General features: G+C 44.8%; 7 protein-coding genes across 12 annotated transcripts in view; 4 read left to right on the top strand and 3 right to left on the bottom strand.

The window, feature by feature from the left end:
• Positions 1-3115: 3115 nt before the first annotated feature.
• On the top strand, positions 3116-5950 carry LOC127060063 (guanine nucleotide-binding protein G(o) subunit alpha-like). Its single transcript, XM_050979084.1, has 3 exons — positions 3116-3121; positions 3776-3929; positions 5670-5950. The coding sequence occupies exons 1-3, from the start codon at positions 3116-3118 to the stop codon at positions 5855-5857; spliced, it is 348 nt and encodes a 115-aa protein (XP_050835041.1). The 3' UTR covers positions 5858-5950.
• Positions 5951-8785: 2835 nt separating this feature from the next.
• AMFR (autocrine motility factor receptor) lies at positions 8786-36323 on the bottom strand. Its single transcript, XM_009090662.4, has 14 exons — positions 35921-36323; positions 34395-34487; positions 32574-32738; positions 30644-30796; positions 27396-27436; positions 25590-25722; positions 24945-25078; positions 23190-23300; positions 20088-20278; positions 18339-18442; positions 16229-16363; positions 15496-15579; positions 11754-11938; positions 8786-10297 (listed from the first exon to the last, which is right to left on the bottom strand). Exons 1-14 carry the CDS (start codon positions 36140-36142, stop codon positions 10153-10155), a joined length of 1896 nt encoding a protein of 631 aa, XP_009088910.1. The 5' UTR covers positions 36143-36323; the 3' UTR covers positions 8786-10152.
• A 1504-nt stretch (positions 36324-37827) lies between these two features.
• Positions 37828-45010, bottom strand: NUDT21 (nudix hydrolase 21). Its single transcript, XM_050979068.1, has 7 exons — positions 44868-45010; positions 42526-42726; positions 41292-41355; positions 40542-40631; positions 39835-39910; positions 39325-39439; positions 37828-38119 (listed from the first exon to the last, which is right to left on the bottom strand). The coding sequence occupies exons 1-7, from the start codon at positions 44981-44983 to the stop codon at positions 38098-38100; spliced, it is 684 nt and encodes a 227-aa protein (XP_050835025.1). The 5' UTR covers positions 44984-45010; the 3' UTR covers positions 37828-38097.
• A 75-nt stretch (positions 45011-45085) lies between these two features.
• Positions 45086-52829, top strand: OGFOD1 (2-oxoglutarate and iron dependent oxygenase domain containing 1). The gene is made up of 13 exons (XM_030227658.2): positions 45086-45358; positions 45455-45600; positions 45696-45742; positions 46127-46227; positions 46625-46741; positions 47560-47651; positions 48703-48828; positions 49205-49318; positions 49631-49710; positions 49846-50141; positions 51016-51138; positions 51965-52023; positions 52585-52829. Exons 1-13 carry the CDS (start codon positions 45208-45210, stop codon positions 52744-52746), a joined length of 1614 nt encoding a protein of 537 aa, XP_030083518.2. The 5' UTR covers positions 45086-45207; the 3' UTR covers positions 52747-52829.
• Positions 52830-56848: 4019 nt separating this feature from the next.
• BBS2 (Bardet-Biedl syndrome 2) lies at positions 56849-75862 on the bottom strand. 2 transcript variants are annotated; one of them, XM_030227655.2, is made up of 17 exons: positions 75691-75862; positions 74105-74332; positions 73596-73721; positions 73259-73321; positions 70693-70770; positions 68421-68525; positions 67476-67562; positions 65587-65722; positions 63568-63707; positions 62638-62782; positions 61898-62069; positions 60743-60872; positions 60012-60143; positions 59352-59489; positions 58795-58907; positions 57933-58081; positions 56849-57270 (listed from the first exon to the last, which is right to left on the bottom strand). In XM_030227655.2, the coding sequence occupies exons 1-17, from the start codon at positions 75805-75807 to the stop codon at positions 57164-57166; spliced, it is 2166 nt and encodes a 721-aa protein (XP_030083515.1). In that variant the 5' UTR covers positions 75808-75862; the 3' UTR covers positions 56849-57163. The 2 variants fall into 2 exon arrangements, with proteins under 2 accessions (XP_030083515.1, XP_030083516.1); XM_030227656.2 differs by lacking the exon at positions 75691-75862 and adding an exon at positions 74665-74709.
• Positions 75863-84224: 8362 nt separating this feature from the next.
• Positions 84225-85658, top strand: LOC115484025 (metallothionein-1). Its single transcript, XM_030227425.2, has 3 exons — positions 84225-84391; positions 84752-84817; positions 85391-85658. The coding sequence occupies exons 1-3, from the start codon at positions 84361-84363 to the stop codon at positions 85483-85485; spliced, it is 192 nt and encodes a 63-aa protein (XP_030083285.1). The 5' UTR covers positions 84225-84360; the 3' UTR covers positions 85486-85658.
• Positions 85659-94588: 8930 nt separating this feature from the next.
• Positions 94589-141141, top strand: part of NUP93 (nucleoporin 93) — a 76514-nt gene continuing 29961 nt past the window's right edge. Inside the window, exons 1-3 of one of the 5 annotated variants that reach the window (XM_018914630.3) lie at positions 94589-94651; positions 100098-100311; positions 101154-101271. In XM_018914630.3, the coding sequence (XP_018770175.1) occupies positions 100133-100311; positions 101154-101271 (297 nt within the window). In that variant the 5' untranslated portion in view covers positions 94589-94651; positions 100098-100132. The other 4 variants (XM_009090664.4, XM_018914629.3, XM_018914631.3 and 1 more) reach the window with 4 other exon arrangements.

The raw sequence follows: 141141 nt of genomic DNA on the forward strand, positions 1-141141 counted from the left end.
ACAGACCCCAAGGCTCCGAGACTTGAGGGTACTGTGTCATTTCTGAGCTCCAGCACTGACACGAGGTAATTGATGCTGACAGATATAGGTACATGACCTAAATAGTTATACTGAGAATGTGGCTATGGGAAGGGACTCTGCACAGGACCACTCATGGCCCAACAAGCAGCCTGGGAAATCTTTATTTGTGTGCAAATGCAAAAAAGGGCAGCCCTTAAATGCTCATGGCTTAGTGAGAGGAAGACCAAAGCCTCCAGCTGGCACCCTGCAGGCAGAGGGAAAGGGAGCTGGATTCAAGAAACAGCCCCATCTCCCCAAGAGGGCAGCTCTGTTCATGGACACTGGATGCAGTAGGCACAGGGAGGAGAGACCAGGAGAGGAGGTAGAGAGGCGGGGAGCTGGCTGGATGCTCACTGCTCCAGGCTCTCTTCCACCCAGTGTCTTGGAAATTAAGACCCAGTCCTGAGTGTAGTGCAGGCAAGCAGCTCCAAAGCTAAAGCTGCTGCTCCAGGTGGGGAGAAGAGATCATGGCAGGCAATACACCATTTTCAGCAGTGCCTGAGTCTCACCAGCTTTTCCAGTGCTGGACCAACCTGGTGGTGCTGGGCAAGCAGATAGGATTGTTAAAGCACCAGCCATGGCCCTGTTAATTAGCCCAGTCTCTAATTTGTGCTCCTCAGCCCTATTCCCCCACCTCTGTTTTCCCACTTCAGCTCAACAAGGGAAGAGTGACCATCACCCTGCTGCCTCTGGGCTCTGCTCCCCAGCACATTCCCCAGAGGATCGCCGGAGGCCGTCACCATTTTCCTTTTGCTGGTTCCCGCTGAATCATTTCTCCTGCATGTTTGATGGCCCAAACTGTATTAACTGTAATTTTGTACGAAGAGTGACTGTCCATTGGTTTAATAGAGCATTAGTTATTGTAATAATTTATTGGCTGTTGGTAATGTATTTATTAGTTACAAAATGTTAATAAAGTGCCAGCTCTTTTCTAGTGTGAGAGTGGTTTTATTGTGTCTCCCTTCAGCGCGTCCAGCTTCTCAAACTTGTTATTTAACCTTATGGCTGCTCCACAAACACTTGCACAACACACAGCACCAGCTCTCTGCCACAGCCTCATCCACCTGGAAATAAGGAATTCCAAAAAGATATAACCAAAGGATAGTTCCTTTTAGGTAAGTATTTGGCAGGATTTTTTTTTCCTTTGCTCACCAGAGACAGCAGCAGGGCAGAGCATCCATGCTGCCCCACTGTTTCCTCCACCACATCAGTTATAAGCTTTGCTTTTCCACTGTCTCTTTGTGTGAGCACACAATCAGAAGACCCACTGCTGGTTCAATTCAGTAAATGGTGTGTTCTCCTCCTTGCAGCACAAAACATGGAGCATCCCTCCCTCCCTTTCAAACAGTGCTTGAGAGAGTTTATTCTTTTATATTTAAAGTAAAGATCTTCCATTATTTGGGGCATAATATAGAAGTAATGAATTTGAAGAAACCAAGAGAAAATTTTCTATAAACCTCAGCAAAGGAAAATGAACCATTGCTCCCACTGACTTCACCAACTTCCAGTGATGTGGCTTCAGCTGGACCCATCCTCAGGCAGGAATTCCCACATGGCCCACCCTCTGAATCAGATAGAACTACAGGCCAGCCTTGAGAAAAGCAAATGGCTGAGAGGGGAAGGATTTTGCTTTGTGTATTGGTACTGGGGATTTTTAGAACTTTCTCCAGGACACCATCCTGCTCAGATTTTGCCTGGGTGTTCAGAACCCTGAAGTCATCAAGGTTATTTTGCCTGAATGGGAATTCTCATTTCCCTGGGCAGAAGTTTTATTTCAGCTGCTCTTCCACCAACACCACCTATTCTTTATTTAAATATAATACATGTATAGGGCAACAACGGAGATGAACAAGGAAAAGCCCATCCTGATACTCCCCATGAAAATCTCAAGACCCAGCAATTTTGCAACAACCACAAGTCAAGAAGAACCACATCCTTTGGTGGCAGTTTCTGTTTTCCCTATGAATAAAGCCTTTTTTTATTTCAAGATAAGGATCAAATTGAAGTCCCAAGGCTTTGGAAAGCGCCTGCCTGGCATCCCCAGCTACTCTTTGTCAAGGAAACGACAGTGCAATCTCGAAGCCTTTCAAGATGAAATCAGACAGCTGCTAAATTTTGCATGCAAAAGCTACTGTTGAAGTGGAGCTAATAAAATGACTCACTAATAAAACATTCATGGAAAACTCCAAAATGTGTAATTGGGTCATCGTTTCATTAGCAAACACACGTGTTCTCGTGTTCTCGCGGATTTTGGTGAGTCCAGAGCCCCCTTTGCTGTCCCTCCAAAAAAGGGGCTGTGGGGGGATGCTGTGGGGGGGTGTTTGCTGCAGAAGGGTTCCCCACCCACTGCAGAGCCTTTCCAGATTTCCACAAGGCTTTTGTGAGCAGCTGGGTCCCCATGTGAGCTTGAGGCAGTGGAGCCAGAGCTGGGGGGGCTCAGCCCCCAGCAGGGGTTACAGGGAGGGGCAGCAGCTCCAGACTTCAGCAAGCCCAGGGTTTGCACCAGGAGCTTTGCACGTTCAAGTGGGAAGGAACTGGGTACAAATAGGGAAAGGGACGCAGGGACTTCCTGAAAGCTGTCAGTGGACTAGCAGGGAATGGCTATCTGGTGAGTACAAGAGCAAGTTAATGATGGAGAAAATGCCTGGGAGCTCTTGGAGGGCCAGATCTGTCCTGTCCAGTGGCACCTTCACACTAACAGTGAGTGCATGCACCTGCATGGGAACACCCTGCTCTGTGGGGCCCTGTGGCACCCAATGGGGCACAGGACAACCTCCCCTCACCTCACCTCCTCCTGTTCTGCTGTCTGCTCTCCACTTCTTAGGAAACTTTGGTAGCATAGGGGAAAGATTACTGGTTTTGGGTTTTGTCCACATGTAAATTAAAAAAAAAAGGAAGAAAAAAACAACAAAAAACTTCAGCTTTTAGAAATTTACCCTTATGCTCCTACCAAAACTTTTCCAAGCTTAAACTCCCCCGGGAGCAGCCTGCAAGCCCAGAACTCTCCAGAGAGCTGGGAAGTGGGCTGGCAGAGGCACCTGTACTGGTTACCACCATGCAGGTTACCTCCTTGGGCCACCTGGCCACCACAGGTATCTTCAAAGCTGAGCTGAAGATTTTTCCAGGGACAGGACCTGTCCCAGCCTCTGGGCAATACCTTGGCACTGCTCTCACTACAATGACACCACTCAGGGCCAAGTACCCTTCCAGGCAGGTCCATAGGGCCACCCTGGGATGGCAAAAGCCCCTTCCATCCCACTCTCCATGCCAAGAGTGCCCAAGCTGCTGGCTGATGCTGTCTGTCCATCCTTTATTTGGGCTCTCCAAAGGATGCTTTAGGGGCACCCAGACCCTGAAGAGAGACAGGGCTCCTTCCCTACTCCTTCGGTGAGGCAGGGGAGGAGCAAATGAGCAAATGACTTTTTCCCCCACTCTTCCTTGAGGTTTCAAGTGTCTGTCCTGCTAGAGTGGCCCCACAGGGCTGTGGGGGAGGATCAGCTGCAGCCCCACACCTGCCCAGGCCTCCAGCCCAAGAGGAGCACAATACCCCATTTCCTCCACCTTTATAACAACCTCAAATTTACCACTGTCTTAATATAGAGATTTTTTTTTTTTTGCTTTCTAACCATTTCAATTCACCAAAATGTTCTCCTCTCCTCTAACTCTGTCTTTGCCTTCCTCTCTCCCTTCTCTCCCTCTGTGCTCCCCTTTGCAGAACCGCATGCACGAATCTCTCATGCTCTTCGACTCCATCTGTAACAACAAATTCTTCATCGATACCTCCATCATTCTCTTCCTCAACAAGAAAGACCTATTTGCTGAGAAGATCAAGAAGTCACCTCTGACCATCTGCTTCCCTGAGTATACAGGTAGGTTCTGGGGCTGACACAGCACAGCTGCTGTGACACCCACCCTGCGCCACCGGGGCCGGGGGGACAGAGAGGACAGGGCACCTTTGGGGGTGCAGAAGCTCTGCAAAAGCACCTTCAGGAGCTGTGATCCAGCACCCCACTCGTGGGCTGGGGCTGTGTCCTGGGTGGGGCAGTTCTTGTGGCAAAGGTGCCTAAGCAGCTGGTGGGACAGAGAGGGGGTCACAACAAATGGAGAGAAGACAAAATGAGCCTGGGCACAGGGAGCTGTGGAAAGAAGACTGGGCAGGAGCTGACTGGCCAGTACTGGAGCCATCCTGTTTGCTGGGGGCTCCTGGGAAGACCCTGTGAGAGGAGGAGCTCGGACTCGTGGTCCTCCAGGCTGCATCCTCCCAGGAATGCCTTCAGGCTGCGTGTGGCTGGGGGGGGAAAGAGCCCCTTTGCAGCAGGAATCTGTGGAACCAGAAGAGAATCATCCATTTTGTAGTGAAACCAACATGGCCTGGAGAAAAGGATAAATAACCAAGAAGATGAGCAAGAATAGATCCTTAGGAATCCTCTAAGGGAAAGAAAAAAGCCAGTTTAAATTCAGACTTGAGCATCCCCTGCAGATAATAAGATGTCTCTTAGTATCTGAACTGTGAACTGTTCCACCCAAAGCACATCCATCCTGGATGCCAAATCCTGGGGACAAGGAAGTCCCCCAGCAAGATGGCACCCATTCCCCTACAGCATAAGCACACCAGCATTGCCACCAGAGGCATTCAGGCTTCTCCATCCCGAAGGCACCAGCACTTTCCTCACAGCCACCTGGCAGAACAATCCAGACCATCCCACGTGCAGCTGTATGGCACAGCCAGGCTACCCATGGAGGGGGACAGCCCGGTGGCACCGGCCCAGCCTCCCTCTCCTTCGGCCACCCACTGCATCAGGAACGAGGGGAACCAGCGAGCTGGGAAAGGAAAATAAATCTCCAGATAATAGCAGCTCTTGCAAAGGCGATTTCAGGGGCGTAACTCAGCTTTGTGGCTTCCCGCGAGGGGCCAGCGCAGCCTCTCCCGCTGCCCTAAGCAGCTTAAGGCAGTAATGCACATTTTTCGGCTCAAACATCTGGCGCCTCTCCAGGCCACCTTCCCAAAGCAAACCTCCCGGCCACGGAGCCAGCAGGCAGCGCGTGTGTCCCCACACTCCTGGGCCACCAGCACCACCCCAGCGCGGGGGTGAGGCCCCCAGCCAGCCCAGGCGGGCACACAGGGGCTCGGCCCCACCGAGGGGTGCAGCTGGTGTCCAGGGGTGATGCTGGGGTGGCACCAGCTCTCCCGGCCATCCCTCCCCCTCCCTGGCCGAGGGGCCACCGGGCCATTCCCCCCCTGGCCAGGAGCACTGTGGGGGTGCCCTTGTACGGGGACATCCCTCGGGCGCAGCCCGGCTGGGGACCCTGCCCTTCCCGGGGGGAAAGGGGGAGAGGGCGGAGCAGCAGCACCTGGGGAAGGAGGAGCCCTCAGCAGGGCTTGGGGGTGATGCGTTTTCAGGGAAAATGGGGAAGAGTCGGGACAGAAGGGTAATGGGGGTGGGAAGGAGGGAGATGGAAAACGAACCCTGCTAAGGGGCGAAGGGGAGGGTGGGCTGAAATGAATACTTGTGCCAGTTCCTGTTACAATGAAAGCTCCTGGCGAGCGGCGTGGGGCCGGGTGTGCCGGGAGGGAGGCGGCCTCAGCCCTGACCCCGCTCTGCCCGCAGGTCCCAACACCTACGAGGATGCGGCCGCCTACATCCAAGCACAATTCGAGAGCAAAAACCGCTCCCCCAACAAGGAGATTTACTGCCACATGACGTGTGCCACAGACACGAACAACATCCAGGTGGTTTTTGACGCCGTCACCGACATCATCATTGCCAACAACCTGCGGGGCTGCGGCTTGTACTGACCCCGCGCGGCGCTCAGCGACTGCTTGGGTGGCGATCCCGGCGCCAGGAGAGAAAAGAAACATAACGGAAAAAAAAAAAAAAAAAAAACAACCCCAAAGCAACCACACACAGACACACAGACACACACACGCGCGGGGAAAAAAAGGAAAAAAAAAAAAAAAAAAGAAACGAAAAAAGCAGATTGAAGGAGAGAAACAAAAAAAGTCATCATAATCATGCGAGTTGGTAAATAAAAAGGCATAAGGAAAATTATATATATACGTATATATATATATAAAAGAAATCCACACCCACCTTTTTAGTTTGTTTTTTTGAGCCGCCTTGTCCCGTAGGCTCCCCCCTGCGGGCCGCAGTGTCCCAGCCTGGGGCGCCGCGGACCGGGGGCTCTGCCCGGCCCCACCATCCCGACAGCTGCCCCGGACCAGGCAGGGAAGGGGGGAAAGGGCAGCGCCCGGGCTCGCTCCGGTTCTCCTCCCAGCAGTTATTCGACCATGGGCTGCTAATTTTTAATTATCATTATTATAGTTCATTACTGTGGGTTGGTTTTTTTTAAATTATTATTATTTTGATTAATTTTTTTTCCCCAGCATGGGCAAGGCCGGGCTGCCCCTGCCTGTCCCTGGCCATCCTGCCAACTTCAGAAACAAAAATATTTTTCTTTTTCTTTTCTTTTCTTTTCTTTTTCTTTTCTTTCCTTTTCTTTTTTTTTTTTTTTTTTTTTTTTTTTTTAATAAGGAGGGAAAAAATTGGAAACTGCCCCAGCCACGTGTTACTGCAAAAAGGGAAACAACAAGCAGATCTTCTCCCATTTCCCACCCTGACTGTTCGGGGGGAAGGCTGCAAAGGGGCATCCTCCTCCTGCTCCCTTCCCAGCGTTTCAGGGGGGTTTCGGTCGGATTTTTTGAATTCCCACCCCAGTTCAGGCCAAAGCCCTCACCAGCTGGAGCCAGCAGGTTTTTCCCATTTTTTCCCTCCTGGTTTAACAGCTCCCTGCTCCCTGTCACTGCTCACTCTCCAGGTCTGTATCCAAAAGCACAGCTCGGCCCTCCCAACCACAGTCCCCCTCATCCCTCCTTCAGGGCCGACCAGGGACGTCAGGGAGGCCTATAAAAGTATATATATATTTTGTTTTATTTTATTTTTTGTTTAGAGTATTTTTTTTGTTTTCGTTTTGTTATTATTTTTAACTCTTTCCAGTGAATGCTTTTTTGTGCTGCTTTCTCTCCCCCTCTCCTGCCCCAGTCTTCTCTCCCTTTTAGTGAATGGTGTTTTCTCTCTCATGTGGGGATGTTTGTGCTGCAAAATAAGAAAAAAGGGGAAAAAAAAAGAAAAAAAAACTTAAAAAAGCAAACTTAAAAAAAAGCAAGAATGAAAATAATTTAAAAATTTTAAAAAACACACACAAAACCACAAAAAAATAATTTAAAAAATAATAAAAAAACAAGAAAAATCGAATGTAGTGTTTACATTGAAGCCACTGTTTTCATGACCAATCCCTTGTCATTTCTACTTTGATTAGTAACCAGACGTCTTCACAGTTTCACTTTTACGAGTTACCTTTGCTGAAGAAGAGCAGTCACACCTGTTCAAAAGAAAATGAGTAAATAAAGAGGAAACTTAAAAAAGATATTATATATATATATATATAAAAAGCGCCAGGTCTTTCTAAGCCTTTCTATTACCAATCAGTGAGGTTTCTGTGATATATTACACACTGCCAATCTCTTTCTCTGACTAATGGAAAAATTCATGTGTAGCTCAATAAAGAGAATGTTTGTCTGTACCCCGGGCTCTCCCTCCTGCGCCTCCGCCTCCTTCTTTCCCCCACGCCTGCCTGCCTCCTTCCAAAAAGAGGAAGAAAAAATACCAAAAATCACACTTTGGGGGGGATTTGCTGCTGGTAGCAGAGGGAGAGGGGAACTACAGATTGGTGTAACTATAGAATGGGTGTAAATCTTAAGAAAGACATGTGTGGAAGCTCTCTGGTGCTTCCAAAGCAATGGTCCCCCCAAAAGATCCCCCCAGGCAAGAAAAGATTTTTATTTATTTAGGGAATACAAAGCTAATCACCAGGGGGAGTCCTTCATTTATGGCAACATCACAAATCACACAATATTCAAGTTTTTCCCCCTGAAAGTAGAAGGTTTTCCAAGAAAGTTGATGTTTTCTCCCTGCTGCTCAGGGAGATTCAGGGTTTGTTTGGATTTTTGGGGGTTGGGGTTTTTCCCAGTTTGGGTTTTTCCTTCACTCTCCTTCATCCCAAGTCCCCAGCTCCTGTGCCTGCCAGCACTGGTCACCGTGACCACAGGTGGGACTCCTGGAGAGCCCCTGGCCCCTGGGCACAGCACTGGCACTGCCTGGCACGGGGCTGGCTCTGGGCACCACACCTGACTTCCCTTCCCCTACCACAGGAATGCTTCCAAACCCCACGGGACCACCCTGGGATGGAGCCATTGGCAAGGAAACCCAGGCATCCAGGGCCCCCCATGCCACCGCGGCGTGTCCCCTTCCCAGCCCCAGGGAGGGAGGGAGGGATGCCTGGCAGAGAGCAGCAGCAGCAGCAGCTCCTGACCAACACGGCTTTTCCAGGGCTCCTGCTGTTTACAGCCACCAGAAGCGTTTGCTGGCACTGGGAAAGTCGATCAGGCCTCTCCTCAGATGACCTCCCTTTCCAGGGAGGCAGAGCCAGCCAAGAGGCCAGCACTGGTCCTGTTCTCCTGTGCACAAACCAGCCTTTCATGGCTCAAGTAGGTCACTCTGCAGCGCTGCCGCAGGCAAAGGTGCCATCCAGCGGCTGGCCAGGGTCCACTCCTCAGGGAGCTGCCGGGAAAAGTCAGGAGAGCAACAGAGGCCCGGAAAGAACAGCACGAGTCTCTGAAACATCACGAGAAAACATGAGAAATCACACTACAGAAATTTACAAACCATTTCCAACACTGATCAAGGTTTTATTTTTGTTTTGTTGGGGTTTTTTTAACAGTAAAAACAAAACAGCTGTGTTCAAAGCAAAACCAAAGATCTCAAAATTTTTTTTTTGAGGTTTACTAACAGCATTGCAAGGTAAGGCTTCCCAAAGAGTTTTATTGAAATAAATTATTTTCACCTAAACATCAATGCAATTCCTCTCATTAAATTCACCTTCACCTAAAAACCAACAGTAAAAAAATTACCAACAATTCTAGATAATACTGGGCTCCTTCTAAAGGACGGTGAAACTAGAACTCACTCTTCAGAAGTTTAAAAATTAAGTCACTGCCATGTAAAATTCAACTAGGTAAGCTAGCGGCGGCGGTGCCAAGGGGATCTCAAAAGTTCTTAATAAAATCCAGGTTAGCAGATTGGGCTGCAGCCAGCAAAGGTCCAGCTGCCCCCGTTCCTCCAGTCTTTCTGAATAAACTCAGGGTGAGGTTGTGGGGTTAAAAATGAAATAAAAAGCAAGATAATGGAGCGATCTCCACACCCTCCTGGTCCGTGTGGCGCTGGCGTCCAGGACAGGCAGGTTTGACTCCCTTGGCTCATGGCAACACTGTAACCTCGCCTTAGGTGCCTCTTCTTCACTCCGTCCCACTCTGCCCCTCCCTTGTTCCTGGACATACAGGCAAAGGAAAAGTGCAGCCCTGGGGATGAACAGAGCCAAACCTCTGCCACTGTAGAAGAGCCCAGCAACAGTGAACTATTTTATGCGGGAATCAGCGCTTTGCTGCACAATTCATGAATTCAGGTTTCTCTGTGTTGTGTAGCCAGACACTTCATCCAGTGAGAGAACCTCCCAGAGAGGCTCCCCCAGCCCTTCAAGCTGCCCTATGTAACACCTTGGTTGCTGAAGGAACAGGGACCAAGGAGCCTGCTTGTCTAACACAGGGCTTGCTGCAAGCTTCTAAGCTTCCTTCCCTCAGAGTAACTGGCCCTGATCTCGAGCAGAACGTGGCCATGCACTCTGTGACCTGCACCCACAGCTACCTCAGAACACACTTCCCCAGCCTCTGCTGTGCCGTCAGCCCCATAGCTCATGCCAGCTGCAGAAGTCATGCCCGTGGTTTAGAAATTGCCTTTTGTTGTGTAGAGGATCAACGTCACATAGAAAATATTACAAAAAAGGTTAATTTGTCAGCTGTCCAAACATTATTAGACCACATGCTTTATACAGCAGAGAGGCAGCCAGCTCACTCGGCAGCACAGCCAGCTGAACTCTGAAGAGACACTTTCTTGCTGGTATAGAAAGCGCAGGGTTTTGTGTATGTAATTTATTTATTCAACGTTGCTCACGAGGAGGAGGAAGGAGGGGCAGCGGGCGCTAAGAGTTTTGCTGCATCTGAAGTCTCCGTTCGGCGGCGGCAGCGAGGGTCCTGCGGCGCAGGGTGGCAGCGTCAGCCGCCGCTCCCTCGGGCAAAGGCTTCTCTGTGCTCAGCTCCTCGTCGGAGGTTTTGTTCAAGTAACGCCTGAGGGGAAAGAAGGAAAAGATGAGTGAGCAGAACCCACCTCGTTCTGGCTCTGAAAAACGCATTGCTGCAGTTGTGAGGGCTGAAAGGCAAACTAGGAGGAAAATGCCTCAATAAAAGTGCACACAAGTTATGTGCTCCTAAAAAAAGCCCACGTCACTTACAACAGGCTCTGCAGAGTTGGCAGAAGCTCTTAGGTTTTGTGCAAGATCCTTGTGCCTGTGGGAAGGAGCCAGTTCTAAAGGTCAGGGCTGTCCTCAACTCAGAGCCATTCACAGCAGGTGAGTTACTGACTCCCTCTGTTCCTGTTACTCCACTCCTCAGCCTCTGGCACTGCCAACCACAACAAGGCACTCCCTGATGGCAGAGGTAAGCCAGTGACAGAAGAGGCACTAGGGGCTGCACACTCTGAGGCCAGAGGGCAAGGAAGTTGCTGCCAGAGTTAACATCCCAGTGAATTTTTACACTTTAATGGCAAAAAATCTGTAGTTTGAAATTCAACAGCTCTTCAAACCAGTAAACCAGAAAGTCAAAAACACTCTGTCTTCCTAAAAGACATTTTTTAAAACATCAAGGAAAAATTAAGTCTAGGAGCAAGTCTGTTTATAGACTTATAAATGGTGTCACACCCCCAGGTATTTATAAGGCATTTCAGCGTGGAAAAGAAAAAGAGCAGCAGTAGCCTGACAACACCAAAGGATCCAGAACTCAGTGGGGTTGTTGTAGACCCTCTCAGCATTGTTCCTACAATATAAAGGAAGGGAAAACATTTCTTAAAAACACTACAAACAACACTACTTTTTCTACATCACTAAAGTGCTTTTCCTTTTCTGATTAATCAGCAACTGGATGCTAGGAAAGTCTACCAACATAACTGGAATACCGGTAAAAGAGTTGAATTCTATCTGTAACAGCTATTACTGGTTGGGCTAAAAGAAACAGTTCAAGTTGGTCCCTCTCTCTTCAGCAGTGCTGACTGGCTGGTGCTGAGCTCCTCTGGTGAAGTCTAGTAAGGGTCACCTGTCAGATCTGCACTGCTCTGGGCTCTGTAACTGGAAAAAGTGGTGCCTGACTGGAATTTCAGGTGTAAGAGCACAGACAGTGAGGGCTGACACCTGTGCCAGGTGCCAAACCAAAGACTGCTAAAGGACTCAGCCCAAGTAACCAGTTCTCAGTACATTGTTAGACTAAAGCCCACTGGAGCTGGAAAAATCAGCCTTTGCTTTCAAAGAGCTTTGGATGAACTGCACAGGAAGCTGTGTGCATGTTGGGACACGTGATGCTATTTCTGAGCTGGGTTTAGCAGTACAGCATACTGAGCCTGCTGTGACAGATGTATTAATTCCTCTTACTGCTTTTCACATCAACCCAGGCTCTCAGTGGTCCAAATCCATTTGAAACCCATTCTGGGGCCTCCACCTGACTGGCCAGACTGGAGTTTTAGGAAGGAACATACTTTCGAGCTTGTTGCAACAAGTCCTCCTTCCGCTGAACCAGCATTCGCTGCCTCTCGTCGGCTGACTTGGAAAAGCGACTTCCCCTGGCCTCAAAATCTTCTGCTTCATTAGGTTCTGCTTCCATTTCATTGAATTCCACCATTTCTTCCAGTCTGGAGTTCAGTTCAAGTGGCACTCTCTCAGTCTAAAAGAAAAGGAAATAAAGCATACATCTTTGCAAAAGCTGGGTTTCTTTGCATCAAAACAAGAAGCTACAAAGAATTGTCGTTTTCTGAGGCACTGGAAGAAACCAGAGTCTCACCTGCTACACCCAATTCCTTCGGGTTCCTTTGAAAAACCCAGCCAAAAACCAGAACAAAGCTATTTCAAACCATGCTCAAATATCCTGTATCCTATAACGCTGTATCTTTTATGCCATGTTTGAAAGTAATGTCAAAGACAAACATTAATTACTCATAATTAATGCTCTCTGAAAATGGGGCATTTGAAAGTCAGATTCTGCAGCTGACTTGACAAGTGATGCAACAGTAAAGAGTTGAAAAAGCAGAAATCCACATACTAAGGAAAGAATAACAAATGTATTTGCAAAGATAATTTGTGCTCAAGAAGGGAATTTATGAGGCTTCGGTTCACTGGGTTCTGCAGCACCCAAATGATCCTGGTTTAGACTGCTGGAGCAAGGCTGGCAACTGTCCCAAGCACAGTGTGCCAAGAGAGGAGCTGGCAGCCCCCACATGGCACCTCTCCCCCCTGACTGCCAGCTGATAACACTAACCCGAAAAGTGAGCTGCTGGATGATGGTGTGGGTGCACAGCAGAGGGGAAACAGCACATCCTGATCACACCCTGCCACACACAATCACATCAGCCCCTGATGCAGAGCCACAGCCAGAGCAGGAGTGGTGGCATCAACAAACAAATCACCTCAGGGAAGCACTGAAGGCTGTAGCCATCATTTGGTATTCCAGAGGACGACTCAAGCCAGTGGGATGCTCCAAGGCAGCTCCTACTGCCTGGTTTGGGGCCTTTGGCAGAGCTGCTGAGGAGATGCCATGGCCGATTCCCTGGGACTGCTGCTCCAGCCCCAACGGCCCAGACATGGCAGCATCACAGTACAACACACAGGATTAGGCAGCTGAGGTGCAAAAAAAGTTGAGTCATCCCAAAGCCCTGGAGACAAGGAAGTAAGGCCATCTCCCTGACACAACACCTTCAGAGAGCAAACACCCAGACAAATGTCACTTCCCATTCGGTAGGTGAGCCAAGCAGGAATCCCAGAGCCCAAGTCAGCACAGTACAGACACTGCAACCTCAAACACAAGTGTGAGTGTTCAGCCTCTCAGCAAGAACACCAGAGCTGCAATTTACCAAAGTGCACACAAATGCAATGGGATGACATAGGGGCAACCACAGACTGCCTCAAAGCACTGCCACCTTCCTGAGGAGGGAGGGAGAACCCCATGGATTTGTACTGGGAACCAAGATGACCTTGGCAGACCCAGTGGAACAGGTACAGAGCAACTCAATTGCTGCTTCCAATTCCCACACAGGTGGGCAGGGAAAAGGGAAGCTCTGCTGGGGGAAGCAGTGAGGAGGCCACTCATTGCTGTCAATGTTCAGACTTGATCACTCGTTTTCCCCCCCCAGCCATTTGCATCAGAAGATGCAAGTTGGCTCACCTAAGGTTTGGGGGTTTTTCATAATGTTACAAAGATTCAAAAATACCTAGAGCCCAATCCTCTAACTGAGCACAGGAACAGTTACCAAGGAGGTTTTAGAAACAAAACTATCACAGCTAATTGCAGTAAAGGTTATGACAAGCCTCAGTAATGCAGCAGAACACAGGTGCAGAAGCCTGTATACTACAGAAACTATTCTTTCAGGCTGAAGTAGCTTGTTTGCTGCTTGCCCTTTTCTCACAGACAAGCCTTTGACTGACTACAGCAACAGATTCTTCTGGCAAGCAGAGAGTGATACACCAGGTATTTGGTTGCAAATTAAAATCAAAATCAAGGGGACACCAAAGTGACAGGAGTTTTCTAGAGCCAGAGGCTCCCAAGGCTCCTCTCCTCAACAGAAATACTCTCAACAGCAAGGAGTAAAGTAAGAGTCCTTGGCAGAACTCTGAGTTCTGTAAGAAGAGTGAGCAGCTTGTCCAAAGGCAGCGTAAGCTAACAGTAAAATGCACAAAGCATTTCTGAGGCAGGAAGAGGACAGCAGCCCCTTCCAGCTCCCACAACACTACCCAGCAGCACACTTCTCTCTATGCATGGCAGTCTCAATCTCCCACTTCAGCTCCTGCCTATGGTTCCCCCCTTTGGCACAATACATATCCATCCAAATGGAAAACCCTCACAGAGGCCACCAGTCCATCCCCCACGAGTAGCCACGAGTAGCCCAACTAAACTGCAGGATATTCCCAACTGTTCCACTGTCTCCAGATCATCTCTGTGCTATCCTACATGATAAAAACAGGTTCTCCATTCAAACCACCATTTGCTCCAGCCAGAACACATCATCTGAGCACAGCTCAGCAGCACTGCAAAGCAAAAAGGCATCTCTATTAGAGAGCATGTGCTGTGATGTATGGACACCACTCCCAGGTTTTTCAGGTTCTGTAGAAGGAAGGACAGAAATACAGACAGTGTCAGGCAGGAGGGAAGAAAGATGACCAAGCAACACAATCACTCACAGTGGGATTTGAAGCCAGAATCAAGCTAAAGATGAGTTAGATACCATTTGTACCAAGAGAGGTTTCTCTCATTAAAGAGTAGAGCAAATGCCTCCAAAACCTTCAAAGAAACCCCAAAATGCTTGATCCAGACCAAGGTTTTCATTCCTGCAGTTCTGTAGCTGCTACCTCAGGCTCTTACCAAATATCTGTACCATCACTACCACCTCTTCCTCAGCCTCAACTGCAGAATCAGACCAAATCAAAGGGTATTTTGTCTTGCAACCTGCTAACAAGGGAACTGACACAGTTGAATTCCAGGTAGTAACAGCTTGGCTATTCAGGTCACTAAAGGCTGCAGAGAAAGTCACAGACCTCACAAATTTATTCAGCAAGCAGAAAGGGAGATTTATAAAACAAAAACCTTCAGGATGTCACTATTACAGTCAGGGAAAACAAAAGTGAAATGAGATCTTACTTTACTCACAGGGTAATTTTCTTTCCCTGCCACATTTTAGCTAGCACATGCTGCTTAGTAAAGGCCTTTGCAAAGAACAGCAAAACTTGTTATTGTGCTTTGCATAGAGAAGGGCTGTTATCTCTTAGTCCACTTCATATCTCACTCCATTCCAACCAAAGCTCCCCATGTCCTAAAGTGTTTCCTCCAGAACACAAAAGAATTCTTATACTCAAAAAAGAAATACTCCTCCTTTTAATGGAAGTGTTTGGAGAGGTATAGAATGGGAATGAGAAGAAAAAGGGAAGAGCAAAGCTACCTGCTCTTCATATTCCACAGACAGGCATGGGCTGACCAGACATGAAATGAGACATGAAGATCTTCTGTTCTTTGTACCATTTGAGAGCACTTTCCCTCAAGGAAGAAAAAGAAAAGCACACAGATAATACTTTATAGGGGCACTATATTCATATCTGATTTATCTGCCTATGTTAGCTCTGATGTGAAATGCATGGAAGGGCTGCCACCAGCCTGACCTGATTACAGAACCAAAGGCACCTACCAGTCCATGCAGCTTCTAGTGGTGCTTTCTGCCCATTTTTATGCCAATTTACCTGTGTGACAGTTCCAGTATCCTCCTGATCAGTACTGTGCCTTTCCACAGGGTTGTTCAGTGCAGGTCTAATGCTATCTGCACGCTGAAATGCAAACATCATGGGTTTAATACAGTGAGAGAAAGAGCAAAAAAACCTGAGTTCTGTGAACACATTCAAACTCTGCCGTCTGCAATGTCAGGTGTTGTGTTCAATTTAGAAACAGATAAGTTAGCAATAAACAGAATGCTCTGTGTTGAGAGAGAATTGTCTCTGCTTCCCCACACACAGACTCCAGATAACAGTACTATCTGATGCGCACAGAAGCAGAATTCAATATTCTTATTAACAGAAACACTGTCCCCAGACTGCTTTACTGAAATCTGCTGGCACTAATTAAGAACAAGGCATCATTTTGCTGACTTTCTTTGCAAAAAATCTTCCTAAGTGGTACAATTCAATTATCTGTCAGCAGAGAAATCAACTGTAAATGTTCTAAAAGCTCGGCACAAGAGAGACTGGGAAGAGCTGCTTTAACTGAACAAATATTTGTCTCTTGTCTAGCTAGGACATTTTCAATATATTTTTGGTACATGACTGAATACACAGCATTTACAGAGATTTAAACAAAAGGAAAAACAAATCCCAGATTCACCAGTGCTTCAACTCATTTCATTCTCCTCACTCATTATTAAGAGGCTCAGTGATGTGATAAGAAAGAAAGTAATTTTAGGTGCACAGTTTTATGACTCACCTGTGTGGGGAAAGGCACCTGGATGCGCCCTTCCAGGATGTTGTCAGTGGTGATCTCCACAGAACGAGTTAGCTGCAGATCCTGCAGAACTAAATGATAAGGAACCTGAGGGAACATCTCCTGAATCTGATGGGCCTGGAGAAAGCAATACAGTCAGTATCAGCAGTAAATAGAAGTCAGATGATAAGTATGTCAACAGAAGGAGATTAAAAATATTACCAGCTCAAAGATGCTGCTTATGATATGCAAACCCACAGAGAGAAAGAAAAGAGAAAGGAAACCCATGCTGGCTTTGGCTTCCAGGGCAATAGGCTGCCTCCACTGAAGTCAACACCCAAACTGCAGCTCCTAGGGAGACACCACATGGCCCTGAACAGTGCCTGTAGATGCACAAAGGTTTCAAAAGCTTCCTGGCCCTCTTCTTATGACAGCCTTTTTAATAAAGATCTATACAACACTCATGGCTGACTGAAAGTTAGATCAACACTGGAAGAAAAAAAACTATTGTGCTTTTTGCCATATTGGTTCCAAAATGGTACCCATAAGGACATGTGGAGTAAGTTTTATTAACCCACTCCCTCCAGCCACCCTCCCTACAAACCAGTTGAATAGGGTCTGAAAACTCAATTAAATTAAACTGAGTTGTCAGGGAACTGTTATGACTGAATTTCAAGTTAGTTAAATATTATCCAAATCAAATAAGGTAAGAGGGAAGACAAATAAGATGCTTTTAGAGTCCAACAACTAGATTTCATTTAATATTTAAATGTCTATTTTCACTAATGCCCACAGTCATGGGGGAGCAAAAGGGAATGAGAATGGTAATAAGGAAAGAAAAGTGGAAGGAGTTTTGAGAACAAAGCAAAAACTATGCACTAACTGATAGTGAGTTCCAACACAAGCAACTTCTGCAAACCTAACCCTCCACTGTACTAACTTGTGACCAAACCAACTGATTTAGCATTTCAGCCTCTGGCTTTCCCCTCAAAATACTTCCCTAGGGTTTTATTCAGTAACACAAGGGAAAATGTCACTTATTTTCTATTAAAAATGTGTAATACTTTAATAATTTGCTAACCTTTTACCAGCTTTCCAATAAAGTAGACATTTTAATATAAGTTGCTACTGTACTTTTGATAATACACAATCTTAACAAAATCATTACTCATCCTTAACAAAAGCCTATTTGTGTCACTGTGTCCAGTAAAAGAAAAATTAAACTGACCTCAGATGGAGAGTTCCTGCATATTTAACTAATATATCATCTGCCAACATCTTTTTGATCCCTCCCTGCCTCAAACAGCCTATAAATAGTAGCTTTACCCTGCTGATGTTTAAACAGAAGCATAGACTAAGTGTGGGAAAGACCTAATATTCAGAAAATTCCATCACTTTCATGAGACACCTCACTGAACATCTATTACCACATTTATTACCATGGTATAGAACACAGTATCTTGAGCAACTCAAAGGAAACAGCACTTCTCAAAAAAATGAAGTGTTTCATAAGGCCACATCCTTTTCTTTTTGGACTACATTAGAGTTTCTATGGATGAATTCAACAAATATGGAATTTCATTCTCTACACTTCTATCATCATCATGATAGATCAGCAAAAGCTGAGGATGCTAGAGAGCCCACCTCACACTGATAAGACACTGAAACTGCTATCTTGAAGCTTAGTGCTATTAAAGATTAAAAAACCAAATCAAAACCTATAGAATGGTTTGATCAGTTACTACTTGACCAACAGCTAAATTCTCTGGTTACAGACTCACACCCTTCAGAGCTGCAAGTTGACACAGAGATACTGAAAAAGAGCTGAAGAAGTTGCACTAAGCAAGCTGAGAAAAAGTCAGCTCATCTACCCAGGAAGTACATGTCATTCTTCTACCTCATTCACTTACCTCCAGACCTATTCCTTTATGCTGGCACATCTGAACCCAAATACAGCCCTAACTTCACTGAAGTAAAGCTTCTCTCACTCAGAAAAACAGCTTTCATCTAGTGTCTAACCACTGTTTTGACTTTCTTCCCCTTCATGCTCTCCACTTGCATGTAACCCTTTCCCCTACACAACACAAACAGGAAGGCTGAGGTGCAGTCTCACCATAACATTGAGCTGGGAGTTGCTGGCTTGTGCAATTCCAAGGATGTTGGTTGTGTGCATCACTTCCACAGAAAAACTGGGCAGCCAGCTGGCAATTCGGGAGCCTGGGAGCAAGAAATCACCAAGAAGGTCAAGAAAGAGCATGAGAATCTCAGCAGGCCAAGTACTTCTACATGTATTTAACATGAATCTTTATATTCCACAAGATATGTGCAGGGAGTTCTGCAGAGCAATCTATCCCTAAGGTCTCCCAGACATGGAGATGGCTGGAGTGAATCAGTAACTGCCCATACTCTCTTCAAAAACACTGTCAGAGTGGTGTAACAATCTGGGGGCTGGAAAGGGATCAAGGAAGTAACACATCCCTGTTTTCTTTTTTTAATGTTCCTATCTGACCAGAAATTAAAATAATCCAGAGTCAAATCCAGCTCTGGATAAATCCAGCAGTTTTACAAAAACAGGAGAGCTTCTAAGAAATCGGAATCCAGGCCCAAAATGGGTCATCACTGAGAAATACTACTTCAAAGGGACACAGAGTAACTGAACAAAGTGACTGCTGCAATTGTGTGCTTCAGCTCAACAGAGTAGGGCACATGGGTGGCTCCCTCCTCCTTCTGTGCTGCCAATTAAATAAACTCAGGCTTTGCTCTATGCCACTTCTCCTTCTATCTCCATGGTAATACTGCAGGTCTCCAAGACACTGGAGAGCACTGGGGAGGACAACCATCAAAACTGCTGTGTTATTCTAAATATAAATGTCCTTTGGAGACCTAAAGCACCCCAGAAGTGGAAGCCAGGCAGAAGCTATCAGCCAGTTTCCATGTACCTAGAAATTGTCTGACCCTTCTCTGCCCATGATTCTCCCCCTACAATCTCCAAAGATTTCAAAACAAGCACAAATGAGGAACAGGTCACTGTGTAAGTTTGCAGTGAGCATTTCAACTACCTCATGGGAGCTCCACAAGAGCAGAGCCCAAAGTTCAATATTTGCAGTACTGAAATCATCTGAGAAACACCAAGAGTGCCATCAAAATCTGGGAGACTGTCGAAAGCAGCACTCACCAATACCAAAATTCTAAAAAAAATCTGGAAGACAAACGACATAAATTGCCTTTTTCAAAACAAGTTGTCGCCATACACAGAACTAATTGTGGCCTGGAATCACATCTGCTTTGAGAGTACTTACAACACACTACTTAAAAACCCCAAATATTTTAAACTGTTGTGGCTACATGATTCCTTCTGAAACTAATCTTCTGTACCTAACCAAGCATTGCAAGTGTCTTGTAAACTGAGTGGCAAATGGACTTTTGACAACTACACATTATCTAGGTGATAGGGGAAAGACTGACTTTTAGACTGCACCACAGAGGGATTTTTTCCTCCTCTTTGACTGTTGTTGATTAACCATCGCATGGTAGCAAAAAAGACACAGGATTTTCCCATTCTGCTTGTCAACATGGCACACAATGAATAAATGGCAATAACTGAAGCTGGTGACCACAACAAATCCAGAAAAAGGGAGCACTTGTACAAAATCTTTCAAGAAATCTCCAGAGCTCTGGGAAACCTCAGAGACACATCTGAGCTCTTACAAAAGAACCATCAGAAACACAGTGGTGTTTGACAAACACAAGCAGAGCATGGTTTGAGCTCCAGCTGAAGCACAGAGAAAACTCCCTTCAAGAGAAGGCTGCTCCCCCTGTTCATGTGGGCACCAGCAGTGGATGTCAGACGTGCTCAGCTCACCGTCAAAGTGGAAGAAGTGATTGTGCTGGTTCAGGCGGGGTCTGCCTTCTGCTGCTGCCACAGGCACCAGGTTCTCATCCAGATTCTCCCTCTGGTGATCCTCCCTCACGTGGTGGCTGTCAGTGATATTCAGAGACATTCTGCAGGTGGGGCAAGATGTGTCTTGTTCCAGCCAGGACCGCAGGCATGAGCTGACAGGAAAACAGCAATGCTGGGGTGAGCTTGCAGTTTTTCCAAAGCACCAGTGTCACCAGTACATCAGGCAGCTGCAGCATATTCTGTACACAGCATCAACACATGGGCTGCTCAGAGATAACCTTAATGAGCTTAATTCATCACATGGCCCTCCTGATGACTCTGGCATAGGTTTCTTATTACTTTCAGCTGAAAATACTCAAGTGTTCACTTTTTATAAACATGGATGCAGATTTATCACAAGCTTAAAACACTCTCCAAGCTTGATGTCCTTCTAGCTCAGAACAAGCAAGTTTTGCCTGGAAGGGAAAAGAAACCAGTTCTTTTCTCTCACTAATCCCAAATGAAAAAGGGAAAAACCAACTGGACACTTAGTTAATGTATCCTGACACATTTTCATAGCAGTTCTGCCTGTGATGAGGCAGTGGCACCTCCAGTGTTTTCAAACAGCTTTTCAAAATACCAATACCCAAACCACAAAAGTCAGTACCACTCCAGGAACCCTCTACACAGATATTTATTAATACTAACAATTCTGTGCCATTACACATCCTTCCTTAATTCTGAAATTTTCTGTCCTGCAGAAAGTGAGAAGTGTTTGAAAAGCAGGTTGAAACACTCAAAGCAGTGCATGTTTTTTGATTAATGCTGATATACCCAGCTGCAGTATTTGTTCAAGTTAAACCTAATTTTCAGTGTGGAAGAACTGAATTTCACAGGGCTGAACACTTCTCAATATTAAAACACATACTTTACATTTTGCAGGGTGGGTTTTTTTCAAGAAGTTCTCAAAACACTTTAGAAAGGTAAAGACATATAAAAAGATCAAATAAACTTATTCCCAAAATTGTGTATTTGTAAACAAAATGAAGGCACAGATCACAGGTTTGGGTTGACAGAGCAAGGGAAAAGTTCAAATTGCAGCACTATAGTGAAGTCAAGGATACAAGTATTCTGTCCAGCTCCTGAAACTTTGCCAAAGTGCTTTCCATCATCTTGCAATGGAGGGATACACAGTGATGGATTTCCCAAAAACAACCAAAGCACCACAGTAAAAAACTCCCACCTTTCACCACCTTGGTCAGCAGCACAACCAGCATGCATTGGCAGTGCTGTCCAACATCACCTCCCTGACCACCAGAAACCCACCCTGCCCACAGCAAACTCACACCTCTGCCTGAACTGTACTGCAAAGGTCACTTGGGAAACACCCAGAGTTTCCCAAGCTGCCACCACACTGCTGCTACTCAACAGTTCAACAGCCAAGATGCTGGAATGGACACAACCTTGTGCCAGATGCATCAGCACCAGACCCCAAAAGGCAGCTGTGGTCACACCCATTGAGTACCACACAGGCAGAAGGGCCAGGTCACCCACAGCACCTCAGGAGGAGGAGGGCAAACAGCAGGTCAAGGCTGGCAACCTTTCAGAGCAACAACTCTTGAAACTGCCTGCTTCCTAGAAAGTAAAGGAGAGTTTAAACATGCTTAAAAGATTCAGACAGCTATTCCCACTAAATTTCATTAATATTTGGGCACAGGGTAATCTCAGCCTCACAAATCTTCCCGGCCACCTTCTCTTCCACTCCAAATAACTTATGAGGAAAAAAAAAATCCCATGTAATTGAGAATGGACACAGTGTTCAGCCTGTTGACAAAATTACCAGGCTTTTATGAGGAGAGAAACCACTCTCAGGTTGTAAATAGAGTTATTAGCTACATCTGGTTTTATATGCAAGCTGTCCACTGTAACATGTTCCCTCCCTAAAAGCACCAAGGAGTGTAACGTGATTCAGAACAGTATTTGCTTCAGAAAAAAATACAAAAGGATCCTTTTAAATACAGAGAAAATGTCTTTCTGAAGAGAAGACCCTGGGCTTCTCAAGTGCTCAGCAGGTGATTAAATATTCACATGATTTAGTAGCACTGGAAAAGGAGTTTCTGCTATGGAGGCACATTATCTCATTAGAGACTTCTTGGAATACAGATAAATATTTATGGCAAGGTTTGTCATAAATGACAACAAATTAGCACACAGATTACAACCTCTGGTTTGACAGTTACCAGAAAAGCAAAAAGCTATTTACAGAAAGTAACACCACAGGGCCAATTTAACTGACCTGCCTATTCATCACATGGCCCTCCAGAAATGCCTGCTTCAACCCCTGTTTCTCATTTAATATTTAAGCACAGGCATGGAAGTGTAAGCACTGCTACAAAAGATCCAAGTAAAGTCACATCTGTCTCAGCACACTATGTCCACAAGCATATGCTACTATTCACTACTGAATGAGTGTAAGAGGCAGTGTATAGAGAGGTTCTTTGGCCAAAAGTCTCCCAGTTCTAACCAGCTGCTTAGGGACCATTTCTGCTGATTTGGTTAACCTCCTTTACAGCCCTGATGGACTCACTGCCCCTTGAAACCACAGATTCAGACCTGGCCTCCACAGCTGTCCTGGAGGACTCACCACCATGTGAAGATGCACTATATAAAAATACTCCCTGTTTTCTCCTTAGGGCTGATACCTGGAAAGTATTTAAGGATTCCGCTCTAATTTTTTCTTCTTTGTCTGAAAATTAACACAACCTCCACACAACAAATGTACTGACCTGTGTTTGAAAAACTCAACACTAGTTACCCACTAGCTGATAAGGTGCATACTCCTAGTTTGGGGGAAAACAAGTGCACCAGGTGGAACAACTACAACATGAAAATGACTGGAGTAAAAAAGACTTGCACTTTGTTGTCAGAAGCAGAGAGAACCCAGCAAGAGAACCCAGGCAGCAAGCACACATCAACTCTGCTGTTAGTTTGTTACTTGTCATCCCACAGTAAATTTCAGCCATGCCCATCTCTCCCTTCCCTTCTCAGCTGGGTGCACCCTCTCTCTCCAGCCCGGACACATACTTGTGGAAGAGGTGGCCACAAGGGAGTTTACGGGCGGATTGCATGGAGTCCCAGCAAATGGCACAGTCATCATTGTTCACTGCCAGCTCCTCTGGTGTTGCAACTGCAAACCTACAAAGAAGAAACAGGAAGAGACAGAAGGAATGACTACACAAGCTCAGCATAGCCTCCTCTCTAGAGAATCCAGCAGTGAGAAAACCTTATCCTCCATGTTAACTCTTCATTAAGAGACCCATGCCAACAGATTTGTTATTTTTTTGATCTGTTATTTTTCAGGCACTGCACTTATACACATGCCTCTGATGCCTTTTGCAGGCACTTTTTTGCACATCTCCTCATACATCCTAAGTGCATAAAGCTTTGACTTAGTACCCTCCAAGAGATAATTATATGATAATTTTGTTGAGATCCTTAAATTATAATCTGTATAGATTTGGTTTATGTCATTTTTCTAAATGAGTTTTAATAGCTGCACCCATTAAGCTGTCTCTTTGGGATCATAAGCATTTATGGTGACTAATTTTGGCCTCAGATTTTGCCATTCCCATTTGTCTTGACTTTTCTCCCTTTTTTTTAAGCTACAGTGCCATGTAAGCAGTTACTACACAGTATCCAAACACAACAATATAGAAATGAGTGGCGTAACATTTCACAGCACTGCTGGTGTGGAATGCATCTGAAGAACAAGCACATAAAGGCAGCTGCCAACAGCATTTTCAGAAGGAAGCTAGAATGTAGTTCTTCCAGCACATCAGAATGACCAAAACACATTGAGTTGTTCAGATAAGAATTCTGTGACACATGCAACTCAAACACCTTTGTGAGCAGCTCAAAGGGGTTCAGTGGCTGCATCTTACTGGAAAGAAACAACACATTGTGGATGAACTTTATTATGTAGCTCTTAATATAATACCACAGCCATTAAACAACTTCTCAAAAAAAAAAAAAAAAAAAAGCCAGCATTCTCCACCTGGACTACAGCAGCAGGAATCAGAATTAATCAAATGCACAGAGGCTCAAAATTAAAACAGTACAGTGATATACAGAAAGAGTAAAATTCCCTGTGGCTCTTAACATTTTTAGGGACATAGCTGATTTTTAAAACACTGGGTGAGAAACGCAGTACTATTTGGTATACTATTAGGTTTTAGCAGGCCTCCCAATTTCTCCATATTACCTCACTTAAAGGGAATGGACTAAAGTTCTGCCCAGGTGCTCCCAGCTCCACTTTAGGCAAAGTCTTAAGGTTGGCTTCAGGTTTAGTAAATACATAGGTAAAGCTAGGCAGGGTTTAATTATTATTTTGATTTCATTTCAGTTAGTAAGTGAATGATATGGCATAATGAAATTAAGAGCATTGATTTCTATCACAGCCAAAGCCAGTATTTGACAGCTAAAACAGGCAGAGCTCTTCAGAGCTTCTGTCACCCCACAAGAATACAGAAGAATACAAAAGAATAGAGGAGAAGAAATACTAGACAGGGTTTGCCACTTTATACATTACCAGTAATACTGCCATTATACAAGTCAATCCTACATATATGTTAAAACCAAAAAGAGTCTCCCCACTAACAAATAAAATGGGTAAAAACACACTCCAAGAGTAGAGACTTGAGGTCAGGTTTGGAACATTGCATCTGTCCAGCTTACACCATGCCACAGTGTATCAAAGGAACATAAAAGAATCCCAAGTTCTTTCTCAGGATCCTCTCTACTAGATCTACATCAAGAGTGCAGAGTAAGGAAGGGGCTGACCTGGCCTCCATGTTTCCCACCACACGCAGGTAGTTCTTGTGCCGCCGAATTCGCCGCTGCACCTCGTGGAACAGGTAGCGCAGCTGCATGAAGATCACCAGGCTCGCCATTGATAACCAGATATTGCCAAACAGCTTGGGAAAACCACAGAGCAGTGATCAGAAACGAGCACCATTGGAAACAAGAAGCTGCATCAGGTCTTAAGAGACAAAGAAATCGAGAAACCAGCCCTGAAGAATTTCCCTTTTGTTGGGTCCATTCAGACCAACCATGCATGTTCAAAGGTACTACCACTCATTACCTCTTCACATACAACTTTGGCAGCCCAGCATTTATAATAAGGATAAACTGAATTCAGTCCTGTCCAGGTTAGCATCCCCTGCTGCCAATGAAAATAATTCAGTCTGGTATTACTCAATTAAAAAAGCTAATTAAACACCTACTAAACAGATAATTACACACAGCAGTTAATACTCCTTAACAAAGTTATTTGTGATGATTCAACTATGCAGGAGGAAGTAACTTCTCTGTAATATCTGGTTTCTAAAATAAGCAAAGTAAGAAACCAATATAAAATATGTGTACCAAATACCCTTTATTTTAAGGCCAGTCTATTTGTTCAGCATTATGTCCAGTATTTCATACCAGCATATGAATATGATGCATCAAGTCCAGAGAAAGCAGGGTTAGCTCCATGACAAAATCTGTGTAGTAGACATAAGTGCCCTTGCCCTCCCACGTTCCTTCATGGTTGAGATCCCAGAGATGAACTACATATCTGCAAGAGTGAGGAAACTAACATTATTCTTGTTGTTGTTAAATTGCATCTCTATAAATCAAACTATTTTGTCCATTTTTCAAAAAACTTCTGGATATGGATTCTTTGCCCTTCCGAGGCCCTGTGCTCACAGTCTGTGCTCACTCATGGGGGACTTCTTTTAATGTTACCAAAAAGCAACATTTTAAAAAAGCAAAAAGCAGTCAATGCTTAGCCCACACTGGCACTACAGACACTGCCAGCTGATAGAAAAATGCAGCATTTGCTAAAAACTACTTAAGATACAGGAAGTCAACCTTAGGATTATAGTAACTACAGAAGCACATTTTTCAGCACGTGAGGTGTTTCTTAGGTGAGTCACTGCAGCTCAGTGTCAGACCTGCACAAAGAGGCTCCTGCATTACATACCACATCCTACATATGCACACACAGGTGTGTTACAGGTACACATGCATGGAACTTTTTCAAAACAAACCTTCAGGAGACCAGGACCTTAAAATAAACCCTGTAGAATGACATTAAGTAGCATCTATCAACCCTCATCCAGCAGCACCCATCCACTTTAATCCATGCCTCAAGCTGTACCACCCACTAAAGCTATCCATGCATTTCAACCCCCATCTGTAAAAAGCACTCCTAAAATGCATTTCTATATCAAAAAATCATTCTTAAAATGCTTCAGCACGTATTTAATCCTTTGTACTATCCAACATATCTGCCAACTCTTTACTAGCTGTCTTTAAAAGAAGTGTTCCTCTAACTACTCAAACACCAGTACAATCTTTTATTCAAATAAAGACTTCAGGATAAGACACACACATCACTCACATAAAACAAACAAAAAAAGTCAGTTGCAGAACTTGTGCTTAAAAATAGCACAGGCCAAAGCTAAAGACCTTTGCTCATCTCATAGAATCCTGCAACAGTATGGGTTTGAAGGGATCTTGAAGATCATCTCTTTCCAAACCCTTTGGCTGCCTCATGCAATTAGGCCATGACCACTTCCAGGATGGGGTGTCCACAGTTTCTCTGGGTAACCACTCTGTGCCAGTGACTCACCAATCTCACAGGAAAGATTTTTTTTCCTAGTATCTACTCTAACTTTGTCTTCTGTCAGTTTGAAGTCATTCCCTCATGCCATGCCCTTGTCCAAAGTCCCTCTCCAGCTCTCTCGGTGCCCCTTTAGGTACTGGATGGGGCTCTAAGGTTTCACCAGAGCCTTTTCTTCTCCAGGCTGAGTAACCCCAGCTCTCTCAGCCTGTCTCCACAGCAGGCGCTCCATTCCTCTGAAAATCTCTAAGGACTCTTCTAGACTCACTCCAGCAGGTCCACATCCTTCTCATGCTGGGAGCCCCAGAGCTGGATACAGCACTCCACAGGGAGTCTCAGCAGAACAGAGCAGAGGAGCAGAATCCCCTCCCTGGACTGCTGCCCACATTGTGGGGATGCAGACCAGGATGTAGTTGAGCTTTCTGGGCTGCAAGCACACATTACTGGGCCATGTCAAGCTTCTCATCTACCAACACCCTCAAGTCTCCCCTTAGGGCTGCTCTCCATCTCCAAACATGCATTTGCAATTCAATGAGGTAATTACCTACACCTCTTCCATAAACATGCTATATGCACTACCATCCTGAACACACATCCTGTAAAACAGAACTTACAGAACTTACCGTAAAATCACATGAGCAGTTCTGACTGTAACCAGCAGAGACTGCAAAAAAGGAAGAAAACACCATACATATTAACAACATTCTGGCAGGGACAGTGGTGCAGATGCAGGAGCTCAAGGGCTAAAACACAAAATTCCTTTACTGAAGCTTAACAAGTCCTGTGAACCAATGGCCACTATAGGTGACTGTGTGCACAACATACCTGAGACAACCATGAAACTTATAAATAAGTATAAAAAAAATTGTTCCCAAAGACACCATGTTTTTAAAGCAGCCACTAGTGTTGCTTTGTTGTCATTTTTTCCCAACTACACAGGATGTATTGCCTTTTTCAATTATTATCACTCAGCAAGTGTTGAGACCACAATCCCACCAACTACCTCTCCTCATCCCACTTATTAAAAAAAAATAAATGGAAGAACTGAATAATAACAGAAATTTGAGGAAGATAATTTCAAATCATTCCCCCCCTTTGCTGAGATGTAAATGCAGCTAAAATAACTTCTCTCTTTAATCATACTTATGTTTCTAGGCTAAGTACAGAGAAAAAAACCTGAGCCTATCAGAAAGTGTAAGATCAGAAGTGTGAAGACAAGTCACCAAAAAGGTTAACTACATTTCCATGGGCTCTTATCATCTAAGAGACGATGGCCCCATCACCTCTCTGTTATCCACCAAGCCCACAGTGCTCCATCTCTTCACTCTATCCTCACAGTGAAAAACACCAGACATGCTTCCCCCAGGGACTGTCCACACCACCCTGTAGTTAGCAGGGGCCAAGTGACACTGAGATGCAGGGGATTTACACTGATCAACTGAAACCACTTCTGTGAAACTGGTCTGATGGCATGCCTTCAGCATAAGTACTGTGAACAGGACAGAAGAACTATCAAAACCACTAACTTCCCAAAGTAGCAATAGGCCAGTTAGTTTGAATAATTTTTTCCATCTGTAAAAAGCACTCCTAAAGTGCTTCTATGCATATTTAACCCCTTGCATTACCAACATATCTCCCAACTGTTTACTAGCTGGCTTTAAAAAAAACATGCAAAAATACAGACTGGGCACTGCTTGCTATACTATTTTCTTATAAACACCATATATTAAGGCAAAAAAGATTAATGTTTACTCAAAAACACAGACGAGTCCCTACTCAGCTTTCTCTGGGCATTTGCACATTTCACATCCACCCTCTGCAGCAAAAATACTGCTGACAAGCAATAGAGAACAAGGGGAAGTTACCTAAAACACAAGAAAAACATCTATATTGCTTTATTGAAAACACTGAGCTAAATCAATGTTTGCAGAAAAGAGATTAATAGCTTAATGTAACTTAATGTAATTCATTCACAGTAATGGAATACACTTGGCAGGATCCCTCTCAAGGAGCATCACACAAGCCACCACCAGAAAAACATTTCAGTCTCAAAGATTTATTGTTTTTTACTAAGAGCTTGTAGTCTGCTGTGAGGTGTCACTGCCAGTACCAATACAGAAAGAAACCTAAATATTTTATTCCACTCACATCAGTGTTGGGTATTAAAATCAAGGAAATTACTCATGGTTGCCCAATCCATACAGGGAATATTTAAAATGTTCAAAAATGGCAAGATATTATACAATCTCCTATGAGAAAAGATTAAACAGACTAGAATTCTTTTGCTGAGAAGGAAAGGCAGTAAAGGAACAGGCAAAAGGATGATAAAATCACAAATTCTATGAAAAAGATTAAACATTATTCCCTGCCCATGGCAGGAGGTTTGGAACTATATGATCTTTAAGATCCCTTCCAACCCAAATCATTCTGTGATTATCAAACACAAGATTCAGAACAACTCAAAGAGGACATCTTTCATGTACACAAAGCCAAGTAAATGTGAAATTTGTTGCCTTTGGATATTACAGAGGCTGACATACAAACAAGTTCAATGAATAATCATACAACTTTCCAGAGTACATCTGGGACTGTCAAACACAATGAGATTGTACAGTCCTCAGCTCAGGAATGTTCTCAAACACCAGGGGCTGCAAGCAAAGCTAGGAGACCCTTACTTCTGCATTCCCCACAAAGTTCCTCTGCCCACCAGCAGCACAGCAGGGGATCTGGGATTTGGCTGGATATGCCACACTTCCACTAACTGAGCCACTCCTTCATTAATCAGCACACAGAACAGCTCCACTGAAATGAACAACTGGGCCCCATCCTGCAACCCCAAACACCCACACTACCACACAGCACAGCTCTGAGGAGGCAACAGAGGCTCGACAACACTCCCTGATTAACCCACCCTGAGCTGGTGCAATGCTGATAATCCTTCTGCCAAGCCAAGATAAGATGACACCAAAGAGACCCCACCTTTCAGAGACTGTAAAATCTTCCAATACCCTTCCAGTGTTTCATTACAAATCTGGTCTTGCACATTCTCATATTCATGGAAAAATAAAGCAATGTATTGATAACTGAACTATGGTGTGACAAGCATCATATTCTCCTATTATCAGCTGTTTTTTTTCCTGCTCCCTAACTCCAAGTATGAATTCAAAATAGGAGGAGAAAAATAAATTGTACATGTTATTTGTTATCTGAACTGACGGTGTGCTAACACAACATACTTGGATTGGATTCCTCTCCTTTGTTAAAGATTATCACTTCCTCAGGCAGAGTGCAACAACCCACCACAACACCAAAAACATACTGATGTTCACTCCACAAACATAGGGATGTTTAGTCCACAGTGCAAAGTGTTCAGGAGTGCACAAAAATGCTTTGCTCATCTCGGCTGAGACACAACTCGTTACACAAACATTAGCAAATGCCATGAGTATGCCTATAAGGAAAGGATGTCTCAGTCCTTTTGGGGAGAAATGAAATAGAAAATACAACCTCAAAGAGGCTGAAGTGCACCTTACACTTTCATACACACTCTCTCCATCTCTCAGGTGCTGTTTCACCGACCCTTTTTGCAATGCACAATCATTACTTTTTTCATAAGCTGTCATTTGATTTCAGGATCACCTTACAGGTCTACCCTCGCATTCTCTTCTTCAGACTAAGATTTTTTTCAGGGTTAAAGGCTAAAGAGACTAAGCATGCCAATCTGGCAATGTCTGGAAAACAGGGGAAGATTTGTTTGTGTATTCAAAGTTTCTTATGGGAATTAAAAGCAAATCCACTGTGTACCAGGATATCCCCAAGTGAGGGATCAAAGACAAAGCAGAACCCACAACACACATGAAGGAAGTCTCACCTCTGCTGCCATGAAAGCCAATGTGTGCATGCCATGGGTGTAGCCAACAACTCCACAGACAACTGCTAATCCACAGCAGGACAGGAGCATGGCTATGAGCAGGGCCAGCACTCTGACGTGGCTGCTCATGGGTGTGGTAGGAGAAAAGGAAAGCTGCAACACAAATACATAAATACATGACAGTTTAAAGGAGTACTTCATCCACCCTGCCTTCCATTGTCACCTCACCAAACAAGACCTCATACAGGAAAACCTTTTGTTTTCTAGCATAAAACCAATTTCACAATGCAATGTAGTAATAAATTATGAAGAATAAAGCCAAACCCACACACTATCCCAAAGCCTCGTTCATGTTACTGTCATTTACAGTAACATTTTAACAATCAGTTACTATTTTTTAATTTACAATTACTATGATTATTTGAGCTGTTTAAATCACCTGTGCAAGAAAACCAGAGACACAGTAGTTTCTGCACCAAATTCCACAGCATCTGCTTAGAATTAATATGCATTTTACATAGACACCTAAACCTAACACACGGTCTTCAAGCAACGTTTTGCCAATTTTTCACCAAAGAGCTGATCTGAATTTGTCCAGCTTGGTCTTCCATCCCATAGTTCTTCCACTGTCACTTCCTTCTGGAAGAAAGAGATGTCTACCCAAAAAACCATTTAAGCTGCAGCTAGAGACTGCTGAACAGACTCTGCTGAAAAACAGTTGTCTCATTCAATAGCATGCAAAGTGTACTAAATCTCTAAAGAACCTTAACAGAGAGCTATGCCTCGTCTTTGTAAATCAAAGGCAACCCAAGTGGATGTTGGTCCATCCTCTTTTTTCCAGGGGAGGATGAGAAAGAACAGGACAAGGAAAGAAGGAGTTGCCCAAAGCTTCACTCTGATCTGTTTTACAAAGTTGATTCCAATGTTTTGTTTTTAAATGGGTTCTTTCTTAATTCTCTGTGTCTGGTTCAGCTCCACATGCCCCATCTTCACAAGGCAAATCATAAAAGTATCATTTGTCCAAGCAAAAATTGACTATGCATGCTTTGAATGCAAAAAGAATATAATAAGGATTTCTTCCCACGTGACCCGTATTCTTTCACAGCTTTCTGAACAACACTAAAAATACCAGATGACTGCCTTGTTCACTGCTGTCTTAATTTCCCTAACCCTAGCCAATTCAGTTTCAAGTTTAAGTGCTTAGCTACCTGTGAATTAGCAGGCCTTACTGGACATTACTAAAAAAAAAATCTGCAAAGCCCAGACCTACCAAAAAAAGATTCATGGATTCAATTCAGGACAAACTTCTATGCCAGAAGAGAGGAGCCTGGGAAAACGCAGGCCCATTATAGTTTAAAGGCCAAGATTTACTGTTTAAATTACAGTTTCTTTTTTCTTGCCTAGCCTTCATCTTCTGCATCTCTACCTAATTTATTCCTGGTATTAACAAAAAGTGGAACGCAGCTTAGAGAGAAAATTGCACAGTATATTGTAAAGACACTGGCAGTCAAAATTCAGTATATCTAAGTGAGTGTGAAACCTCAGCACAGAATCTGCAGACACAGGCTCCACAGGCCAATCCTAAAGGGCACCAATCTAAGGGATGCTCTGTTGTTAAGATGTCTTTACTAAGGAGAGCTATGAAGCCATCTCATCCAGTTATGCAACAGTAATTACAGGGCACATATAAGGAGCAATTTATTACAGAAAATTAGTATCTTCAGCTCCATTTGTCTCATGGGAAAACTGAAGGAGTAAGATTGACATTGTACTTTAAAGCAAGTATTTGAAGCTAATGGGACGTGCACGTGTTCAGTACCGCAGGGTGTGGAAAAGGTCTAAATTATCTGTTTGTACCTTATCTGAGCCAGTGCCTGAGCTAGAAACAGAATTTGCATGCCCCAAAAGGCAGCCCTTAATCAAAACTTACATATTCAAAGCGATCCTTGCACAGCTGAACCATCAGATGGAGAAACACAAGTCCAGAGAACCAGAGGCACCACATCACTACTTCTTCCACTGTCTGAACATTCAGCACACCAAAAATGAAGATAAACTTGTAGAAAATGAAATTCCAGAATTTATCCTTGAGATGCTGTAATGGAAGAGACTCAGGTAAGAAACATACTAAAAATACCAGCAGACCTTACTGTCTATCTAGTTTCTTGTACCATGACAGCATAACTGTGTTACACAGCACAAAATGCAGTTTCCTGCTATATTCCTAAAACAGTGCTCAGCACAAAGCAAGTCTGATCTCAGTCTGATTCTTCATGCCCAAGCAACTCAGCCACCATGCTGCAAACACACAGTCCTCTCTGCTGGAAGAGCTGCCATAGTTAGTTATTCAAGATGCCCAAATTGCCTAGCACCTTGCTTCCAAAAATCTGCCCAAAAGTACAGATGATTAAGAAAAGATGAAGTCTGTTCTTAAGAATCACAATGCCTACAGTGGAGAGTGAGATGGATGAGCAATGAAAATAAAACCATTCCCACACACACAAAGTACGGAAGAAATAATATGATGTTCTCAAGCAGTAGACAGCAAGCCAGCTTGGACGGGATTAAAAAATTTATGAAACAAAATGTTTTGTTAAAGTACACGATGAAATCACCAGGAGTTTAGTTAAGACAGGCCCTGAATTCCTTAATGATGCTGCTATGGGCTCGCCAGTATTAATAAGCAGCTTTCCTTTACATGACAACTGAGGCAAACCCCCACTGTCCAAACACAAAGGGATCCACACTGCTACTGCTTTTCACTTCTGTTTTTAAGAGAGCAGAAAACACCCTGGAAACCATCACCAGTTAAAATTCCTTATAGTCAACATGGACTGGAGAGAAAATCTGGCCCACTGCAGTTTGATAGTGCCTCAGTTTTAACACACCACTCAGAGCCTCTACAAGGTATGAATTACAAATACAATAGGCTTTGAGAGCTCCACAGGCATTAATGAGGCTTTGTGTGCCTCAGTTCTGCATGTCAAAAATCATCATGGCCTGATTCCTCCTAAAGGAAGGAAGTCTTTTTACAGACTCTTTTTTTAATATGTGAACACACTCCAAACGACTGCTCCTGCATTTTACACAAGCAACTTATGCATTTGCCTTACTTTAAAAAAAAAAAAATACAGCAATACTATTCAAGGTCCTGCTGCTGCTTTCATCTTCTGCAGGATCCTGTTTTTAAAAACTCTGAGCTTTCATAGCTCCTTTGCTGAATTTTTACAACCATTCTCACATAGACAAGAGTAGGACTAAACAGCTGCTTTCTGTCCTGCTCACCTCCTTTCTCTGGGGATTTTCTTGCCTGCTCTTAAACCTGCAGGCTGATAAACCATCCATTCAGTGTATGAGAATGGAAAGCACTTCTCCAGCAGTCAAGGTACAAAAGAAGAGGGAACTCAAAACTGCCACTGCTGACAACTACAAAAAGCAATGGAGAAATGCTGCCAGGTGCAGGCAGGATAGAGAAGAACACGTTACAAGTGTTTTGAAGTGAGGCATGCTTGTAAGAAATCTAACAGAGTTCATTAAAGACACAGGATTTTCAAGTTGACTGTGGGCTTAAAATACAATAGGAAAAATTCCCTTCAAAATAAAGCAAAAGCTTGTGGCTGCAGATATACTAGCTAACCAAACAGTAAGATATATATTGTAATATATTTCTTTTTCTTGTGCAGTTTCAGCAATTCCATACAGAAAAGCACACCATTGCCATGTCTCACAGTTTTCTTGTTTGCTGTCTCACCTGCCTCTCACTGACACGAAGAGGACCAAACACCATATACTGGATTAGCTTAGCAACCAGCATCAGAAAACAGCAGGCAGTGTTCACTAGTACCTGGAAAGAAACAAAGCAATCAGTGACAAATACTTTTGCCCTATTTAGAAGAAGGGAGAGAAGGGGAGTCTAACAAAACCTGCCATTGTTCACAGAACAGTATTAATTGCCTTTTGATGAAATTCAAGACTGGTCTCTTTCAAGACACATGAAGCAGCTGATAAGTCTTAGGTTGTTTTTTTTTCTAGAAATACTAACACAGTCAGTTTGATACAGCAGTAAAGCCAACAAACTGCTCTACCACTTCACAATAAATTATTTCATACAGATTAGCAATTTTCATAGAATTACATAAGGCCAAAACTTAGAGATCACCAAGATGCTAATTTTGTTTAACATATGGCAGATGAGAAAAATCCAGTTTGAATCTGTTGTTTCAGTATAAGGATTCAGAGGTTGCCTCAGAACATGCTGAATAGCACACACCCCTTCAGTAAAAACACTTCTTGAGGCTTTCTTGGGAAACTTCTTTACAGCAAAGTAGCAAGAAACAGAAGACATGGGCCTGGGAAAACTGCTATATCACATATGGCAAAGGCACTTGTAATTAACTTTTGATCTAAGCAGGACACCAAAAAGGTAGATGATGAAGAAGCTTCGTGCTGTCATTCCCAAAGGACATAACTTTTCCAGGACTCTTAAGGCTGTGAGACCAGGTTTCAAAAGGATGAATATGTTTGGTATATTAAAAAACAGCACCTCAGTCAAGCAAGTATGTTGTGAAGCAGATGTCCAACTACTGCCACCTTTGAGTGACAGATAGATGAAAAGTTCAACAGCAACAGCTCAGCAAGGTATCCAATATCCCCTAGTTGAGCCTTTATTTCAACTACAAATCAGTGAGCCAAAATTCATAAACCATTATGAGACTTGGGTTTTAAAAGGTACCGAAAATTATTTTCTTTTTTTTTTTTTTCCTTAAATGGTGAGAATGTTTCCTCTTACCTACAAGAATTTCAGTGCTATTTAAAAATAAATAAATAAATAAATAAAGGCAGCAAGGCTTGGGCTCGAATACCGGACAGCCCCTTACTCAGATTTCTGGCAGAGCCTGGAGAAGCTTAAGCCCAGCAAGAGCCTGGGTCCGTGGCAAACGCTCCCAACAGCTTCTCCCAAACCCCTCGGGCAGGACGAGCGGGGGGCGCTCGGGGAGAGAAGCACAAGCCGCGGGCTGAACTCCGGGCGCTCGGCTCTAACGCTGCCCCACCGCCCCACGCAGGAAGGGAAACGGCTGCGGAGGCGGCCCAGGGCGGGCAGGGGAAATCCACCGAGCCCCCCCTTTATTCCGCGAGCAGTTTTCAAACAACAAAAACGAAACACCCCCCGGACCCGCCCACCTCCCCCCGGCCGCGGGGAGGTGCCGGCTGAGGCCGATCCCGATGCCAGCCCCGCAGGCCGCGGGCCCGCAGGCCCCGCCGCCGCCCCGGGCTCACCCAGACGCAGAGGCTGTCGGAGAGCAGGTAGTAGGCGACGTCCAGGGCCCGTGGGGCGGCGCAGCGCTGAGACTCGGCCGGCTCGGTGCCCGCCGCCCCGCCGGGCGCCTGGCAGAGAGCGCGGTAGGCGCTGAGGCCGGCGCCCAGCAGCGCCAGGGCGCTGAGCGCCGTGTAGGTGCGGAGGCTGGGCCAGGGGAAGCGCTCCAGGAACAGCAGCGGCATCGCGGAGCCCTCGCCACCGCCCGGCCCCGGCTCGGCGCGCTCCTCCGGCTTAACGCCCGCCCCGCCGCCCCTCCCCGGGGCCGGGCGAGCCGCCCCCGCTGGAGAAAGGAAAGAGACCGGGCCCGAACCCCCCGCCCCGGCTTCGGGCGCCGCGTCCGCCCGTCACCCCGCGCGCTGAGTCACGGCCGGGGCGGCGCTTCCACCGGCCGGGCCCTGCCCCGCACCCCCCCCGAGCCCGGGACAGCGGCCGCACCGCCGGAGCCGCGCGTGGGGGAATTAGAGGGGCCGCCGGGAACACCCAAACCTACAGGCAGGGTAGCAGAGGAGCGCGCGTAGAGACTGCAGGAGCAGCGCTCTTCCACAGGCAGCCTGGAACGGGAATTAGTCGCAAACTACCGTGGAGTTAGGTGAAAGGTGCTCTTAAGTGCCAGGGCTCAAAAGCTGCACTCTGCTCCTTGTTCTTGCAGCACTTGACTTCCAGTCTTCCATCTGCCCTTCCTTACTTCCATGGGTAGAACGGGTTCTGTTTTTCGCTGCCCTGCTAGCTTTATTTCCCCTTGCTGGCAGCTAAGAAACCATACATTCTACTCACCATCTCTCTGGGCCTTCCATCCATAGCACCAAAGTGAACAGCCCTTGCACTACCTCTCCCCGCATTTTGCAGTACATTTGCTATACTGCACAGCTTCAATCTGACCAAAGCACCAAGCTGTCAGGATTGCTCTGTACATTGCTTCCCAGTGCAGATGGCAGCAGAGCCAAGCACTTTGGCAAGATTCAGTTCTCTTGGCAGCTGGCACTCTCCAACCCTGCCTTCATAAGAGGACAGTGCACAAGCAACAGTGCATCTTCTGATGAGAGGCAGAACTTGGAAACAAATCTTTGAAAGACTCATTAAGCAAAATCATGGAAGACTGAAAGCATTGGGAAGTGTCACATCCAACTAGACTTTATGTTTAGCCAAGCATGGAAAAACCTCAGAATTAGAAAGATTGATATTTACTGCCTACAAGAAACTGAAATGTTGGGAAAAAGCGGAAGTGTGGGTATCCCTTGCTGGATGAGACAGCACAGGACAGCATAACATGGAACTACTTGCATGTGGCATTGGCTAAGTGTTTCAGCATGACACTAGTTCTGTCCCATAGCTAAGGAAAAATATACAAAATTAACTTCACTTTCCCTATTTTAACTGTATCTCAGACCAGTCCAACAGAATTTTTGGGGTTGTTACCGTCTTAAGGGGGCACTGAAGGAGCAGATGCATGCTCCATCTCCTCCAAGCCCTGTACAAACAGATCAGTTCTTGTAAAAAAGGTAAAGGCTACACTTGCTTTTAAGTACTCATTCTCCCTCAAAAAAGCAGTTCTGATCTCCAAGTTAATTAAGACTCAAAACAATATTGAACCCACTTAAGCTAATTAATTTCTCCCTGATCCTAGAGATATTCACTGCTCAGGGATAAAGATCACACAGCATCTGAATGGGCCCTGAATGGCTTAGCTCCTCCTCATTCCAAGATCATCTGTATTCCTGAAGAAAAGTAATAAAGTTTAAAATATGCATCTAAAAGTAAGAGACAATAAGAAAAAATAAAACAACTAATAAACAGAAGGGAAAAAAACTAAAAAAAAATTTAACAAAAGAAAACAACAACAAAAACCAAACCAAACCCAAGACAAACAGAATCTTAACCATATTGTTTAATGTTGTACAAAACAAAAAATTGGTGAGTTTTACAATGAAAAGGGATTATAACACTGGTAGCCCATTGCCATCTCTCTAGCTAAACAGTTGAGATTCACTTCTCTGTTCATACCATAGAATGTTTAGTGGCCTTCAGGAACAGAATGACTTGAAAAAATCCTTGTGTCACAAATATTTGTGTCTCTACAGTTCAAAGCTGTGCTCACAGAGACGGCTTCTTCTCCTGGAGTCTTCAGGTACATAGGAATTCAGTTGTAAATAAAGTTGAACCTAAAATTAAAAGGATTATACCAGGTGAGGAGTTTTCATTCTCTTTTTTTTTTTTTAAGGGTATTTTTGAATGAATAAGCAAATGTTTTGTTTCTGCTCTGGATAACCTCCACCTGACAGGACAAAAGTACATTTTTTAATAAGACTGCTTTACAGTATAGCAGTACATATATAATTTTTAACAACTAATCCTACACTAGCATTGCACAACTGTCTCTTATGGTTGCAGAAGAACTAATTATTAACATTTCATCTCCTAAAACAGGTTCACAGTGAGAGTTACATTCCTCCATCAGCAACTCTTTTGCAGGATTTCTGCTGCTAGGCCAACCTTACATGTTCCAAGGGGAACATACAGACATACTGAAGAGAGACTTTTTCTCAGCTAAGTTTCATAAATAATTGTGGAAGCAAGCATCCATCTGAGCTTCCGGATGCCCAGCCTTTGGATGTGTCTGTTGCACCACTACCCAACCTGGGTAACAGACAGTGTTTTGCTGGTACTCAAGAGGAAGTACCTGCTGTCTTTAGAAGAGGGGAAGCCAAAATTTGGGCTTGAGAGAAAAATACTCAGCAGGAAACAAGAACATAGTGCTGGCAACACCAGCACTCACATACTTTTTTCATCGTAGGTAGGTGACAGAGATACTTTCCTGAGGAAGAGCTGGCAGGCTGTGGGACTCCTGGCATGCCTGAACACTCTCTCAAGTAAGAGACCAGTGAGACTAATGAGCTCTGGAGAGATGAGCCACAAGTCATTTCCAGGTGAGAAAGTAAAAGCATGTCCCTACAGATATCTGTGTCAGAAAGATGCTACACTTCATTAACTCTACTAGAGAGTGTAAAAACCCACCACATTTAACCAGCACAAAGCTGTGATAACATGCATACCTAACTCAGTGCTTCAAACTCACATCCTGGCTTTAACTCTCCAGCTGTCCCCAACAGCTCCAAGAAGCTATTCCTCAATCTGTGCACAGCCTCATTCTCACTGTCTTCCATATCTTCCTTAGCTACAACTGCTAGATAGGACTTCAGTGCTAGCCAGTTGTGATCAGTGCCTCTAAAGTGTCCACCCAGCTCATCAGAAGCAGAATCTTTGGGACAGATGTCACCTTTTCAAGTTGGCTTCTGTAGCACCTTGCCTTGCTCTGATGTCCCACAGCAAACATGTTCCCAAGAACCACTATACAAGTACAACATACCTGCTCAAAAGTTGAGGAAGGCTGGAGATAATAGGTCCATATCCTGGTGCATTGTCATAGAGCTCAAACAATGGTGCAGCAACCAGCTTGTAATTTTTGGGGACTGCAAACAAAGCTAAAAACAAATACAAGTTAGTGAATCAGGAAAACCAGCACACATACAGCCAAGGTATCATCGTCCCCCACAGACCTCAAAACAAGTTCACTACATGGAGCACTCAAGCAGGTTTATTCCTTTTCTAGTTAAATATGGGATTCACATCCTGTACACAGATTGATGCAGGAGCAAGAATGAAAATTTACTAGAACTCATGTTCAAAGGATCATCTACCTTCAAAACAAATACCAGCATTTAACTTTGTTAGTGATCAACCACAAACAACTGGAAGCATACACATCTTGGTTTAACATACCAAAACAAACACAATCACAACTTTGTTTTCCTTGGGTGAAATGCACACATTTAAACATTGTTACAAATACAACCCTTTGATGCAAACAAACACTTACCCTTTTCTTGAAGCTGGACCAAAAAAAGCTTTTTGTGTTCTTTTGGCTTTGTAATATGAGCTGGGATGTATGGGTACTAGAAGAAAAATGGTAAAAAACAGTTGTACAGAGCGTTGAAAATATTGTGTAATTTTAAGTGCCACTTTATAAATTCAGTGTGTCATATATTGTTCTTTCATGGCATCAGATAAAGAAAACCATTTTCCTAAGAAAGTATTTAAGAAAGAAATGCTGTTGTTGTCAAAACTATTGACAGGCTCTGAAGTGGCACCAATATCACAAGCAGTTAAAACAACTCAATAAAACAGAAATGCATAAAAACAAACTAAGCAAGGATCTTCAATATTAAAGCCCTTAGAAAGAGGGTAGTGAGACTAGGGCATCTGTTCCATAAGCAGCAGTGCAAGGTCTCCATTGTGGATACAAAAGGAATTTAAATAGTGCATATGTCTCAGCATAGAATTGGAAGCTACTGCATCCAGTGGTTTCTCATCCATCAGGACAGGTGTGAGAAGGGAGACAGGAATTTCCATTTTAAAAAGTCTGTAGCTTCTCTTCTGTCATAGAAAGGAGATGAAATAGACAAACCCCAGAAACACTAATTGCTCATGCAGCAGGTACTCAATAAGCCCATGTGAAAGTTGAAGGCTTTTAGAAGTACAGACAGAACTTGACCAAAGGAGATGGAAGCCCACAGGAGTACTCACCTGTGGAGGTTCAAAGTTTGGTCTCCACCAGTTGCCAATGCAGTCATCAATCACCCAGTCTTGCTGAACACCATCCTGACGACCCAGTATCTATCAAAAATCCAGTACTAATCAGACCTCAAACTACCTCAAGGAAATTGTTTTAGTAAACACATACTGGAAGCACAAAGACTTGCTGTAATATGTGTCTGATGTAGCTCATAACTGCTCTGAGACAGCTTTCAATAGAATTGTAAAGTATTTTTGTATAAAGTGAGATTTTTTAGTAAAAGCCTCAACTGGTATGATAAGGGCACTCTAGAAAGCTTTTCAAAATCTATGCTGTACTCAGCTGGACTGAGTCCTATCAGACCAATGGGAAAAATGAAATACGTTGTTACATTATCTAGCAGAATTAATTTAGCTACTTGGAGAAAATGGTGCATTGGGACCACTATCTCAAAGGCAAGTCCCCAGCAGTTGTCCTCCACAACATATCTTATTGCTCATCTCTACACTCACTTGCCTGAAGCCAGTCAGAAAGCAAAGCTGCAAATGAACACAGGACTTGAGTAGCAGGTAGGAGTCAGCCACATTCATGATGCAGATAAATGAAAACTTGACTGCTTTATTTGTTAACTACCTGAGAACATCACAAAAGCAACAAAATAACAACAGTGGTAAGAAAACTACTCTAATGCTTTAGCTTATTCTGGTAATTCTAAAACAATGCAACATTCTGCTACAGCAACATAATGAAAGCAAACAGACCTCTGTCATTAAGCGTTTGAGCCCTTCTACCTCATCTTCTCCTGGATTGAGTTCACCACCAGGTCTGTTAAAATAATCAGTGATGAAAGGCAAAGTTATTTTATTGCATTTACCAATATTCACAGGCAAGTTCCAGTGTGCTTCCAGGCAGGGAGTGACAAATTCACATATGGCTCTTAAGTCAGAAGTTCCAGAACTAGCTTTGCTGAATTTGAAGACAGCAGCATAGCTTTCACCACAACTGAAACTAAAATGGCTATTTATGTCCCTTAAAAATAACTACTGCATTAAATACTTTTAGTTCAGCAGGACAAACTGTAACAATACACATGAAAATAACTCAGACCCTTATAGGGTAAAGTTTTAACAATAATAACCAGAAGCTGAAGGGCTGTAAATACTGCCTGTATTTGTTCTTATCACAAAACCAGCACTCACTGAAGCATACAGAAAGCAGAAAATAAAACTCATGTGGGAAAATGATGCAAGATTATTCATTTTCATCATTACAGCATTTTGCAAGTCATTTACAGTCTTGCCTAGTTTGTCCTCAACAGCCCTTCAAATCAAGATGTAATGTCAAAAACAAATCTAGATGTAAAATTAGACTTAACACACAAACAAAATTGAGAACAATATAAAATGTTAGAACAAGAATGTAACATGAGACAAGTCAAGGCCATCTAGTTTAAAAAAGAAAATCACCACCATCACTACAACCATATTCAATCACTAAAACTTCACTCTGGCTGTGATAACTATGAGATGAACTGAAGCAATTTTCTCAAATTCAGACACCTACCCTTCTTGCTATCCCAGCTCAGCCATTAGTTTGTAAACAGGAATCATTCTGCATTTACAGGGGGTTAGTCCTTGGCCTCCACCTGCCCATTTTTATGGGCATAGCATAAGCTACTGAAGCATAACAGTTTTCACAACGCAAGTACAACACACCAACTGCTGATAATGAGTTTTAAACGAGATTTTACTGTAGTGATGCACTGTAACTAAGATTCCCAGTCAGTTCCAAACTAAATCCTCTCCCTCATAAGAAGAGTCAAACACACTTTAGATTAAAACACCACCATTCAAAAAATACTTTCCAGACTAAGTCTTTACAAGCAATGAATCCCATTCAAAACACTGAGCAGTTGGCCAAAGTTTAACCTCTAGCCCACATGTTTAGTGGTCTGTGACAATAAACTGAAGTTACACTTAGGAAACAGATACTTACAGCTTGAAAAAAGTTGTACCCAGCTGCAGTAACAGCACGTGGGGCAGCCTGTGCTCATGCACAATCAGAACTCCTTCCACTGTCCGCCTCATGCCAATCTTGTCAAACTCTTCTCTCATGCGCTGAAACCGAGCTGCCACAGAGCTGTCCTTCTCATACAGGGGCTCCTTTGTGCCAAACGTGTAATTTGTCAGAGGATACCTGTAAGGAGGAGAAAAAATGTTACTGCATAACAAGAAATCTAAATTTAAATCCCCATGACACAGTGTCTAGCTTGAGGCAGACCCTTCACTCTTGATGGGTAAGTCACAGTGCAGGGCTAAAATCTTTTTTGTGGCTTATGAGGCCCCTGCCCCAGGGAGATCTGCACTATGGAACACCAAGCACAGACAGTCCTGTTGCACTCTAGCCTGGTGCAGGCTCTAAAGAGGGAAAAGAAGCACAAAACCAACTGTCATTCAACAGCCACCCTCTTTGATCTCCACACTGCAGGGAAATGCTCTGAAAGGAGCTGGAAAAGAGACTGGAGAAAAAGCTCTGCTGGGAAGGAAGGAAGCAGCACAGGACTGCAGGTTTTATTCTGCAGATGTTATCAGAGCCTGACAACTAAACTGTTAGAAGTGGTTTTGTTTTGAAGTGGGAAATCAGACATGTGGATCACAGAAGAGGAGAAATGCTGAGTTTCTGAGAACAGGGTTGGGAGCCTGGGATAGGATCAAGAGTGTGAGCAGATCCCTCTGTTGGGCTGGTGCTGGGCCCCTGCACTCCTGTGACAGTGCAGCGGAAACTGGGCGATTTCTCCAGGTAAGAGGGACTGAAAACAGAGAGAAAGGAAAAGTTAAGCAAGAAATGGGTCAGTCCAAGACAGCACAGAGGGCAACAGGGGAGTGTTATTGTACCATTAAATCCATGTAACAGAGAGGTCTGATGGTAGGAGACCTGGAGGAAAGACAGAATCACCTAGCTAAGTCAAAAAGGAGAAGAAAATGGTTCTGGGCAAAGCAGTGGTTTTACTGACTTGTGGCACACAGACACTGAATTAACAGAATGAAGGATTGATGTTTTCCTTGAAATGCTTCTTGGCATGGATTCTTTCCCCAAACATGTCAAACTTTAGTAGCATACCTTCTTCCCCCCTCAAATTCCAGCCCCCCCTCCTCCTCCTCCAATTTACCTCATGTTTTAAAGTGGTTAAAATAACAAGCCAGTTACCACTGTGAGAGCCTTTTCTCATGTAGACAAGTGAGCCAAAACAACCAGCTTCCAAATCACAGGTTCATTTACTAACAAGCTCCCCTACTTTCACTTATAGTTTAAAAGCATCTACATTTCTTTTTCCCTTCATTTCCATTTTTAGATACACGAATGGCTTTAATAATAACAACCTATTATGCTAACCCATACTATATTAATGTGGGTGCATTAGTCTGTGCATCAAAACACTCAGCCTTGACTTAAAAAAATGCTGCTGGTAACACAGCTTCATGATGAGTCTTTGCTTCAGAAACCCAGTAGAAATATTCCAATTTCTAGAGTTCATAGTTGAATTTTCACATGACTCTGAATAAACTCACCTACACCAAAAGAACACAGAAGTGTCAGTGATTAATAGCTAAAATTGAATATTGACTGTTGCAGCTAACATTTGCTGGTTTTTGCAACTTGACAGATGCACTTAGCAAAGAACACAACCCAAATCCACCAGATTTACTAGAAGAAGCAAAAATATATGACTTCTCATAAAAAATTCATGAATACTTATTAGTAAGTATAGTTTGTATCTATGACTATTTTCTGTGGTAAGAAACACTCTGAATTTTAACTCCAACACCTGTCTGTACCAGACAATCCACAAATACCAGGCACATCCAGACACATCCTACTGACTGCCCACGGTCAGCCCATCCCAGCGAGGCCAAGAAAAATCCCTGTCTCTATACCGCCTTTCTGGATGCCTATGAGAGCACGAAAATGGGATGCTCACCACACCTAAACCTTGCCTGTGTTTCCTAGGGTTCGCACCTCCCGAGCCAGACGCTGTTTCTAAGCACTAAAACATTTACACCGAATATTCCACACTCCCACCAAGGCCGGCAAGCCCTCGGCCCCCTCCGTACCCTCGGTACCCTCAGCGCGGCACAGCAGCCCCTGTCAGGGGGGCGGGCCCCCATCGGCACTCGGGCTCTGCCGCCGCTGTGCCCCCAGCCCTCCGAAGGGCCGGGACCCTCCAGACCTCGCACGGCGGGCACTGAGGGAAAACCCCGCCGAGGGAGCGGGGACGAGCTCGCCAGCGGGGCGGGACGGGAGGGGGCAGAGCCGGGCAGGCCCGAGGCGGCGCTCACAGGTTGATGGTCCTTTCCAGCGTGAGCGGCTTCGTCTGCTGGATGTACTTGTTCCCGAACTGGTTCACCCCGCGGGGCCAGCCGGTCTGCGAGCGGTTGGGCGGCACCACAGACATGGCGAGAAGCGGCGGGAACGGGCGGCGGGAACGGTCAGTCACTTCTGGGCGCGGGAGCGGCGTCCGCCATTAACACCCGCCCAGCCCTCAGCGCCGCGCGCCGCCTGCTGGGACCAACCGCGCTCCGCCCCGCCTTTCCTCGCTCATTGGCCAACGGCTTCCGATTGGCCACAGCGGGCGAAGCGCGGGGACCGCAGGGAGTTGTAGTCCGGCCGGACGGTACCATGGCCACCAAGCGTCGCGGAGCGGTGGCGCCGGCGGCGGCGAAGCGCGAGAGGCACGAGCCGCGCGCGGAGCTCTGCGCGGCCCTCGGGGACGCGGCGCTGCGGGAGCGCGCGGGGGCGGCCTGGGCCCGCGGGGAGCGGCTCCGGCACGGTACGGCGCGACCGGGCCCGCGGGGAGCGGCTCCGGCACGGCACGGTACGGCGTGGCCCGACTCCCCGCCCCTCACCGACGGCCTTTCTCTTGCAGAAGCGGTGGTGCTGGAGCCGGCCCCGTTCCGGCACGGTGTCATTCACGATTTTCTGGCGGGCTCGGCTTTCGCGGAGGCGCTGCGGGATGAACTGCTGGGTCTCGGCTTCCGCGGGCGGAGCAACGACCTCCTCTCGCTGCGGCAGGTGGGCCCAGGGCCGAGCTGAGCCCGGCCGGGCCGAGCTGCGCCCAGCCGAGCCACCCTAACCCCGTCCCTTTTCTCTTCCATGGGCCGCCGCAGTCCGAGGAGCTGGGGGCAAGCCCGGAGCCCCACGTCGCTGCCCTGAGGTAAAGCGGGCTCCCGGCTCTGCCTGCTCAGAGTGTGGGAAGAGCCGTGGTGGCTCCACAGGGAGGGCTGGGCCCGCCTTCTGCCCCCATAGTCGGGCCAAAAACCGGCCCTGGAGCGCTGACACTGAAGTCTGTTCAGCTTTCATCCATAGCCAGCTCTCCTGCACCTTCCGACTGGTTGCGTGCTTGCTGCTGGTTATTGCCAGCAGTGCTGTGAGCACTGAGCTGTTTTCCTGGCCAGCACCTGTGTGGTTCTACAGAAACACAGTCACTCACAGCAACAGCACCTGTAACTGTTTAAGCAGTTGGCAGGGAGGCAATAAATTAGTTTAATCTATGTTTTATAACACAGGAGGACACTTACTTGTGTGCTTATCTTCCCAGGCATGCTCTGTGTGAAGAATTCCAAGTGTGGCTTTCTGCTGTGACCCAGATAGTGCTGGAGCCAACTATTGACATATCCTGTGCTAAATATGAATATACTGGTCAGTCTATAAGTGATCCTTTACCTAAAGCTTCTGTACACGTGTAGGGAACAAAATGTCTATAGAACATCTAATTTTATTCTAGTTCCAGAGTGTCCCAGAGGCTGTCAGCAGCAAAACAGTGTCTGAAAATGAAGTACAAATGATGAAATCTGTTGCTAGTGTATAACTGCTTGTACCTTCAGAGTGGCCTGATCTGTCAATTGCAGTGCAGTCCCACAGAAGTGAATCTTGCAGATCTCAGGCTGGTGATGCTGATGACTGAAAATGTAGTTCTTGTAAAGAACATGTTTTTTCTTGCTACATCCTTGTAAAGGCAAAGCTGGGAAGCAGTTGTTGGAATGAATCGTGCATGTACTGGAAAGATGCTAGAGCAGCAAAACGTGTGTAATTACAGATGTGTTGCTGTGCCACGATGATGAACTAGAAGGTCGGAGAATCGCCTTCATCCTGTACCTTGTCCCACCCTGGGAGAAAAGTGACGGGGGAACGTTGGATCTGTACAGCACAGACGGTAAAAGCTCCAAGCCCAGCCTCAGGTGGATGGAAAAGATGAAGCTCATGTGCCCCTTGCAGCAATTCTCACCTCAAACAGTAGAAAGGAGATAAGGAGTTTCTCCTTTGTTCAGAGAAGCTGATGTATAAGTGTGTCCCTTAGGGATGGGCTGTAGCAGGCTTTGCAGACAGTGCTAACAGGCAACAGCAGACAAACTTTTGGAAGGGTCAAGAGTAGAGACAGGATGGAAGCGATGCCAGTAAATGTGCTTGGAACTCCAGACTGATGACAATAACTTCCCTTTCCAGCAGCAGAACCACAGAATGGTTTGGGTTGGAAGGGATCTTAAAGCTCACCTTGTTCCAGCCTACCTGCTGTAGGTAGGGACGCAATCTACTAGAGCAGGATGCTGCAAACCCCATTGAGCATTTCTAGGATGGGGCATCCACAGTTGCTCTGGGCAACCTGTACCAGTGCCTCACTGCTCATAGTAAAGAATTCCTTTCTAATAGCTAATCTAAACACACCCTTTGTTTGAAGCCATTCCCCCTTGTTCTGTTATTCCATGCCCTTGTCTTCATGCCCATACCCCAAGTTCTACAGCAGTGGTAGCTCCTTTTGGCCCTGGAAGAGGCTTAAAGTTGCCCCAGAACCTTCTCTTCTCAAACTGAACAGCCCCAACTCTTCCTGTCTCCATGCAGAGGTGCACTGATTCCTCAGCAAGCCCTTGCTCTGAGCTCCATTCCTTATGCCCAGGTGTCCCACCAGTCACAGAATCATGTTGTCAGAGAGAAGTCCCAGTTCATATCTTAACCAGAGTATGTTTTCTTCCTCAGAACACTTTCAGCCACAGCAAATCACCAAGTCATTAGTGCCTTCATGGAACACCCTGGTTTTCTTTGAAGTGTCTCCAGTTTCTTTCCACCAGGCAAGGAGCTGTCTCTTGTTAATTTTTCAATCCTCATTGTTGTGGTTATTCATTCTGTGTGTTATTACAGTTCTGATGGGGAGGGAGAAGAACTGTGGGTAGAGTGGGTACTTGTGCTAAGTGCTGTGTGCTAAAGAGAGGGCTTCAAGGACTTGACAGAGGACAAGAACCAACAAAGCCAAATTTAAACCATCAGTCTAGCTGCATCATCCTGGGAAAGAAAAATTTCCATTTCTATTTTGTGTTACTTTCCTGGCAAGCCACTGCTGTGAATTTTGCTCTCGCTTGTTTCTGTTTGTTGGCTTGTTTTAAACTAACTCACATTTTGATATGGTGGTCATGACTTTGCTCCAGAAGAGCTTCTCAGGTCATCCATCACCTTGCCAACAGTGCAAGGGCACTGTGCAGATCTGGCTGTACCCCCTCAGTGACACAGACATGGTGTAGTGCCCTACAGCAGAAATGCTGATACAGTTAAGCAGTACTCTGTGACACTTGTCAGGAAAAAGCATGGGAACAGAATGAATAATTTGGGCATCTGCATGACACAAATGCCTGACTGAAATCTGACACTCCTGTGTACCTAATTGTACCAGGGACTGTATCAAACAGGGCCAGAGAGCAGAAGACTGGAAAGGAAGATGATCAGTGATATAGGTTGGGCATGTCCTGACCTAGGCCACTTTAGGGGGCTGTTCTTTTGTCATTTATCTCTTACAGTTGTTAATTAAGAGCAGCATCTACTTGGTCACTGCCCTGATTGTTTTCAGGTAGTGATTTAATTTTGTCTTAAAAATCCATGACTCAGAGCTCTCAGAGGAAGAGAGAGAATGGATTCTCTGTGAGCTTGGAGTAAAAGCTTAGACTGGAATTCTGGAAACCTGCAACGGACTTGAGGACAATAGGCCTCTCTCTGATAATCTGTCCTGGTCTAGGCCTGTCTGACATTTCTGTGTATGCAGTGGGCTCTCAGGAGCAGAGTCCATCTCCTGTCAGGAGTTTGCTGGTCCCTGTGTGACAGTGAGTGCTGCCCCATCGTTCCCTTCTGCAGGTGTCGGAAGTTCTGTCGCGGAAGTGCCGCCTGTCGGTGAGCGGTTGGTTCCATGGCCCGTCCGTGGCCAGGCCTGCACGGCACGTTGAAGCCCCCTTGGCCAGGAGCCCACACATCCCCTATGATGTGAGTAACAAGCCTACATCTGCATATCTGCATTTCTGTCTCTGCCCTGTGCTTGTAATACCTGTTAGGGAATGCATCAATGCACTGGGGATGCTTTAATCTTTATCCCATTCTCCTTTTCATTTCCTGTTGATAAGTTTGTATCCAGTTTCTTTTTTATGTTTCTTTGTATGTTTTACATACCTACAGTAGTTCAGTTTTACATACCTACAGAAGTTCAGTTCATTGCACCACAGAGAATACTGTGGTGCAATGAAATAAGGCAGTGGAGTGTGTTTTTGTGTAGGAATCCAGCTCTGTTGCCAGCTCGGTAGGGGGAATTGGGGAATCTTCTTCACTTCTCAAAATTCAGTGTTCTAATCCATTTCCCTTCCAGCATGAAATATTATATGAGTGGATCAATCAAGTTTATTTGGACCTGGACTCCCAAGCTCAAATCCAGGAGGAATTTGAGGAGCGATCAGAAATTCTCCTGAAAGACTTTCTTAAGGTGAGCCCAGTGATTCAATTTGATGTGATCTGCCAGAACTGGTCAGAGGGCTGGCAGTACCACATGGCACAAAGGCCGGGAAAGGTCTTGCTGGCATATCCAAAAACACCTTCTAAGTTTCACACCTAAAGGAGAATGGACCAGGTGACCTCCAGAGGCCCTTTCCAACCTCAACCACTCTGATTCTGTGGAATGATCCCCTCTGACTGCCTGTACACTGCGGCATCAGGACTCAGCAAAAATAAAACACTTGTCTTCAACCTTGTTTTCTTGGGAGCTAAATGTTCACATTTCTGCATCTCTTTCTCCTAGAAAGAGAAATACCAACAACTATGTGAAGCATTGGAGAGCAAAGAGATCCAGTGGGGTAGTCGGGGGCCAGCCAATAAAAGGTGAGGAATGACAGCACGCTGCACTGGTGATCAGGCTGAGCAGGAGCTGCCATGAGGCTGCACTGGTCAGTGCTATTGTTCTAGATGTGGTCCTTGTTGGCTCTCCCACAAGGAGATACATCTGCTGTCTTTCAGACTCTATGAGGCAGCAGAGGAAGACAGCCTCCCGGACACCCTGAAGAAATTCCTGCAGCTGCTGCACTCTGAGGCCTTATTTTTACTGCTTTCCAACTTCACTGGCCTGAAACTGCACTTCCTGGCTCCCTCTGATGAGGATGAAGATGCTGGGGAGGGACAAGCAGCAGACACCAGTGGGCACAGCAGTCCCAAACCTGAGCAGGAAGAGACTGAACAACCAGCTAATGGCAATTCCCATCAGCCACACCAGCCTGAGAACACCCCTGAAGCACAGGACGGTGAGACGCAGAGCAGTGAGTAGAGCAGCTGCAGTGTGAAAGGATTCAAACATAATTCCCAGTGATTTTCATGGAACTAGGGTTTCACCTTGTACTGCAACCAGCACAAGGCACCAGCACAAATGTGGGACTTGAAGCATTTTAGACTGATTATCTGAAATCAGTTACCATTGCAAAAGAATTTGAAGTAAATCAATGACTAATTTGAGGATACCCTTCTGAACAGACCTAAGTCCTAAGGGCAGGACTTTTGGGGGGACTGTTAATCTTTTGTCAATAGTTATGTGGTTTCTACATCTACAGACCCTTGCTTCATATAAAGCGTATTCTTGTATGAGATAATAAATCCAAAAGAGAAAGATGAGCAGCTCAAAAGTAAAGCAATTTTAGAATTAGAAAATTAATACCTAAAACTAGGATTCAGCCTTTCAGAAAACACTTAGTTGAATTTAGTTGTCAGTAGACACAACGATGAAAGATTAGATTAATTTTGGATTTTGACTGGTGTTTATTTAAAACCAGCAGCTCTGAAGTTAAGGGTAGAATTTTTGAAAATGCTCATCGTGCACTAAGTCAGACAAGTTACTGGACACTGGAATAAAAGGTAATAAAAAAACCAAGTCCTACTGAAAAAATCCCCACCAGAATAGTTACCAGGAGCAAAGGCTGTATGGAACAAATATTGGTCCCACTCCTACACATTTTGTTTGAAGTACCTAACCTAGAGTTACCTCTAGGAAAGATACTGACGTGATATGTGGTTTTACCCTTTTCCACTGGGGCCAGCTGACAATTTCACAGTGGTGTGAGATGACTGAGCTCCTCTAACGCTTTGAGCTCAGCTGATGTGGTTTCATGGCTCTCCCTGGGTGTTTGTGCCCTCTCCTAGGCTCAGGCACCCCTGTGTGTGCAGGGGAGCTGCGACGCTGGACCCACGGGCACTACACTCTTGTCCACGACTCTCAAGCCACAGAATTTGCTCTTGACCTGCTCTTCTTCTGTGGCTGTGAAGGTAAGTGTATGAGAGAGAGATGTCAAACTGTCCTTTTACAAGGTTTGCATAAAGGAATGACTTCTGACTTCTCAGCAGTGCTAAAACAGTCATAATTTCCCTGTTTTTTCTTACAAAGTCTACAGACACCTTCTTACATAGAAGGTGTCTGTAGACTTTGTCCTAGTCCTCACTTTGGTATAAACCCTGTTTCAGTAGTCCTCATGCAAAGGTTTGGGATTGTGGCCTTGGAATCATCTCTGGCCTTTCCCGCTTGCGCCAGGAGGTGGCGCTTGGGCAGAGGGAAAGGCTGAGCCTCCCAGACCTTTCCTCTGCTAGGCAATGGCTCTGGGCAGGCTGGGGGGTCAGCTGGCCACAGTAACCAGGAGTGTTCCACCACATTTCTCATCAGAATTATCATTACACCTCCCATTCACAAAGCCTAGCGTTTTCAAAAGTTACTTTAGGCATACCTAAGCATTTTGGGTTGATTGCTAGTTAGACAGTGGTAAAAAAAAAATCTAAACACAAGCATTTTAGACCAGATGAGGCCAGCATGTACAGCTGATTTAAATCTTTTGGCATATCTGCTAGGGCAGAACTGTTCTACAGATGAGGAACAGTGCACCAAACAACTTTAAATAGCCCATCTACCATAAAAGGCAAATCCAGTACATTTGCTTCAAGTTGTTTCTGAACAGAAGAAAACAAATAGACTGGCAGGAGGTCAATACTTACCCTATATCCAGTATCTGGGGAGTGGGGTGAAAAAGTGGCATCTCCTGGAAGGCTGCATGGAACCTGGACAGCACTGAGGTTTCTAAGAATCTTTCTTTCCTATTTTAAGACTGGGATCCTGAATATGGTGGCTTTACTTCCTACATTGCTAAAGGTGAAGATGAAGAGGTAAGGACCCCAGATAAAATCGGATAAAGCTGTTTAGGGTGGAGAGACATAATTACACTTTGTCATAATGCCAACATGATGCTGAGGGTGCTCAGTAGCACACTGGAGCCTCCTTGCCCCAGTCACTGCTTGTGGGCAAAGCTCTGGCCTCAGCTTCAAGAGGCTGCTGTTTACCTAAAGCATGAGACCTGGGCCCTGAGAGTGCCTCACAACACCTGCACCCAGGTGTTAGGGAAGCCTGCCTTGAAGGGACACAAGGCTGTAGCAGGGATAACACTTGTCCAGGGAAGTGCTGTTCACTGGGGTCCCATTCAGCATCAGTACTAGGACAGTGCTGAGCAGTCATACTAGTAAGAAGTCCAGAAGCCCTTAATATAACTGCTTATAACTGTATAACTGCTTCAGGTAAAGGGTATTAAAATGAAAATAGTGTTACAGTTAATTTTCTAACACCAGCCCTTTGTTCTAACTAACTTTTGAAACTGTTTTGTTTTTTCTTAAGAATTTTATCAAAGCTATTTTTGTGAAATTGATTTCCTTCCTTATCTTTGTGTCCTTCAGCTGTTGACAGTGAATCCAGAGGACAACTGCTTGGCCTTAGTTTATAGAGACAAAGAAACTATGAAGTTTGTGAAATACATCAACCATCGAAGCTTGGCACGCCTGAACAAGCATCCAAACAGAACAGGATTTTGGGATTTTTCCTTTGTCTATTATGAGTGATGGTGTGGTGTGACCACTGTCACAGAGAACAGTGGTGGGTGGTGGGCAGGTTCCCACCCGGATGTTCAGCTCTGACCTAAGCACAGACAAACTTTGCTCATGCAACTCCATCACGGTGCATAATATGGGGACAGGTGGTTTTTTTAACTGCAGAAAGGGGAATTCAGTCTTTTCCAGAGTCCATTGTAACACACTCTCAACTGCTTTTAATGCTCTGTGGGTGAGGTTGTCACACAGCTGTCACCTTTCCAGCTGTTCTCTCATGGGAGCAGCACAGTGCCATCTCTGACCCATCAGGGTGAGAGTTACAACTGTCCATTGCCCCAAGCTGCTGACTGATTTTATTAAAAAAAAAAAAAAAAGGAAATGGGTCAGTTAAATGTTTCATACACTGGTCAAGCAAGTTTTATTAGAAAATGCCCAAGACATTTTCTGGGGCATAACTGTGTTACTGGTGTTCCTGAGACAAAAATAAAGGAGCCGCCGTGGGAAATATGAGGTTTTTCCAGCTGCACAACTCTGTAGTTGGGAAGGAAGACAGTGAGGCTATAAAGGCATTGGGAAGGACTTGGCACCATAACAAGGAGCAGGACTTTATTGTGCTAAATGCTGTGCAGACAGACCTAAATGCAGCCCCTTTTCCAAAGAATTTACAGTTAAACAGCCAAGAAGAAACCTGCTCCTGCACACTCTCCTTGGGTGGGTGTGCAGATAGCTAGGCTCCAGCCTCAGAACAGGGGCCAGGGACTGGAAGTAGGAATGAGGCAACTTACCTTTTACTGGCTTGGTGTCCACAGGTAGTAGGAAGGTCACCAAACAGCATGGCCTTGTGTCCTTTTTGTAATGTCCTGGGATCTCCTGGGTGTTAACATGGCTTCTGTCACTGGAGATCAGCTCAGATCTTTTGAGGCAGCAGCCAGCCAAGTCCTCTGGTAAACACTGCAAGAAAGGCAGTGAGTGTGGCCTTGGTGCAACACCTCCCTCCCTGCACATTTTCAATACTGTGCACCTGCCCCACATTCGCTGCAAGCAGGACTTTGCCAGACTCACCTCTGAGGCGTCCAGCCCACCAAGAGGTGCAGCAGAGCTGTACCAATGCTTCAGAAGACAGCCAGAGTACAGAACACACTGCTGGAGGCTCGGCCCTGGTCTGCACCTGCTTACCTGAAACTCAGAGGCAGGTGTTCTTGCAGCTCATGCAAGCCAGACAGTGCAGGCCACGGGCTTGCAGTGAGCTGGTGAGTGTGCACGTTTCATTGCTCCTGTCTCTCCTGGGCGGGGAGAGGGCAGCTTTGGATGAAAGTCTGCTCCTTCTCCCATTCCAGGCCTGTTGTTAGAGGCCACCACAGTGGTGTAAAACCACAGCTGGCAGTAGAGGAGCAGTAAACTCAAAGCAAGGCTCACTGTTGCCATGAGTACTCTGCACCCTTTCCAGCAGGTGGGATGTCCTGTGGCATGTCTGTATGAAGATAGAGGAGCAACAAGCTTCAGCTTCCATCCCAATACACAAAGTTCAAAAAACGAACCCCTGCCATTGCTTCCAAAGGGAAAGGCATCTCAGCCCCTGCAGGAGCCAGAGCAAGGGGCCAGCACTGCTGTTAGAGAGTGCTGTGCAGGACTCTCTAGGCCCAGTGTCAGTTCCATCCCAGATGATGAGCAGCTGCTCAGTTCTAGCTACTCCCTCATGCTCTGTTGGGCAGGAAGGATGGCTGGGAGGTGGTTGCCCCAAGCTGCTGTTGCAAGATCTTGTTCATATTCTGACTCATTTCCTGAAGCCAGCATCTCTGTGCGCTGCCAAAACTCTCTTGCTTGGTTTTAATCTTCCTTTGCCACTTACAAAGACAAGGGGATGAAGCTAGAAACAAATCCTGAAGTGAGGATAGAACCCTTTGCATCATGGTTTCTGAGGTACTTTTCTGCCTATTGGGGCAGCAGCTCTTCCTGGGAAGAAAGCAGTCCTTAGAGAAACAAGTTCTTATTCTGAGCTCTCCCCTATAATGAGACAAATAATGGAGGTTTCAAAGAAAAAAACCCAAAATTATTTGGGTAGTTTGGAATAAAAGTGACAGACAGCTATTCACAGCATAGTCTGCTAGGCAAAGTTGGGAGTAAATTAATTAACAAAACAAAGTTACTTCTTTGACTGCATTGTGAGCCTAACAATATGCTTGGTGGATCTTGGAACATCCTTCCAGGAGATTGGGAAGAAGTCGAGCTCTTTAGAGCTTGCTGCTTTTTAATAATAAGTATTACACTAGAGGGCATACCAGCCTCTGCTTGAGCAAGCCCCTATCTACCTGATCACACAAGGAACCACCCTTCTTCCTCTGGTGACTCAGATGAAGTAATTTAAGAAGCCAAATTTGCAGTTAGCTTTCAAAGGTTTAAAAATGAACGTGTCTCTGCTCTCCCACCCTAAAGCCACAGGCTGCCCCAGGCAAGACTGGTGCTGCAGGTACAGAGGAAAGACTTTGCTCACTAAAATTTCAAATGACATGAGCTACTGGAGGAAGAGGGGCCTTCATTTACACAGTGCCAGTAATGGGAGCTTTCTCCATACATGTGCTTGCTGGATACCAATCTGTATTTACAATTAGGTGCAGCCGTTTGCAAAGTAGGTGTATTTTCCATTTGGCAAAGTTAAAAGTTGGTTTTACAGGAAAATAAATTACAAATCTGTTGTCAGAAACTTAGATAGGGGAAATCAGCCTTACCAAAGGTCTGGACAGCAAGTGAAGAACTGACCTCATTGCCAGGAGCAGACCAGAGCTGGGACTGGCAGTGCCTGGTGTGTAGTCCTGAAAATCAGACTAATGGGAAAGCTGCTTTCTGATCAGAGCCGCTCTCTCGCTCTCTTATCATTAAATAGAGTACATAAATGTAAGTAAGCAAGCATTAGGATTTTGAACATAAAGAACAAGACCTTGAAACAGTGAGAACAGGTACAGCAAGTGGCAGAAAGCCCGGCACTTATGCCAGGAGACTGTTCCATAATCAAGTCTCTGAGCTCACTTGCTTAGAACAGCATGGGTGGCTCACCACCCTTCTACCAAGCAGCTGGATTTGACTAACAACCAGTTTCTGGAAAGGATTCAAATGAGCTTGGGCTGCAGATTCTGACTGACACAGGTCTGTGCTTTCAGCAGCATAGTTCTCCAAAATGGAAGGGGCCAAGGCAGTGGCGAGGGGCAGTTTTGGGAATAAAACATGTGAGAATCACATTCCCCATTCAACTGGTCACACCATGCTCAACAGTGGCTCTGTAACAAAGGGTGTTGCTAGTTTAAATTCAGTAGTGGCTCCTAAGAAAAACCAGTTAGAGGCCATGACCCCTTCTGACAGCCCCAAGAAGGCACCCAAGAACTTCAAGATGGGCCAACTCCTCCCTGCCCATGTCACTAACACCATTGTATGGTGGCAAGGGTGATGCTGATGCAGGAGCACTGGGGCCCAACCTCCATCCTGTGCAGATTATTTTTAGCTTCCAAAAGAAATTTGCTTTGGCAGAGGTTCTAAAATACCTTTAGATCTGAGATAGAGCCTTACTGTAATATTTTAATCCAATTCTAAGAGATCACACAACTAAACAGGTTTGTGCCAGGAGCCAAGTCATTTTCCAATACCTTCTTTTGATCCCATTAAGTACTACCAGCTCTTCATGATTATGCACCAAGCCTGGGTATGTAGTTTGTTTTTGTTGTTCCTGAAATGCACCCTTGCCCACCTCAGTATCTGCAGTTTTTCCAGCAGCAGCACAGAACCAGTAGCTAGAAGCAAAACTTTCTGCAGTCCAGGTGTGGGGAGAGTTCTGGATGTGAAACAGACCACTTCCTACCTGCACAGATCATGGAACTGGATACCTGTCAAAGATCTTCTGGCTTAAGAGCCAGCAAGATGTTATCTTTTGGTGGTTTTCATGCACTGCTCTGCAGTTTACCTAGAGAGCCACGCATCCCTGCGTGAAACCCCAGACTCTCCAGCACAGGAAGTTCAAGTGTAAATGAACTATGCAGCAGAAATCAGAGAAGTTGTTTGGGCTGGGTTTTTTCAACATGTAAATTTAGCAGTAAACACCTCCCCAACTAAATCAGAACAAAATCAGTCAAGCCAGTCTATGTTTTAATGGAAAAGACCAATGCCTTAACTACAAAATATATTTAAATACATAAATAAATTACTGTAAGAAAAAATAACTGAACTTCTGTTTTACATAAATACCACAGCTGCACGTAAACTCTGATGCTCTCTTTATGGAGTTTTGGTCTGTGTAATATTTCTCATCTGACAACTTAACTACAGCAATACCATTGTAATTACTTCACCCTACAGTGCAGTAGGGGTCTGAATTAACTGCTTGTCACCCATTATCTGCTCAGTGCATGGAATCACTGCCTCTGCACAGCTGCTGCTCCTGTCCCTAAGAAGAAGCTGTTCCCACACGCATTATCCTGAACAGTGTGTTGAAGTTGTTGCTTCTTATTGCATCCCGACAAGCACTGATCACTTGTGTTTTAGGTTTGCCAACTGAAAGGAGGAAAAAAAAGGAAAAGAAAGGGAAAAAAACTCAGTTACAGAGTAAGAAACTGGTAAAAATACTTATTTGATCCAGGCTGAAAATTCTGGGGTTTCTTTCAAATGCTTTCTTAACACATGATGAATCACCACCTTTTTTCTAGTACATAAATAAAATCCTCTCTTTAAAGAAGAATCCCCTGTAGCTCTGTTTTATGAGAGTTTGTTGGAAGGGGAATGCTACAAACATACAAAAAAGTACCTCTCTCACCGAAGACCTACAGGACTAATAATGCAGATAAAACAGTCCTGCTTCAGTTAGTAGTTGCTTTTTTTTTTTAAGCAGAATTATAAACTAAGAACTGAAGTAATTCTAAAAACATTTTTAAAGTAGTATGTTCAACAAAACTATAAATTTCTGCCTCATTCAGAAATGTGGAAATTATTTCAAATTGCTCTTTACAGAACTGTGATCCCAGATTATATGGGGCACTCACAGTTGACTGTCACACATAATTGGCTATGACTAAAGAATGAAAGATGACTTCTACTGACTGAGTTACAGGCCAAAAAGCCTGAAGTCACTAAACCAATCCAGGTGACCTCTGGGACATATCTTATGTAGCTCCCTGGGGGTCTGAGACTCCCCACTGCTTTCAAAAACACAGACTTACCACGTAACCGCCCAGCCCTTTGGATTGCCTGATTCACAGCTTTCAGATTGCTCAACAGCTCTGTGTGATTGTTGCAACGAATTTTGTATTGATTTATTAAATCTCTGTTCAGGTCATACAGCTCGCAGTACCGTGTCTTCATGTTTTTCCTGGGGAACAATCAGTCCAGTTATTTGCATCTCTGAGGATAAGAAAGTCATTCCAGGTTTGTCAATATAAAGATGTAGCAATACATGGTTGTGTTGGCTACCATAGTCACCTGCATGTCTGCCAGCTACAAGACAACAGACTTGTCTAGACATGTTGGTTATACTCATTCTTGTCCTAAAAAAACCTGAATGGCCTATTTTTGCAGTTACTTAATCCAGCAAGGCGAAGTGGAGGCACCACTTTCCCCAGTGAAAGTACCACTGCCCTGCAGTAGCTTGGGCCTCTTTACTGCTGCTCTTCAGAGTAAAGCTTGAAATTAGCAGAAAACAGAAAATCACTGTGAAAACCTGACACCAAACATTTCTTTCTTGCTGTTCTCAAAATTTCACACACCACAGATAGCTTTTCCTGCCTTCTTCAATCAATGTATCTTTTCTAACATATCTCACCATCCTGAAGTAGATTCAAGCTGCTATACACTAAGCTCCTACCCTTGCCCTCTTGCCTTCCCCTGACTGGTTTTCTACCTAATGAACACAACATGGTTCAAGGAGACCTCACAATGAGACCATCAAAGGTACAATTCTACATCAAAAATTGTAACTAGGCAATCTTGTATCACACTGATGTTTTTCTGTGCCCTTTTCTTCCTGAAAAGCAAAGACTGGCCATTCTAAAGCCCAAATACACAAAGCAGGAAGCAACTGCTCACATGTCTCCCAGGAGCCGGGCATCTTCCGCCTGAACCAGCATGCTGCGGATGAGGTTGGAGTGCTCAGCCATGTCAGCAGTGAGCCTCTGATTCACTGCATGATGCTCATCCACCTGTCCAGGGAAACAACTAGTGAGCAAGGGTCCTTAGCACCCTGGGTACACAGGGTTCAGGCTAAACCTCAGCCCAGGGCAACAGGAAATAACATCCCAACCCAACCAACCAGTATCCCTGACACTGTTCTCTTTCCCCTCACTCCCCACTGCCCCCAGAAAGGGTGAGCAGACTGAGATACACATCTCACATGCTCACCCAAAACCAGAGCTCAGTCTCCCAGACAACATATTTACTTTATCCTAAACAACCAACTGATGGGACCAAGGGCCTGTTCTACAGAACAAAAACAGACAGAAAGTTGAGTGTCCCACAGAATACACAGCAGCCATTTTTCTGTGGGCTGATTTCCACAAAAAAGGTTAATTAGTTTAGAGATCCTCTCATAAAAAAACCTAGTGACTGCTTATCTGCCTACTCAGAGATGTCCAAAGCCTCCTCACCTTCACCAATATTTTCCGCAGCTCCTCAAAGTAGGCAGGAAAATCTGCTTCCACCTGCAAATCCTCAATGGCCAGGAAAGAGGCCATTGACTGAATAATGTCACCAGCTAAATCAATATCATCTGTGTTGATAGAAATCTGACAGAAAGAAAGGAAAGCACTTTAGCACTCTTCCATGCCAGAACATCTGAAACTGCCCAGCAGTATTGCCTAACAACAGTTACCCACAATCAAAGCAGGTCCTTTTATCAAAAGGGCATGGGCAAGCTCTACAGCTTTCAGAAGACAAGAACACACTGATTTCAAAGGGGCTTTTATTCAGGTTTGGGATAGAGAGGCATCTGTGCACACAGGACCAGTTACAGGCAGAAGTTACAAGCAAACTTTGTTCCTCACATTATGGCTCCCTGAAACCATTCTGTGAGATAATAATTTGTCTCCTTCCTACAGATCCTCAGGCTAAGCAGTTTACTTCTCTAACAGGCCCTGGAATTTTACCTACTGACAGGAAACAGACACAGAAATTTCCAAAAGCATGTGTACTTTCTCTGCCTGTTAAGTCATCCTTCACTTTTACTGCCTCCCACTGGCAGTATGGGTATGCTGGTTATACTGGAATATCATTGAAGGGCTGCTCCCCTTGTCCAGGGAGGTACTCACCTCTCCACCAGGCTTGATTTTGATGCAGAGCTGACCTGCATTACGAAGGGAAGTGAAGCAAACCTGAAAGGGAGCACTCTGGAACTCTGCATCCTCTGGCAGCAAGAAGCTCTGATTCAGCCACATAACGATCTTGCAAAAATAAAATTAAGAGCATCAGCCATCCCTTGTGTGTAAAGCCTGGGGAACCACACAATGTCCCTGCAAATAATGTGCACCAGAACACTCTGTTCAGGGTACCGTGGAAATTTCATTTACTATATTTCATCCCAAAACCCCATGTCGTGAACTTCTTAGAATGAGGACAATTGAATCCTGCACCAAAGCTGAATATTCCTAAAATAATCAAATCCAACAATCAGAGACTGCTATGAAACTGAGCCACTACCTGAGCACTGTGCTTCTTTCTTCCTGTTCTCTGCTCATTTACAAAATTCAACACTCACTACAGGTCTCCTGCTATCAGTAGGCACACAGCAAACAAGATAATATCTGAAACATCCTCTGATCTCAGGCCTTTAGTTCCTGCAGGAATTCCTGATGCTTGGAGTGCCTCAACTGAGTCATCTTTTAAAGACAGAAAAAAGCAGGGCTGACTTGAAATACACAGACTCCAAAGGCCAGTAGTGCAGCTCACTGCATAATTTCTCCTTTCTATTGGGAATCTCAAGCTGATTGCAAACCCTCCATCTATGCAAGACTTGAAACCAGGAAGAAGAGCAGAAACTCACCCTTTGTGGCCTCTCATTCATGGTACAGTTAACAAAGCTCAGGGGCTCTGTGGCTGACTCTGGGCTGCTCAGGGCATACATGGAAAAGCGGGGAAGCTGTCTTGTCAACTCAAATACGTGGAACTGTGTGCTGGAAGCAACCCAACAGAAAAACAGAGAATTAATAACATAGCAGGGATTCACCTATTGCAATGGTTCCTGGTTCTTTTTTAGCTGGGGATTAACATCTACAGTTTTCAGTTACATAATCAGCTGCTTACTGCTTCCCCAGAAGAAACACTGAAACTTGGAAATTCCAGGCTTATCATGAGATTGTATGATTCCTTTCCATTGCTGTCATTTTCAATAATCCTTCCACTGAAGTATACTCTCTAGGCTAATACATTTGCAATTTTACTATATGATTGGGTATTTTCTTTACAAGGTCAGTGAAGTCTTATTAAAAGCAATAATAAAGGCAATTAGAGAAAACAGAAAGGGAATTTAGTCCCATACAGTCTTTCTGCAGTGGGTGGCTAGCTCTCAAAATATGCCTCCCTATTATGCTGCCTCCTCAGGCACCAACAGCTCTGGCAGACGTGAGCAGGAAGAAAGCTGTTTTCAAGGGTATATGAAGAGACATTTTATTTCCTATGGAGAGATTTCTACCAGAGACTGGAAAAATGTTGTATTGAAAGCAAGCATGTGTTACTTTCTATTTGCCCTGAAGCCAAATGGGTTCAGAGTTACTTTATAGCTTGAGAGACAAAGCTGTCTCTCCAGGCTTGCTCAAGTACTCCATCAACAGCAGCCACCATCCAGGGCCCAGCCCCTTAGGGATGACAGGATAAGAGTCTTTGCATTTGTTGATTCCCTCCACACACCCACAGCAAGACATCTCCTGGAAAAATATGCATTCCTTCCCTAAAAGCAGAACCAGAACACAACAGATCACAGTGATTCCAGAGCATCTAGACTTTGTCTGGAAAAGAACTCAGTGCCACAGGTGCATCAGTGCTTTTAAGAAAGCATCCCAGCTCTCCTATCATTAAGACAGAGAAATAGGGCACCCAGGAATTAACGGTGCACTTCCCATGGGACAAGCATGAAACCACATTATTGCTGTTTCCTGGTCCCACAGTTTGGAGACCAGCAGAGATCACACCATAAACTCACCTGTTTCGGTAACCCACAAAGGTTTTGATGTGCAAATCCACAGGGACATCTTTGGGTGGAGTTAGGGGAACACGAACACAGCCTGAGAGGTTCTGGAGACTGGGGTGGACCACATGGCTCTCTCCTTCAAATATGCCCTCAGCAAAGATCAGCACAGCTCGGATGATTGTGTCTTAGCAACAGGAAGAAAAAGCAGTTCCCAAATTAAAAGCTGTCCTCTGGCAACAAACCACCACTGTTTTCAAAATTAAGCATGTTCAACTCCTTCCATCACTCCTCTGAATTGTTAAAATATCCCAGGTGACCAGGACTACTGGACTTGACTGCATCCTCAGCATGCCTGGTGCAAGGTGAATTTCCTGTCTTGGGGTAATTCCAGTTTTGCATGTAAAGCCAGCTGAGATGCAGCTACATTCATGCAACACCCTCACTAATGCAGCTGTGTGTTTACAATCAACACAAGAAGCGCTGCAGGGATCACCAAGGCTGGTTTCATCCAAGTTATATGTTAATTGCCTCAGAAAATAACACATAATAAGAAACAAATTCCATCAAACTCCTCTCCCCTAAGACCCATCCAAGGAACAAAGCTCGATTCAAAACTCTGTGAAAGGAAAGAAACCACAAAAGGGACGTTACAGACAATAAAGGGGAGACATTCAAATCACCAGCTAAATATAACTAAAAATTTGCATCATTTTACATGAAGTGAATATCAATGGTTGCAGGTTACCACTCACCATTTGTGGTGGAAATACACAGCTCCACATGGGCAGACTGGCTGTCAGAGCCCAGATTAACTGAGAGGGCTGTCTGGAGCTGGGTGTTTGCTGGAATCACACCTCTCTGCCCATCAGCTTCCTTCAACTGAGTGGTCAATTCAGCCTGTTACAAAACACATACCACCCATCAGTATCAGAATTTCAAGATTTTCATTCAAAAAACCTAGAAAACATACACACAAGTCAGTTCTCTTTTCTTTTAGAGGAAGGTTGCATTACAGCAATTCCCAGACACTTCCAACTAGCTATGACTGGTGGCTGGATTAGACATGGAGCTGTGGACACTTGGGCTACAATAAGTTTGAGTGCTTCACTGTGGATGGACCAGCTCTGTATGCAAACCATTACTCAAAAACCACTTCACATACATCAATTTTAAACACAATCTTACAGAATTCCAAGCTTCTGCCATGGTGGTCAGTTGCTGTCCAAAGATGAGTTTGGTCTTTCTTCAGACTATTTTTTGGCATGTTCACCATCAAGCCACAAGTGTGATTTCTATATCCTGGCAGTGCTCTCTGCCCTCACCCAGTGACCTGATCCTCTCACACAATCCCCTCTGACTCCCAAGATGGCTTATGACTGAAAACTACAACTTTCAGTCATAAGCCAAAGCACAAGGCTGAAGGGAATCCAGTTCTAAGCACAACTGCTCTGGCAAGAGGAAGAAGCAAAGAAAGCATTATTAAAATACAAAAAGCAAGTTCTGGACTTGCACAGGGAGCAAGCCAAATGCAGAGGCAGGAGCCCCCAGCAGACAATCTCACTGCATCCTGACAAGCTACAGCTCTGACTTGTCTGGACTGCCCCACAACCGCTGCCCAGATTACTCTGGATTTATACCAACACCAAGGTGTGTTTTGGCCCTACACATTATTTAAGCAGTACCTTTGCATTTTCCTCATAATTTTTCAATTCCAGCAGAAGATTTTGTTTCTTTTGACTAAGTTCTCGGATAAGATCCTGCTCAGCACTTGTATCCATTAGGTTCCCTTTCATTTCCTCCCCTCCTGGCAGATAGCCTCGGACTGTATAAAAACAAAACATAGCCCATTTCAGCAAAGACTTCAACAGCCTGCCCAGAACTTCAGTTTCTGTTACATTACTCCCTTGTACCACCTCTGCAGTTCTGGTCTTCAGCTAGTACTATTCAGCTGAAAACCTGAGCACTGATTTAGACCCACAGTCTCTCACTTTCTTGGTGACTGAGGCAAGAGAGCCACATATTAAAAAAAAAAAAAAAAAAAAAAGGTGAATTTCCGACCTGTCTTTAAGCTGTACTCACCTGACCAGATAAGCGCAGCACCCAGTCCTTTTACAAGAGGATTCCCACTGCAATCATTCTTTAAGTTGCTTAGGCAAGTTTACAATTATGCAAAATTAACAAAATGTGTACCTGGATTTCTAGAGCTGGTCAGAGGAGTAGCTGCTGTCTGGAAGTGGCTGTAAGTCACTGTTAATCAGCCAGTACACAAAATACCCAGATTAGCTTTTCCCCAAATCAAGGGATACTTCACTTCAAGGGGTAAGACTTGTTTCCCAGTAGCCCAGTGGAGCACAGCGTTATGGAAATACCTCTGTCAGTGGAGACAGAGGACCTGAACAGGTGATGAGACAACTTTCATTTTACACTAAGGCTGCGCACCCCGACTGCAGCTCTGACAATGAAAGCCAGGGACAAAAATCTTTTACCTGGGAAGAACATTGTGCCTGACTGCAAATGACTGCTGCCCTCTAAAAAGTTGCATGGCATGGAACTTGAAATCATTCAGCTTGCACACTGCCCTCCAATGAAAGGACACACTTTATTATTTCTTAGTGAATCATTCATTTAAAATGAGAACAAGACAAAAACCACTGCAACACAGGAGAACACCTCGTGTGAAAGGATGCTGGTCCCAAACAGAACTCTAATAACACTCTATATATAACCCCAGCCACACTAATTACTAAGGCCTGAAGGGATCCCCATCACGCAAGGCTTGTCTACAATGGACACATCAGAAAAGGATAATCATGTTCATGATACCAACCTACACAACTCTGCTAGGACAAGGCTCCCCAGAACTGCTTACAATGCTCCCCTTCCATAAGCTTGGGAAAAAGGTTTATAAGCTGAAGCCCAAATGCAGCAAATCCCCATAGCCTGTGATTAAGACAGTCAGCAAAACACACTGCTATTTAACAAGGACAGGCTTTTGTTTCAAATGGGTTGTGCCAGACCTGCTTGTCTCAGGTCACTGACGCCAAGGAGTCGGATAATCACACCAGTGTCTTTCCTGGAGCCATCCCTGTACATTCATACTGAGCTTATTTAAATCATCTGTGATCATATTTATTTCCACTCACAATAACAAGGTCTGACTTCTTGAATGCATGGTGGGATAAATCCACCACTTCTCCAATCTTAGGATAGCATTTTCCAGGAAACAAAGCACTGTTAACATCTAAAATTTTTAATATAAAAACTCTTCATCTGCAGAAGAAAACCAAAACACACACACCCCTTAGTTCTTTAAACACCTTTACCTACTGTAAAGTGGCCAAAGAATTATAACACAGAAAAAAGATTTCCTATATATACATCTATTATAATGTAGCCTGAAGAACCAGAGTCTGTACTGAATATCATTATCTTTGCATTAGGATGGGGTTTCTTCCATTAGACAAATGAATTTTGATGGTTTCTTGGATCATAATGAAACATATGCTGATTCTCACAGAAAAGGCAATATTCAAAATCCTGTTTGCAGGTAGCGTAACTCAAAATTCCCTTAACTGCACATAAAGCAAAGGGAATTTGGCACACAAAACGTTGGAACCAGCACAATGTTTAGCTAATCTGAGATGATGTGATGTGCCTGATATGGCTGTGTATTACATTAATATCATTAACAATGCTTTTACCTTCACCATCAATTGAGCAGCAGATTAGCTGGGTGCTCCCATCCATTCTGTAATCCCCCTCCACCAGTCCTGCAATTGAGGAAGCAAAGTTGTCCTTAAAGATGACCTCCCCAGTCCGGTCACTGCGTGCATCAACCTGGAAAAACAAAAAGTTCCAAGCCTCAGCATGAAGAGAAAAGCCAGCTCTAAATGCCATACTCTGAGCTGTTAACTGAAAGCCAGCTCTGCTCACAGAACTGGAGGGGAAGTTGCAGCTCTGCTCATCCAAGCACCACACATGAAAAATATACTATCAAGAAATGATCTCTAGGAAGACTCTAGAAGGAGCACATTCTCTTCAGAGATCCTTCCCTAAGTTACAAAACTAAAAAAGGAAGGAAATAATAGGAACTGCAAATCTGCACTGGAAAGGTTATGCACATATGATGCAGCAATGATGGGACTAAACCAGAAATAAATTTAATGGAATATTTACAACCTCTCCTCTCAACTGCAGCCCTTCTGTGGTGATTTATTTTTATACACAAATACCACAACCTTCAATTATCTTTCATTTGATAAGAAGGATGAGCTGGGCTCAGTTCCATGCACCATGTAATTTCCAAAGCACAGGTCACAGCATTACTCGTTCTAGGAGTTATGGACTGTTTCAGACCAACAAATTGGGTAGAGGCTACCAGTGGAAAAGAACAGGAGCAAAGCAAGGAGAGGTTCTCTGTCACTGTGGAGCTCGGTAAAGAAAGATGCAGGGCACACATTTATGGAGCAAAGAGGAAAGATCCTGGTTTATTCACCCATCTCTTTATATAGTTTTTAAAGAACATCTCCTGTCTAGCCCCAGCTGGGCAGCAACAAGTTGTTACCCTATATTGATTGGTCACTCAATCCACTGGTGTGTACGTGCAGAATGAGTTGTTTGCAACATACAGTTTTCATTTTCCTGCCTAATGGTGTAAAAACAGTTTATACAGGTGGCCAGAGTTTTTCAGAGTCCTAGAGTTCTTTCTCAGGGAAAGCAGGTTGTTTTCTACAGTCCTAGAGTTCTTTTCCAAGGAAAACAAGTTGTTTTTCACTGCTGCGGGACTCTGTTCTCATGAAGAGCTGTCAGCTTTCTCACAGATTCTGTCAGTTGGAGTCAGGATTCAGTTTGTAAGGCCTCTGGCCTGCTGTTTCACCACCACAGCTCTCTCTTTGACAATGTTATACATCTAATCCAATGTAAGTTACAACACATCAGGGCTCCAGACTGCCAGCTTGATATGAAGTTATTAAAGTGCCGCAGGCTAATGACAGTAATAAGAGGTGTGAAGAAAAAAGCACAGCTTTACAGAAAAACCTGGCAAGCTGCATCCAGGAGAGATGTGGCAGTTAAAACAGTCATTTCTGGCAAAGGGGAATACCAAGGAACAGGCTTAAAAGACTAAAACTGAGCTGTATAAAATGCCTCTACATAAAATGAAATAATGCTTGATTAATCCTGCCATAGTCAAGACTGACGCTGCTCTCCTGTTACATAACTGCTTTGTCTTCCCTGTGGTTTGGGAACATTCAGAACACACAGCAGAGAATTATTCACGTGTCCTCAAGACACACCTGAATAGAGACACTCAAGAACTCTAGCATGTGGCATATGATCTCTGCTGCCATGGAAACAACTTGCCACACCTTAGCAATTGACTCTGAGCTAAGCAGGGGAAGCAGCTTTTCTCTGATCTTGCATTTGGCACCAGACTCACAAGACAAACTAGGTTTATTGCAATAGATCTGCAGTGTTCAGGTTTCTAAGTCTTTTTCATTTTTTGGTTGTTGTTCAACAGATAACTTAACAGCCTTGTTCAAACACAGCCCCCATATCTACAGCTCCTCATTTTACCCCTGTATAAACTCACCTTCCCATTAGACCAGCCAGTGATCAACTCACACACTCCATCAGAGTTCAGGTCAAATGCACGTATGCTCATTGCTTGGTTTTTTGACTGAGGGCAGAGAAGAAAGAACAAATTAAACCAGGTATGTTCTCTAAACTTCACATGCTTGCCACTTGCAAAACACTGCACTACGAGACTACAGAAAGTACAGAAAGGAGTACAACTATGCCTCTTAACAGGAAGTTTCAGCATCACTAAGGTCACAGATACATGTGACATCTTAGCCCTTGCACTACTAATCTAGTACACTGCTTTTAAAGAACCTGAAAGTTCCTTTAAATACATTTCCATCCAAGCAGATAATTAGAACTCAGAGAAACAAAGTGTACAAAACCAAATCCTCTAATAAAAAGGTATGAGGGCCTCAACACAGTCATAAAATTAGACTACTGAGGACAACCATGAGCCTCTTCCTGCCACCTCGCAAGGAATCTTCTTATTACTATTAAATACACTGTTCTGTGTTATATTAAGAATATCAAAATGAGCATCAGGAAAGGATCTTGTCAAACTGATTTGCTGGAGCAGGAAATTGCTATTGATGAGAAAAATTAACCTTGAACATAGACAACACAGGATTTCAGCTTCTGAAAAAGTTTATTGATCCAACCAGAGGATTTTATAACTCAAACTCAAATGTCTCTTCTTAAGCTGAAGAATCCCTAGCTGTATGGTTGTATCCCTGTTGTTTAAACCACCACCAACAGCCCAAAAGCACTGCAGGAACTGACCTGGTATTTTATAAGAACCTATAAAAACAGGCAGATTTTGTAAGAACAAAATTACATTAAGTTCTCAGCTCAGCAAAGTTCACCTAAGGGTAACAGCAGAATGACCTGGAATTAGATACCAAGTCTCCAGGTAGCCTTCAAGCTTCCAGTGATGATGCTCCAACAATGGACTAACCTTAATCCTCCAGTAGCGCGCTGCCTTGTTGTAAACTCCGACGGTGCCATTGGCCAGAGCGTAGCCAAAGCGACTGCCATACATGGGGCTAAGGGCAGTGATGGTCTGCAGGGGAAAGGAGGGAGAGAGGACACAGGAGTGAGAACTTGTGCAACTTCACCTAACAGGGAACAGGCTGTAGATCTGTCATCTGAGTCCTACATTTCCCAAGGGGTAAGTAAGTCTGTTGTAGGAAGCACTGAGTACTGAAGTAACAACTTCTAAGAAAGTCTGAAATCACTGAAGACCTTGGAGGATTTCCTCACACAAGCTGTATTTCCAGAGTTAGGACACACTTCAGCAAGGATTGCAGAACTGCCCTCAAACTGTGTACTTTGAGAAGCTATTTCCTACCAGAGACAGCAAAACAACTGCTCATAGGATTCTTGTGGTCATCAGGGCTAACACACTATCATTGAGAAACTACACACAATATTACTTAAGCTTAAGGAGCTTATGATGCCAAAGGTTCAACTTGCCCAGGTTAGGAAAGCCCCAGAGATATTACTGGTAGAAAAATCTTTGCCCAGTACTAAGTAAGATAAAAATTAAAAACTGCCACAGTTGGACTTCTTTGGAACACAGCTTCTTTGGAACCAGGCTAGGTGTCCTACCTGAATAAGCTCGGGAGAAAGACCTGAGAGTCATAACTTGGCCTGTTTCTCACTCCTTTTAAAACCCATTCCTCATTGAGCTAAGGTTCTCAGGGCTTGGAAATGCAGGTTTTTCCACACACTGAGACTAGAGATTTTAATGTCAGGAGCAACAATTGCAATCATCTGTCTGGTCTTCTGTACAACGTAGCACAGGAGACTTCCTTCAATTAAGTTCTCCCCTGACATTTTATCTAAACTCATCTGACTGTGCCCTTTGGATGTTTTACCACAAAACTTTATTTCCAAACCCTTTATTCATTCCTCTCACAATCTTCTGCCGAGTATTTCCTAAGTATCAAACTAAATTACAAGCACCCAGTAAGGACAGAAGACCATAGCAACAGTCAGAAACTCAAAGGTAACAATAAACCCAAATTTATTCTCCATTTATAAGAATAACAACAGTCTACAGCTTCAGTTTCACCAGAGTAAGTGATTAAACACAGAAAATGAAAACTACCCAAGACTTCCAAACCAAACATAATGTAGAAAGACACTGTTCCCTGAATTTACCTTCTAAAAAGAAAGGTTTAGGTTCTGCTGGGTCCTTTTATGTCAGAACAGTAGAATCGTAACAGGCCTCCTATGACTGCAGGTGTAAACTTAAACAATTCTACTGAGGATCTGGAAATAAATCACACTTGAGAATGACAGACCTTTAGCATCCCTTTAACTACAAATATCTAATGACCAGACTAGCCACTGCACAGAGAGCAAGACATATTACAGGCCCAGTTCTAATTGTAGTAATAGCAACAACCTCCTTTTCCAGAACAGTGCCTGGCTTTGTCTTTTATAGCTCTTCTTAAGTGGTTTATTAGCTAAGCCTTTTAGTCCCATCTTGGGCTGCTGGGAGGCCTCAGATCTTAAAGGACAAAGGTCTGTGACCTGACTCTACCTTGGGTCCAGAAGGGCTGTGAGAGGACTGAGAACACTTCTAAATGCAGTGATAAGGAATATTTTACTCCCTTCCTGGAAACCAAAATCAGTGGGCATCTTCTCTCAGTTCTTAAGCTAAACAGCAACTCCTACAGCTACTCCTATCCCTCTGTAAACATATCTGCCCCCACACCTTACTTTAGTCACCACAGCTCTTTTTACATAGCCAGTGTGTTACTCCAATTGCAACATAATCTTCCAGTTTTGCCTGGGCATCCTCCTTCTACCCTGCCATGCACTGTCTGGATATACACACAGGGACAAGTTACATCATCATGACTGCATCAAAAACATTTGAGGAAAACTGCAGAAGACATCCTTTTACTCAGAGGACACTAAGAGCTTCAATCACAATCCAGCAACCTTAATCACCCTTGCACAGGCTCCTGACTGTCAGCCAAGAATAGTCATTTTTCTCAGTGGGGTAACAGATTTATAAATAAACAAAGCAAAAACCCCCTTAATAATGAAAGACATTATTAAACTCAAACTTTCACAGTTCTAGCAGAGTAGACACTGTGCCAAATAGTTAAGTAATTACTTAACTACACAATAAATCTGATCAGAGAAGCTTTAGAGTACACAACACCTTCAGCTCTGTCAGCAACTATAATAAACATTAGCCAGAAATAATTTACCTCCGTCTCTGACATTTCTGCCACAATCTCATCCTCTTTAAATACGCGGATGTCAAAATCTTCAGAGCCAACAAGAAGCTGAAAAAAAAATAGTGCTCCTTAAAAATAATTATTCAAGCTAAGGAAGCAAGCACCAGGATCCAGAAGACAAATTAATACTTTAAGTGCAGCAATGAAGAGGTTCTAACAGATCCATACCACATTGCAAGTGTTGCACTGAAGATCCCTCATTTAAAAAAAAACCAAACAAGCACACACAAAAAACCCCAAGACAAACAAACAACCAACCCCAATGAATCCAAGTATCAATCACCTCTGCTTCTCCAACCTAAGTGGTGGCTGCCACTACTGCCAAGCAGAAGTAAAATCAGCTTTGTCTTGATGTAAATGGTTATACCTATAAGCATTTAATTGGGTTTTCTGCATCCTCACTCCTTTATATTTCCTACATTTTGGTTCTTTTCCTGTTTCCTAGTTCACCAGGTAGAAGGCATTAACTGGAAAGGAGCCCAGTGGAAAACTTCATACTGAAGATCATGATAATTGTCAGGTTCTCTTTTGCAAATTGAGAAACCACAGAACAGATCTGCTCAGTGCCTTGTCCAAAAAGTCATCCATCAAATCAATGAAAAACAGAATTACAAATCCAAGTCTAAAACCTGGTAGTACTTTTCCGCACTGAAACCCATGAGCCTTTCATCTTTACTTGGCAAAAGAGATACAAATCCATAACAAAGTTGGATTTTTAAAAATATTAAAGGCTTTTTTTCTTCCCAAGTAAAGATGCTTCAGATTATGTCAACTTAAATCATACCAAGCTAAGTCTACTGCAGCTATTGAAATTATATGTAACAGTTAACATATTTAAGAAGCACAGATTTCTCGACAAAGTTGCAACCACCAGAAAAAGGCAACCAGATAAAAGCACACAATTCTGAAACAATTACTGGTGATGCTATGTTTTCCAGAGGTGCCTAGATTTTTTTTTATTAGTTTGATTCACCCTGTCCACCTCAGTGACTTCCATTCCACTGGACAGAAATTTGAAAGAGCAAGTCAAAGTTCTGCTCCACAAGTCTTCTGCCAGATGGCAGAAAGCAACCTTCATCAATCCAAAAATCCTGAGGAAGGCAGTGACAAGTTAGTTCTGTTAGCTACTAAAAGTGTATTCATGCAGTTTTTAAAATCAGTAAATTTTAAATGTAAACTTGTTTTTACTGGGGTGGAAAGAACTAAAATGAAGCTAACAAAGTCATTTACCAGGTAAGACACATAGTGATAACTTAGGAAGCTTCTTCTTGCATTTTCTCAGAACTTCAGTTTTCAACCAGAGGCAGTTTCACAAAAGCCACAAATAAAAGTAAATAAATAAGTAAAAACCCTTTAAAATCACCTAGATAATTAAGATCAAAAAGAACTCTGAAAACATCTCAGTAAATGCATGTTGGGGTAACTGGCCCAACAAGTTAGTCGGATATTGTATCCAGCTCTACTCAGCCCAAAGGAGCACCGACTGCCGAGAATGAACTTCTATCAAGCAGAAAAATACAGCAAAACCCACTTAAAAGCACAAGTGCAAACCATTTGCAATTAGTGTCATAGATCAGTTTCCTGGTTTCTGAATCCCTAGACACTGTCTCCAGTTTCTATAAGCACCTCTCAGCACATTAAAAGAATACAAAGGGGAGCTGTGCAAAAATTGATTTGAAAACTTGAAACCGTTTCACTTCCTAAAGATACCAATCAAGCAGGGCCTGTATCAGTTTAGTGCTTATAAAAAACCACATGAAAACTGTCAAGGCCTTTTACCCATCACTATTACATAGTCCAATTGGATATTCCAAACGAGGACTTTTCAGGAACTAAACAAAGAAGCCCAAGTAATTATGTTTAAAGTCTTAAGACAAATGACAAAAGTATTTTTAGCATAATGATTTAACTTCATATTGATTTGCATGTGGTGTACACTAGGAAGCTATTACTCTTCTTAAAGATCCATATTCAGAAGCACAGTTATTCATTTGGCATGAAGAAACATTTCCAAAAGAGATTGGTGAAACTGTGAATTTGTACGGCAATCTCTTTTAGTCTGCACGATCAGAATGGCAGCTGTTTCCTGTTGTTTGTCCCACATCATTAACAGCAAGATGTGTGTTACAAGTTATTGTCATTTTAAATCAGCAAAGCAAAGAGTATTTAATTTCCCCGTGTCCCTACAGGAAACAGGAGGGCTGGATGTGAAGACAGATTTCTCGATTTTACCAAGTGTAAGTGAAGCTCTTCAAAAGAACAGCTTTCTAAAAGTTCACTTTTATGTGCAAGCTTGCAAGTTCTTTCTCTGAAATTTAAAAAAGTCCGTAAGCATATTCAAGAAATACCACTGAAATAGATGCCTTGCCAACTGATGATCACAGGCATTTCATTGTATTGTTCCTGTCATAAAGAAAAATGAGAAACTTTAACTGGTGATGTGAGTCAGTTGTATTTGGATAATCTAAGTTTTTTTATAATCATTTCACCACAAGACCACAAGAACAGCTGAATTCGTGTGTAAATGGTTACAAACCTCAGTTTTTCCATCATCATCAAAGTCACACAGTGCTAATGAACGAACATTGTCTCCAGTAACCTGCAAAGAGAAGGACAGCACTCAGTGATGGTCACAGCTGTCAGAAGCTGAATTATTTTTATTATCTCAACTGCAAAAGAGCAACTGACACAATCAGTGTTCAAGTAACATCCGAGTGCACTGAATACATGGCCAAAATACAGTTTCAGGCCTGAGATAAATTAAGAACAATCAACAACTAAATTAACAGTTATCATATTTTTAAAAATCGGGATGATTTACTGCCATTGAAAGAATTTTCTAATAACATCAAAACTATTATGCATGGCCTTACTGTCCAAAAACGGTCATTTCCTTCATAATCAAAGCCCTGCAGGGCACAGTTTCCACCAATAATAGCAAGTGGAGGTGAAATATCTCCCAGCTTCCCAAGAACAATTGCATTGGCTCCATCAGAAACCTGCAGAGAAGCATTAAAGGAAAAAGAAACAGGAGACAATAATACATCAGACCACACAAGTGAAGAAGAGAGCATCCAACATTATCACTGTCAGTTTAGCTAAACTCTGAATGTCTATTATTTTTTTTAAATTGGTCTTGCTAGGTGATGGGACATATGAATGCAATGTATATCTGTATGTGTGAGTGTAAATTTTCATATATTAATTTTGAAATACTGCAGATATTCTAGAGACAAAACAGTCTGAATATAGCAGTAGGAATAATGCATAGCACAGACACATAATTAGTTGGCAAAGTAAAGTAAAAACTGTAATCTTTACAATTCAAAGAAACAGAAAATTATGGAGATACTAAAAGAAGCAGACATTTAAATCAACTTGCCTCTCTGTAAAACAAATCTGAGTTGTTGTACACATCATAAGCCAATAAATTAGTCTGTGTTCCAACCAGAAGACAATCATAACCCAGCTGAGGGTTCAGCACCCCCGAAGTCAGACAAGTGATCCCCTGATTAATGTTCAGAAGAGAAATGTCTGCATCTTGGTTACTTTGCACCATTCGGTTTGTGTTTATTCTCTGTCCTCGGGCATGAGGATTGTGAATAAAAACCTGTAGAAACAAAGATATAAATATTAATACAACACATGCATCTGTTTGTACACAAACAGTAAAGACTATTGTTTGGATAAAAACTGTGATGAGGAAAAAGGCATTCACCCAACCTAAATGAGGACAAAAGACTGGGGGTTTTACTGACAATATTATTTCTCACAGTTATTCTTTAAACTATACTAGAAAAAGGCAAATGGCAGGAAAAGAAGTGCTCTGGCCAGTGGAGTTGCAACATCATTGCTTTGTTTCTGAAAATGACAACTGACAAGTCTTTGGAGTAAGGCAAAACGAGGAAACCAAAGGGAGCAACAACAAACTAAACAAATTACCTCCAGCTGGTAGCAGTATTTGCAAAACATCCCAAACATTTAAGACAATTTATCTGGTACATATCTGTAACCTCCATCTGTAGATGAACAAGGTAAATTTTAAAAGGATGAATGATAAATACAGTTTTACTTTCACTGACCAATGCTCAGTCACTGCAATTGCCTGGGGCCAAGTCAGAGGCTCAACAGTTTGCTTTCTGGTTGCAGTCTGCCCCTCAGACAAGCCCTTGTTCTATGCTGTTCCTAAAGGTGCCAAAATAAAATTAACAATGCTGGGAAACATCACAGATGAATCCTCTTTGTATTTACAACCTAAGTGCCTCTGTGGGTTATGCTTCAACCTATGCTTTATTAGTCAGGTTGTAGTTAATCCTGTTTTGTTTATGTCTCTAACTCAAACAGAGCACACAGGATGCTCTCTGTTCCCGTCAGGCTGTTTGTGCATCACCCACAGAAACCTCAGCCCCGTTATCAGCACAGAGCTTGGTTTGTAACACTGCCAAGGCTCGCTGCTCTGAGAACTGCATGATAAAAGCCATGGCTTCAAAAAATCCCGCTGTCTGCTAGAAAAAGTAAGTTTCCGCGGCAGCTTGGGTTTGTAAACTGGTTCAGGCTGGAAGAAGCCACAGAAGTCACATAGTCCAACCTCCTGCTCCAACAGGGTCCCCCAGAGCGTGTTACTCCAGATTGTGTCTAGACAGCTTTTGAATTTCCCCAGGGCTGGTACCTCCACAGCCTCTCTGGGCACCTCTGCTACTGCTCAATTTAGTCACCTGCTATTAATGTCTGCGAGCTCCCTGCTGCAGTAGAGCGAGGTTTCGAGCATCGCGTCCCCGTGCCCGCACGCAGCTCGAGCGCACGGGCCGCGGGTCTGCACAGGGCGAGGGGAACGAGTACCCAGCCCCTGCCTCGGCTCAGCCCTGGCAGGGAGCTAGCGGGGTTAGCGCGGCTTCCGCGGCGGCCGCCGGGGTTGCTCGGCCGGGCCAGGCCGCGCCGCAGCCGCCGAGGCTGCTCCTGCCCCGTTACCTTGCCCGCTTGCGTGGCGGCCGCCAGGCAGGGGTGCGTCCCGTCGTACCGGCCCAGCGCCACCATGCGGGGCAGGATCTTGTGGTTGAGCTTCAGCGTGAACACGGGCACCAACATGATGGGCGAGGGGCCGCGGGGCGGGGCGGGGCACGCCGGGGGAAGCCGGGCTTGGCCGGGCCGCGGGGCTGCCGCCGGACGCGGATCCGCCGGCACCGGCACCGCACGCGCGCACGCGCAGGCGCCGCGTCAGCGGGAGGGGCGCGGCCCGAGGGGCGACCGCGGGGGGGCGCTGTGGGGCTGGAGCGGTGGGGGGGGCGTTGATCTGAGGGGGGAGGTCGGGGGGAACGCGGGCGATGGGGGCCATGGGACCGGGGAGCAGGGCAGAGGGACCGGGGAGCAGGGCAGAGGGACCGGAGCCATGGGGGAGATGGGCCGGGACTGAGGGGCAGCTGCAAAGGTCAGGGATGAAGTGAAGTGTAAGACTGGAGAAGGTGGTGGGCACTCACAGAGATACGGGGAGCTGGGGGGCGCAACTGGGGATATCAGAGTGCATCTGGGAGAGCTGGGGTGGGATTAGGAGGCCCGGAGGGCAACTGCAAAGGTCAGAAGAGCTGAGAGGCAGTTTAAGATGCAGGGGCAGCTAGGGAGGTGGGGGTGAGCTGGCTGTGTGGAACTAGGGGAGGCATTTGTACAGGTCAGGAGAACTGGGGGAGCAACTGGAGGCACGGGGGGCGACTGGGGACAGGAGGATAGAGGCAATTGACCCCCTGGGCAGCTGCAGTGGCCTCCAAAACCCACACTGCCATCTCAGTCTCAGCTTCTCTGCAGGGTCAGCACCCAGCTGGGGCCAAGGGCTGTCCCCTCTCTGTCCCCAGTGCCCTCTCTTCACCCTTTCTACCTTCTGGCTGCCACGCACACCCTTACTCACACCTTTCCAGGGGTACCTCCAACTGAGACATCTCCAAGGCAGTAAAACTCAACCCAGAGTTAAAATGTCCCATGAAGTCAAAATCACAGCTTCAGAACCTCATTACTGCTGCTCTGCGGGATTGTGCACTGGATCCTACAGCTAATCCAGCCATTGGGGCACTGGGAGGAGATGAGAGAAACAGAGGGCAAACCCTCACAGAGCCACAGTGTAAACACTGATGCTGGTCCCTGTTCTGGAGTGGATTTTGGTATACAGACCCTCATGGATCTCCCTGCAGTGCCCACTCCCTGCCTGGACACAGGCTGGATAGGGAAATCGTGGCTCAAGGTCATGACTTTAGAAATTCTTAAGTTATTTTAGGCTTAAGCAATATTTTAACATGATAACCCTCTTGGTTGCTGTAAAGAGACGGTGTTCTCTGACAGTGCCTAAATCCATCAGCTGCACTGGGACATTATCACCTCCATCCCAGCAAGAAGTAGGTTTGGAAGAGGATGCACTGGAAAAACAGCTCTTCCTTCCCTGCAAAGGCCAATGGTTTGAGGCACAGATCCATTTATTTCTAGGAGAGCTGGCAGACACATCTCAGTTGGCATTTCCTTGTGCATTGGCCAAGCCCTAGCCGGCAGCGTTGTCCCTGCCCTGCATGAGAAGGAGGGCTCTAAAAAGCAGCACTCAAGCAGGGATCATGCAATTCTGAATGTGACGACCTCCTTTTCCTCTTCTTTAAATTGTTTTTACCAAGGTTCTCTGGCACCTCCATCAATGTGCCATTATACTTGTGGATAAGGAGGCAACAATCACGTGCAGCATTTTAAGGAGGGTGTTTTTTCCCTCTGTGGCTCTGTGTGGGGTGAGCGTGGGTGTCAGTGCCAGCCGTGCAGTGGGTCCCCCCTCCCTCCTGCTGGTTTGGGTACCAGAGCACAAAGGCAAAGTGCTGGCATGAACTCAGGCACGCAATGGGGTGTTGCTGTAGGCCAGCAAACACCGCTGTCCTCACAGGGAAAATCGCAGAATTCTAGAATAGTTTGGCTTGGAAAGGACATTAAAGATCATCCAGTTCCAACCCCCATGCCATGGGCGGGGACAAAATCCCCAGCTCCTCTCCCAGCAAAGCTGAGCATTGCTCTTTCCAGGCTCTTCAAACCCACCCAAGCAAAATGGGGGAAAACTGAGCTTACAGACCTTTTTAAGCTGGTAAAATTGTAAATAGATGGAAATTTCAACTTCTTGCTAAATATGTATGATTTGAGCTGTAAATATTATTTTGAATCACTAATTATGGTATTGGGTTTGGCACGTCTGCAACACAATTAAATTACAGCTGCCACTTTGAATCAGCTGGCTCTGAAACTCTTAATATTGAAATCGTGGCTTTTAACATTCATTTCCCTTCGTTTAAAAGCCCATCATCTATAAAATTAAATTAAATATATTTATAAATAAAATAATAAAATATAATAAAATTTATTTACATCCAAAGGTACAGCATCCAGTCCTGAGTCCTGAGCACTGCTCAGGAGAGGGGTCCTTCCCTTTCGCAACCTTTACAAGGGGGGAATCTCATAAAATCCTCACTAAGCCCCTGGGTTTCACTGCTGCACAGACAGGGCCTGCTTTGCAGCCAGGATTAGTGTAACTGTAGTTGAGGGATTATTCAGCTTCTTCACTAGAACACAGGTCTTAAAATCCAGCAAGAAATCATCACCATCTTCCTTCCTGGCTACTCTGCACAGGCTTGGCAAGGCAATGCTCTGTGACCAGTGTTTGCTTTTTTCTAGCTTCTACTAACTGTAATTGATATACTATAATAATTTAATATATTATTGTTTAAGCCACTATGAATTAATATAATATGTATTATATAATAAAATATCATATAATAAAATAGATATAGATATGGATATATGTATATAAATATAGATATAGATATAGATATAGATATAGATATAGATATAGATATAGATATAGATACAGATTATATAATCAAATACGCTTGGCACAGGCTGCTGGCTTTCTAGACAGGTTGCATGGAGAAGCTGGACCTGACAGCACAACTGGTTTGAAGATTGTCACACACCCAGAAGCTGTTTCTTTGAAAAGACTTCAAATGTAACCAAAAATTCACTATGCCTTTATCTCCCTGGTAGAGGAACGCTGATGAGCGCTCAGATATTGAGTTTGGGAAAATGTTGGCAAAAATAACCATCCCATCCTTCAAGGAGGGGGATATTATGGCTGGAGAGAGTGGGTAGGGATGAGCAATTCCATCTGCACACTTAACTACTCCCTAAAATGAAGAATGAGCCTGTCTGGTGGGGCTTTTCTCTTTTACCATCCCAGGTTTGCTGCCCCAGATGGAGCAGCATTTCTCCCCCCCCCCATCCCATGCCCATTCCTGGGCTGGGAGACACTTTTGGATGGGGATGTAAAGAGCTCTTGTGCCAGATCCTGCCTCTACAGCTACACTGCTCTCGGGGGAGGCAGGATCCAGCACAGCAGCTGCATGAATCATTCCCAAGATAGACAACAAGGATCTCTGGATCTCAGGAGCAGGGTTTAAAGACATCAAGGAAAATAGCACATCCTTTTATTTCACACCTTTATACTGAGGGGGCTGATGTTTTCTTTGCAAGCTCAGGCAAGTGTGTACTTGACGTCCCAAGGAATTACTCATCCCCTCTACTCTTGGCTTCTAATTAGCAAGTAAAGGGGAATATAATAATTAAATATGCCCAAGGTAACGATACTTGGAAACTTTGGGTCACGTTTCAGCCAGGGGAGGCGGCGAGTAGTTGGAGCAGGTGAGTTTGAAGTCTGTGGGAACCTGAAAGACACAAAAGGGAAGGAAAGATGTAAGGAAAAAAACAAAACCAAAGAAGAAAAAAAAAAGAAAATCCAAGCTGTACACTGGGAAAGCATTAGATTGGTGAATTAAAATGATGTCTAGAGTTAAGGTGATGCTTAAAGCCCATCATGTGGTTGCCAGCAGTGTTGGGCAAAGTTGGGGACACCTGGCAACCCCCTATCCCAGAAGAGCATGCAGGGATGCTGAGCAGCCCCTGACCCACTGATTTTCTGCTCTCACAGGTGGGGGACAAGGTAAATTCAAGCATTTTTATTTCCCAGCCAAAGCTTGGTTGGTCCTCATCCCCTTCCTTCCCTTGGGGGCTGCAATTCAACCCTCGTTAGACCTCGAAGTAATTCCCATTAACATTTATGAGAATTTCATGATCAAAAGAAGAATCAGCCCTTTCATCTTCCAGACATGCCCCAACACACATCACCTGGCCCCAAAAGCCTGTCCTGCCAGGCAGGAGCTCCCACCTTGTGCTGGGGTCTCTCAGGATGCATACCCCAAAACTGGCGGGAATTTTGCAAGGTCAGTTCATCCTCCTGGACCCAGTTCATGGCATCAATTCAGCATTTCTTCCTTTCCCTTCTTCCTAAAAATCAGTAATTAGCAAATCCCCACCCTTTCCAGGCTGCTTTTTCAAGGTGAGGGTAATATTGATAGCTCCATTGCAGATAAGAAATAAGGAGTAAGGGCCAAGCCCTTGCCTGGAGCCATAGGATGAGCCAGCAGCTGAGCCCGACTCATAATCCCAGCCTTAGGAGTTCCAGCCCTAGCGCAGCCGGCTGGGTCACAAGGCGGCTCCCAAAGAGCCCACATCAAAGAGTGCTGCCGGCTTGTGAAAGCATCCCAGGATTGCACGCCGTGCAATTCCTGCTTAATGGGAATCTGCCTGTCCCCTTCCCACTGCCAGCAGGCCCTCACTGGAGGTGCCTTCCTACAGTTACAGATGTGATGTGAGCCAGCAAGTCCCCAAGAAGGGAATTTCCCCAGAAAAATGGGATATGCCACATCTTTGCTGATGGCTGATATTGGAGAAGCAGTCGCTGGGATGTTTTTTTCTAAAGCTGCAATCAAGGTCCAGGCAGGGAAGCAGGCATCTTCCCAGGAAGATGCAAGGAGGGAGAACAGACAATGAGCTTAGCTAATGTCTGCCACTGAGAGCAGAACAAGCCTTTGCTCCCAATTTTCTGGGAAAAAGAAAGAAGTCTCCACAGCCTGAGGTCACCCCACTGATCCGGTTTCACTCCCAAATGTTTCCAAGGCTTTGCCTATGCACATGGGGAGTGGTTGAGAATGGCTTCCCAGGGCAGACAAGGGGTGATTCACCTTCTTTCTCCTCTGCCAAAGGGCTGGCAAGCACCAGCAAAATAAAACTACGTCAGCACCTATTTCCCCTGTTTCAAACACTTGTTTATCATCAGCAAACAATAACCTGAGATTTGGATCAAAGCTGAGCCTGCTTTCTAAGCAGCAATCACTCCTAGGGCTTCCGGCTGGCTTTCAGCACTTGCATGTGCTGGGTGTTTGCTGGGTGCTAAAATATTTTTTATTTTGTCCATTTGGGTTTAAAAGACCAGTCCCAGGTGCCCCTGGCCAGCCATGGCTCTCTTGCCCAGAGACCAACACAAAGAGGCAACTGGACCAGGCAGAGCTGATCTGCCCGGCAAGCAAAAGGCAATGGTGAGGGGCAGGGCATGCCCAGGGACTGTCCCCCAGGGTCCTGGTGCTGTGCCCACATGGGGTTCATGGCTCCCTGCATCCCTGCCCACAGTCTGTACCCACCAAGACACTGTGCTTTGCCAGTGGAGCCCCCCGGCTGCCTGGGATCTTTTATCTGGGTGAAGGAGGGGTCTCCAAATCCATCACTGCTCCAGAGAGGGTGATGAGCCCAGAGCAAGCACTTTGGGGGACACATGCCATGGCAGGGGAGGCTTGTAGTAGTCTGCAGGGTCCCCAGAAGGCGATGTGCTGGGTGGCTGCACCATGGGCAGCTGGAGGTTGATGCTGGTCCATTATGCACCTTGACATGCCCACAGGTGACTGGAGCCACGTGTCTTTCAGCAGAGAGCCAGGGCAGACCTGTGCCAGCTCACCTCCACGGGAGCTGACTGCTGTGCCTCCCTCCTCGCCTGCCTGGCACCAGCCTTGAGTCACTGCCAGTCACCAGCCCTGACACCTTCCTGTGGCTTTCAGCAATCAGCTGGAGACGCCTGAGGTGTCACAGGAACAGGTGCCTCTGCCACACTGTCCTGAAAGGTGTCAGCTTCCTTCTCTCCTTTCTAGGGATCCCTGTCCCTGGCATGCCCATGGTGATGCTCAGCCATCACTATCCTCCCCGTGAACATCATCTCCAGCTCTGCCTGGAGCGCTGGAGCGTCACGCTGACTCACCCCTGTTAATCCACCTGGCAATCTCGGGGGAATTGCTGGGGACAGAGCCAGGAATCCCACGCAGGGGACATGAGAGCCAAGGGGTACAGCTCTGGTATGGCAAGGGATGGTGAATAAATTCTGTTCAGGGATCCTGCCTGTTTTGCTTGGCTCTGGGGAGCAGCATCAGGCCCATTTAAATGATGGAGAACCCCCAGGCAAATGTAGGACAGAGTCCAGAAGGCAAACTGAGGCTGGCAAGACCTTATCATGGGGGGTATTTAAACAGCAGGAAGGTGTCCCCAGCTCATCATTGTCACCCCAATCACAGGTTGCTTCTGGAGGTGTCTGATTGGTATGTGTCTGCCTGACAACCCACTATTCCAGCCCAATCCCAAATTAATTATAGAATGTATCCCAAATCAATTACAGAATAGACTGGGAGCAATGTAGGATCTACCAGAGTCGTGACTCTCAGTTCTACATCACCTGGAAGATGTTTTTTTCTTTTGTGCAGAAAGAGAGGAAAGAAACTAAAAAGGGCTGGGGTCTGATTGAGAACAGATGCTGGAGAGCTTTTCCTGCACCCTGTCCTTTCAAGGCAGAGATTGTTCTCTTCCTTTTGTGTGGGCTCCACCTTCCTCCCCCTAGACTAGAGGAGAGGGACCATTTCGGAGAAGCCACATATCACTGTATCCCTGGGCCACCACCAGCTGGGGCAAATAATGCCAATAGTGCCAAAATAGTGCCAACTTTTGCCTGTGTGGCCAAGGGTGCCAGGCAGTGGGGGAAGACCCAACAGACTCAACAGTGATATTGCTGTTCACCATTAATCCATCGCAACACAGCAGGAAGCATTTCCTTCGGCATATTACTGCACCACAGGAGTACTTGATTATTGCAGCCAAGGAGCAGAGCAAATGCAAGATCCCAAGGAGATGTTGCCCCTCTGTCATGACACCAATACAGTACAGGGTGGCAGGTGACCATTTACACGTGTTTCCCATGTTTGTGCTTCCCTGCTCGCACAGGAGCAATAACAGTCTTGGCACGCGCCTGCTCCCTGGCACCGTCCCCTGCCATCACGCCCCAGTGCATCAGCAGCTGTGTGACATTCACACGGCCGCAGGGCTGGCATGTCAGGGCACTGACAAGCTGCTCCAGGGTAGAGGAGTTGAGGAAGGGGCCCATCGGCTCTGCCTTTCTTAGGCTTTTCCATCCAGATTTCCCACACTGGCCTGGAGAGGCTAGAGGAGACACTGAGTCGGGGTGCTGGCAATGCTCCCCATCAGGTCACCCAACAAGCTCCCAACAAGCCCAGACAGCTGAGTGGTAAAAATAATCCCCGGGCCCCTGTTTCGGCTGGATTAGCGTGGACAAACTGCCTCAGACAGGTACTGCAGGCAAAAGCCCAGCTGGGATAAAACCCCAAGGCAAAGGAGTCTCAGAGCAAGGGGCAGCTGGGATGGTTTATCACTGACACCAAGGAGCACACAGAAACACAGGAATGATCAGGAAGGATGCTCCACAGCTGACAATGCCTCCTGCACATGAAGCAGACTGTCCCCACACCAAAAATCTCAGCAAGCATAATTTCTTTTTTTGCCTTCCACCCCAAACCCTCACTGTGCTTTTGAGTTGGTAGGTAAAACCCGCTGGAGGAGTTGACCAGGGTGATGGCAGCTGGCCTGCCACCCTCCTCCCCTGCACACCCAGTTAATGACACACGGAAATTAATTCAGAAGAGTGGGATGGAGCACCCAGCTGGGAAGGAGACAGGGCCCCGAGGTGCCATGCATGGCGCCAAGGGGACGTGGGTGCCACTGTCCTGGGGCACTGGGAGGGCATGGCAGGCTCTGGCCAGTCCAGTCCAGCTTGTTGCTGCTCCTGCTTGCAGGAAGGGTGTAGGAACCAGAGGACAGGGTCTCATGCAGAGACTGAATCCCTGTCACATCGTGGTGCCAGCTCCCCATCACCCCACTGTGCCAGCTCTGAGAGGAGGGGACTGAGATTTCCTAGCAGTGGTGGCATTTCCTGGATTAACGTATCCCCCAAGTCAGATTGGCAGACTGATTTTGGCATCAATCAATCAATCAATCAATCAATCAATCAATCAATCAATCAATCAATCAATCAATCAAGGGCTGGACTGTGGGGTCTCCCTGAGTGCACCATCAGCCCCGTCGAGTACAGCAACACTCCTGAGACAGGTGTCATCTGTGTGATGGGATCTGGCCGTTCTCTGCACCCCTTCCAACATCTCAGCAGAGAAGGATGGTCATCCCGACAGCCCTCCCTCTGCCTGGGAGCCCCAGGTCACGCTGAGCCGCCCGGGGAGTGAATCAGCAGCGCCCGGGGCAGGCGCCGGGCTGAGCCGTGCGCAGGCTGCAGGGGCGGAGGTTTTGCACTCGCTCTCGGCTGGCCAAGGATAAATAGGAGGCGGCTGCGAGTCCTGCCAAAGCTTCCTCCCGCCGCCCAACGCGTCTGACAGCAGGCACCCGGCCCAGCCAGACATGGACTCTCAGGACTGCCCTTGTGCCACAGGTAAGGCAGCGTTTCCTTCCATCCCGGGGGGCAGCGGGAGCCGCAGCATCCCGGCGGGAACACCGACACTGCCGCCCGCCGGCCTCCTCCGCCATTCCCGAGGTTCTCTCTCGTACGGGCTGGGCCAACAGCTGAAGTCCTCTCCCAGCACTGCGGTGTCACACTGGGAGCATCTCAATGGAAAGCGGCTGGGAAATGCCGTGACCTCCCCTCTGAGCGAACCTCCCCTCTGAGCGAGGCTGAAGCATCAGTGGATGCTCGGAGGGCAGGCAGTGCTGTTCCCCGAGAATCTCTGGGTTGTTGGTATCCCCTCCCACCACCTCTTCTCAACCTCTTTTTCTCCTTTTCTCCCTGTTTTAGGAGGCACCTGCACCTGCGGGGACAACTGTAAATGCAAAAACTGTAAATGCACATCGTGCAAAAAAGGTAAGAGGGATCCCTGAGCCCCCTGGGGCGGAGGGAGCAGAAACACTCGGGGGATTTTCACTACACATCCGTGTATGCACTGAATCAAATCAGTCTTAGCATTGCCACTGGCGACTTTATTCCTCACTTAAGGTTTTTTGCCCTCCCAAAGGAGCACAGTGTGAATCCCACCCCCTCTCCAGGCAATACAAGTCACTCAGTACCACCTAAACCTGAGCATTCCCCTCAGTAGCACCTCAGGCTCAGCACAAGGGGATGCTGGGGAGGAAACTGGCACTGGGATTTCTTCTGGGTGCTCTTGGTGCTGTCACCCACAGCAGAGCTGTGTGCCATGAGCATTTCAAAGAGAGGGATTGGGGAACCCTGATGAACCCCCAGGAGTACCACACTCTCCCCCTGCCCCTCCAGTGCCAGCCCTGCCTGCACAAACACCCTGGAAGACACTGCCAAGAGCAGGGATGCTGCTAAAAGGGAACAACATGAATACATGGGAGGTCTCCGAAACAGTGAGACCTCCCGAGCCCCAGCCTGACTTCCTGAGAATGTCCTTAATTTTTTTTGTCTCTCCCACAGGCTGCTGCTCCTGCTGCCCAGCTGGATGTGCCAAGTGTGCACAGGGCTGCGTCTGCAAGGGGCCCCCCTCCGCCAAGTGCAGCTGCTGCAAATAGGGGACCCCTGGCTGCACATCTGGGGGTGATGCACATCAGGGGGGGCCAAAGAAGAATAACCTTATTGTGTGTGTTTGTTGTCTTTTTTTTATATATGTGTTCAGATTTCTTTAGTGTTTGTCACTTTGACATGTAATAAGCTACCTAAATAAAGTGATATGTATATAAAGGTGCATGAGGAACTTGGCACTTCTGTTGGGCGCGGCAGTTTCCCTGGGGAGCGGGAGGACAGTGTGTGTGGGAGGTCATGGCAAAGAGCCCATGTCTTATTTTTGCTCCTGTCTTCTAGTCTTGGCTCTGCTCTCCCTACCAGTAGTTCTGACTCTTGTTTTAACACTTTCCCTACACAATAAGGGAATTTTCCACCACCCTCTTGTTGCCCAGGGGCAAATCCCATGCTGTCTCCTCCAACCAGAGATCCTCGGGGCTAATGAGCAGCTCGTTATTACAAGCTTTCTCTGTAATAAGCACCCCAGCCCTGCCCATTTCCAGGGGGAATGTTTCTACAGCAGGTGGGGTGGCAGAGAAACAGGTTTAATTTTCCTCCTGGCAGTTTAGTTGAACTGGCTGGTAGAACCACATTGCTTATCCCCCTGCCACCTCTGCCAGTCTGGCTGGGTGCTCCTGGGGAGCCTCAGGTGACCTGGTTCTCCACTGTGGGGTGCAGTGCACATAATGGGATGTGATTCCCACAACAGGGGGCACTGCCTGCAATAAGGTTCAGTGCCTGTGATGGGACATGATGCCCAAACCAGAGTGTGATGCCCACTGTGGTTTGCAATGCCCATACCAGGATTCCAGTGATGGGATGTGATGGAGTGCCATGCCTGTGATGGGGTGGAATGCCCACGATGGGATGGGATGCCTATGCCAGGGTGCAAAGCCAACAATGGTATGTGATGCCTGCAATGCCCATGTCAGTGTGTGATGCTCACTCTGCCCAAGCACAGCCATGCTGCTACCAGAATGCTGCACACCAGGTGCCCTGTGCCATCCTGCTGCTTCCCAGGAACATGAAAGACTCTTCCTGTCCCCACACTCCTCATGGTCACTTTTTGGGTTAAAAACCTTTCCTGACCCAGCCAGTCACCACCACCAGGACTCGGTCAGGGATTTGGCACAGCCTACAGCACTGCACCCCTGCCGACAGGCTGCTCAGTGCTAGGTGATACCCCTTTGCTCCAGGAGGGCTCCTCCCTCAGGGTATCTGAGATGTCTCCATCACCCCAGACTTCTGGCAGGTGCAAAGGCCACCCCTATGTCAGCTGAATTTAGGGCAGGACGTGGCAGGCGTGGTGCAATCACACTAAGCTCTGCTCTGCAAAGAGCAGGGTTATCTTTATTCCTTCCAACCCAGAGAGATATAAGTGCCAACCATACAAAAACATCAATGGTGAGCTCACAACAATAGTGAAGGGGAGGTTGCTAATGGGATTTATCACCAAACATCTGGTTTAACCAGCAAAGTTCACAGAATCTGTTTGGCTTTGCTGGCCCCTGTGGGTTTGCACTGGTCCTGCCCCATAGCTCTGTGCTGTGCTCATCCCTGTGCCCCATGGCAGTATGATGGAGAGCAGCTGTCAGATGTTGTCCCCTGCCTTCAGGGAAAGTGGTGGGGAGAGAGGGGGTGGGCAGACAGAGGTTCCAGCATCCCCACTCTGAGCCCTGAGACCTGTGTTGGGCAGCTGCAGCTCTGCTGCTTATTTTATGACTGTTATAAAATAGAATTGGACACGGCACTCCTCTTACATGGGGACAGACTTGTGTTTAACAACTCCATACCCTGGGAAATTGGAACACCAGCCATAATACAGCAGACCCCTCTGAGCTCTCCTCTCCCCATTGATGGCATGGCCTTGGCTCAGGGGATACTCATTCATTCCTCCCTGCTCTGCTTGTGGGATGACCTCACTATGTAGTGGAAATGCTCAGATTGGGAAATCAGGCATTCTCCAGGCTCTTTTCCCATCACAGCTTCACAAACAGTTCTGTGGGGATGCTGCGCTGCCTTTTCCCGCTCACAGTGATGTGGGCCCAGGACAACGTGTCCCAGGATTCAGCACAGCCCCTCCATGTGTGATATGCAGGATTCCTAGCAATCTGGGAAATCCCCTGCTTTCCCTGCAGCTTTGGCTCGGCACAGTCATCCCTCACCTTTGGAATGGCCCCGTGCAGGGGTGCACGATCGCATTTTGGCAGGTCAGGGCTCTCTTTTCCTCAACCATGGGTGCAGCAGAACCCGCCCTGCTGGAGGGGGGGCCCGCGGGTGCAGCACATTCCCGAAGCACTGCGCTGGGGCTGTCCAGGAGGGAGGGAAGTTAATTCTCAACCCGTGTTTATGTGCAGTGACACCACACGTGCTCGGTTATTCCACCTCTTCTCCTTCCAGCTCAGTAAGTGGCGTGTGCAATGCCTGCTGGCTTCGCCTCACTGCTGCTGGCAAACACTGCCAGGAAAGAAACAACTCCGTGCTTTTGCAAACAAGCACGAGCTGTTCGTTCCCTGGCACCACCGCCCGGGTCACTGAACCTCTCCTGGTCCTAGAGCCCGCTGGCCCAGGCTCCACGGGGATGGACCCATCTACAGAACCAGCTCTGAACCCAGGCTTGCCCCACATGGGACACCACCAAGAGCAGGGGGTGCAGGCGTGGGGACAGCCTGGCCCTGGCCCAGCTACTATTTGCCATTCTGGATGTTGAACTGGCCACGGGCACGTGCGAGGTGGTGGAAGCCCCCTGGCACATAAACCTTGTGACAAGGTGGAAAACTCAGAGGGATGAGAAAGTGATTCCCAGCAGCTCCTAGCTGGCAATGCCAAGCTACCACACTGCATCCCCATGCTCTCCCAAGGGAAGTGCATGAAACTGCCACGGGAGGTTTAGATTGGGTATTAGGAAAATATTATTTACCCAGAAGGTAGTCGGGCCCTGGAACAGACTCCCCAAGGAAGTGGTCACTGCACCAAGCCAGGCTTAGGAAGTTTTTGGACAACACACTCAAGGACATGGTGCGCTTTTTGGAGTTGTCCTGTGCAGGATCAGGAGCTGCATGTGATGAGCCTTGGGGGTCTCTTCCAACTCAGGGTGCTCTATGATTCATCCCTCCTGGGAGGCCATCTGAGCACTCCAGCCCCATGGGGGCTGACCAGTGCCATCCCACTCTCCAGTAGGGTGCTGAAACAGTCTCATCCTCAGGGACAGCCCCATGCACCCCACAGCCACCCCTGAGGTGGGGGCACCACTGCACCACAGCCCTGGACACATGGGGCAGCCCCATCGGGGCTGTCCCAAGCGCGCAGGACGCGGTGGCAGTGCCGTGCCAGTGCTGTCACCCCCACACCCCGCGCATTCCAGCGTCTCGGTGCCCCGGAGCGCAGCATCTGCCGGGGAGCGGGGTGCAGGTGGGACACCCCGGCCTACCCGCAGCGGGCGGGGACAGGGGGTGGGGGGCAGGTCCGTGACCCGGGTAAGAACAGCACGGCACGGCACGGCACGGCACTGCTCCGCGGTGAGCAACGCCCCCCGGTGAGCACGGCCCCGGGGTAGGGCACGGCCCCCGGTGAGCACGGCCCCGGGGTAGGGCACGGCCCCCGGTGAGCACGGCCCCGGGGTGCGCACTGCCCGAGAGTGAGCACGGCACGGCACGGCACCGCCCCCGGTGAGCACGGCCCGAGGGCGAGCATAGCCCGGGGTGAGCACGGCATGGCCCGGCCCCCTGTGAGCACGGCCCCGGGGTGAGGACGGCACTGCACCGCCCCCGGTGAGCACGGCCCCGGGGTGAGCACGGCACGGCACGGCACCGCCCCCGGTGAGCACGGCCCCGGTGCCGGCGGCCCCGCCGCACCGTGCGCAGCGCCAGCACCGCCCCGCGTCCTGCCCCATAAAAAGCGGGCGACCGGCCCTGGTCTGCACCTCTGCCAGCCCCACCCGACCGAGCCGAACAGAGCCGAACTAGACTGAGCTAAACCGAGCCGAGCCATGGACCCCCAGGACTGCACGTGTGCCGCCGGTAAGTGCCCCGTCCTGTCCCGGCTGCCTCCCGCCTAGCTCCCGGCTGCCCGACTCCTGGCTGATCCCGCTCTCCTTCCCTCGCTCTCCAGGTGACTCCTGCTCCTGCGCAGGGTCCTGCAAGTGCAAGAACTGCCGCTGCCAGAGCTGCCGCAAGAGTGAGTTGGGATCTCAGGGAGGGGGGAGCCGGCCTTGTTTTTGGAGGGAGCTGCCGCTGCCCTATGGGACATCCACGGGCATCTCTCTGCTCCGTTGGGAAACTTCTTGTGCTGTGGGACTCCCTGGGCACCTCGCTGCTCCATAGGGGAACCTCCTTGCTCTGTGGGACTCCACGGACACCTTTCTGTTCCACAAGGGAGCTCTTTCTTGCTCTGTCGGACCCAATGGGGACGTCCCAACTCTTACCCTGTAGACAACCCCATGGAGACCCCATCACTCCCTCTCTTGCCCTGTAGGACCTTCATGGGATCCTTCCCTCTTCCCCTGGCCCATTGCAACGCACACACACCCTCCCCTCTGGGGGGCTGCTCCCACCCTGTAGGACCCTCATGGAGAACTCCAACCCATTGGATCATCAGCCCTGCTCATGCAGAGGTGGTGTTTCCCACTCTCCATCCTGCCCCCCTGCCTCACAGAACCCCAGTCCCTTCCACCTACCTCCTAACTCTTGTGTCCCCCCCAGGTTGCTGCTCCTGCTGCCCCGCAAGCTGCAGCAACTGCGCCAAGGGCTGCGTGTGCAAGGAGCCGACGAGCAGCAAGTGCAGCTGCTGCCACTGAGCCGCTCACCTCTGCCTGTAAATAGTCGGCACGCTTTGGGGACGGGGGTGGGGGGCACAGAAAAGCCTATTTTTTTGTTTTTGTTTTTCTTCTTTTGTATTTTCTGTACCAGTGGTGAAACTGGATGGAAATAAAGGAATTTTTCTGGAGGTACAAGTGCTGCTGTGGGGATGGGTTCGAGGCTGACCATTTTCGCCACTTGGGGCACCGAATTGTCGCTGCAGGGTGGGAGAGGACTGCGCCCAAACATCCCCTATCCTTCTTTAACTGGGCTCTGCACCTTCCTTGAGGGAGAAAAGGAGCTTCACAGGGCACAGGATGGACCTCATCCTACATGTGGGGTTGGTGTGGGCATCTTTAAGGTGCTGGTCTCCCAGGGAGGACGGGTGACACAGCCAGAGGTGTGGGCAAACAATGGAAGGAGGGGCTCTAGTCCCTTCCAGCCTTTCCTTGGCCTCATGGCAGGTGCCTCTGCACCATGTTAGGGGCTTCCTTTGGCTGAAAGATCTTGTGGGATCAAGCGTGGCGGGTGGGAGGGTGATGAGTACTGGCAAGATACCTGCCCTGAGCTGCTCCTGGAAAGCACTTGGACAAATTCTAGTGGGGACAAACTTCCCTTCCTCAAGAGCTCATGCTTTGCAACCCCCAATCCATTGAAGAGCAGATCCATCCCCAAAGGGACACTTCCCCTGCAGCCTCCCATGCCAAATACCTGCAGCTACAGTGCCTGGCTCCTCCTGTGGGCAAAACCTCCAAGCACTTCTTTCCAGCTCATTTTTGGGAAGCACCTTGCTTAAAGCTGCAAAGACCTCCAGGTGCAGGAGGGCAGGTAACCACAGCCATGAATACAGTGCTTGGCTGTCTGGATTTGGGCTGGCTGCTGGGATGGGGGAGGGAGGGTGGTGGGAAGATGCATGGGATGTGTTTTGCTTCCGAAAGTCTCTGCCAAGTGGAAGAGTCACTTTTTAGGCACCTGCCTGTCCATACACGTCTCCTGGGTGTGCCCCACCACAGATGTAAGTTCCCAGCCATGCTTCCCTCACCCATTTTGTGCCTCTTTGGAAAATGGGACAGCTCTGCCTGACAGGAAAATCTCATGCAGACCTTGATGACAAGGCAGCAGGGGCACCATAAATTTCAAACCCAGAAAAAATTGGTCACTTGGGTACCCACATAATCCTTTCTGTTAGGCTGGGTGGCACAAGATGGGGTGTGTGCACAGTGGGAGCATGGCAATATCAGTTCTCAGGGATGTTTCAGGCATCCAGGATGGTCCAGTCTCATCCTTTCCCCCAAAGTCTGCCCAGCTTCAGCACATGGCTCTGCAGAGGGTGCCCAGACTGCTCAGCACCCAACTTTGCCAGTGAGAAAAGCAGCACCTTGCTCAGCACCCATTTGCCTTTTAAATGTGCTGCCTTATTGCATCAGTGCGTCTTTGCCTAAGCAGCCTCCCAGCACTGCTTGTTGCAACAGAGGTGTAGTGCTGGAAATGGGTTTTAAGGGTCTGCCCTGCCCTAAATACATTTAAAAAACAATCCCATGGGAAGACGCTTTGCTGGGAAAGAAGACTGGCATGGCTCTGCCACTGGAGCCATATGAAGCAGGGCTGTGACCCCGGCCACTGTGGCGGAGGGGCTGCAGACTGAGCCCCCCAGGCCAGGGCCCTCATCCTGCACCAGAAACAAAGCAGGGTGAGGATGGGGCTTCCCCTCGCAGGAAGCGCCCCAGGCATCAACCGCTCCCTGTTGTTCCCAGCAGCGTGCCAGGGTGGGACGTGGGCACGCACTTCTGCACCCTGCCGCTGCCAGCCTGCCCTGCCTGCTCCTGGTTCTGCTTGTGTGCTTGTCTGGCAGAGACCCTCAGCCTTGGTGCCATTTCCTGCCTCCCAGGAGGGATTTGGGGCAAGGAAAGCCACAGGACCAGCAGAATGAGCTGGTCAGGGATGTATCCAGGGCCTGCCCTTGCCTGCAGCTGCTCTCAGTGAGGTGGGTGGGGGCTTTCTGGTCCCCTCAAGAGTATTTTCTATTTTAAAAAAGGTGCTTTTTGATGAAGCAGGAAGTGCTCTCAGGCTGTGGACAGCTCTTATACAGTGGGAGGGTGAGGAGAGCCTTTGCTTGATCCAAGAAGACGCTGATGTGCTTTATCCAGCCCCGCCAAGAAAATACCAGCTCAGTTTGCCGAAGTGGTTTGAGGTGACCATGATCCCCCCATGGCACCCAGGGGAGTCCTGGGTGCACTCCCAGATGAGCAGCCCTGCAGCTGCCCATGGCACTGCATTCAGTTCCGCTTTTTCTGGCTGTGAGAATCCCAGGGGGATGGTGGATGTCCGTGACCCTGCGTGGCGCTGACATACACCATGTGCAGGAGGGACACGCGGCCCGTGCAGAAAGGATGTGCGCCCTGTGCGGAGGAGTGATGCACTGTGTGCAGAGGAGACGACAGGAACCGCGTGACAGGAACCGCTGTGCAGAGGGGACATCGTCCTGTGCCGAGGGGACAAGCGCTGTGTGAAGAGGGGACATCGTCCTGTGCCGAGGGGACAAGCGCTGTGTGCAGAGGGGACGTGCACGCAGCGCAGAGAGCAAACACACCTGGTGCAGAGGTGACAGGCGCGTGTGCACAGGGGAAATAACACCCTGCCCTCAGGGGACCTGCACCCGGGGCAGAGGGAAAATGTACCCAGTGCAAATGGAAAATACAGTCATAGAATTTTTGGAAAGGCTTGAAAACCCCTCTGAGCTCATCAAGTACAGCTGCTACCCCAGCAGTGCCAAGCCCACCCCTAAACCAAGTGACATATGTACATGTTTTTTAAATCGCTCGAGGCGTGGTGACTCCCCTGCTTTCCTGGGCAGCCTGTTCCAGTGCTTGACAAGACTTTCAGTGATGTATTTTGACTAATATCCAGTCTAAAACCCCTGGCACAGAGATGAGGTGCTATGCTCGTGGGATGAACGCCCAGGATGGAGGGTACAGGCGTCTGATGTAGAGGGGACAACACCCTGCGCATCCTGGGCAAGGGAACAGGAGCCCTGTGCGGCCAGTGTAGAGGGACGGGCACCCACAGAGGGGACAGCACCCCTTGTCCTCTTGGCAGAGGACCCGTGTCGCGCCCCTGGAGCGTCTCTCCGGGCGGCTCCGCTCCCGGTGCAGCCGAGCCCTTCCACAGGGATCTGCTGCCACCTGCCTGCCCGCACACCGCCGCCCGCCCGGCCCCGGCTCCCCGCCTGTCCCCGCCGCCCTCGGTATCTGCCTGGCTCTGCCCTTTCCCGGTCCCGGCCCCTCAGGGCGGCTGTTCCCCCATCCCGTCCTGGAGCCGGTCTCCGGGCGCAACAGGACTCCCCCCGGTCTGGAGAGATGCCCCGGGAGCCTGGAAGGGCTCAGAAAGACCTGGGGTGGCACGGCCACGCTACCAGGGCACCCATCCCATCAGGACACCCGTCATACCAGGACAAGGCATCCTGCCGGGAACAAGTGCTCCCCTCAAACTGAAGCGACAGGCAGGAATGTACCCTGACCCCCTGCACACACTTGGCGATTGGGAGGAGCAGCTACAGCCGGTGCCAGTGCTGCCTCTGGCCTGGGAATTGCTTTTTACACAGGAAAATTTGGAAATAGAGACTGTATTAATGGGAAAATCTGTTCAGCTTTGAAGGTATGATAGGTGATGTTTCGGAACAGTAGCAAGGCCTAGACATCATCTCTTACACAAGCAGGCCGTTGTCTTGTGGGTCCACAAAATTCCCAGTTCCCAGGTTTTGCCCAACAAACCCCATGTCATTGGCAATATCTGTTTTAGGACCATCGTGTGTGTGCCCAAAGGGACCAAACACAGCGAATCCCTATAAGGCCTCAGGACACCATTGTGCAGGTGATGGTGGGAGTACCTGCTGGCTGTGAGTTTGTTGTGTATTTGACCATAGGATGCAAAATGGGCATGAATTCGTTATCCTCATTTTACCTCCCACGGAATCAGCTCACAAACGGGGTTTGCCAGCAAGAGTCAGCCCTTACTAAGAAGGGAGAGGGAGAATAGAGAGGAACAACCCCATGCACGTTGTTTCTGTCGATATATCGCTTATTTCGCTGATTTCGGCGCGAGGAGGCAGGACGCAGCCTCGAACCCGCGACCTTCGGAGGCAGCCGCCCCCCCCCCCCCATTCGGTCCGCGCCCCCCTCCGAGCGCCTCAATAAAGTTGTTCTCGCGAGGGGGCGGGAACCGGCGCGCTGCGGAACACGGTGGCTGGACCAATAGAAGCACGGGGAGCGGGGACGCACGGCCGCTCGGCCAATGGGAGCGCGGGAAAGAGCGAGCGGGCAGCCAATGGGGGTGTGCGGCGCGGGCACGGCGGGCGCGGCGGGCGGCGCGGAGCGCAGGTGAGGTGAGCGCGCCGTGCGGTCGGGCCGGGGTTTGGCGTCCCTCCGCCTCTGTTCCCCGCTTCTTCCCTGCCTCCGGTGCTCGCTGCCTGCTTTCCCCCGCATCCGGAGCTCCCGGCAGCTGTCCCGCGCCCATGGCTTCCTCTGTGGCCCGTGCAGGCCGCCAGGCGGAAGGCTGGCTGGGAGCGCTCCGGGCCTCCTCGTGGGCCGTGCCGGGGCTCCCCGAAGCTGCCGCTGTCAATAACCCGCGCTGAGGCAGCGGGGCCGGCTGAGGGTGCGCCAGGAGGAGTGTGTTCTTCCCAGCGGGTTTTTGTGCTGGTCGGCAGCGCCGAGCCTGGCTGTACAAGGGGAGTTTAGTGTTCAACCGAAGTGCAGTGTTGATGCTTCAGGAAGCAGAAGCTGATTGTCTGGGAAGGTTTCCGGAGAAGGGTTTGTTTATGTGTGTGGCTTGGTGTCTGTTTCGAGTTCTGTGCGTGGGGGTTGTTCTTCCCCACCGTGGGTTTGCTGGTTGGTTCCTAGGAATTCATAGAATGTTGAGGGGTTGGAAGGGACTTCAAAGCTTATCTAGTTCCGCTCCTGCTACCGTGGGCAGGGATTCCTCCTGCTAGATCAGGTTGCTCAAGGCATTATCCAGCCTGGCATGATGAACACTGGCAGGGATGGGACAGTCACAGCCTCCCAGGGCAACGTGTGCCAGTGCCTCACCACCCTCGCAGTAAAGAATGTCTTCCTAAATTTCCCCTCTTTCAATGTTTATCTATTACTCCTTGTTCTATCATTACAGTTCTGACAAAAGAGTCCCGCTCTGCTTTTGCTGTAGGACCCCTTCAGATGCTGGAAGAATTTTTGAACAGTGAGTGGAAGACCTGGAATTAAAGTCCAGCTGCAAAGAAGGGTTGCTTCTTTTCTCCTGCATTTTGGTCATGCTGGTCTGGGGACAGTAGTTATGACATGGAGAGCTAAGACCATAGTGAGACAGGAACACCAGTTCCTGAGTGCTTTAGTGCTATTTCCCTAATGTTGTGTCTTAAAAAGTTTTCCTACTCCTTGGGAAAACTTACAAATAGAAAAAGCTTGAAATTGCTTGGGAAAAAGTATGTGATTCTGTCTTTTAAATCTATAAAGTTTCTGTGGTGTAGCTGTGACAGGAAAATCAGTGGAGGGGGAGGTTATGAGTTTTCATGTAAGGAACTTAAAATACTGAACCAAATGCTCTATCTAATGAGGGTCAGTTTGCCACCCTGTACAAGTTATTTCCCTGCTCGGTTGAGTGCTTAAAATAAAGGCTAAGTGTTTGGAAAAGAGGGAACATGGTAATATGGCAGAACTGCCAGCTGAGTCAGTTAATTCAGAGCTGTGGGGACTTGAGACCATTATGAGGAATTTATAGCAGATAAAAGGAAGTGTTGACAAATGTGTGCTAGAGTGTTTTGGTAGAAATAACTTCAAATGCCTACTCTTCAGGTCCACTTTAAATAAAGAAGAGTGTAGAGAAGCGTTGTGTGCCCTTCGTTGTCCTTTCTTACAGTGCAAGTGCGAGGAACCCAATGTTACTGCCTGTAAAACTTTGAAGAAAAAAAATTTTGTTCAACATGCCTACTGTAAGGGCACTCTGGGACTATAAGATTGGACTTTTGCCTATCTACCCACAAATTAGATGAAGAAGAAAATATGTAGGACTGAAAGCCTTTTTATAGGAGGCAGAGAAGCATTAATGGATCAGTGGTAGAGGAAATAATAGTATTCTTTCAAAGGCTGTTGTGTGATCTATTCAGGATTTTCCTGCATCTGCCTTTTGTTGCAGGGGGAACAGGCTGTTTTACCAGATGGGGTACCAAATATAGCGTGAAGCTTTTAGGTATTTTTAAGGTGGCCTGTTGTGATTTTATCTGGGTTTAGTGTAGTTAGGGTGTGAAAGCTTTCCCTGTTAGGTTTGATAAACATCACTGTGTTTTAGGGACAAGGGGATGGTGTGGTGAAAGTGTGCAGCAGATATTTGGGTTGTACAATTGTCCACCTGCTCTTTGATTATCATCTCTGTGTTTCTCAATCACTTCCCCTGTCTATAACACAGAGATTATGTTGCTGACTTGTTCACTGAAATGTCTGGATGTCTGGTTATGCCATGTGCCATGTGGGAGCTGGGTATTATTGCTGCTGCTCAGACAGAATTCCCCAGGCCTGCAAAATGGACCTTTTACTTATTCATGTTTAGCTTAGTAGACAGAAGCTGCTCCACTCTCTGTAGCAGCCCAGGCTCGGAGCCTGTCAAAAAAGCCCTTTTTACTCAGATCTTGGCTGTAGGAAGTAGAGTATTGCTGGCTTGCTCTTACTACTTGTCCTCTTGTCTTTTCTTTCCTCAAGAAGCTGATCCTGACTCATCCAGACTGGGTCTCTTGAGCACTTTGAGGTGGGAGCCTCTTTGAGAAGCCAACACTGGATTTCTTCCTTTTTCTTTCCTGTTTTGAAGAATCTTTCTGCAACTTGTGGAATTCTTGCTTCATCAGCTACTCTGATTGTAGTGGATGAGGCTTTCCTTCTCCTGTGACATCTTCTTCCTTTCTTTTTCTCAGAGCACTGGAAAAATGTCATTTTTTTTTACTGTTTCTCAAAGTTAATTGGTTAGTTGACACAAACCCTTTCAATGTGGGAAGTACAGCAGATACTTGCACATGCATTAGAGTATTTCAGCTTTGTGTATTTCTGAATCAAGTACAGTAAAATGTTCATCGTGGCTGTATTTGGAGTAGAATAGCTACAGTTTTCTTCCTAAGCTAGCATTGTAGTGCTCTTGAGGAGTTTTTAGTGGTTTTTAGGTAAGAAATTATCAACTATAATCAGTCTGAATATACTTAAGAAACCTGTCATCTTTTCTGTTTTCTTTGTGGCTCAAACTTAGTTTATACAATATATAGTGCTTATGTGTGGTTTTAAATGTTGGGGAAATTAAACTGAGGTTTAATGGAATCGTAGTCTAATGCAGCAACTTCTATTGATAAGTCATCAAAGTTGTTTTACAGAAAGGCTTTTTCAGTCCTGGCTTTTAGCCCAAGGTCAGTCTGGTTTACTGAAGTTAATATAATTTCTGAAGCATTTTCTTTCTCTTAGGTGTCAGTTGTTGCTCCTTCCCCAGCCAGATATGAAAATCTGCCCTCACTGTGCTCGTTGCTGTGGAAGCAGTTTCCATCTTGCACAGCAGCATCAAGAGTGAGTCTGCAGACTCCTGAACACAGTAAATTCTGTCAGCGTGGAGACAAAGTTGTTTGTGCTGTTATGAATATATGAATATTCAGTCTAAATATTTGAATTCTGTCACTTAGAAAAAGCTGTTTAGCGTTGACTCTCTTGAGTTTGAGATGTTGCTTCCAGTGCTTGGTTATAATAATTTAACTTGCTCCAAAATAATCAGTTTATTCCATATTCGCTGAATTGGGTTCAGTCTCACAGAGTTGCTGCAGTTGTCCTACACAGGCAAACTTATGTGACAGACCTTACTTGGTATTAACAGGGTCTGTGCAGGTAAAAAGTGCAGGTTTGGGTGCAGCTCTGTAGCACTGATTTTTCATGCTTTTGGTTTCAGCAGTCTGAGGAGTTGGTGCTTCTAACACTCCCAGCTTTTTATCTTGGTAATGAAAAGAGGAAGTGGACCAGATGGGATCAAATCGAGCTGATGTCTGTGTTGTTCTCACAGTCACTGCTCCTGGAGGATCTCATCAGTCTTTGAATGTGCAGGAGTGTGGCTGTTCTGGTCAGTGTCTGCCAACAGAGGCTGTTCCTGGCAGGGGAGCATCTGAGTTATTGCAAGTAAACACTGGGAAGATGTTCTGTACTGCATTGCAGGGCATGAAACTGCTTATTTCCACCCTCCTCCTCCCTGTTCCACTCCATCTTGGTGGCACACTGGTGTGTTCACACAGATCTGGTCTCTGCTATCTCACCTGATTAGCAAGTCATTGCAAATACAATCATTCACTCCCCCAGCTTTCCTGAAGTGTGGGGGGAGTGCTTGTGAAATTCTCCATTCCTGGATGCTGCTGTTAGGGTTTGTCCTGGCACCCAGGCAGGAGGATTTCTCTCTCAAACTGCATATGTCTGAATGAATCATCATGCAGAGCTTTTAAATCATTTGTCCAGACAGCGGAAAGTGCTGCTACTGCTGCTGGCAGTAGTACTTGGGAATGGTGGTTAGACCGAGACCATGAGGAATGTTCAAATTCTACTGTAAAGTTGCTTTGGTATGGTTGAGGAGTACAAAGAAATACTTGAATTGCAGGCTATTGTTGATTTGTAAAAATCTGTTTTCTTCTTAGGGGGCTTCCTTGAACCAGATAGTCTTCACTGATTTTATTTTTGAATAAATGATAAACAGTTGGAGTTAATACTTGACATCTTGTTTCTCTTAATTCATCCCAGGCCCTCTGGGTGTGGGTGCAAAAGCTATGAGAGAGGGACTGTATTGAAGATTTCCTTCTCTGTGGCACCATTCAGCACCCCAGATTTCTGTGATCTTCTGTGGCTTTACAGAGGTGCCTGATGCTGGTTTAGCTGCAAACCATGATTTGGTGTGTGAAATTGAGGTTTTGGGTTTCATATTTTGTTAATGTGGACACCATTGCAGCTACATGTCTTTTTCCGTAGTGATCCCAAGCATGTATGCTTTTATCCTTTCTGTAAAAATAACAGGCTTCATTCTGAATTTGGAACTGCCTGATGCATTTAATGCATCTTCTGTTACAGCCCTTGCTTGTGCTTTAACTTCTTTAAATATTCTGTCACTGAGTCAATGCAAGAAATTCTCACACGGGTAAAACTTCCTGCAGGCATTGAATTTAGTCACAGCTCTTCTAAACTGGAAGAACATGAACTTAATTTCTTTTGGCTGAGGGTTAATGACATATGGAACAACACATTTTAACAGCCACCTAGTTATGGCTGTCTATGTGCATCTATAGCTCAACTGTTTCATTGCTAATTTAACTTCATGTTTATGTGTGTTTTCAGCCCACATACATTCCTATGCTTGCACATGTGTGCATCTTTCTTCATCATAGATAAGAATATAGAATCATAGAATGGGAAGGAACCTGTAAGGATCACGGTGTCCAGCGCTCCAAGCAATCTATTCATGTGTGTATGCAAGTAGTTTATAGCTAAATTAACACCAAATTCTTCACAGGGGCTTCTCTGCTTTCACCCTTCTTTGTTTTAAGGCAAAATATGAACTGTGATATGACATCTGCATCCCACTTCTGACAGGTCCACAGACTGTAGTCTTGCAAGGGAAAGCTCTCTGAGACCACTTGAAAAGGTTTCCTTCCTTGATGTTTAATGCCTGTGGAGGATAGACAGTATATCCTGATCGAGAAAACCTGCTCTTGCTGGTCTGTCTGTGACCCCACAAGCGTAGAAACTGTTTATAGCTGAGCAAGAACTTTCCCTTTTCCCCTGAAGGTTTCTGTGTGTCTCGAGCGAAACCTGCAGCAGAGATGGACACGGACGGCTTTGGAGAGCTGCTGCAGCAGGCAGAGCAGCTGGCAGCCGAGACGGAGGGGATCTCGGAGCTGCCGCACGTGGAACGGAACCTGCAGGAGATCCAGCAGGCCGGGGAGCGCCTGCGCTCCCGCACCCTGACCCGCACCTCGCAGGAGACCGCCGACGTCAAGGCGTAAGGACGGAGCGCTGGCCCTGGGGACTCTGCACGGGGGGCGGAGGCTGCTCGTGGGTTTGGTGTCCAGCGTGGGGGGAGTCCTGCTGGGAGAAACAGAATGATGTAGAATATAAGAAAATAAAGATAGTGTAGAAAGTAATCTTGCCCCTAAGGAGTTGCAGCTGGGCCAGTTATCAAAGATTAGGAACAGGCCTGACTTTAACAGGCCATAGCTGTAAGCAGTGAGAAGAGTGCTATAAAAGAGTGGGGTGGCTGGTTGAGAGGGGAACTGGAGTTAGCTGGCTGCTTTGTGAAGAAGAAAGACTCAGTGCTCAGGGGAGCAGTTCATGAGAAAACACCAAGAAGGTATGAAACTTGTGATAAGGAGACAACAGCATGGAACCCCTGCAATAAGATGTCAACAGAATGACTGCAAAGCTTGTGTTCCCTTTTTTTTCTTCCAACTTTTCTCCTGCTTCCAAAAAACAACAGGATAGTTGAAGGGTTTATCTGATGGGCTACTGTTCTTGATTTTGGATGCTAAAGCCAAAAAGTGCAGTACCTTGTTCTGGCTGCTGCTGATGTTTACCAACACAGTGTACGTTTTTTTCTGTTTAGGAGGACTTGGCAACTGTGCAGCACTGCAGTAGAACAGCAGAAAGACTTCAGCAGGGCTGAGATGTTTACATAGACACATAGGGCTGCTCAAAGTTTGGTTCTGTGCAGTTTTTGTAACATGTCTGGGAGCGCTGTCTGTATGTGGCACTGTCTGTACGTGACCTAAATATTGGCAATGAGTCTGGATTTAGAGTTCTGTCTGTTCAATACTAATTTCATATCTCTACAATTTCTCTTTATAGATCGGTCCTTCTTGGGTCTAGAGGGCTTGATATATCCCACATTTCTCAGAGACTTGAGAGTCTAAGTGCAGCCACTACATTTGAGCCTCTTGAACCTGTGAAGGACACTGACATCCAGGTAGGGAAATTTGACATGCGAATTACACTGCCCTTGCCACTGCTATTCCTGTGTTGTGGTGCAGAGCTGTTCTAAGGCTTCTGTGGAGATCATCTTGCTTTCTGTTTAATTCACTGGCCAGAGGAAGTGTAGAGGAGAGATGCTGCTTTCAATGCTGAAAGATGTTTGAGTTAGCCATGAGAAGCAGCATTAAGTACCAAGATAGCAGAAATATTTTAAGTTCCAAATTCTCTTGAAGTCAAGAGGAACTAGGTACATACTCCCTTTGTGGACCTGTCTGTTTCCCTTGCAAGCCTGAATTGTGCAGGGATACTCTCTCATAGTTTTGAAACCTTCTTTATGTCTGACTGGAAAAACACATGGCACCACTTTTGAGGCAATTTTGATGTGTTGGAATAGGGAGCATTTAAGTCAACAACCAAAAGAGGTGAGTGTAGCTTTTTTCTTTCACTGTATCACGGATGTCATAACCTTGTCTCGGTGATAGACTAAATTTGCTGTGGTTCAAATGCTTTGCCAGATGATTTTATCTTGTAAAGTTTCCTGTAAATTTTCTCTAGGCGTCTTACAAATCATTGTGACCCATTTAATTTTGCTTTCTGATCATTGCCTGCCCTTGTAGAATGCCTTGATGATGAAACCTGCAATATTCATTACTCAGTTAAGAGCTGGTAGTGGAATTGGTGTTGTGTTGTATTGAAGGTAACAGTCTGAATTACTGGTTAATCATTTTGAAGTTCATCTTTTTTCTTCTTTCTGGCAGATAGCTCACTTATGAGAAGAGTTGTAAGCTCTTCTTTCTGTTTTTGCAGAAGTAGTATGCTAAACTACTTAACTTCAGGAGGGGAAGTGAGGCAGGTAAAATTACCCCATTTTATCTAATGTGTCTTTTAGTTTTGCATTTGGTGCCATCCATTTTGGGTGCAGGCCCCTTAGCTGAATCTCATGCTAGTGTTAGGAGCCTTGTAGTCTCCTGTCCTCAGGCAGACTTATTTAACCCCAGTTTTCTAAGGCCTTTCTTTCACTAAAGATTAGTACTCTCTGGAGACTTTACATGTTGCTTGATCATAGAGTGAGAGCTGTAAACCACTGGCATTGTTCACTTTGTCTTTTCTCATTTTATCCCTTTGCCCCAATTTCTCATGTTGTTGTCTTTCTAATTGGTGATGTTAAACTTGGTACGTGTCTTTCTTGACCTCATTCTGTCTAGATTTTTTTTCAACAATTCTTGCCTCTTTTTTGTTTTTCCTTTTTGTCTTTTTTTTCCTTTTTACTACTGCAGTCAATTCTATGATTTCTACAGTTTTTCCGTTCTGTTGTAAGAAGAATTTTCTTGTAGATTCTCAAGCCCAGAAGCAGTAGAGCACTTGACTCTTTGGAGCTGAGATTTGTGGCACATGAGAAAATGGATATGATTGCATAATAATAATATATTTTATATTACCTAACTAAAAAATGAAGATGGTGTTCTTTCCTAATTATACCAGATCTCAAGACCTTATTTGAAATGATGATTCTGGTATATTCTGGTAGTGATCTTGGTATGTTTTCTTATCTCTAGTATATTTTTTTAGTTGCCCTTGTCAATATTTGAATGTATCCTCCTGTTCAGGAAAAGCTCCAAATTTAACATAAAACCAGTGGTTAATAGCAAATCATTATGTTTGGATGGCCAAATCAGCCAATGCAATTCAGTGCTTTCTTCAGGAAAGCAGCTAAAAAGTACAAATGAGAAACATGATTAAAATCTATCATTTAAATCAAAGTTCCGCGTTTGCTGTGTTGAATCATGATTAACACTAGTGATTTAATCACTGATCATTTCAGCAACTCATCTCTGAGGCCTAATACTTGTGTGCTTTGAGTCTTACTTTTTTTTTTTTGCAGGCCATGTGCAGACAACATTCACAGTCAATTAGCTAAAAGTGATTTGTAAGGGGAAGGATGGCAAGGGACTCCAGATCATCTTGGAGGCACATGAGCTGAGTGTCAGTTTTAAATGTTTTGTCCCTGCTTGTTTTTGCAGTTAATAGGTGCATGGATTTTATGTCTTGCAGGCCATCATCCTCTGCTCTGAGGATATTTGCAGTCACATCTCAAGCTGTCTGGCTATGATCTGTACCTGAAAGTTACTTGCTTAGAGTGGGGACAAGTCTCTGTACCTATTTGTAGGTTCTGGTTTGTAGTCATCAACTCTTTTAGAACAGTTTTTATTAAGTTTTTGTTAGTTATGTAAGAGGACCTTGTGTTAGACACTGCTGATAGTCCTCTAATTACCTCTGTTAATCAAGAAGGTCTTAAAATTATTTGACTCTTTAGATGAAGATGTGCTACAAAAGTTTTTTTTTCTATGTTAGTTTTTCTTATCCCTCCTGATGATTGTTGGGATTTCTCATCCTGGTTCCTAGACAGTTTCTTAAGTCTTCAGATGTGTTGGGACAAATGAAGCCATCCCTGTGCACTGCGTAGAATCCTTGCTCCATAAGCTGTTCCCATTGTATCTGGTAGGCATGTCCAGAGTGATATAAGGGAGGGGTCTGCTTTATTTCTTTACAGGATTCACTGTTCCTCTGCTGTTATTCAGTGTTTACACAGGTGTACTGGTAAACTTTAATTCTGTGAATTGGGAAGGCCTGTTCTGTTCTGCATCAAGCCCTCAGCCTGTGCCTTCTGGCATTATCATTACTTTTTTTAACTAGCAAAAACTTCTTCACATATTCATAATCAACTTGGTCCAGACTTTATCATCAGTGCTGTAGGCCCAACTGTCCTTCCTCAGACCTGTCTTTTCCTGATGCTTAACACAGACCCACAACCCTGTGTCGTTTGCAGTAAGTTTATTTAACCTGAAATCCCATCTGAAACTTGTCTTTTGTAGATTCTTTAACACTTCAGTTATTCTTGTCTGTGTGGTTCGTCATATCTGTCCCTTAATCTTCAGTTTGAGCCTGTAACAGTTTATAAATACTTTACATCATTACTTAGCATCATTTGCCAAAGAGATTTTTTGGGTGTAAGCACCTGAGACTGGAGGCCTGTGCCCTCTTCCCTCTGATGAGGTGGTGGGGCTGCATTGGTGCAGTTCTGTGCACCACTGCACAGGAGAGGGTGGTGGATATGGGCCCTTGTGCCAGAGGCATAGACCTAATGCATAGCCTTTGCTGACTGTTGCAGTTGTGTGCAGGCTACAAATATAATTAAATCTTTACTGTATGAATTTTAGGGTTCTGCTGACTTTTAAATTCTAGCAAAGCTCTTACAGCATGAAAATACTCTTTAGACTTTCTGCCATGTGTTCCCACGTCACTCACTCCTTTGCATCTAGAGATTTCTCTGGCAATTTGCTTGAGCCTTCCCTGCATTCTTACCTAAAGCATTTATTTATTGTCTCTGTTCCTTCTTCCATTGCAGTCAGTTCTAGCAGCCTGTGGGAGGCCAGCATAGAGAAATATGCTAGAATCCAATCTCTCAAATGATGGCAATCAGCACTGCAGAAGGAGAATGCCAGGAAATACCCTATTTCTTATGGAGAGAGTAAAACAGCAAGAAAAATCAGAGGGGAGCATCCTAGGGCATGAAGTCCCAGGATGCTGGTGCAAGACATTCAGAAAGTGCTAAGAGAATCTAGGAATTCACCTTAATAGAAGTCTCAGCTTGGGTTAACAAGCAGGAGGGACTTTATCTCTCTGTACAGAGCCTCTTTAAGTGGTACTCCATAGTGCTGACTAAAAAGTGCACCAAATTGCAGCTCAATTAATTATCTGAATTATTTATCAGTTGTAAAATGTAGATTGCTTGCACATAAAAGGGTTGTGAGTCCAGGAAATGTCTCCCACTAGAGCAGTAGGCCGGGAAGATTATGTAAAAGATTCTAGGCTTGCCATTAAATTATAAGAATTTGTATTTTTCCTCTCTTGTTTCCAAGTTTATGTTATTAAATTGCATGCAGAACAACAAGCACTTCTCTCAGTAAATCCATTTTACAATAATTCTTACAGCAGGAGTTTATAAAGATCAAGATTTTTCTAAATTGTCAAAATGCCCTATTTTGGCAAAATCTTTTCAAAACTGAATGTATTAGTCAAGTGTTTGTTGATCTCATATTTAGCATGTATTTATGTGCTTGGATCTTTTTGTTTGTTTCTTTTTGGCTTTTAAAAATCCCAGGTAGGGCTGGATCATGCAAATCTGTATCCCAAAGATGGGTTATGGGAATATAAACATAACATTGCCATTCTGCTCAGAAAAGGTGTTTCTTCACTCTTCCAAAGATGCAAACTATGATGTCCTCTTTTAATGAGCACTGTCATAGCAGATCGTCTCTCAGGTTGCAGTAATGGCAGCCAGAGGAGGAATCATTCCAAAACTGTGGGGAGGCTGTGCTATTGTAAGGTGTGAGGTGGGACCTGGCCCCTGCACTTGTGCTGTTTGGTTTATGTATGGAGGTCAGAGAGAGCTTCAGTGCTGCTCTTTCAAACTGATTTTTGGGGGACCAAGTAGGAGTTAGTTGCTAGATCAAGACCTGATTTATTCCTGCTAAGATCATTGGTTTGTTACAGTGTATGTTATGCTTTACTGTGGGCTTTTTATTTTGAACATGTCACTGGGTTTGATACTAGAGTTGGACCCTTATATGCTTGTTTTGAAAAATAAAAGCCCAGAGTCATGGTGGTAATTTAAAAAATGGTTTTGCTCTCATTTTTCTGGCTCTGTGCAGATTTGTGAAATGAATGCTAGAAGGAGACACAAGCTCTCCTAGCATGCATTGCTTATCTGCTTAGAAAGTTTGAGGTGAAGGCCTAGCTCCATTACACTGAAAATTCTGTTGAGTGATCTCATTTGTACAAGTTTCACCTTGGCCTTCTGACCTAGGCACAACTGAAATGAAAGGTTGCATACTAGGGTTTAGTCTTGATTTCTGGGTGTGGATATTCAGAGTATTGACTGAGTAGCTCTCTGGAGGCCCAGATACACAAATAAGAGCTTTTATCTAAATGAGGGCAGAGGGTTAGACTGAAATCTCTCTGAGTGGCATGAGAGACAGAGTGAAATGAAGTATCTGGGGTATTTTGAAGCTTTTCAAAGTACTGTAAATAGGTTTTGTATCATAGGTAGCTTTAACTTCTACTTTAGTGTTGATAGAATCTGGGTCCCACGATGCTCTCCCCAGCCCTGTGTGTTCTGTTCGTGTGTATGTATGCGTATTACTCGTAATTTAAAAATTCTTACTCTGACATCAGGTACTGCAAGGGTGCAGTAGCTCAACAATTGAGCTCTTATTGCTATCTTATGTTACCATTTGTGATATACTTTGTGGTATCTGCTAGAATAATACCAAAGCCTGTGGTAGTCTACTAGAGTGTAACTAAAATCAGAGTTTATAAATGGAAATGCTGACACAACCTTAAAGGGCCAACCTCAAGTGCTGTTCACCATCCATTGTTTGCATTAGCTTAGCTTGAAAATGCATTTTTCCTTTTGCAGATTTTGTCCTTTCTCATTTGCCAGACATTGATTTCTCCCCCCGCCCCCAAGTCCTTCAGTTCTAATGGAGCTTGAAATTAAGGTGGCTTCATTTTTCTGTCGCTTCCTTGTTCTCCCTAATCAATGATGCCAGCACAGCTGTGTGGACCTTTTAACCATTGCAGAGCCATGGTGGTGAATGCAAGAGGACAACCTTTGACCTTGTTTTTTTTAGGGTTGGTCATTCGCTGTTGGTTTCTTTGCATTGCTGCAATCCAAATGAAAAATACTATTTCTGATCATAGCTGAGAATTCCTCAAAAACAATAAAAATGTTTGGCTCCAAAAATGCCTCTCTTCAAAGGTTCTTAGAAGTAATTTTTTAGTCCTCCCTTTATTAGTGCATGCCGGTATCAAACCCTGCTGGCTTCTTTGCCTAGGTTGTCTCACTGATTGCATTCAGGATTTTAGCCTTAATGTACACATTTAGGTGTGTAAATCAAGAATATAAATATCCTGGTAATTAAATGTGGCCAGAGGCAGTTTGCACACAATTGAAGAAAGCAGTGGTGGGGAATGAATGAGTATTTTGACATGCAGCAAATGGAGCCAAGGAATGTGGACCTTGGAAATACAAATTACAGAAACTTCCTCAGCTCATCTGCTGTGTTTGATGTCTCCTTCTTCTAAGTAATGTGTAACAATTTTACATAAATGCAGCCTGCCTGTGCTCTCTGCTGGCTGATATGGCTTGGGCAGCTCACAGGCCTGGCAAAGCAGCCAGGGGATCAGTGGCCTGTCTGCCACCTCCCTGACACTGACAGCCTCCCAGGGCCCCTCTGAAGGGACAGGCTGGCCCAGAGCCTGCCAAGGCCTGTGCTGATTAAAGGATGCCCTGGGAAGTACCAAGCTGTGTGTAGGTTGGGATGTGACTAGTATTTAGGAGTTCAGGCTTCTCTATTTTATAGCCAGTGTGGGGTTTTGGGGTCTGTTTTGGCTTTAAGTTAAAAGGAATGAAACCCAACAAAACCAAAACACCCCCTTCGTTTTGGAATTAGGTAGGTGAGTGAATAACACTATAGGAAAAAAAGGAGGAAAGAAAGAGCCCAAAACATTGAGAATTTTTTTTTTGCTTGTCACTTTCTTCCTCATGTTTGTAATTTATATTTAAGCAGCAATTTTCTCTAGTTTTCATTACTGCTTTAGTGGCATGGTTTAGTGCAGTTTTAAATGACCCCAGCCTTATTAACCTTAAAATTAAATATGCATATCCCCAAAAAACCCAAACCATGGTGCTTTCAATAGAGCAGTAGAATACTCAGGTGTTTCATTAGTTGGCCAAATTACAGTCATTCAGTAAATATTCTGATAGTGAATTATTTTTAATTTTGTTGATTTGCTTGGTTACATGCTAATTGGAGTAGTTTTGTGGTGATCTTCCAGTTCATTATGGTTCTGATGATGGATTCCTAACCTTAAGGGTTTGGGAACAGAGAGAAAAGAAACATGATCTGCCTTTTTCTTTCATTGTGGGTAAATAAGAGGGTAGAAAAGATATTTCAGAACTTTATGCTAATGCAAGGTCATGAGATGGAAAAAATGGGAACTGCTTCTAGTAGCTGTATTTATTGATCTATTTAAAATCTGCTATGTCCTGGCACATTTCACATTTCCTGTCTGTTTAATCCAGATACGTTCTTTGCATCTCAAATCGGGACAACTGTAAACTTTTAATAAATGATTTTGTAACAGATACTTCAAACATCTTTAAAAATAACAGATTTTGAGTCATAATGCTTGACTTCATTCCCCCTACCCTGTTTTTCTTATTTTGCCATGTAGCTCTGCTCTTGTTTGAAAATGGTTCCAATTTCTAATTGAATGTTAACTTGTATTCCTGTGGAGGAGCAAATACAATTTATAAAGACAGTATGGACATCACATATCCAAAATGCAGCCTCTCCTGTGCTGAGGTGTAGACATCTCTACTTCTCTTGGTAGCAGTGCTGGATCTTTTCATAGCTGGAACTCAGGAGCAAACCTGGGTGTGAGGTTCTGAGGCAGAATTTCACCAACACCCTGCTTGTAGCAATGTTACTATTGCAAGTACTGTGGGATCATTAATGGCTTCCAGGATCTGTGTTGCATCTGACCAGGAGGATGTAATTTCTGGCAGTGTGATACCTCTTAGTGTCATGCTGTCCCATTAATTTAGTGCTTGCTGAGGGCTTGTATTGGCTACTGACCCAGGCTGTGTGTGCTCAGCATGTGCAAATGAACTGTTGGAATTGGTGTTTTCATGGTGCAGGAAAAATTTAGTAGAATGGTTTCAACTCTGTTTATACAAATTGGTGAGAAGAAGCAATGCTGAGATGCAACCTGGCAATTTGCCCCTTCCTCTAATCATGAGATAGAGCACTTATTTGGATTAAAAAATGGCTTTATTTATTTAATTGAGGCTCAAATGTAGGTTTTTCATAGCGTAACTCCTGTTTTGTTTTGTAACTTTTCAAAAATCATTACAAATGATGCATAGACCTTATAGGAGAGGATTTGGAGTTTTTCAGTACCTTTATTATAGCTCTGAAATGAAAGATTTGCAGGGCTGTGCTGGAATTTCAAAGTGGAATTGATTATACGCAGAAGTGAACCTGGTTCATCTATGTTGATGAACCATTTCTAATATATGAACAGCATTTTGTATAGTAGCAGTACAAGACCATAATTTGGAGGGGGAGTAATTATTTTTTACATATTTATTTTTAAAGCAATCCAGTTTTCTCAGTGGACCTTGATATGACCTTCTAGTGCCTCTGTGGAAATTGGAAATGGAAGCTCTTGGCTTTGGGAAGCCCTGTTCACAGCCATACAGAGGTGTTGTTGAGGGGACTTCTCACTCATGGCAGGAGCTTTAAGTCCCAGCGTTGCAGTGGGTTAATGGAGTTAAGTCATAGGAGTGGAATTGAAAAATTAACATTTGCCTATTTAAATCAGTATGGCTTTTTAACACTTCAGTTTCTTTCTCCTCTTTTTCAGAAGTTTCCCAAGTGCAGTAGGAAGGAAAGAATTTTGATCTTCAGCAGACTTGTCTGAAATGAGACTAGAGGGGCTTGGAGCTGATCTATAAGAGAGATGAAGCTGTTAACTTTCTCCCGAGCTATTGTTTCTGTGGGCTTTTTTTGCTAGTCTTTATTACGTGAGCATTGTCTTGACCATTTTTCTCATTAATCCCTCATGGTGCTGTGAGCAAATCACTCTTCCACAGGGGAAATCTGTATTGTGAGTGGGCCAGACTCTCTTGCTGAACTCTGTGGTCACAAATGGCATAAAACCCTGGACATTCTGTTTCCAGTGAGGCAGTTCATCAAATTTATTAGGAAAAGTGGCAGCTGCTGCAGCTCTTTAACTCCCTCCCCTCCTCCCAAGCTCCCCTCATTTACTCAAGCCTCTTGAAAGTGTTACTGGACTGATGAATTCCAGTGGGGTTTATTACTGAACCATTTGTGTAATTTGGCAGTCTGGGAAAGGCCACAGGTATATTGTTGGGCATGCCCTCCTCTCCCCTGTTCTAATTAGTCAGTTTGACTCCACATCCAAAATCTTAATCCTAGGCATTATCAAGCTTTGGTTTAAAACAGTCACTAACTAAGAAGTGTGACAACTGTTTATCAGTGACTGGGTATCAAACTGTGGATGTACTTAAGCTTCCTCATACAAAACAACAGTCTGAAAATTTGGCAGTTTGTAGAAGAAATGTTTGGGTTGTGTGTAGGGATGTTTTTTAACTTTTCTTTTTGAGGTCAAAATGAAGTTCTTATTCCTGCCAAGATACGTTCCTGAAGGAAAGTTGCAGCCTGTTGAGGTAGAACTAAGGATACATGCATTTGTCTAGCTTATTTAGATTTTTGGCAAAACTTCTGTTCTCACTGTCCCCTGTTTTCTTTCCCATCCTTTATTTCTCATCTTTCTTCCACTCTCTTTTTTTTTTCTTTCTTACTCCAGTTCTGTTCATTCTCTTTGCTTTTCTGCTCTGAATTCATGTATTCCCTCCTCCCAACACTTTACTGAAGTCTCTGCTTTGACACTATTTTGGGTGCAAAAGAGTTATTTGTTTACTTTGAGCTAAAATATTAAACTGCTCAAACAAAAAGCAGTTACTGTGAGATGTCTCATTGGTTTTTCATGCATGTGGAACTGAAAGAAGCTTAGGGAGATGAGTAGGAAATTTTATACAATTCCATTATTTGGATCTCAGTAAGCATGCAAGATGCATGGTACTCCATAGAAGTACCAAAATGCTTATGCAGCATTATGAGCCACAGCTAACAGAGCATCTTTTAAATTAATTGGAACAATTTGTTGCTTGGAAAAATGGCTTGAGAAGGTTGAAGAGATTTAGTTTTAAAATAACTCAATAGAGGAATGAAATATGTTGCTAGGTGGTGTGACTGCATTGGAAGTCTCTGTGGACTATACTTTTTGAGTATAAATTTCTGGATTATTCTCTTCAGTGTCTTCTGTAGGATGGAGGGGGAAGGGGGAGAGAGGTTTTGTCACGTGTGGTGTTTTTGAGGGATCAAAGGGAGGGTTTGCCAGTGTCACACAAGTGCTGTTCAAAGGCTGATGAATGAGGACAGGTAGTGGTAAACACCTCAGTGCTTAGTTTCAGTTTCAGCAGCTTTATTAAACCTTTATTAAACTTTTTGAATCTTTCAGTTGGCTGTCCTAGGCTTGATTCAGAGATATGGGGATCAGCTGATAGTCAAGTTGTCATAGTGGATTTCTTAGATTGCATTAGGGACAAATCTGTTTGGTTGCCTTTACATAGTACTGTCAGTATCGATACACGAACTGAGTCAGTTCTTAATCCCATTATGGCTTTGGCCTTGCCATCTTCCTGTGGCAGTAAACTCCACAATCCAATTACAGATTATGTTAAAATTTATTTCCTTGTATTGGTTTTGAGCTTGGCATCCTTTACATAGACAATGTTTCCTTTCGTTCAGACCTGTACCAACTGGATTTCAAGATCTGCCTTTTCTAGGACACTTAAAGTACCAGCTCTTACTTGGTTCCTTTTTTTAATGTTACTCATCCCAAAAGTGTTCCCAGACCATGTCACATGCTTCTGGCAATTTCCTGAGTGTGTCCTACAGTTTCTCTTTTGAGGGTGTCTGTCCAGCTGACACAGTGTTGTTGACAACACCAGTTTGTTTGATTTTTCTGATAATGATGTTTGGTGTAGCCAAACTAGGTGTGAAGGGCAGAAGTAGTAATCTGTGAGGGATTTGCTATTAATGTCAGATAAATGGGAGTGCATAGGAGGGAATAATGTACAGTATCATGACAAATCCTTACCTCTAAATACAAGTGAGTAGGATTCTTTGGGCCAGATTCTAATGTATGAGAAAAGACATTTCTGAAGAGAATGGGGGAGGAAATGCAGAAGGAAAAAACCAAAAAAACCACACGTTTCAAATACATGATAAAACCTGTGTGTTATCTCCAGATCCTCTGAGCAGTAATTGATTTTGCCTGCTATGGTTACCATACAGTAACTCTGAAACATTCATTATTTCTTTCCTGCCCCAAGGCTTGTAGCAGAAAATGGCATATTTAAATCCTTTTACTCTGTCTGTTAAGTAGATACAAAATCCTGAAGGTTTTAATGAATGTGAAGTAACTGCTAAAGCAGTAGTCAAAAGACTCACCATTGTTTTGACTAAATGAGACTGTGACCATCTTTAACTTGTAGTGAAAGCTAAATGCTGGAAGCTGGATGCAGAGATCCATCTCGCTGGGGAATTACACATTTGAACTCTGTACTCTGGTTTTTCATTTGTTTCTCACAGATCTAATCCTGCTATATTTCTCTTTGTCCCCTCTATCTTGATTTAATTTTTCCAAGGTTGAAAATGGCGTATCCAAAAAATTTGCAGCTCATTGTTAATGGTAAGAATGTTGATTACTCAACAGATACACTGAATCAATATCATTTCTCTTATTTTTGTTTTGCTGTTTTACTTGAGGTTAATGTTTTGGCTTCATATTTCCTGGAAAGGTAAAGTATATGACATTGCTGTGCATAATTAGCTAAAGTTATGCTAAATATTTTGTTGTTTGTCTGTGGTATCATACTCTTAGATACCTTTTTCTCTACCTTTTCTAATGTTCTCTTGGTTTTTTTTTTGTTTGGTTGGTTTTTTGTTTTTTTTTTTTTTTTTGTTTTTTTTTTTTTTTTTTTTGTTTTCCTTATCTGAGGAAAATTTTTGGGTTTGTTTTTTGAGTTTTTTTTTAATGAATTATGAAAATAAGCACTCAAGGTGGACACCTCCTTTGGCTTGTTGCTGGAGCAGGGGGAAGCTGGGCTGGAAAGGATTTCCTTCAACTAGTAGTGTGAAATCTTTGGCTGAGAGTTGATGCTGACTTATCACTCAGTTATATCCCTGTTAGTCACTATAGCAGAATTGTTAGCTTTCTCTTCCTTTTTCCTTATTTCCTCTGATTTACTCTATTTGCTCTTGCCTTGTTTTGACATTTTCTCTCAGGGAAATCTTTCCAGGATGTAAGGGGTGTTAACACTATGTCTCTTGAAAGCTGTCAGAAGGCAGCTGGGAATCTGCAGGCCTTCCTGCCTCCTGTTGTATGCTGGGTCCTCCAGTCAGCAGGGCAGTCCTCTGTGAGAAAAGAGTCTAGGGCTTGTTTTTGAAGGCTGGATAGTTCTTGCTGATATTTAGGGATGCTGGATTTGGGGAGGAAACATTGCATAAGAGTTCATGTATCCCCAGGAATGCCAGAAATTGAATGGCTTTTGCAAAGCATCACCTGGAAAAGAGAAGCAAGTCTTGCTCATCAGTCAGAAATTATTTCTATAATAAATACCCAGAGCTAGACTTTGAGAGATAACATTCTTCTGCAGCAGAATAGCAGAACAGATCTCCTTCCTGCAGGGGGTTGAATCTGCAGTTTGTCTTAAAGGGCAGAATTTAGTTGTTTGTCTCCACTAGATCTGTCTTCTCTCGGTTGTAAGTTTGCTGTTTGTCTTAGAAATTTTCTTTCTCAAACTCTTCAGCATGCATTGCCTCTGAAGAAGCTGCTGTAACATTTTCTCTCTCTGAGATGAAATACTAATTTCCAGCCAATATATTATGTATTAGCAATGCATCCTGGCAGCAAATGTTGCTTGAAACCACATATTCGGAGAGGAAGGTGGGAAGCGCAATTCAAAGACTCATGTTGCAGAGACAGCTCAGCAGAACATGTTGCATGTGGGAAGTGCCCCTGTGGATCTAGAGAAGGTTCATCTTGAAGGAGTTTCTAAATAATTTTATGCAGATCTCTGAGGTGGATTCTTTTTGCCTTCAGCACCCCTGGTTGGTGTCATCCACAGGAAGGAACATGCCCTTTACTGGGCATTTGCAAACCAGTGTTTGTCTTGTAGCGAGTGTGCTGGATGGTTATGGTCATTCAGACAAAACATGGAAACTTTGAAACTGGAAGGTCAGATGCTAAAGGAGGAGAAGGATGGCCACAGCTTAAAATGCAAGTGGCCTTTGCTGGACTTGCTGTTGCACTGCACTTGGTGCAGGAGTTACAATCTGGCTGTCCATGCTGCTGCAGGCTGTGCCTTCCCATTAGTGAGGCTCTTTCCAGTGTCAAAGGCAATGGCTTGCTGATCTCATTTTTTTCCTAACTGAGGTTCCAGAGTGATAAATTGAAAACTATCATGACCAGTATCCTCTACCTCTCTGCTTTATGGAAAACGCATGCAGTGAAATATTCTCTACCACATGCAACTAAAGAAAAGGTCTTTCTGTGTCTTTCACAGTTAATTTTTCAGAGTGTTGCAATTTGGTTTTGTAAGCTGGATGGGTAGTCCATGCTCTTGAGAAGCTAAGGAGTTCTGTTAAATATGTGAATTTGTGCACAGAGAGTGGGTAGGCAGGGCCTCAGAGTTTTAATAACTCTTGAGCTTATTGATTTATTTTACTCAAGTTTTTTACATCTTGAAACAACCCTTTGCTACAGTTATAGCACTGGATCATTTGTCTTTCTGTGTAGTATTGACTAATTATCTTTTTAAAAAATGAACTTGCAGCTTCCAGAGCAAATCAGGAGTGACAGCATATCAGCATCAAGGGAGGCAACCTCTTCCTCAGCCAGAGAGACCTCCACGTGGTCACACAGCAATGCTGCTTTTGTAAGGCTGCTGGCCCTGCCAGGTGCCAGGTCTGAAGGGCTGAAGTACTGACCTTTCTAATACTGTTTGTGAAATCAGTGCAGTGAGTTAGTTTATTGATAGGTGCAGTTTCACAAGCAAGTCTTGCTTATTCAGGCTGACATTCTCACAGCTAATTCTTTTGGACTCTTCCAGAGCCGTCGTGAGTGTAAATAATTTAAGTAAAGCACTATCTTTTGAAGTGTTTGTATGAATTCAGAGTGTTTTGATATTCTGTGGTACATTCCATCAGAATAATCTTCCCTGTGGGATCATCAGAGCTTCCTTTTGCATTAATACCAAAGCTTTAGTTAATTGTTACTTCTGATAGTCCAACAAAACTGAAAGAGCTGTCTTTTGTCCCTTGGTTTTTGAGTATGGTTTGGGTCTGGATTTTTATTTGTTTGTTTTTGCTATTAATCTCTGAACAACTTGCTTAGGTGCTACTAAAAGCATCTGCTGAACAAGCTGTTGCTACCAGTAGTAGAAGCAAAACTCTGCAGGTGTCAGGTGCAATGTCAAATTTCTGGCCGGTAGTTAATGTGTTTATTACAAAAAAACCCTTAGTGATTCTTAGGATGCGTCACTGAATCATCTTTCAAAATGCTTTTAAACTTAATTTTCAAGAGAAACGTCAGCTATTTCGAAGCTTAGGTGCATTGACAGGGCTAGGACATAGAAGCACAGGGAGATGGAGGCTGAGATGGGAGCAGATTCATGTAAATCAATATTGAGTGTAACTGTGGAGATGTCAGGATGGGAATTTCCAGCAGAGCTGCAGTTCAGTGTATTGAATTGTTAGAGGGTGCAGCCAGGTGGTTTATTGGCAGTGCACATGTGCTGGGCTTCTATCTCCACTTACAACAAGTTCAGTTCATTGAATGTCACACAGTTTAAAAGTAGGGGTTGGGTTGGGCAGCGCAGATACTGACTGGCAGTAAGGAAATGTTGCCCTACAAGATCATAACTTATATTAATGACTGGCTAAAACAATTGGGAGGAATGTAGAATATCAAAATGCCTTTGTCCTTGGCCTTTGACTTCTTGGTCTGTACTGAGACCTAACAAATATATGTCCTCCGTAGTTTGTGTCTAATGACAAATTGCATCTTACATTGTTTTATAGCACGCTATGTGGGAGCAAGCTGAAATGCAGTCCAAGCAGTTAGCTTTTGAAGACAGAGGTAATAAGTGAGATGTAAAAATGGAGACTGTTCTGGAGTCTCAGGTTTTGGTTTTTCATTTGGGTTTTTCAGGAAAACGGAGGGTGGATTTAGAACAAAAGCTCATAAAGAGCCAATGATATAGCATTTCAGCACTTAAGATTGATCTGTTTGTACTTGCTGACTGAAAGCAGCACATGCAAATCAAACCAGCAAACTGCTGTCAGATGTGTTGTGGATGAACAGGGAATGGGGTTTTTTTCAGAGGTTCCACAGGACAGAAGAAAGAAGAGAATGTCAGTTATAAACTTTGAAAGCAAGTGGCTGAAATACATTCCAAGAGTATTTTGGAGCAAGAGTGCCAGTTTAAATATTTATGCAGTGTTTTATTGTACTGATTCAAATATTGAATAGCACCTGACCCTTGAATTTTTGGATCCTTGCCTGACTGGCACCCCCTGATGCATATATTTGCTTAGAAAATGGCCTTCTGTGGCAGCTGCTTTTCATTGCAGGAAATTGGGAAAGCTGGATTTTGATCCAATTTTAGTAATGATTTTTATGCTTGACTTTGAGTCCAAGAAATGCCTTCCTATGCATCAGTTTCTTCAGCTGAGAATTAAAAGTTGCATTTACCACTGACTCTCACAAGATTGTGAGATTCTGTAGTGGAAGCTTACGTGGATCTTTTCCTTTTTGCTGTTTTCTCAGACTTCTTTATTGTTCACAATCCTGATTAATATTGGGCAACATTTAACTGGCCTCCAACTTTCGCTCCCTCAGATACCACCAGACCTTGGGAAAAAATAAGGTTGTTCCTTTCCATCAGTAGTTTTCTAGTTTGGCAGTGCTAAACACCACAGTCCTTGGCTGCCCCTGTGGTACAGACTGTCAGCAGAGCTCCTCTGCCCACAAGAAACTGAGGCTGTGCTACAAACACCTGCCCACTGGCAGCTCTGCTGAAACCACTCTTTTGTCATTAAGACAGCAGCAGTGGCTGTCACCACTCTGGTCTGGAGATCTTCAACTTCTCTGAGCTGAAATTGTGAAAAGACTGCTTTTAGTTGCTGCTGTGAGCTGGAATTGTGGCCATAGAAAAACCCTTTAAGCTGACAGTTTAGAGTTGTAGGCTAAAACTTTGGTCAATATAGCTACTGCCTGCTACCTAATATAATCGTTTTATGCAGCAGTATTTAGTAGTGTGGTGACTCACCTGAGATGGATTATTTAGGATGTGCCTGATGTAGAGAGAGTGAGCTGAAATACCAAAACCTAATAATAGTCAGAGGTCTGGCCTAGGCTATTGCTGGGCACACGCCCTGCTCCTGAGCTTGGACTGTGCACTGGCAGCTGCTCCATGGTCTGTAAGGACTTGGGTATTCCTGCTCCGTGCCTGCCAGGCTTGCAGCCTTGGCTGCTTATGCAGAGCTCAACCTCAAGATATCCTGACTTCAAAATATCAGCAAAAAGTCTTTCCAAATTCCCAACCATGCTCTGTGCTTGTTTATAGCTGAAACCCCAGGGATGCAAGGTTTTAGCAAATAAACGTAAGGGATGTGTGAAGGGATTTCTGAAACAATCATTCTCTGTTTCCCTCTGTGTATTTGCGGACTTGGAGAAGAAAATGGAGAATTCAGTTGGCTTGTTTACACAAACTATTAGGCTGGCTTAGCCATTCCATGATGAAGTTCCATTTCAGTACTGAGCTAACTAGGCTGTGGAGATAAAAATGATCAATTGGATTGGTTTTGTCCTCCTGTTTTTACATTCACATTTCACAGGATTGGATCAATGTGTGCCACCGTTTCTTCCTGTAAAGCATACCCTGACCATTTCTGCAGACATACACAGGTGCTCCAAGCATCCAAAACTGTGGGTTTTTTCCACTGTCAAGAAATACAGTGGTGTCTCAGCATTATGGCCATGGTGCTGACTGGGAAGCCAGAGTTAACTAAAATTTTAAAGCATTTGTTCTATTGCAGAGCAATATGGGCTGATGGTCACACTTTCCAGAGAGTGCCCAAAACTCGGGCTCTGCAGAGGCTGCCTTTGGCTTCATTTGATCAAACTGATAGGATGGATATGTTGAGGGATTATGCAGGGCTGATGTTGTGCAGGCAATTAAAATCTATGAATTGGATTAAAACACAAATGTTAGTATGCTTTGATGTGATTTTTTTTTTCATTTTCTTTTGACTGAGATGCTTTTTGGAGGTAAGTTGGAACCAGCTCCTAATTTGCAGTTGCTTGGGACTTTGCTGTTTGTGGTTTCTTTATTTTGCTGCTCTTACCTGTTGACCTGCTTGATTTTGTGTCTGAACTTCTGTCCTTTTTATTCCTGACTCTTCTGCCCTGTCAGAACACAGTTTTAAAAAACAAAAATGTGTACAGTCCAGAGGACCAGTTAGGTCTAGACTTCAAGATAAATGATAATGACTGTGAAATAGTATGTGCTTTCTTGCTTCATGACTCTCTTTTTTATTGGGAGCTGAGCTTGACAAAGAGGGATGAGGCCAGTGGCAGTTATAAAGGGTGCATTGTATTTTTACTGCAGTACTGAAGTATTGATTGTTGACTTATTGATAGGCTTAATGCACAGCCATTTCCTTAGTTAGTGTTTGAATGCCCATTAAAATGTGGCTTGGTGCCAGAATATTGAAATTCTACATTTTTAATATAATTGTCTATCTAAAAGTACTAATGTGGTTTGGATAAAAAAAAAATCTAAATAGGCAAGTTGTGAGTTTCCTTGTTTTGTTTTTGTTAAACTTCACATACTGAATTGAACCTCTGAAGCAGGAGACACTGAAAAAAGAAGACAGAGGGAGGCTGACAGAAATCCTAAGGTTCTGAGGTTTGTGCCTTTTGGTATTGTTCCCCTTTGATCTTTGACATGCCCAACATTTGCTGAGCCACTAACACACATTAAAGGATGCTCTAATTTATTCATTTTTAAACTAGTTACTGTTTTTTCTAGTGGAAAGTTTTTTTGTATAGCTTCACAAGTGTGTTGCATGTTAGTAGCACTGCTTATAAAAATCTGCCTGTTGTGGTCGCTGTATAATGCTTCCCCAGATGTGTGGAGGGGCATGCCCACTCCTCCCTGCAGTGCCATCAGTAATCTGTGCTCAGTTCCTGGGATGCTTCCCAGTATGGTTGAATGGTCCATGTTGCTCTCAGTCCCTTCTGCTCGAGTCTCAGGCTCATGCTGCTGATGGCCAGTTGTCCAGCTTCTAGAAAACACCACATCAGGTTTTGGACACGTGTGTGGAAGGCCTGATGCTATTGCTGTTGCACATGAATAATCCTGTAGAAAGCAGCTGTCCTGATAATTGGGGTGACTGTCATGTATTGATAAGGTAGATGGGGTGGAACCTTTAATTGCTGTGAAATCACTTGCCACTGTAGTGAGCCAGAAGCCTTTCTTTACCCAAGACTTTCTAATTGTTGTGGCACAGGTAACCAGGGATCCTTCAGGCGCCATCTCTCCCTTTTATGAAACACAAACCTTCACAAACCAGAAAAGATTAGGCTTGTTTTGATTTATATATATATCTGTGGGCTTGGGTGGTGGAATGGGCACACTTTTGGTGGAAAATGACATTTTCAGCTATCTGGTTTTGTCAGGTAGTTTTGCTGTTTGTTACAGCCTGCTGAAAACCAGTAATTACAGAAATAGTAAATACTTCACTGTGGCTAGAAATACTGGAAATTAAGGGAGACCAAAACAGCTTTCTGCACTTCCAAGTATATGGGGAAATACTTGACAAAAGGTGAGGAGCCAAGAGTTTGCCCTCTGGCTACTGTATTGAGTGTTACTTATCTCTCTCACTTCGCCTTATAGTCAGGATTTGATAGAGTCCTTTTCCTGTCATTTCAGCTTTCCATTAAATAATAAATTTTTGTAAGGTAAGGTTTTTCTTGTTAAGAGTCCACCACTTTAAAAGAAATTATTATGATAATTTTGCAAAAAAAAAAAAAAAAAAAAAAAGTTTTTCTCTCACTGGGAAGTTGTTGAAATTGCTCCATCTCTGAGCAAATACCAGTGTGAGCGGTATAATTTCCAGGATGAAGCTTGTGCTGGTATTTGCGTTAAAACTGACTTTTTGTCTGCCATGGCATATCTTGGGCTTAGTGTTTGTTTCTCTGGTGATCTGACTTTCTCCATCCCTCTGTTTCAATGGTCTGCCAAATCTGACACTTCTGTGCAGAAGTGGCCATCACCATTGTTCACCATTTTTCCAAAACATACAAAGATGATGGAAAAAAACTTCTAAGTTTTTTTTCCCTATGCAGTTCATATTCATTCAATTACTGTGGTCAGTCTGTGAAATTTCATGATGATTTTTTCAAAATTTTGAGTTTGGGTGACAGATGATGAAGCAGTTTGGAAATTAGTCTCTTCTCTTTCATACCAAGTGGGAAAGAGAGAACATAACAAGCTACTTCAGATTTTCAGCTCATCTTTGTGTGGAGTACAATATAATGTCTAATCATTTGTACTCACTTTCCATGGACTCTTACATGGCATGGTCCCAGCTTACCTGACTTATTCAGAGTTCAGCTTTAAAAAGTAGAAAAGAAAGGACATTACCATATAGCAATTTAATTAACACTGAGGTAACAACTATCTATAGACTTTAAATAATTGCAATGCCAATTTAAGTTGTTCTGTTCTACTTTTTTAGATACTAGCAATAGGAAGAGATGATAAATTCCCTCTCTGCAGGAGGTTAAATTAATAGGTGCCCCAGAAGGCCTGGAAGGGGCAGGATTTGCTTGCATTTCTTGAATGCTGAATGCCTAAGTCTCCCAAATTGGATAGCAAAGAAAATCTCTTGAAAGATTCATCTTGCAAGAAAGGCCCTTGCTGATAATGGAGGACCCTAGGGAAAATGCATTTTGGGTGGTATTAAACTTCAGCAGCTGGAGGATCTTGTTTGGAATAAACATTAATAAAAGTTTTAAAAAGGAAGTCAAGACTTCTATATCTTTGCCTCCAGCATGTTCTTGCTTCCAATAAATAGACACAGGAATTAATGTTATTTGCAGGATCCTAGTTCAGTAATAGTATATGAATAATATGCTATATCATAATTGAGTAGCAACAGATATTTTTGTATAAAAGTGTGCATTGATGTATGTAATGATGACTGTACTACTTAAACTGCAGTTCCATAAGGAAGTGTTTGCTTAATAGTAGGTGAAGAATGATTTGACACAATCCCCCCTGTAAATACAGTGGTTTGACACAGCCCCCCCTGCAACCTCAGTTACAGTGCCCAGTAGTAGTGAGGAGGATAATGCTTCACTGGATGTCTGTTTCACAGCATGGTGTGGTGTTAGAGCTCTGATTCCCTGTGAAGGTAGATGGGAGACACCCAAGTTGTGCTTGATGACCAAAGTTAAAGCAGCTGCATTACTGGATGTACCTCCTGAGTAGTAAACATTGTGTGTTTACTGCTTTTCATTACTGAAATGCATGTTTTGGAAACCTGTCTTCCCTCTTTGGGTGTCCTCTGGAAGGATATTCTGCAGTAAGGCTTCTCATAATATACATCTGAGTCTGCAGTGCTGCAAGATCTCTAGGGATAACTGGAGCCTCTTCTGAGCCATGTTGGGGGAAAGGATAAATGACATTTGGTGGTCTGTTTTTCATGAATATATAAGCTGTATGACATTAGTGAATCAGCAAAGTATTTTCACAGGAAAATTCTCTGACAAAATAGTACCGGAAACCTGCAGTGTGATCTTAATGCTAGTTTATAGCTGCTATGTGGGTGTTGTTCAGTGCAATATCTGATAATATGTATCCACCAACAAACATGTAAGCCCACTGTGGTAGAGTATCATAACCAGAATGAATAAGTTAGCCATTTTAAGCAAATGGAGCAGTGCCTGTCTCACTCCTGCACTGACTAGGGACAGGCACTTTGTGGGTACCCACCTGAGCTCTGACTGTTCCTCTGGGGCTGAACAAAAAGTAAATCCTGCATTGCTTTCTGCATGGATCCTGCAGTATGGGTTCCTATGTAGCAGGAGCTCAAGGAAGATTAACAAGACATTTGTGTTTACACCACTAATCAGTCTTTAGATGCTTTAGTCTTGGCCACTACTGATCTAGTTCATGTTTGAACTAGTGACCTCCATTTGAAAGTCACTTTGTCGTTTTAATAGTTTTCTGAGTCAGCCTCTGTCCCTTCCTGAGAGTCTCTTTATCTATATACTTGAAAAGGTTGTTCTTTTTTTTGTGAAAGACTAATCCCCATTTTGTATGGCTATGCACATTGCATTAAATGAAAGCTCTGTGCATTCCCCTCACTTGCCTGGAATGAGTCCTTGCTTTTCTTCTGATCTAACAGCTGGTGACTCAGTTCCAGTGGGCTTCTGTTACCTTCAGTTTTGAAGGTCTGGATGGACAAATGAAGGGAAGGTGGTGGTGAACGTCGTCCGCTGCAGCCCATTGTTTCCCAATCTCTACTAAGTTTATATTCTTGAGTTTGACCTTTCTCTAGGCATTTGCTTTTACTAGAAGCATCTGCCCAACTCCAGCTAACTGACCTTATGACATATACCATTGCCAATCCTTCATCTTGAGTCTAAGATTCAATCCCTCACATTTCTTTTCCTTCTAGCTCTTCCCATTCTCTAGCTATCTTAGTGTCCTCACAATGTCTTTGTAAAGAATTACTGGGTTATAACTCGGAAGAAATGGTGACATAAGTACTTTTCAGCATCAGGATAGAGATATATAGATGGATGATCATTGTGAAAGGTGAAAGGCATGCGAGTACAAAAGTAATAATTACTGTCTTTTAGTTTTGATAGCCAAGTGAAACCTCTCTAGCTTTTAAGATCTGTTTTTTTGTAAGGGATTTAAGGGTAGGATAAGCTGTTCATACCTTTGTTGGCCCTTTAAGTCAAATTCAACAGATGGACGCTTTTGTTTGCTCTGCTGGAAGTTGTATCCTCAGCATTATCTAATGTAAGATGACAAGGCAAGGAGGTTCAGGCAGAGAAATGAAATGATGAAACTCCAAATGACTTAATTTGGTCCACAAAGGACAGATTATTGTTTGTCCTCCAGTCATGTCAATCCTGCATGGAAGTGCTGCTGGGAGGAGACCTGGTGGTTTTAATATGTATAGCTGCTTAATCATTCTGCTGATGACTGATATAAAACCATTAACCAAGCAGACATGGCCATGCTCTGTGTGAGCCAGGGCTGAAGGAATCTCCCTTCCCAGTCTCTGGGTATTCTGTGATCTGCTTGAACACTGTGTTTCCACTCCTCCAGGAAATGGAGAAGAGAACAAACAACAGTGACAGATGTTAGTCATGTCACTTAATGCAGGACTGGAAGGCCCTTGGATATTAATGTAATGAGCACAGTATAAAGACCAGAATAGAGTAGACCTGACTTCTAATTAAGCCCGCTGAGATGCCAATACTGATTTCAGTTGTACTGTCACTATGAGAAATGCAAGGATGGTTTTACAAAGCAGCCATACAACTGCTGTTGTTCACTTTAACCTGTGTGCTTGTTGGGTGTTCATTTTCCATGCTGGCCAGCAGTTCTAATGCCACTTTCTTAAGAGCTGGTGGTTGTAATTAAAGGAAAGGCAAAAATTTAGCTTCTCATCTAAAAAAATCCTAAAATATTGTCTTCATCCTGGCTTTTCTCTACTAATTTCAGAATGGCTTGGCACCCCATTCCAAGCGAACATCCTTTGCATTTTGGGATTCAGCAGGTCTTTTCAGGTCCATCACTAGTGTTTGTTGCCTCTTGGCACCTTGTGTTTTAATATGGGGAGCTGTCTCTCTGGCAGAGAATTGAGTGAGTTGTTCTTCCTGAATGTGGGAATGCTTCTGGAGACCCATATCTTACACCCAGCTGGCAGAGTGGGCCCATGCGTTTCAGAAGGAGGCTGGGCTGCCCTTTTGCGTAGTATTCATCATCATAAGGGGTGAATGTATCCATCTTCTACTGTTGGTGAGCAGGCCGGGAGCCACAGCTGCTTCTGTGTGCCCAGTCTGGCCCTGAGCTGCATACGGCTTGTGCTGTGTGGTGTAACATGGCCAAGGATGGTTCTAAATCTGAAGGCAAGTTTCTGTGACTGTGTTTTATCCAGTCCAAGGTGGATTGAATTGCTGTGGAAATTAAAAATATGGACTTGGTTCTGCATATATGACTCTTCTATTAGTGTTGCAAGTCCATGTATAACTGCTGTCTCTCAGACCACTCACAACTGGTACTATAACCCTGAAGAAAAAACGGTGAAACCACAGAATTGTTTCTGCTTTCATGCATGTGGATGTGCATTTCTGTGTGGTGTCTTTTGGACTTTGTGATGGGGAATTTGGAGACATTTTGTGAGAAGCAGGAGCATTGATAATTGCATTCTGGTTAATCATGATAGAAAGCTCATGTTTGCTCCTAGCTGACGCTTTGCGGCTTCTGCTGGAGTTAATAATTCATTGCTGGACTGTGTCAAAGCATGCTCTTAAGTCAGGTTCCTCTGTGGATTGCTGGCATCAGTAGGAGTCAGAAGAGATGAAAGATGGGCTTAGTGTTTGACAGCTATTAACTTGGTGTGGGCCTCTAGGCAGTGTTAGGTTAACTTCCTCATCCTGTGCTTCCCTGTGTTTGGGAATGTGAGGGACGTGGGAATTCAGCTTCCCGTGAAGCTGTGTTAGAATTTCAGTAGCCAGACAGAAGAATGCTGAAATGAAGGTGTGAATATCAGTGGCCATATGGTTCTGGTTTAATAGGCTGTGGGTCGAGAGGATTTGCTTGCCACGATGCTGAGGTGACAGTTTTATAAAATTTCACTACGAGGTTGAGTTGCTTTCCAAAGCAGGGTGCCAAACCTCCCAGGGAGAGCGTGCTTTTACCACCGAGGGTTGAATTTGGTCATGTCGGTGCTTACAGTCATCTGCAAGAAGGATTGACATGCAGGGTTTGTACATAAAAAAGGGGTTAGCAATCTGAATTAAAAATTAACACATTCTCCTCATAATTACAGACTTAGAGCAGGCTAATGCTGTTCAAAAGAGGGCTTTCCAGACAGAGTTTAATGGCCCTAAAGCAGAGCCATCACTTCTCTCCCCCCTCCTTTTAAATTAGCATTGGCATGTTTAAAACACTCCTCAAATTCTGCTGCAAAATAGCTGTTTGGCTTTCAGTTGTGGTTTTTGGTGGTGTGAGTTTTTTTTAAAGGTGATTATTCTTTTCAATGCTAAAGATGGAAAGTGGTTTGCATATTCATGGCACATTATAATTTTGAAAATAATCTCCTAGTGGATATTTAACAATGGCTTTGGGTAAATGGACACTTGTTGCTCTTTGTTTAAACGATTACATCTCAATTATCACTTGATGGTGAGAGCATGGGTAATACCCTCGGTTCTTTGTCAAACAGGCTCTAATTAAAACTGGTTCCTGCACTTGCCTCTTGGATAAATATGGACGTGAGGTAGTTCAGTGACGCCCTGTCAAATTGCCGAATTGAGTGCAAGTTCTCCATTCATCCGGACAAATGATACCAGTAATTGGGGTGTGGATGGCAGTAACAGCACTGCCAGTGTTGGTGCTAATCCTCTCTGCTTGGCTGGGCTCCCCCCACCTCTCCCCTGCTCACGACCAGCACTCTTCTAATTTTACCCGATTTGTTTCACTTCCCCCTGTATCTGCCTGGTCCTCAATCAGTTCTCTCAGGGGTGTTTCCTGCTCTCTGCCTTTACATCCTGCCTCTTGTTTGGTAGAAATTTAGTTCTAAAGCTGTGTTGAAACTCAGGTGTCCTTTGAGCTCTGTAACAAGCCAGCAACTCCCAATGAGTGCTATGGTGGTTTTTCCCTTGAAGGTGGATGGCTCCTGTAATGGTGATACTGGATGTTACTGGAGCTGGTCACTTGGCTGTTCTAGTTTTTGTTTTGACTCTGGATGGTTCATTTGTCTTAGTCCCTGTAAGTTAGCCCACTCAACCTGACCTTTTGCTCTGCTGTGCTTGTGTGTGAGCATAACTGTATTGATGTTGAAATGTTAGCCTGGGTTTTCTTTCTCTTTTCTTCACCACAACCTGCTTGGATTTGACTCCCGAACTCTCTGGCTGTTCTTTCTGCATCCTTCTGAAGGGGTAGGATGAGTGTGCAGAGCTGAAGACAGAGGAAGAGACCTCGCCTGTCATTAATGCTGGAAAATCACCCTGCTGGCCTTGCAGAGAGGACCAGCTAATGCTTTAAGGCTTTCTCCAGAGCCAGTATGACAGTGCAGTATTTGCTGCTGCTGCTACAGTGCTGGATTAAGCAGAGAAGAAATTTTGGGAAGGAGCTACCCATCACTGTTACAACTCACTGCCAGCAATGTCTCTCAATTTTGCTGGCTAATGCTCACCGGCAGTGGCAGAGATTGAAACTGTAGAGCTTCAAAGCAGCACTAATACAGGAGTAGATCCAGGGATGCTGGGCCTCTTCTCCACCTTATCCCTGTCCAGTGCAAGACTGAAGGAAAAGGAGATGGTATCATTGATTGCGGGCTACCATGTTTTGTGGTTTGTTGGTGCTTTTGTTGTTTTGGTTTTTTTTTAAGGTAAGGGTGATTGCATCTTTTGATTTTTTGGTAGTTGTGATCAAGGAGATCACTTCACTCCAGAGATGAAGCTTTACCTAGCAAGGCAGGAGGTCATTGTGAACACCCAGAGATAGAGTGAGGGAATGATCGTGACCCAGAGAAGGATATTCTTACGCCAGTGGCTTCTGTGCTCTCTCTGCATTGTCATTCTCTTAGAGATATGATGCTTTCTACTCGGAAGACTTTTACAGTCTTTCTTAGCTGGGGCCCAGCAGCCCTGAACAGTAGTTTTCCTTCTTCTCCTCCCACAGTCACATCAGAGTGCAGAAGTGATTGATGCGTGAGCTGACTGAACGCTCCACTAAATTGATTGCCAGTGAAACAGATAGCAGCTCCGACATCTTAGCTGGGTTAGCACTCACAGTTGTTTACACTAACAGCCATTTGGGGTGGGCAGTTTCTGTTCACGTCCTTCAAAGCTGTTGCTTTAAGAAATCCATAGGTAATAGGAGACAGTGCTGTGCTGAGCTACACCAGGAAGGCTTTCCCTGGTAATGCACTATGTAAAACAAAGTACAGATACATAATTGTGCTGATTGTAATGCATAGATCTGCAGTTGCAAGGAGCTTCTGCAGTAGCATTATATCGCCAGAAAATAGCAGAGAATGTCTCTTGAGAAAAGCAGCATCTTTAAAGTTGTGGCTAGCAGCTCCAGATGGATGATTGTGCTGCTGAAATCCCTGGGAGGCTGCTGTCTATCCTAAAGAGTCAACTGTCCCTCCAGGTACCTTTACCTGTTTTAGAGTTTGGCTAGGAAGCAAAAGCTCTGAGTGTCCTTGGTGCTTGTGTCTCTGCACCACTAGTGGGTTATGCAGACTAGAGGTAAGTAGGGGGAGAAGCCATCAAAACCAGAGCAGTGTGTGTGAGGTGAGTGGCAAGTTACTGAAGCAAGCCCATCGGCAGCGATGGTGCCAGACATGGGTGCTCAGAAATGCAGGAGGAATGCCAGAGTTAAATTATCCCTGAAGTGTATTAACTTTCCTCTCCTAAAAGGGACCTTTGTCTGCACTATGGGGTGTAGCTGGTTGTGATCAATAATTTTCCCTGCAATAAAGTGACTGCAGTTTTCCTCTAAGAATGTTGGATTCGGACCTGTCTTCTCCACTCATGAAATGCCCGGTAGGAGGATTCAGATATTCAGTGCTGATTTGGTCACAAGCAGGGAGGGATTGCTCCTTGCAGTCATTGGATGAAAATCACCTTTAAGATAAAGTTTATTAATTTCAAAGCCAAAACACGCTCTAAGACATCACTCTGCCACCTGCAAAACTCTGAATTGTGCAAGGTGCAACGATGCCTTTGGAGTAGGTGAGCCTGAGCCACAGAGCACCTTCTGCAGGCATAACCCTGTTAATGGGAATTGCTCCCAAACCAAAGAGTACAATGTTAATTCAGAGACTCCTGTTTTTACATATAAAATGCCCTGCACCATATTTTCTGATATTTCATTTCTAACATACACATTGCAATGTTGTTTTGATTTAAACAGAAGTGGAAATAATGAATTGGTGGTGATTCTATAGGTATGTCAGGTGTTCATGCACAGTAAAACACTCTCCTGATAGCTTTTTGTTCTTCGTTAAAACATAGACATACAAAGTCTGGATTTTTTTGCATGTGTGTGTTTGCAAATTGAAGATGTGCATTTGTGAGCAGAATTACTGAACTGTGAAATGATGTGGCAGCAGGGCTGTTGTTCTGGAATTTAAAAAGAATGAACTTTTAATATAGGAGTGTCACCAGCAGTTTGCAGACTGGAGCTGGGTTGGCACTGTGGGTTAAATGTGCATTTGGGACCTGTGACAGTAACTTCCTGATAGTGTTGCACACACATTCTGTGAAATGCTTTTTCATGGTTGTACATTTGGCATATTAGCAAGTGCATTCTTTATTTCTTTGGTGCTTCTAATTTTTTTTCTTGAAGATGGGGGTGGTCTGTTTCTCGATTTTTCTGTGGCTTTCTGCACTGTAATGATGGCACCATCACCTGACTGCTGGAATACACTGGCCTGACTTTAATCATCGGGTGACTGGCTCTTAGCAGGGTTTCATCTCTGCTGTTTTACATCTCCTCTTGTAATTACATGATTGCTTGCAGCATTGTTTTTCTCTTGGTGACAGTGAAAGGCACACGCGAGTATTTATGTAACCTTATACTTTTCCATTTGATGTTTAAAGCGCAGGTGAAGAAGTGGTACTTTGCAAATAAAATTCTCTTTATTTTATTCTAAGCAGCATATTTTCACCCCTTACATGCAATCATTTTATTTTCCCACCTCATGTGCAATCATTTGTAAGACAAGGTTATATATACACACACTCTTAAATATCATATGGAGGAAGAAGTAGGTTGAGCTTTTATGAATAACAAGGCTGCATTTCTGTAGTGCTGACAGTTTCATTGATGTATATATGCTTACAATTAAATAACCTGTGTAAAGCTACAAAAATGTGAGATGTTTAACATAAATAGTATCTCAGTCTTTTAACTGCTGAATAACCAAACACAGCAAAACAATGGAGAATCAAAGCTCCCCTTTAAAGAGCATTGACAGCAATTAATATGCAGTAAAATTATCTGCCTGTACAAGTTGTACCAACAGCTCTGCAGGTTTAAAATGGCAGAAGCTTTCAGTTGCTGTATAAAAATCAAACTACCATTTATTTCAGCCTCATGGTATGTGCAAATTCATGCAGCTCAGTTAAGGGAATAGCTTCACAACTGTTGTTACAATCTGTGGCTGGAGTGCTGCATCACAATGCAGCAAATGCATTTTCCACATTAACCAAACATGACAGCTGAAACGATTATTAACCATGCAATATGTCGGAAGTCATCAAAAATTCACATCAGGGTAATTGCAGCGGCTCGGGAAAAAAAATAGTAGCATCTCTCTCCTCTTGCCTGCCTGCCGCCTCACCCCCTCCTAATTCCTACATGGTACAGTCCGTTAACAATAAAATATCCTTCTGTAACCTATAAACTGTTACTCCCATCAGTTACTGGTTTCAGACTGATGCTTTTCCTAGAATTTGAATAAAGCACCACTGGAAAAAATATATAGATGCTTTACAGGCAGTGGTGTTCAGCCGTGGAAAGCAGCTGCTTTCTTATTGTCTTGCTGGACTCTTGACTGTCTCAGCCATTTCAGGACTTGCAGGTTTGATTTATATATATATTTTTTTAAGATGAGAATACTTGAACATTAATAGAGATAGATACAGCTGTGTAAGCCTAAATACCAGGCAGCTGAAGTGTGGCAGTTAACAGCCAGCATTAACAGGTTTGTAACTCCTCAGTACTGAGATCTACAGGTAGGAATGTCTGTCTTTTAAAATCTATAAAATGAGGGTAAAAAGCTTGCTTTGATAAGAGAGAGTTTTCCTTCAGGTGTTTTTTATGGTGGTTTTTCTTTGTACTGTTGCTGCAGGTTGTTTTAATTTGTAAGTGAGTAGTGACAGAGAACAGGTGGGTAGTTTTGGAGAAAGAAAAGGTCCTTTGCTCACAGAAAAGAAATGGGAAGGTCTGTGCCTTTACCTTCCAATGTTCTTAGCTAGAGCAGCTGTTGGGTGGGGCAGTCCAGGGTCTGCTTTGGGTTTCATTTGTGTTGCCTTTTAAAGACCCTCTTGACATTGCTGACTTTGCTTTTCATTTAAGCAGAAATACAGTAGCGTAACTTTCTGCATGCCTTTATTCCTGTTTTCTCTTCCCTAGGCTATGAAAAGTCTATGGAAGTATATTAAACAAAAAATAAAGATGCTACGTGATTATGATTTTTTTTCCTCCTGCTTTTCATTGTGGTGCAGAGATGTTGGTCCATTCTGTTTCCCCTGTTCTTACAGATACACTTATGATTTATTTAGAAGGAACGTTAAACTTTCTTTAATCTTATTTTGAAGTAAGGATTTCAAGTGTAAGACAAAAATAAGAGAGAAAATATTTCTGTTCTTTCAGAGCAAATGAAGATATGTGGAGATTTGCTTCTTTTCTGTTAATTTTTTAAATGAGGTGGTAAAGCATATTTGCTTAGTCAACTGGAGTTTGTAGCCTACGTCCCACCTATCTTTCAAGTGAGTAGGATACATTACTAAAAGGGTTAATCCAGTAAAGTCATAGTAAAGGGAATCGGTCGGGGAATTAACATTTATATAAGTGTGGTGGCCGTGACTAGCTGGGTGGGTGGCAGCTCATTTAATACTCCCAGATCTGGGGACTTAGAGGCTGCATGCAACCAGGATTTCTGCCTGGCTTTGGTATGGGACAAAAGTACAGGGTGGGTTGATTTTTCTCTTTTCATTCAGTCTATTTTTGTATATGGAAGGAAGCAGTTTTATTAAACATACTGTACTGGGATGGCACCTGGACTCTTGCAGTAGAGCGACTTGTCTCCTTTGAGGCTCCCTCCCCAAATATCAAGGTGCCTGAGTGCCACGTTCGGCACTCTTCCTTTTATCAACTGAGAAATACTCCGAGGGAAGACACGGAACAGTGGCATAGCATGGCCAAAAAGTTGCCTCTCTCCAACCAGATTACCTGTGCAAAGGGAGGTCTTTCCACAAAATCAGCTCAGCAAAAAATCAAGTAAAAGACAATTAAATGTGTGATTTGCCTGTGTAAAAACATGGAGGAAACCATCCCATATCCACTGACCCCATATGCAAGACGGCTCAGTTATCCTTGCAGTTAGTACAGTGTGGTAAATTATTTTCCTTTGTTTGAAGTGGGTGGGAGACAGACTTCAACTAAGCTCCATAAATTAATGTATGAAAAAATGACTGAGCCACTGTAAAGAATAATTAGCGATAGGTCTCTTATAGCAGGGTTTTCCATGATATCTGTTGGCAGCATCTGCACTTGACATTTAATTTACATTAAAGTCCAAAAGCTTGTGTGCCTTGTTAATGCAAGGTGCAAATAAAGGCATGCACTGCTAGACAGTTCCTTAGCCAGGGTGGAGTACAGCCAGAGGAGAAAAATGGAAACCTATTGTCTGTGGTGTATCCTCAGCACACCGGTCTCATGCCCCAAGTCTGGAAAGTTTAAACCTTAGGTTTATTACACAATAAGAGAAATAAGCTGAGAAAGGATAAAGTGTTTATTCTAACATATTTATTGCAGCAAAGAATTTGAGTGTATTCTTTTCTCTCTGAGCCCTTTAATGTCTAACATTTTAAAATATAAGTTATATAATTATAACAGGCATATTCCAGGCTTCTGTTTCTTAGTTTAATGATCTGTAATTAATAATTCATAAGTAATTTAAATAATTAACTTTGTGAAATGTATCAGTAATGTAGTAAAGAAAAACCATTTCTAAAGACCATGGCATGTTTAAATTGAGGATTTAAAGATATCGTGACATGTATGAACTCCAAATTGCTAGCTTTCACTGTCAGTAAAATATTTATATTTATCCTAGGGGATAAGGTGTTATGTTGAAAATAGCTATTAGGTGAACAGAATAGCTATGATTTATTTACAAATACTGAGGAAAAATGGGGTAGCTAACTTGGGCTTTTTTTTTTAACTCAGGTGGATGATTTTGCCAAATCATCTCATGTTATTTAAGAGGGCTGAACTTCAAATTTGCACATTTTCTTGACATTCCAGTGGGTATAAAAAAAAAAAAGCCTGCATTCTTCACACTACACTGAATGTAATCTTGTCTCTTTGTCGTGTGAGCCACTATCAGCGAAATAAAGTAAATTTAACTTCGGAAAGGTTTTCTTTCCCTGCATGGGTTTTTCTGATAGACTTCAAACTGCAGTAGAAATGTTGTAGGAACCCCTTTTGTGGAGGTACAGCACTGGGGTAAGCCGCCTCTGCTGGTTCAGGATGTGCATCCCGGTGTAACTTGGTTGTCGCATTCGCAGTGCTGACAGGGTTTTGATGTCTGAAGCAGGCGTTGTCCCTTTGAGGCAATGAGCATTCGCTGCCTGCCTCGCTCTGAAATGCAGATGGAGGCTGAAAGATGCTGCTTGGCTTTTCTTTTCATGGAGCAGAAAGATAACTCATGCTCCTCAGGAAGGTTCAGGGAGGCAGTACGCAGGCTTTCAGCTGTGGGATGGGGGCACAGCAGCCAAAATCTTTCCGCTTGAGTCAGCCTGAGAACAGGGACAGTGTCAGACTCAGTGCTGCCAGGCTCACTACTTGAATCCAGAGGAGGTAAAGAGAACCGATTTTTTCATTACTGTTTTTTTACCTACAGTTTCAGAGTAACTTGAAGGCATTTAACTGTTTCAACTCATCTGAAATAGTGAAGGAAGAGATGTGGAAATATCAACCATGTTTTGGTTTTCAAAAAATCCTGAGAGCATCCCTGTTTCACGCAAACAGCAAGGTTACTCATTCCCAGTCAAACAAGCAGAAGGATAAAGCACTTAGCAAGGGGCAAGGGATGGGGGGGGGACTGGAGTACTGCAATAAAATTTTTAGAAGTGAATTAGAAGAGGCTGGGTGTTAATGAGTAGCAGGATTGTTTAATAATTTGCCCCTCTTGCTGGTGATCCATCAGAAATGTCATTTTGGGACAAGGAATACTTTATTGATTGATTGGGGTGACTGTTTGGCTTTTGGATGTGATACTGAGAAATTAATTTTCTGCTGCCAGGTTAAGTGGGTTTTTGTGGTTGCCTGTATGTTAATGCTAATATACAGTTAGTCCAACAGCAGACACTGCAAGCTTGTCTGTGTGCCTCCTTTATGCCTTTTGCTTCTCTTTTCAAACTACTTCCTTACTAGGCTGTGTTTTCTGTGGGGTTCAGAGAGCTACAGAGCTGGACACTCCTCTTTCCTCAGTTGTATCAATTTTTCATGTGGTGCCCGTGGATTTCCAGTGGCTGCTTTCTCAGCTTGCACCTTCTTAGGAGATTCCTCGCCAGCTCTCGGTACAGGGAATTGAGGTGTGGTCTGCAGTGGCAACTGTGCTTCGTCCCTGCCCCTGCCAGGCAGGGACATGACACAGGCAGAAATTCAGCATACAGGTTTCATTTGTCACCGTGTTATTTGAGCATGGTTTCCTCTTAGAGCAGGGAGAATGCACAGCTACTTCTCAAGGAAATGTGGAGTAACCACGATGCTAAAATGGCAGCGAAAGAAATAAGAAAATGGCGTCATCAGTGAAATTGGTTTCGATGCCTTGATTTGAGGGGGTCCTGCCTGATGCGAGCATGTTTCCAGCAAGAGGTATTACATTACAGCCTTAGATAAGACTGTACAATGAAGGTATTAAATCATTTAAATCTGGAGTTTTTTTCACAGTATTCCCTTAAAAAACATGATACCGGAGAGGCGGGTATAACGGCTTATTGTAGTGGATGATCAGAATTTATCTTCGTTTGCATGCTATAAATCTTTTACTGTGGGGTTGCATTGTGGATCTCGAGCCCACTGGAATTACATCATAATTTAATTTACTGAAATTCCAAAAAAGAGGCAAAGCCTAGAGTTTTGATTGTGGATCTCTTGATGTGTTTGTGATTTTTGTAGGCTTGTATTTTTTATTCAGGATCATGAGAGGACTTGTATAGTGCAGGGGAGAGGCTGTAGCCACTCACTGTAGCACTCACTGAGCAGAGCCCCACACTAAGGTCATCCCTCTGCATTCAAAAATGTCAAGAAAAATGGGTAGCCATATATTTGGAAACTTGATGAATGAGCTCAAGTTGAAGATTGTGTGGTCTGTTTGCTCTGTGCTGATGCCAGTGCCAGAGGAGATGGGCTTTCTGTGAGTCCTGCTGCTGCTCCTGCTGGCCTGATCTGTGTGGAGAGATTCCCTCACTAAAGAAGTTGTAATTCTAAGTGAGATAGCGCTGTGTTTAATTGCCTTTGTGACATCTTGGTTTCTTTGTCTTGATTAAGACATACAGAAACACCATCCTGAGGTGTTTTCAGGTGTAATGTACCAGGTGCTGAACAATCTCCCTTTAGAGTAATGTGTCCTATCGCCACAGTTGGCTGGCAAGAGTCTCTACTTTTTTTCTGGTTTTCCATTTTTATGTTTATTCAATTAATAAAACACAAAGATGTTTATATTCCTGATCAAAATATTCAGGAATGTAAAGATGGTAATATCTTTCTAGTTCTAGATTTTTTTTTTCATTGTTACTCCTCCTGTTCTTTGCATGACCTCTTAGCAGGTTAGGACTATTCTAGACTTTCTGTTTTGTTATTGCACAGATCTCCTTGGTGCTTTGTACCTTGATAGGACCTGGGATCATTGTTGAATCACTCCCAGTTATAGGGAGAAGGAAAATTAGTCTATGCTGGGGGAGAAAGACAGGATGACTAGAGAAACAACAGTAGCACTGTTGTTTACACTACTTTTGTGTTGCATTAACAATTGCTGTCAAAAATGATCTGTGCAGTGGAGGTTGGTGATTTTATGTGAAAGTGAACTTCATTCTAATCAACTTTGCCTCAAGATTTTGAATTAAGAAATGTATTATCTTAGTCCTGTGCCATTAAAGTCTTTGTGACTTTGAAAAAAACCTACAGCATTCCCATGGACTATACAGCCCAACATGACAAGGCAACAATTTTTAGAGTCTGAGAATGAGAAACTAAATTGTGTAATTGAAGTTCTGTGGGTTTCACTGTGATGGAGGGGAAAGACAGAACAAATAGTGTGGATAATTACTAATATTTTAATAATTAGGTATGCTGTGTAAGCAGTATATAAATTGCAATGGCTGATGTATTGTGTTTTTTAAAACACATGTCCTACTTCACTAATTTTAATTGCACTTGTATATGTTAAATCTTGGAAATGTCCCTGACATATTTTAAAAAAATCTAAAGTACACAGGAATGCTGCAATGAGTTTTCATGTTATGTCAGGAGTTAAGCCATGTGTAAGTACAGTTTTAAATGAAATACTGAAATCTCATAGTGCATGAACTCACTGAGCATCCTGTGTTGAATTAGAAGAAACTAAAATTAAGCAGAGTCATGTTTCTTGCCAGCAGTGATGATCTCCATTTATACATGGAACAAGCAGTGCCACAAAGCAGAGAGTTCGACTTTGGCGCTGCTGAGTGCCTGGCACAATATTCCTGCAGGAAATCTGAGCAGTGGTATTTTTCTAGACATTTCCAGTATAATAAAGCTGTGCTTCCTGTATGTTTCATGGTAAATTTTGCGTCTATTCACTGCAGATACCTACGCTCTCCTTGCTGGCCATGTGCTGCTGATGTGTTTTGGACAGCTGCAGTTGGGTGTGGGATGTGGTGACGCCTCTCAGTGCTGGGGATGGTTTGGTATTAACTGATGGTTTGATATTAACTGATGGTTTGGTGTAAGCCTTCCATGCTTAATGGATAGTGTCCTGGCTGAAGTGAGCACTAGGAGGTGTTTGTATTTCTTCCTTTCAAGCCTGTATGTCGGAGGAACACATTTCCACTCTTCACTTGCCAGATTCAAACAGGCCCAGCAAGAGTCAAAGAGCGTGCACCATCTGCCCCTGCTTATGTTAGAGCTGATCCGTGATTTTCCCAAGGAATGCTTCTTTCGGCAGTTTGAGTTTCTCCTGTCATGGCTAGAAGAAATAATATTTATCCAACATAGCAAAATCCAATGTTCCTGGATACTGTCTTAAGAATACTGTGAAAACTGCATGAGTTTCACAGATCAAACAGTCTAAACCGGTAAAATAATACAGAAAAGAGTGCTAGATCTTTGCATTGCAGGCACTAACCAGCAGCAGAGAGCTCTTTTTAAATATTTGCTTAAGGCTCACTCTGTAACACGGATTAAAGACTCTGTTCAAACCTGGTCACTGCATCAGCATGTGCTGATGATGAGGTAGGGGAGGCCCATTCCTGCCCCAGTGCTTGTCTCTGGGAAAGGCTGTTCTGTGCATCTTCCATGGTGCACACAGCCCCAGGGAGAGCCTTGTGGGCAAGTGGAGCTGCCCTCTTGCACATGGGCTCCAGCCTGGCCTGCATCGACTCCTGCTGCTGCTGGGGTGAGGCCCGGGTTGCTGCTTTCTCCAGCATGAAAGGCAGACAGTATTGCAGCTCTGCAAAATTTGATTTTGCTGGAGCAGGAAGCCACTTTAAAAACCCTGAAGTAATCTTTAAAATTACTACCAGTCACGCAAGGAAGCAGAGATGAAGCCAGGCTTTGTATATTTTAATGACTTACTGCCACTCAAATGCTATTGGCTTGCAGGGTGGGGAAGAACTCTCCTAGCTTGACTCTCAAACCAACTGAGCCTGAGTATTGGCTCCAACTGTGTAGCACAGTCACAGTGCACGGGGGGATGTGCTTTGACCCCTGCAAAGGCAGGTAGCAGAGCAGTAGATCTTCCCCAAGCCCGGTGTTTGGCTGTATTAAGACAATTTTGTGTTCTTGCTATTGCTACGTGCTTTTCCCTTTTCAGTTTCAACACGTCTGTTGCTTTGAAAGTCTCTGATGCAACAACCGGCTCTTAGGTCTTATCAAACTCTAAAGCCTTCTGGTTTTTCCCTGCTTCTTCTGTTCAGTCAACAGGGAATTAAAAATGTTGTAGGATTTCCCACTCAAAACATGATGGTAAGGAAGTTGAGTTGAAAGTATGTTTTAGTTTGACAAGTGCAGCTGTCTTAGGCTAGGGAAATTTTGTATTGCTAAATCCTTAAACTGAACAATGTATAGAGCCATGGGGTGAGACTCGTCAGACTGTCCTTTCCAGTGGACCTTTTGGTCTGTGTACAGTGGTGCACTCCTTGCCTCTCATGCAGCTTTGAAGTGATACTGACTGGTGAATCACCCTTCCTTGGGTTATCTTTCTCTCTGCCCACAGTCTGTTTTGGCCCTATAGCAGTTTTGCCATCTGAAGCTCTCCAAGAAGGAAGCCAATTTCACAAATGCTCTTGGCTCGTTGTGCTTGGTAGCTGATCTTTGGGCATCTGCCTTGCTGCTTTGAAGGGCACAGTATTGCACAGGCCAAAGTGTGTAGTGAAGCTGCTTATCTGCATGGCTTTAGCCCAAAAACCCTGATGATTTCTGAAAAACAAATCATGGAAGACCTATGGAAGCTTCCATATTGTATTCCACATGGTGGTGTCACGCATACAAAGGAAGAGTGAATAGACTGAAATACTGTCCGTGCTACACTGGTGTGTCCCCATCCTCAGGAATACAGTAGTTGGCCATGACTCTTCCCTCTTTGGCCTATTTCAAGCCAGCCAGCAAGCACTGATGCTTGTGTCAGCACAAACAATAATTTAGACTTTAAAAGTGACAGGTAGTTTTGCTTCATTTTCTGTTTCCAGAGAGAACATGGCCAGGAGGGTTGTGCCAGGGTACGCCGCCTCAGGAGCAGGCTCAGATGTATCCATGTTTTCAGTAGAATTGTATTTAGCAAACTGTTTCTTAGAATTGCTAGTAGAAATAATAAATTCAGGTACTTCACCTGGATTTGCCAGAGTGATTTTTCTTAACTGTCCCTGCTGGATTCACTGGATCTGCTGGAAATACAGCACTTGGAAATATTTTAATCAAAGAGCAATTGACTTGAAATGGTCCCAGATTGTTCATTTCATTTTCTTCTTTCTTTCTGTGCCAGTGGAAAAGTACCCATTGCTGTCAACATCCAAAGCCTCAATATACTATTTGGCAACATTCGCTTTCTCTTGACAGCTTGGCTACTAAGATCAAGTATTAAAAGTGTGGCCTGGCTGATGAAAGTAATTAAGAATCTTCTCTCAGCCAGGAGAGTTTACTAACCTCATTTACTGCAGTAAATGGAAGAGACTTTCATTCTCCTGTCAAAAAGAGACCATTGGTGTGTGCACATGTGCCCTTTTGTACTGATAATGAACTACTGGAACACGCTCTTGCTGGAATTCAGGCTGGAGCAAGGCAGGTGCTGGTTGCTGTCAAACCAGCCTGTGTCAGTCTGTGGCTGTCTGAGATGAGAGATAATAGTGGAGCAAGGCTGCCAGGGCTCCTGTCCTGCCCTTCCACTGTGGGGCCACTTCTACAAACCATCATCGAGTGAAGCAGAGTGAGGCTGGATTTCAGCAAAAAGGGGGGACTGTCAGATCAGGCTGAAATTCAAGGTGTAGGGGATCCAGGAGGATCTGGAATGTGCTTAGGAAAGATGCTGAGAGTCAGTAGATGTGTAAGTGTAAGCAGGACTAAGCGAGAAGCGGGAACTGAAGGTGTGAGAGTAGTGGGTGTGTTTCCATGCCTGAGTCCCTGTTTTGCAAACACCATCGCATCGGATATTGTACAAATGGTGTGTGGGAAACATTCAGCAGTGAGTTCTGCAAAGAACTGGTGATGGAGAAGAGTTATGCTGCTTCCCTTCCAAACTAGGTGCAGGAAGGATGTGTGGGAGTCAGACAGTAAAAGAGAGGAAAATCAGAAGCTGCTCACTAAAGGAGGGCAGTGTGATGTGACATTAAGGCTCTCTGAGCTTTTTGCATAAACCTGCCTCAGGGAAGTAAGATTTTCATTTTCAAGCAAAATCCAGGGTACACTGGCATCCCTGCACTGGCAGAGCTTGTGCAGGGGGAGCTGCAAGGTAAGGTTTTCACCTTGGAGATTACAGCAATGCTCGTGTTGGCTGTTCCTATCTTTGCCATCTGCCTCTGTGAAATAGCCTTTTGTCTCCTCTGTTCTCCTCCCACTTTTCTCTTTGGAAGCTGAATATGAAGCAATGTCTCCTTACTCGTTGTACAATCAGCAGCATCTCCCCTGAGAGGGCAGCTCCTGCTTTGAGGGCCGTGCACTCCCTGTGCATGCTGATCGCTGCACCTCTGTATCCTCGTTACATCTGCCAGCGTTCGTGGCAAAGTCAAGCCTTGCCTCTGGGATTGCAGAAAGCTTTTAGGGCACATGTAACTGGTGAGCACAACCAGCACTGTTCACAGCCCAGCTTTCTTAAGAGATACATGATCCCTTAAAGTGACCTGGGATTTCTGAGGACAAAAGTTCTCTGATGTAAAGTGCATCTCTGCCATCTTTCTGCCTGTTCTTGTTCCGGGGCTCTGCTTTTTCATGCAGCAGAGGTACATTTGTGTGCATTTATGTATATCCGTGAAATCCTGTCTGGTGATCAAAGTGTAGTGCACCACTAGGTGGCAATGCGATAAATGCAGGGAATCCAGCAGCCAGCCGGACGCACCTCACTTAACGAGTGAAATTCTGGCCACCAAAGCCAGGAGTGACACCCCCAGGAGGTCTTACTTGGCCTAAGTAAGTAGAAGCAGCTCTCACAAGCAGTAAAAGGAGCTCCAGCATCAGTTACTGAAACTCCCTCTTCAGAGGTTTAACAATTAGCCTGTAATTAACTGAAGCAGAAATTGTCGTGCTAGAGTCATAATGTTTAGCACAAGACATAGGGCAACCTTTTTAAAATGTATTTTTCCTTAGTGAGGCATTACAGATGTTATTTGGAATATGTTAGGATTTTCTTTTGCTAGAGAAGTAGTTTTTGAGATTGAAAAAGACAATTATCATCCTCTAACTGGCATTTGGTGTAATGTGATCCCTTAAACGGACCTTGTAGAACTCTCTGGGAGCTGGGTGGTTTCATTAAGATACTCAGCCTGGATTTACTGACATCAAGGGAAGTTCAAGCACATCTTAAATTACCCTCTTGATTACCATCATTGCTGTGTACATTTCTAGGCAGGTCCCTGTTAGTGCACACGTCCCTGAAAGGAAAGAGGGGAAGTCCAGGGGCAGGAAAGATAGGACTAGTATCTCTTGGGATTTTCAGGAGTCCAGTGCTCACAGAGCAAACAGGGAGCCAGGCATCCTGGCTCTCTGCAAGCTCACACCCTCCATCACATCCAGGTAACTGTAGGTCTGCATCTTGGAGACAGTGGGCTGGCTTTGCTTGTAAAATTAGCAGTGTTGTTAGAATACAGCTAATACACTGTTCTCTGCAGCATCAGATCTCTACCATCAGAGAGGGGTCTGTCTTTTCTGTTCATGTATTTGTGTGTGCTCTGAAGGTCTAGAAGCGTTGCTGGTTGTAATCCCAGACAATTTTTCTCCATTTTAGGTTGATGGTGGTGAAATAAAAAAAAAAAAAAGGAACCCAGAAAATCTGTCGTCCTCCCAAAGTCCTTCTACCCATGCAGGCAGGGGTAGAAGGACTTTGCAAAAAAGTCTAAACCTTGCAAGGCACATCTCCACCCTTCTCCTGCACAGAGCTGAGGCTGGGTCTTGGCCCAGTTAGGTGACTGCGGCAACCCTTGTCAGTGACAGCTGCTGTAATAGTTGGTCCCCAGACGTGTGCAAGGATCTGGATTTAGCTTCCTTTTTTTCAGGTTGTAACTCTGATTTCTCTGTGGGCATTGTCTAAAAATAAAGCAGGACCTGTTGGCTTGTGAAATGAAGAATAGGCTGGCTGGGGGTGACCGCTCCCATCCGTGTGTGATTCAGGGCTGTTCCTGG

This window comes from Serinus canaria, chromosome 11, assembly GCF_022539315.1.
Source record: "Serinus canaria isolate serCan28SL12 chromosome 11, serCan2020, whole genome shotgun sequence".
Classification (NCBI taxonomy): domain Eukaryota; kingdom Metazoa; phylum Chordata; class Aves; order Passeriformes; family Fringillidae; genus Serinus; species Serinus canaria.

Excerpts from the sequence above, each read along its gene's own strand:
- LOC127060063 (XM_050979084.1), top strand. Across the intron at positions 3,930-5,669 it reads CTGCTTCCCTGAGTATACAG|GTCCCAACACCTACGAGGAT; the intron begins GTAGGTTCTGGG and ends CTCTGCCCGCAG.
- AMFR (XM_009090662.4), bottom strand. The coding sequence starts at position 36,142 with ATGCCGCTGCTGTTCCTGGAGCGCTTCCCCTGGCCCAGCCTCCGCACC. Across the intron at positions 32,739-34,394 it reads TTCGTGTCAGTGAGAGGCAG|CATCTCAAGGATAAATTCTG; the intron begins GTGAGACAGCAA and ends CTTCCATTACAG. Across the intron at positions 23,301-24,944 it reads GTGGGAAACATGGAGGCCAG|GTTTGCAGTTGCAACACCAG; the intron begins GTCAGCCCCTTC and ends TCTTCTTTGTAG.
- NUDT21 (XM_050979068.1), bottom strand. The coding sequence starts at position 44,983 with ATGTCTGTGGTGCCGCCCAACCGCTCGCAGACCGGCTGGCCCCGCGGG. Across the intron at positions 41,356-42,525 it reads GGTACAACTTTTTTCAAGCT|ACCTGGTGGTGAACTCAATC; the intron begins GTAAGTATCTGT and ends TTATTTTAACAG. Across the intron at positions 40,632-41,291 it reads TCAAACGCTTAATGACAGAG|ATACTGGGTCGTCAGGATGG; the intron begins GTCTGTTTGCTT and ends GATTTTTGATAG.
- OGFOD1 (XM_030227658.2), top strand. The coding sequence starts at position 45,208 with ATGGCCACCAAGCGTCGCGGAGCGGTGGCGCCGGCGGCGGCGAAGCGC. Across the intron at positions 46,228-46,624 it reads TGCTAAATATGAATATACTG|ATGTGTTGCTGTGCCACGAT; the intron begins GTCAGTCTATAA and ends GTGTAATTACAG. Across the intron at positions 47,652-48,702 it reads CTCCAGTTTCTTTCCACCAG|GTGTCGGAAGTTCTGTCGCG; the intron begins GCAAGGAGCTGT and ends TCCCTTCTGCAG.
- BBS2 (XM_030227655.2), bottom strand. The coding sequence starts at position 75,807 with ATGTTGGTGCCCGTGTTCACGCTGAAGCTCAACCACAAGATCCTGCCC. Across the intron at positions 59,490-60,011 it reads AAATCAAGCCTGGTGGAGAG|ATTTCTATCAACACAGATGA; the intron begins GTGAGTACCTCC and ends TCTTTCTGTCAG. Across the intron at positions 58,908-59,351 it reads TGCGGAAAATATTGGTGAAG|GTGGATGAGCATCATGCAGT; the intron begins GTGAGGAGGCTT and ends TTCCCTGGACAG.
- LOC115484025 (XM_030227425.2), top strand. The coding sequence starts at position 84,361 with ATGGACTCTCAGGACTGCCCTTGTGCCACAG. Across the intron at positions 84,392-84,751 it reads GGACTGCCCTTGTGCCACAG|GAGGCACCTGCACCTGCGGG; the intron begins GTAAGGCAGCGT and ends TCCCTGTTTTAG. Across the intron at positions 84,818-85,390 it reads ATGCACATCGTGCAAAAAAG|GCTGCTGCTCCTGCTGCCCA; the intron begins GTAAGAGGGATC and ends TCTCTCCCACAG.